Below are 144,179 nucleotides of genomic sequence, written 5' to 3'. Positions count from 1 at the left end.
AGACGATGCAATCGCCATCACATTGCACACTGCCCTATCCCATCTGGACAAGAGGAATACCCATGTAAGAATGCTGTTCAGCATTCAACACCATAGTATCCTCCAAGCTCATCATTAAGCTTGAGGCCCTGGGTCTGAACCCCGCCCCCCTGTGCAATTGGGTCCTGGACTTCCTGACAGGCTGCCCCTAGGTGGTGAAGGTAGAAAACAACACCTCAACACTGGGGCCCCACAAGGGTGCATGCTCAGCCCCCTTCTGTACTCCCTGTTCACCCATGACTGCGTGGCCATGCACGCCTCCAACTCAATCATCAAGTTTGCAGATGACACAACAGTAGTAGACTTGATTACCAACAATGAGACAGTCTACAGGGAGGAGGTGAGGGCTCTGGGAGTGTGGTGTCAGGAAAATAACCTCTCACTCAACATCAACAAAACAAAGGAGATGATCGTGGACTTCAGTAAACAGCAGAGGGAGCACCTCCCTATCCACATCGACAGGACAGCAGTGGAGAAGGTGGAAAGTTTCAAGTTCCTCGGCGTACATATCACTGACAAACTGAAATGGTCCACCCACACAGACAGTGTGGTGAAGAAGGCACGACAGCGCCTCTTCAACCTCAGGAGGCTGAAAAAAATGTGGCTTGTCACCTAAAACCCTCACAAATTTTTACAGATGCACAATTGAGAGCATCCTGTCAGGCTGTATCACCGCCTGGTACGGTAACTGCAGCGCCCACAAACGCAGAGATCTCCATAGGGTGGTGCTGACACCTACAGCACCCAATGTCACAGTACAGCCATAAAGATCAAGGACAACAACCACCTGAGCCACTGCCTGTTCACCCTGCTATCATCCACAAGGCAAGGTCAGTACAGGTGCATCAAAGCTGGGGAGACTGAATAACAGCTTCTATCTCAAGGCCATCAGACTGTTAAATAGCCATCACTAGCACTGCTGCCTACATACACAGACTTGAAATCATTGGCCACTTTAATAAATGGAACGCTAGTCACTTTAATAATGTTTACATATTTTGCATTACCCATCTCATATGTATATACTGTATTCTACACTATCTACTGTCTCTTAGTCTATCCCACTCTGACATTGCTCGTCCACATATTTATATATTCTTAATTCCATTCTTTTACTTAGATTTGTGCGTATTAGGTATTTGTTGTGAAATTGTTACACAAGCATTTCGCTACACACGCAATGACATCTGCTAAACACGTGTATGTGACCAATACAATCTGATTTGATTTACGAACGTATGTATTTTTTGCAGGACGTAACATATCATACGAAATGGATGACGTTGTACACAGTTGTGCACAATTTCCTGGACCAGTTTTGGCTCATGAGCACAAATTTCTTAACTACTGGCTAAAATTATACAAAACCTTCTAGCCTCATTTTTGAGAATACGCTTGGGGAATCAGCAGAAAATTGTGCCTGTGATACCACAATACAAACTCCAGGTGGCAGCACTGATACACAATCACTGAGGCAGTATATTTTCTGGATTGCATCAAAACTAATATCATCATAAATTGAGTCTCAACTATGAGATTTTATTCTCCCTCAAATATCACCCCTGTGTTGGAGTGAAAATGACTCACTGTTTTTATGTGTTTTAAACATTTTGCTGTTGTATGTGGGGATGAGCTCCACCTCTAGCTGTTCTGAGTCTGGGACAGGAAAGGAGCAGCTGTATTTGAGCATTGGACCCCTGGATGGAGCGCTGACCATGGTGTTAACACAGCATTTCTGGGCTCTGGAGAGATGGCGAAAGGGAGAGAGAAATGGATAGATGGAGAAGAGGGAGGACAATGCTGTGAAGGAGAGTAGACATTCTTGAGTCTGAAGTGTAGTCAAATGTTTTGTCTCTCATCCATGGGCACACACACATAAACGCATGCACGCACGCACACACACATAGTGCTTTGGCAGCAGATCCTAACTCACGGTGCAGTGTGGTTGTGTTTGCAGGACAGATGGAAGGTAAGGAACTGAGCCAGGTCTCTCTTCACCTCCCAGCTGCATGTCACCACTTTCTCGTCATCCACCACACACTGCGCACTGGAGGGGCCTGGCACAGGGTCTGCGGGAGGGAGGGAGGGAGGGAGAAAAGAGAGACAGAGAGAGAGTCAATAGGGAGGACGTGAGTGAACAGAAGGGAAGAAGACATTGATGCACGACTGAGCAATGCTATTCCAAACACATGACATGTAGAGATCACAATGCCCTGACACCGCCACGTAAATCACACACAATGCTATAAAGTCACTCGTAACAATTTAATTACAAACTCATTACAATCCTATAAAACTAATACATTAGGATGGAGTATGTTTATGTACAGTTCATTCGGAAAGTATTTAGACACCATGACTTTTCCCACATTTTGTTACGTTACAGCCTTATTCTAAAATTGATTAAATCGTTTCTTTCTCCTCAATCAACACACAATATCCCATAATGACAAAGCAAAAACAGGTTGAGACATTTTTGCTGATAAAAAAACAATTAAAAAAATGAAATATCATATCTTCTTGGGTATGACGCTATAAGCTTGAAACACCTGTATTTGAGGAGTTTCTCCCATTCTTCTCTGCAGATCCTCTCAAGCTCTGTCAGGTTGGATGGGCACAGCAATTTTCAGGTCTCTGTCCGATTGGGTTCAAGTCCGGGCTCAAGGACGTTCAGAGACTTGTAGGGAAACCACTCCTGTGTTGTATTGGCTGTGTTCCCTCGATCCTGACTAGTCTCCCAGCCCCTGCCGCTGAAAAACATCCCACAGCATGATGCTGCCACCACCGTGCTTCACCGTAGGGATGGTGCCAGGTTTCCTCCAGACGTGAGGCTTGGCATTCAGGCCAGAGTTCAATCTTGGTTTCATCAGACCAGAGACTCTTGTTTCTCATCATCTGAGAGTCCTTAAGGTGCCTTTTGGCAAACTCCAAGCGGGCTGTCTTGTGCCTTTTACTGAGGAGTGGCTTCCGTCTGGCCACTCTACCATAAAGGTCTGATTGGTAGAGTGCTGCAGAGATGGTTGTCCTTCTGGAAGTCTCACCCATCTCCACATAGGAAATCTGAAGCTCTGTCAGAGTGACCATCGGGTTCTTGGTCACCTCCCTGACCAAGGCCCTTCTCCCCCGATTGCTCAGTTTGGCCTGGGAGCCAGCTCTAGGAAGAGTCTTGGTGGTTCCAAACTTCTTCCATTTAAGAATGATGGAGGCCACTGTGTTCTTGGGGACCTTCAATGCGGAAGACATTTTTTGGTACCCTTCCCCAGATCTGTGCCTCGACACAATCCTGTCTCAGAGCTCTGCGGACAATTCCTTCGACCTCATGGCTTGGTTTTTGCTCTGACATGCACTGTTGGACCTTACATAGACAGGTGTGTGCCTTTCCAAATAATGTCCAATCAATTGAATTTACCACCGGTGGACTTCAACGTAGTTAAACATTTCAAGGATGATCAATGGAAACAGCTGCACCTGAGCTCAATTTCGAGTCTCATAGAAAAGGGTCTGAATACTTATGTAATTAAGGTAATTTTTTCATTTTTTTTTTTTTTTTACTGTTTTCGCTTTGTCATTATGGGGTATTGTGCGTAGTTTAATGAGGGGGAAAAAAATATTTAATCAATTTTAGAATAAGGCTATAACGTAACAAAATGTGGAAAAAGTCAAGGGGTCTGAATACTTTCTGAAATCACTTTATGTACAGTAGGATTTGCCACTCACCGTCCTCAGTCATCCAGGTCACTAGAGAGCTCCACTCACTCCACAGTCCCGTCTTCCCCTTTGCCCTAACTTTGGCCTCATACTGGCAGCCAGGCACCTGATCTTCAGCCTCCACACTCAGCTGGGTGTTCTGAACCTTCACTGCCTGCACAGAGAGAAACAGACAAAGACTGTGGCTGAGTCCCAAAAGGGCCTCACAAGGCTCTGGTCTAAAGTTGTGTACTATAAAGGCAATAGGGTTCCATTTGGCACGCACATTATGTGTGCATCTCAATTTACTAAAGTAGCTCTCCATTGGGCACATACATCAATTCAACGTCTATTCCACGTTGGTTCAACATAATTCCATTGAAATAACGTGGACGCAGCATTGATTAAACCAGTGTGTGCCCAGTGGGTTCCTTTCCTTGTCTCATTCCCTACATCTGCACTAGAAGCACCTGGTCTGGACAGGTGAAAGTAGACTTCCTGAAATAATCTTTAAATTGCTTTCACCTATCCTGTGGTTTCAAATCAGTGCAGATGAAAGGGTGGAAACCACTTCAGACTATTGAGACAGAGCCCTGATCTTTATCTGACTCCCGCCGGCGGTACTGTTTTCTGTACTTCCGCCGTGTGAAATCCTCTCAGTCTCAGATAGTGGCACGGTAATCTTTGGTGAGGATTGTGACGTGCAAGATGAACGAAGCAGGAACATGGATGTCACCAGGACATAACTTTCGGTACTTTAGCCCCGAATCTTTTGCGCTACTCCAATGGTGATTTTTTTTTTTGTAGTCAACTGAATATAAAAAATATAAACGCAACATGCAACAATTTTACTGAGTTACAGTTCATATAAGGAAATCAATCAATTATAATACATTCATTAGGCCCTAATCTATAGATTTCACATGACTGGGCAGGGGCGCAGCCATGGGTGGGCCTGGCTCCCCAGTGGGTGGGCCTATGCCCTCCCAGGCCCACCCATGGCTGCGCCCCTGCCCAGTCATGTGAAATCTATCAATGAGACTTTTTGTCCAGCCTCTTGTCCAGCCAATCAGAAAGACTTTTTCCCCACAAAAGGGCTTTATTACAGACACAAATACTCCTCAATTTCATCAGCTGTCTGGGTGGCTGGTCTCAGACAATCCCGCAGGTGAAGAAGCCGGTTGTGGAGGTCCTGGGCTGGCATGGTTACACGTGGTCTGCGGTTGTGAGACCGGTTGGACGTACTGTGAAATTCTCTACAATTATGTTGGAGGCGGCTTATGGTAGAAAAATGAACATTACATTTTTCTGGCTGTGTTTAACTCGATCTTCTCTAAAATTGGATTAGTTCAGCCGGTTAACCACACTTACTTACAACATTCAAGAAGATCAAAATCCATATTCCCATGAAACTGATTGGGATCAAATGGTTGGCATGCATGCAGCATGGACCTTTAACTTCTTATGGCTGCAGGGGCAGTATTGAGCAGCTTGGATAAAGGTGCCCAGAGTAAACGGCCTGCTCCTCAGTCCCAGTTACTAATATATGCATACTATTAGTATTGGATAGAAAACACTCTGAAGTTTCTAAAACTGTTTGAATTATGTCTGTGAGTATAACAGAACTCATATGGCAGTCAAAAACCTGAGAAAAAATCCAAACAGGAAGTGAGAATTCTGAGAGTGGTCGATGTTAAAGTCATCGCCTATTCAATTCCCTGTAATATATGGATCTGTTTGCACGTCCTACACCTTCCACGAGATGTCAACAGTCAGTAGAATGTGGAATGAAGCTTATGCTGTGTTGTGGGACCGGATGGGAGGTGTTTGAGTCAGTGGTCTGGCAGAGTGCCAGTTCTTGGTCACTCACTTTCCTCATGATATCGCCATGCGTTCCAATACTTATAGAGACTGAAAAGAATGCTCCGGTAGGAACGTTATTGGATATACAGTGGGGCAAAAAAGTATTTAGTCAGCCACCAATTGTGCAAGTCTCCCACTTAAAAAGATGAGAGGCCTGTAATTTTCATCATATGTACACTTCAACTATGACAGACAAAATGAGAAAATGAATTGAATGCAAAATATGGTGGAAAATAAGTATTAAATAAGTATTAAATACTTTTTTGCCCCACTGTATATGATAACAACATCCTTATGATTGATTCTCTACTAAGTTTGACCAGTTTATTCGACTTGTAATATAACTTTTTGAAGTTTTCGTGCAACGTTTGCCTGCATCTGCGCGAGCGTTTGGACACGTGTACTACACATGCTAGCAAAATTAGCTAATTGGACATAAGTAATGGACATTATCGAACAAAACAACGATTTATTGTGGAACTAGGATTCCTGGCACTGCATTCTGATGAAGATAATCAAAGGTAAAGGAATATTTATGATGTAATTTCGTATTTCTGTTGACTCCTCCATGGCGGCTAATTTGGCTATTGTTCTGAGCGCCGTCTCAGATTATTGCATGGTTTGTTTTTTCCGTAAAGTTTTTTTGAAATCTGACACAGCGGTTGCATTAAGGAGAGGTATATCTATAATTCCATATGTATAACTTGTATTATCATCTACATTCATGATGAGTATTTCTGTCGAAACGATGTGGCTATGCAAAATCACTTGATGTTTTTGGAACTAGTGAATGTAACGCGCCAATGTAAACTCAGATTTTTTGTTATAAATATGAACTTTATCAAACAAAACATGCATGTATTGTGTAACATGAAGTCCTATGAGTGTCATCTGATGAAGATAATCAAAAGTTAGTGATTAATTTTATCTCTATTTCTGCTTTTTGTGACTGCTATCTTTCGCTGGAAAAATGGCTGTGCTTATTGTGGTTTTGTGGTGACCTAACATAATCGTTTGTAGTGCTTTCGCTGAAAAGCATATTTGAAATCGGACACTTTGGTGGGATTAACAACAAGATTACCTTTAAAATTATATGACACATGTATGTCTGAGGAATGTTAATTATGAGATTTCTGCTGTTTGAATTTGGCGCCCTGCACTTTCACTGGCTGTTGTCATATCATGCCGCTAACGGGATTGCAGCCATAAGAAGCTGTAAAACGCGAAGAATTATACATTTACGATTGACAGTGATGATGGCCTAATTTATAAAAAGGTAGGTCTAATTTGGTGTTTTAGAATTTTCTGAATGAAAGGTTTCATGTCGGTCGGTACCAACTTTCATTCATAAATGGCTTAATAATAATTTATAAAATGGTGCTCCAGGAGGCTACCTAAAAAAATAGCACTGGTTATAATAAATGTAAAGCAATTGCCATGTGTGGTCAACTGATCCCTCCAGCTGTCACGTTCTGACCTTAGTTCCTTTGTTATGTCTTTTTTTTAGTTTGGTCAGGGCGTGAGTTGGGGTGGGCATTCTATGTTGTTTTTCTATGTTTTGTTCTGTATGTTATATTTCTATGTGTTTGGCCTAGTATGCTTCTCAATCAGAGGCAGATGTCAGTCGTTGTCTCTGATTGGGAGCCATATTTAGGTAGCCTGTTTTCTATTGTTACTGTTTCGGTTTTCATTTATTCTCTTGTTCTTTTGTATTCATTCTCGGTTAAATTATATTATGGATATGTACCACGCTGCATTTTGGTCCTCCTCTCCTTCCACCAACGAAAGCCGTTACGCCAGCACCGGTTTGATTGGGACAGGTTCATTGTGCTGCTTTGAGACAAGCATGGGAACTCATCTTGATAAATCAATCAATGTAAGATTTTTGTTTTCACTGAATCTCTGTTTGGATATTAGGTTACCATTACGCTGGGTAATGTTAGCTAAGTTGAGGTGAGTGTTCATGGTCATTAGTCTAGCATTTAAAAGCAATGCAGATGTTCTCAACACACATATATTAGGCCTATAGCCTACCTGTTGAGCTACGCGGCTATTTTCCTGAACTTTCCAATACTTTTCTGATGCATTTCAGTCACTTAGCCTACTGATGTGAATATACCTTGTACACTTTTCCCATAGGAACTCAAGGCTATTCAAGTCATTTGACATATTTTTGGTTATTGTTTAAAAAGGTCATACAGTAAGGCCTACATTGTTTTAATAACAATATAGCTGAAACCACTATTGGCTTCATTGACTTACTGAATTTATGCTATTGTAATTTTAGGCTAGGCTACTAGCTGATAGATTATTTTAAATATTATTCTAACAGTATAACAATTGCGGAAGAATTCTGTTTAAATACGTGAGTGGCACTGGAAAGTTGGTGGACTATAATTTCCTACTCATATTGTAGGCCTAAGATCTGTGTATCCACTCTTTTCATTGGCCTATGCTATTTGTTGCATTTAAGATATGGGTTGTTTGACATTTACATATTGAGATCACTAAAACAGAGTAGCTTGACATTTTGATCATTTGTGTGCTATAAAAAAAATATTATTGTAACGTCTCCAGTCATGTAAAATGACAGAATTATCATTAGAATTACAGGAAATGATTTCAGAAAATTCATTTTTTTTCTCACCCACAAACCCCTCAGTCCCCCAAATGTTATGAAACTCTGGTGAAACCCGGGCAGGAAGCAGAGGGGTAGTAATGAAGGACTCTAAAGAAGTGATTAACGATTTTGTCACCGAGCAAAACTACCCTGTGCTTGTTTTGCGTGGAATATCTCATGCCATGATGAATAACCATGAGAGTTAGCATGTCTTTTTACAAGAGGGTCGGAAAACATAAGCAATATGTTAACTAACAGTCCTCCTACACTCTTACAAAAAAAGGTGATATCCAGAACCTAAAAGGGTTCTTCAGCTGTCCCCATAGGAGAACCATTTTTGGTTCCAGGTAGAACCCTATTGGGTTCCATGTAAAACCCTTTCCCTGGAGGGTTCTACATGAAACCCCAAATAAATCTAACTGGAACCCAAAAGGGTTATTCTATGGTGACAGCCAAAGAACCCTTTTGGAACCCAAACTAAGAGTTTGTATTTATGAAGATTCAGCAGCACAAGTCTTAGATGAACAGGAGTCTTTGAGAGCACATTGTATGTTAACCTGGTCCCAGATTTGTTTGTGCTCTTGCCTGCTATCCTTGACAATGAGTGATAGGGAGTTGGCAATATATAGCAAAAACAAGATATGGCACTCAAGCTAATTGTTTGTTACTCCAGTACATACTGTCCAGTCATCCTGGTTAGACCTCCTGTAGTTGACCTGATAGTTGAGAGTGGGGGTTAGGAGGGACGTTGTGGGGTAGGGGCTTTCCCAGCTGAGCAAACGGCCCCCTCTCTCTACAGGCTGCTGTGATAAGTGGACTGGTGGACGCACCCTCACTGTAATACACAGAAGCACACACTGTCAAAAACAAATCAACACATAAATGAATAGTCAAATACAGATACAGGACCCTATATATTTCGTAATCTGCTAGCTAACTTGTAACTAAAATTAAACATGTAGATGTAAAATGATTGAGAACCAATGATTTATGACAGGGGTCCTGTAATGTTTAAACTCACGATTCTTAGACAGAAGCAGGGCAGGGGGACAGGAGGTCTTGAAGAAGAAGACATGGTTGGTATTGATGCCAAAGTCACGAGTGTTGTAATGACACTGGGCGGTGAGCTTGCTGTTGTTGGCATTCGATGCTGGCTGACCATAGGGTTTACATAGGGACTCACTGGAGGGACAGAGGGAAGAGAAAGTGAGAGAAAGAGAGAGTTAATTGAGTACATTGTTTCTCGTGTCCACATTTTCCTTCTCCCCTCTCTCCCTCCCTCTTTCTGTCCTCTCATCACCTCTATCCTTACCGGTTCTCAGTGTCGTCCCAGTAGTATAGGGCTAACAGGGCCTGTGAGGACGCGTGTCGACTCTCTTCCCAGCTACAGCGGACGTAGGAGCTGTAGTCATTGTAGCACCGCAGGGACTCAAGCACAGGGGACACTATGGAGAGAGGGAGTGGGATATATATATATATACAATAGAATTAGACCGCATTGTGCTGTATGATGTAGTGTAGTTCTCTCTATAGGGCATAAAAATACATTTCCAAGTGGGTGGCAGTGTTGTGATATTGTCTCAATATTAATAAGACTTTCTATAATGTCCACAATTAAACATTTAACCATATGTCCATATTATACATTTTGTTGTCATCGATATCTGCTAAAAAGATTCTTAGACTTAGACCCTACCATGATATTGTTTGTTCTCCTGGATTGTGCAGCGTTCTTTTCCATTATAGCAGAGGACCAGGGGAGGGAGAAGTGATCCACAAGACATCCAGAAGATAAGCATGTTTCCTGGGGAGCGTAGGAGGACAGGTCCCCCGGAGCAGAAGAACATGGGTAAGGGTCAGCAGGTGGGTCTCAGTAATTAACCTTCCAGATCTAGACCATCCTGGGCCCGCATTATGTGGACTGGCTGCTATATCTGTCAGGGTTCAGAGAAAAATGGCTCAGATACAAAAAGTCTCTCTCTCTCACGCACACGCAAATATCATAATTCTCGGAAAAAATTACACCATTACCACTCACTTCCCTTACAGTATATTCTTCACTAAGTGACTCTGATGTTCCTCACACCATCCACTGTGACCACACATCCGTTCTTCTCACCCTTGTTGGCTTTCTCGTGTCTGTATTTGTTACAAATGCCCCTCTATTCCCTATATATAGTGCACATTACCCTATGGGACCTGGTCAAAAGTAATGCACTTTATAGGGATTATGGTGGTATTTTGGACGTCTCTTATGACAGTGGTACTGTCTACATTGTAATGTCATTTCATCCGACACAGACACTTTGGAAGAGAAGAATGAAAACAAAGTGACAGACAGTTGTGACTGTAGTGGCGTTGAGAAATCCCCCTCAGATGTGTGTCTCTGTGTCAGAAAAGTGTTTTTATGTAACTTCAACTGATTTTCAAGAATTTTCCTGAAATGTTTTGTGCTATGTCTACTTAAAACAAAATCAAATCTTAAAATAAAACAAAATCAAATCTGATAACTAAAAAGTTATTTTGAAAACATTTAAAAAGTATTATTTCAAGCTGGGTGCTTTCTGCTCCCCAAGAGCCATTGCATTTGGAGACCGGCATAAACTAAGAACAATATCCACACAATGCATTTAACGTCTCCTCTTAAGTGTTCAGTGAATTCTGTAGTCCTATTTCCAAGAAGTTATGGTGTGCGAGGAAATGTCAAGACTCAAGACAGATCTGTTCTGTCTGTCGCCTCAACTTGATCTGCTTCCTCTTTTCATGTGGCTGTTTACCATGTAGTCATAAATGACACTTAATCAGCATTCGGCTCCATCGCAGTGTGATCAGTATGCTCCCAGTGAACACAACACATTGAAAAAAAAAACTTTTCAACCAGAAATACATCTTTTCAACCAAAAAGGCTTCTTTTCAACGTCTTTTCAACCAAAAAGGTGTCTTTTCAAAAGGTTCAACATCTTTTCACGTCTTGTGCTATAGTATGGAAATGAAATGCTGCCATGAGGGTAGTATAAGTAGCATAGTATGCATGAATTATGAATATCACTTTCACACAATTTATTTAAAACTAACTTATTCCTTTTCTGTCATCTTATAATTGTCTTGCTGTTACACAAGGGTGAGACTCTAGCCCAGGTATTTTATGAGTGATGGGGATTTCCAATGAGGTGCTACTAAACAGTGTGAAAATGTATCGATGAAGTCTCTTAGTTGGTTGAGGGAGTGTCATGTCACTACAGCAATTGTCTGCATCACAAATGGCACTCTATTCCCTATATAGTACACTACTTTTGACCAGAACCCTATGATCCCTGGTCAAAAGTAGTGCACTAAATAGGGAATATGGTGCCATTTGGGATGCAAACAATTTATGTCATTTGGGTCCCTTTGGCATGCCAGGACTGCACTTCAGTAGCAGAGCAAATCCACAGTATAATACACCAGTCCTTAGCTAACCCACAGACAGACAGGGAAATGCTTGAGTCTGGATTCTGTGTCCCAAATGGCACCCTATTGCACTACTTATGAACAGAGGCCTATTTGGGACGGAGACTGGAAGCTGTGCTGGGCTGCTAGAGTAGCTTATCCTGCTGCTCACTCTGGCGTGAAGGGAGAGGCACAATATCTGTCGAAGAACTCCTGTCTAGTACCTAGCAGGGTGATGATTTGACTCTTAAGTGTATGATACTTGCATAGACCACCGAGGAGGTTTTTAAGCGCACTCAAAACGCCAAAACCTACAATCGAACAACATTACTGTGACACAACACAGAACAAATATGATTTTGTGGTAAGAAAGACATTTTTTGGACCAAATTTACATTGGCGATGGCATCACCTGCCTTGTCGTTAGATTCACAAAATGTATATCAGGTTTATAACCAGTGCGTGTAGATATATTTGATGTAAGTTAGCAATGCTAAAGTTTGAACGTAGCTAAAATTGAAGATAGCTAATGGATGCAAGGGTCAGGGTTAGTTGGAACAAACCTAAGGAGGTCTGGGTGCTGGGGATGCAAATTATGGGCCCACCAAGCCTGTATCCCAGGACTACCATACCACTGTCACAACTCTGACTCTGAGTGAATATGTCCAACATACACACACACACACACACACACACACACACACACACACACACACACAGAAAAAACATGTGGTTTTGGAAATCTTCACGTGACATTTCACATGTGAATTTACGTTTTTTTTTTTAACACTTCACATGTGAAAACGTGTTTTTGGACAACAAAACCAGTGTCTATGATACACACACAGTGCTTTTAACATAGTGTTTTCATCTTACATATTTGACACACATGACTACATTGTGTATGTTATGTCATCATCTGGGATTTGAACTCACACCTGCTTGGTTCACGGCATTATGATATTTCTGCTACGCCACCACACCTGTATTGCTACACTTTGGACTTATATACTCCAGAAAAACTATGCTACTGTATTTATCGTAGTAATTCAGGGGTAAAATTAAAACGGAATAATATGGCCCAACAACATTAATGAAAATGAAATCAATGGCGAGAGAATAGTCAGATTAATTGATAACTATTTTTCTAAGTCCATACTGTAGATCAGTGGTCACCAACCTTTTCTGAGTCGAGATCACTTTCACTAATGCTCAGATTTTTTTTTTTTTTTTTTTACATGAATCTCACACAGTTTTGTAAGAATGAGGTTTGGGCAGTAGGCCTAATACATTATCGCAGAATATTGGCTACATGATTGGCCTGCCAATATTGTTAATCAGACCATATTATATTTAAAAACTCTAGCTTTGATAACAAAATAGATCAGTTGGTTTAGCACTTGTGAGGCACTGTGGAGCATGAATTGAAAACATTTGTTTTTTTATTTTACTGGACTGATGGTACCTGCATCTGATGGTCAACGAGATCAAAGTACGACGTCAGTGATCTTCAGGTCGAAAAGTCGGAGCTCTATCTAGAAAGATGCCCTAGTTTCCGACTTGGAATTCCGAGTTGGATGACCGTTTAAAACGATTTTTCCCAACTGCCTCTCACGGTCCCTGCTCTCTCCTTCCTTTCCTCCGGTGAGACTGACCAGAGAGAGGGGACACCGTCTTCCACCTGATGGGGAAACTCGAGTCGCACCGCATCTGCCTCATGCACAACTTCATATTGTTCCTATGACCAGAGAAAGTTAAATATTCCTTAATATTCAAATCGACACGAGCTGCTAATAATAATAATAATAAAACGCAGGGCTATCGATACTTGGCTACTCATTCATTGCAGCTGCATCCAGAGCGGAAGTACGAAGAAGCGCGTTTTGTAATATTGTTGAATAAAAACAGTTACAATGCTGAATATAAACTTAAACATGAACTCACTCATAAAAACAGCAGTTATTTGCTGTATTCGTTGACCGTCTCTCTGTGGTCATGAATTGAAAAGTTATTCAATCTTACGTAGCCTATAAAAGTTGGCTGTGGCCAGGGTCATGGAAGCTCTGTAGCCACGGTGATTTGAGCTATCCGATTGGGCAGCACAGTAGGTGGACTCGATTTAGTCACAGATTTGCCGGTCCGCCGGGTAGGGGGAGTTTGTCTCATGGGAACACTTTGCTACCCGGTGCGCAGGACTTTTGAATCAAGTGCATCTAGTGGCAACAGCTCAACACGATTTTTAAAAAGGAGCGCAAGCCTTTATCGTTCGTTGGCTTTCCACAAAAATATTTGGTGATCGACTAGGAATGCCTTGAAGATCGACCGTACTAGATGGTAATAGGCGCTCGCGTTGCCAGTACTGAACGGTAGGAAATTGACAGTGAAATTAAACGAAACCCAGGGCCATAATTTCGCAATTTCAATTATGGCACTGGGTGTCATATTCCATATTCTAGTCTGGCCTGTGATGAAGTAAGGTTCTGCGTCACAAATGGGACCTTATTCCCTACATTATGCACTACTTTCACCCAGAAAAGTAGTGCACTCTAAGTAGTAGGTTTCCATTTGGGATGCAAAGGCCTTATTATGTTGTTTTTACTTCACTTCCATAACAACCACAAATAAACCAGCCCTTTGCCATCTGTCCAGGGCTGTAAGCTCTCTGAACATCTACTGTTTTGTTCAAATCAAGTTATTCTATTTGATTCTATTATATTTCCTTAGGGCCCCTCACCCCTATCCCTCATGAGCAGCAGTCATACAGTGCCCTTCTAATGACAAACCTGGCATGTCTGTATCAAAGTCACACATACACTTAACCCCTGAGTACCTGAGCTCGGATCAGATTCTCTCAGCAACACGGTGCACTTCACTCCCACCAGACTCCACCTGGTCACGTACTCAGAAACACTCTTGTCAGCCAGGTGTGTTTGTTGTTTTGCATTTGAGAAAACGCCATTTGAGAGAACACCTGACTTTTCACAAAAGCATCACTTTCTGTGGACTATGACCTTGTTGTTTAGGTTAAAACAATCTGACATACTCTTAATCTCGACTCAGTGTGCCGTGACCCGGATCACTGGTTGCTGCGGAAAAGGAGGAGGTCGAAAGGGGGGTGAGTGTAACGGATGTGAAATGGCTAGCTAGTTAGTGGGTACGCGCTAGTAGCATTTCAATAAGTTATGTCACTTGCTCTGAGACTTAAGTAGTGTTGCCCATTGCTCTACAAGGGCCGCGGCCTTTGTGGAGCGATGGGTAACGATGCTTCGTGGGCAACCGCTGTTGATGTGTGCAGAGGGTTCCAGGTTCGCGCCCGTGTCGGGGCGAGGGGACGCCGTAAAGTTATACTGTTACATTGATGCTGTTGACCCGGATCACTGGTTGCTGCGGAAAAGGAGGAGGTTGAAAGGGGGGTGAGTGTAACGGATGTGAAATGGCTAGCTAGTTAGCGGGTACGCGCTAGTAGCATTTCAATCAGTTACGTCACTTGCTCTGAGACTTAAGTAGGGTTTCCCCTTGCTCTGCAAGGGCCGCGGCCTTTGTGGAGCGATGGGTAACGACCGTGCTTCGTGGGCGACCGTTGTTGATGTGTGCAGAGGGTCCCAGGTTCGCGCCCGTGTCGGGGCGAGGGGACGACGTAAAGTTATACTGTTACACAAACATGAGACGCATATTGAAGATGAGAGAAAACAATAACACCTAAGGACTGATAACAACAACTGAGGGCTAAATAAAGTGATGAAGTCCAGGTGTGCCTAATGATGGGGCGCAGGTGTGCGTAATGTCGGTTGCCAGGTGTGCGTAATGTCGGTTGCCAGGTGTGCGTAATGTCGGTTGCCAGGTGTGCGTAATGTCGGTTGCCAGGTGTGCGTAATGACGGTTGCCAGGTGTGCGTAATGATGGGTTGCCAGGACTGGTAAACCTGCAACATCGAGTACCGTAGCAGGAGTAGACATGACACAGTGTAACTATCTGTCATTTTGAGACGGGCAGAACTAAGGAGGATCAAGGTGTTAGCCAGATAACTAGCTTAAATATTCATATTTTTTCTTTCTTTTTTTTAAAGATAAGCTTGACATGGGCATGGTCTTTATTGGCTCAACAACCAAAAACACATATCTAAGTTTATCTTTCTTAATTAACTAGAACATCAATAGTTATTTCTGGTTATTATTCAAGTTAGCTGGCTAGATTCTGCTTTGTAGTATACCCCTCTGAAATGTTTTAATGTGTTGTTGTGTCTCACTTTCTTTAACTTCCTGTAAGCAAGTGTCAAACCAAGCAGTTCCTCTTTCTTTCTCTGAAAAATGTGCTCTTAGAATTGTTTTGTGGGTATTTGATGGAGATGACATTCTATCATCAAATATTAGTTGTCGGTTGCACTTTCGCACTTTCACACGTTATAGTGTTGAGAGAAATGTATACATACAGTAACTAATGAGGAAGTCCTTACTAATGAGGAAGTCCTTACTGTTCTTAACACAAATACCCTTCCCATCCTAGATTATAATAGTGATATTGTTAGGTTTTTGAAAGGTGTTATGTGTAGTGTTGAAATTCGCACTACTTCTAAATCACCATTATGCAGAGTGCGAATTACACCATTACATTCGGGGTCTCTGTATTGAAACATTTTTATGAGCCTAATAATAAAAAATGCATTACCTTTTAATATGGCATGAACACAACCAGTCATGATATTTTCATCTGATTGTCAAACGAATCACTTCAAAAAGTAGGCATGTTCGTCCACTCCAAAATAATTCCAGCATCCAAACTGCTTGTATACCTGTGCCATTTGATGAACTGAAATAGACATCTGATACAAAACACCAAAAAGTGTGCCTAAGGACATCTGCAAATTGCCATTGATTAGGCCTACATTAATTAGATCTCTATTGATTAGTCCTACATTAATTGATGCTCTTACTGAAAAATTGACCTTTTTTTGTGGCCTGAAAAGTCGGGACACCTGAAATGGGGCTGAAACTGTCCCGGGAAATACAGGATGGTCAACTTACTAGACTAGGCTACAATGTATATTACCATGCACTTCAAAAAGGCCTACCAGTAGCCAGTGACGTATTGTTTAAAAAAATATGTGCGTAAACTCTGATTGCCGGTTGATTAATTAATACTGCTTATACCTTCAACGCATAAAAAAAAGGTGGTTAACAGTGTTTGCTTGTGTTTACCTTGCACCAGGCCTACGCTTCTGCCACATGAACACACCCAGAATAGGTATCCTACATTCAATATATAGTAATACGAGTTGAATCAAAGCATGTTTTACACCCTAGTTCATGCGTTAATGCTTGGAGTCTTCACAAATCGTGAAACATACCTTTCTTTCCTTACATTAATGACATTTATGACAGTGCTATTTGTCATTATTACGCATTTAACAATTGAATTAGAACACTGAACTTAAACCCTGTTACGAATCAAAGATCTTGGAGATCAGCGAAAATGAACTGTAGGTCTAAGTGTAACTATGCCTACGTAACGTTTCATTACGTTTCACTGTGAAAACAGTTTTCATGGGAACACAAATCTAAAATAATGTAGGCCTATGCCGTTGCAAAATGTAATGCTTCTAACCTGAAAAGTAAACTATAGGACTACTGTCATTAACGTATGTTGGATGGATTGGATGCGCATTGGTGTCTAGCTGTTGGCTGGTTGTCTAGTGATATTGTCGACCATCATTTAAGCTGATCCAGGAAAGAAAACAAATATAAATGTTTTATTTAACCTTTATTTAACTAGGCAAGTCAGTTAAGAACGCATTTACAATGACGGCCTTCACCGGCTAAACCGGGACGACGTTGGGCCAATTGTGCGCTGCCCTATGGGACTCCCAATCATACAGCCTGGATATTGATGGAATAAAGAACACCAGTACCCGCGAGCACCTGAAAAACAAAGCAATGAGCGCTCTAAACAGTTGACTGACAAAAGCAAACAACGATTAAATATTTTTTTTTTATCATGGAAGCATGGCAAACAAATGGCGAAAATGAAGACGCGCAAAGGAGCTCAGCTGAGTCCGAAATTCAACACTACTGGATGAACAACTCTGCCACATAGAAATAAATGGTTTAAACCATTACAGAGAGGTGCGGGTGTTTGGTTCATTGAAATATTTTTGCATTTTGAGGAGCTAATGTCTCATTCGGGGAAGCTGAGCCGACCCCTGGCTCCCTCGTAATGCCCTTATGCTAATAAACCTCTCAAAATGCCCGTAGGCAAACGCAATTCATATTAACCTCACCACTCCCATCTAGTGACCACAAAATGTTACTCTCATTCACTTGATCAGAAAAGGAAATTTGATTTTCAATGTCATGTTTATTTTTAGAAAAACATTCCATAGTGAGTTCACAATCATATGGACAGTTTTCTTTATTTTCAGGAGATACTTATATCTCATATTCAGGAGATACTCTATCCACCAGATGTGTACCAAACTCACTAAAAGTGGCAGTAATAAAGCCTCTCTTGAAAAAGCCAAACCTTGACCCGGAAAATATAAAAAACTATCGGCCTATATAGAATCTTCCATTCCTCTCAAAAATTTTAGAAAAAGCTGTTGCGCAGCAACTCACTGCCTTTCTGAAGACAAACAATGTATACGAAATGCTTCAGTCTGGTTTTAGACCCCATCATAGCACTGAGACTGCACTTGTGAAGGTGGTAAATGACCTTTTAATGGCGTCAGACCGAGGCTCTGCATCTGTCCTCGTGCTACTAGACCTTAGTGCTGCCTTTGACACCATCGATCACCACATTCTTTTGGAGAGACTGGAAACCCAAATTTATCTACACGGACAAGTTCTGGCCTGGTTTAGATCTTATCTGTCGGAAAGATATCAGTTTGTCTCTGTGAATGGTTTGTCCTCTGACAAATCAACTGTACATTTCGGTGTTCCTCAAGGTTCCGTTTTAGGAGCACTATTGTTTTCACTATATATTTTACCTCTTGGGGATGTTATTCGAAAACATAATGTTAACTTTCACTGCTATGCGGATGACACACAGCTGTACATTTCAATGAAACATGGTGAAGCCCCAAAATTGCCCTCGCTAGAAGCCTGTGTTTCAGACATAAGGAAGTGGATGGCTGAAAACTTTCTACTTTTAAACTCGGACAAAACAGAGATGCTTGTTCTAGGTCCCAAGAAACAAAGAGATCTTCTGTTAAATCTGACAATTAATCTTGATGGTTGTAAAGTCGTCTCAAATAAAACTGTGAAGGATCTCGGCGTTACTCTTGACCCTGATCTCTCTTTTGACGAACATATCAAGACTGTTTCAAGGACAGCTTTTTTCCATCTACGTAACATTGCAAACATCTGAACGGTTCTGTCCAAAAATGATGCAGAAAAATTAATCCATGCATTTGTTACTTCTAGGCTAGACTACTGCAATGCTCTACTTTCCGGCTACCCGGATAAAGCACTAAATAAACTTCAGTTAGTGCTAAATACGGCTGCTAGAATCCTGACTAGAACCAAGAAATTTGATCATATTACTCCAGTGCTAGCTTCCCTACACTGGCTTCCTGTTAAGGCAAGGGCTGATTTCAAGGTTTTACTGTTAACCTATAAAGCGTTACATGGGCTTGCTCCTACCTATCCTGCCGTACATACCTACACGTACGCTATGGTCACAAGACGCAGGCCTCCTAATTGTCCCTAGAATTTCTAAGCAAACAGCTGGAGGCAGGGCTTTCTCCTATAGATCTCCATTTTTATGGAATGGTCTGCCTACCCATGTGAGAGACGCAGACTCGGTCTCAACCTTTAAGTCTTTACTGAAGACTTATCTCTTCAGTAGGTCATATGATTGAGTGTAGTCTGGCCCAGGAGTGTGAAGGTGAACGGAAAGGCTCTGGAGCAACGAACCGCCCTTGCTGTCTCTGCCTGGCCGGTTCCCCTCCACTGGGATTCTCTACCTCTAACCCTATTACAGGGGCTGAGTCACTGGCTTACTGGTGCTCTTTCATGCCGTCCCTAGGAGGGGTGCGTCACTTCAGTGGGTTGAGTTACTGACGTGATCTTCCTGTCTGGGTTGGCGCCCCCCCCTGGTTTGTGCTGTGGTGGAGATCTTTGTGGGCTATACTCGGCCTTGTCTCAGGATTGTAAGTTGGTGGCTGAAGATATCCCTCTAGTGGTGCGGGGGCTGTGCTTTGGCAAAGTGGGTGGGGTTATATCCTTCCTGTTTGGCCCTGTCCGGGGGTATCATCGGATGGGGCCACAGTGTCTCCTGACCCCTCCTGTCTCAGCCTCCAGTATTTATGCTGCAGTAGTTTGTGTTGGGGGGCTAGGGCCAGTTGGTTATATCTGGAGTACTTCTCCTGTCTTATCCAGTGTCCTGTGTGAATTTAAGTATGCTCTCTCTAATTCTCTCCTTCTCTCTTTCTTTCTCTCTCTCGGAGGAACTGAGCCCTAGGACCATACGTCAGGACTACCGGGCATGATGACTCCTTGCTGTCCCCAGTCCACCTGGCCTTGCTGCTGTCCCAGTTTCAACTGTTCTGCCTGCGGTTATGGAACCGCTACCTGTCCCAGACCTGCTGTTTTCAACTCTTAATTATCGGCTATGAAAAGCCAACTGACATTTATTCCTGATTATTATTTGACCATGCTTGTCATTTATGAACATTTTGAACATCTTGGCCATGTTCTGTTATAATCTCCACCCGGCACAGCCAGAAGAGGACTGGCCAACCCTCATAGCCTGGTTCCTCTCTAGGTTTCTTCCTAGGTTTTGGCCTTTCTAGGGAGTTTTTCCTAGCCATCGTGCTTCTACACCTGCATTGCTTGCTGTTTGGGGTTTTAGGCTGGGTTTCTGTACAGCACTTCGAGATATTAGCTGATGTACGAAGGGCTATATAAAATAAACTTGATTGATTGACTTATACACATCTCATAAAATTTCTTTTCTCCAGGGCTTCTTCTTTTTGTTACTGATAGACATTTCATCCTTTCTACGCTACTAGGTCACATTAATGACTTCAGGAACACATCAACTCAAATTGCTCCTTTTGTAATGACCACCCAGAAATAGTGTTGCATCTTTTTTGGCATTGTATTCATGTAAAAACACTGTGGCAAGACATCAGTAGATTTATAATTGAACACATTTATGAAGATCTTACACTATTGTGGAGAGATGACCCGCTTGGATTCTTTACGTACGATAGAAATAAGCTGAAACGTTTTTATGTAATTAATTTAATTATTCTTTTGGACAAATTTCATATTCACAAATGTAAATTTACAAACAAAAAAAACAAATTTTCTTACCCTACAAACATGTATTGAACTGTATTTTAAGACAATTAAATTACTAACAGAAAAGCTGTTAAAACTTCTTCAGTGCAGGGGGCAGCATTTTCACTTTTGGATAAATAGCATGCCAAAATTCAACTGCCTGCTACTCATCCCCGGAATATAAGATATGCATATTATTGGTAGATTTGGATAGAAAACACTCTGAAATTTCTAAAACTGTTTGAATCATGTCTGTGAGAATAACATAACTTATGTAGCAGGGCAAAACCCTGAGGACAAACCATTCAGAATTTTTATTTTTTTGAGGTCACTGTCTTTTCAATGAGTTTTCATTGAGACACCAGATTTCTAAGGGACTTGTTTGCAGTTCCTACTGCTTCCACTGGATGTCACCAGTCCTTGGAAATCGGTTGAGGTTATTCCTTTGTGAAATGAAGAAGTAAGGCAATCGTAAATGAGGGGCACATGAAGTAAATAGTTTGAGTGAGGCACGTTACCAAAAATGTTGGGTCAGTTTGTTTTCTTTTTGTATTGAACACAGATCATCCCGTCTTCAAATTGATCGATTATTAACGTTTAAAAATACCTAACGTTGTATTACAAGAGTAATTTGAAATGTTTTGGTAAAGTTTACATGTAACTTTTGATATATTTTGTAGTGACGTTTCGCAAGTTGGAAGCTGTGTTTTTCTGGATGAAACGCGCCAAATAAATTGACTTTTTGGATATATCGACGGTATTAATCGAACAAAAGGACCATATGTGATGTTTATGGGACATATTGGAATGCCAACAAAATAATTTCGTCAAAGGTAAGGCATGGTTTATATTTTATTTCTGCGTTTTGTGTCGTGCTTGCAGTGTTGAAATATGCTACTCTCTTTGTTTACTGTTGTGCTATCATCAGATAATAGCATCTTATGCTTTCGTTGGCTGGATACACAACGAGTGTAGCTTTAATTTGGTATCTTATATGTGTGATTTAATGAAAGTTAGATTTTTATATCATTTTATTTGAATATGGCGCGCTGTATTTTCCCTGGCTATTGGCTGCCCCAGAGAGGTTCTAAGGTCCTTGTGTAATGTGATATTGTACCCCCTAGCTCAATTGTCCATTGTATATTATCCATATATACTTGTGTTCCCCCATGTACTTCCTGTATTGATTTGTTGTTAATAAAAATAAAAATATTTTTTAAATTACTTGCACTAACGTGTGATTACCTTAGTGTGTCATGATTCTGTGGGATGCTATTGGCTCTAATATCTCATAGAGGAAGCTGGTGGGAGGAGCTATATGAGGAAGGGCTCCTTGTAATGGCTGGAATGGAATTTATGGAACGGAGTCAAGCATGTGGTTTCCATTAATTCCAGCCATTACAATGAGCCCGTCCTCCTATAGCTCACCCCACCAGCCTCCTCTGATCCCACAGCATGACACACAAAGTAGCATCTGATCGATTCACCCTATTCTATTCCTATATATTTTATAGCAGGTTATTATTCAGAAGTGGAAACATTTTAAAGGAAGTCTTCCTGTATGGATAATGAGATTATATTGTAACTGTATAGGACCATTTAGACCAATAAGATGGAGAGGGATGGATGGGAGAGAGCTGTTAAGTTCGGCCTCCCTTTTATAGATACGTTATTGTGATTATAAGGCACTTGTGGTTTTAATCTAAGTGAATTGCTTTGGGGAGATATGGCAGTGGGCTGGCAGAGGAGAGGAGATAACTCTCAAACTGCCTTTGAATGAGATATATAGAGCGGAGGGGATGCGCATCCACAGTACATGTTGGCTTTGTCTTAAAGCACCCCCATCTATCTCTCTCTCTCTTCAGAACAGCCAGCCAAGTCTAATAGACGAGACATAACGTACTAAATGGAAATCTGGGACACTCAAATGAGTATGATATGTTACATTTGGTATGGCTGCAAAAAACACAAGGGCAAGCTGGATGGGTAGGCGTATAATGCGAACGTTTAGCAGCCCGAAGGTTACGTGTTTGAATCTCATCGCAGACAACTTTAGCATTTTAGCTAATTAGCAACTACTTACTACTTTTGATCTACTTTCAACTACGTAGCATGTTAGCTAACCTTTCCCCTAACCCTTAACTCTTTAACCTAACTCCTAACCGTAACCGTAACTTTAACCCCTAAGCCCTAGCCTAGCTAACGTTAGCCACCGAGCTAATGTTAGCATTAGCCACCTCGCCACCTAGCTAACGTTAGCCACAATAAATTGGAATTCATAACATATGATATGTTTAGCAAATTCGGAAACAAATTCTACGTATTGCAATTCGTAACATATTGTTTGAGTTGCAATTTAGTGACATATAATAAGAATTGTAATACGTAACATATCATATGAAATGGGGTGTACCAGATTTACATTTACTATGTTATGTCTACCCCCGAGTCCAGGTTGGAACAGCAGGTTGATATGGGGATATTTCTCATTCTGTAATGCACATGGTAAGGATAGAAGTTATCCTCAGGCACGGATCTAGAACCAGCTTACCCTCCCACAAAGCCTAACTTAAACCGTGAGGGTGAAAACACACACCTGACCCAAGATCAGTTTCTACTGTCTAGAGCACAGGTGTCAAACTCATTCCACGGGGGGCCGAGTGTCTGCGGGTTTTCGCTCCTCCCTTATACTTGATTGATGAATTAACATCACTAATTAGTTAGGAACTCCCCACACCTGGTTGTCTAGGGCTTTATTGAAAGGAAAAACCAAAGACCTGCAGACACTAGGCCCTCCGTGGAATGAGTTTGACACCCCTGGTCTAGAGGCATCTTGTATAAAATAGCCTCAAAATAGCCTTCTAAATAACCATACGACAGATGACAGAGAAAGAAGGGGAATTTCAATTCAATCTTTCTCTCTATTTACTCATGTTCTTTTTTTCCCTCTGACCTTCTTCGCGTAACCTTTCACTCCTAAGTGCACTCACCCCCAGCCTCAGGCCAAACTGACATGTTCTCTTGTCTCATCAGCACTTCATCTATAGGAGGTTCATCCCTCGCTGCACTTTGTACTACTCCTCCACTCTTCCCTTTTCCATCACCTTTTCTGCATCACGTTCTTATCCTCTACTCCCCTCCCTCCTCTCTCAACTCTTTTCCATCTCCCTAGCCACCCTTCCTCTCCCCATCCCTTCTTCCACTATCTCCCTCCACTCTGCTGCAATCCCTCCCTCCTCTTACACATCACAAAATCCCCTCCTATCCCAATCCAGCCCTCTCTCCCTCTCCATTTATCTTTCCCTCCCTCTCTCTCTCCCCTTCATCTCACCTCCAGCCACTCAGCGCTCCCTCTTCCTCTTCAGCAGCACCGCCCGCTCTCTTTCTCTTTCTACCTTTCTTTATTTCTCTCTCTCACTCTCTCTTTTTTCCTCTCCTCCTTTCTTTGGCTCACAGAAGGTTCCCAGGCTCCTGGTCCGTGCCTCTGCCCGTCCGCCTGAGCGTCCGACGATCCCACTGAAGCTCCAGCACCAACCGGGACACAGACTCTCACAAAGGTAAGAAATAGGGGAAGATGAGAGGAGAGGAGAGAGGGGCTCTGCTTCCCTCAATTATCACTGATGCTGGAGGCAGACGGGACGAGGGAAAGAAAGAGAGAGGGAGTGGGGAGAACCAGAAATGAGAAGAGATGAAGTGGAAAAAGAAGAGGGAGAGAGGAGTGGAGAGGAGAGGCGGTAATGCAGTGCACTGTTACTTGTGAGAAGAGAGGAATATAGAAAGAGATTTAGATTGAAATGGTGTGTCTTGAAGAAACTGTCTGAGAATAGAGAAAGCGAGAACAGTTTGATGCATACAGCGGGCAGAATTGGAGAGAGGGATGGAGGTGGATAGAGAGAATATCATGAAAATGTTGGTGTATCAGCTGTGCGGCTACAGAAAGCATAAAGCAGCGGCAGCTCTGCCTCTCCGTAAAATCCCATTCACAAATAAGACCTGAACTCTGGCAACTCCGATTGGTCCCCGAATGGTGTATGTTTCATTCAGTGTGTGTGTGCACTGTATTAGAGAAAGAGATTGAGAGAGGGAAGGAGGGAAATGGGAAGGGAGGAGGGGTATAGAACGTCTATTAGATAGCTCTTCTGTGGGTCTGGTGCTAATGCTGTGCTTGAGTGGCTGCTCCAGCAGCACACACCAAGCAGGCTAACAGAGAGAGAGAGAGAGCTGGGCTGAGTTGGAGTGTACGCTTTAATCCGAGACGTAATGTAGGGAGGGGGGTCCAAATGAAAATAATTAGTGATGTTGGCTGTGCGGGTGGGTATACTTGTCATAATGCAGGCTTTAGGTACAGAGACGATCAGTGTGACTTTACGACAGACTTTGGGACACCCTGCCCTCCTCCCTACCCTTCCTTTCCCCTTCTCCCTGATTGCCTCATCTCTCACTCTAGATTGCTCCCCTTTGATAACATCTGTAGAAACAGAGCTGCACTCCTGGCATGCAAACAGCAGCCTGTAAGATTGACGTTATATTTCTGGGAAACTGTCGTTGGTGCGGCAAAGTACGGCCAGCCTGAAGTATATATGGAAGGGAGAGAGGGATGGAGAGAGAGGGATAGAGGGATGGGGAGAACTTCAGCAACCACAAGGGAGTTAATGGGACAGAGAGGAGAGAGAGAGACCGGGAGAGGGAGAAAGAGAAAAAGAGCACGTGAGAGAGAGGAGAGAAAGCATAAACTGACATATGGAGGGAATGAGGGGAATAATGAGTTGGCAGGAGAAAAAGAGGAGGAGGGTTGGGCAGCCAGAATAAAGGGAGTAGAGAGAGAGAGAGAGAGAAGGGAGGGATAGCGATGAAGTGAGGGACAGAAGTAGAGAGAGAGGAGGGCGAGAGAAAGAGAAATAGACGGAACGAGAAGGAGAGGCGGTAATGCAGTGCACTGTTACTTGTGAGAAGAGAGGAATATAGAAAGAGATGTGTAGATTGAAATGGTCTGTATTGAGGAAACTGTCTGAGAACATTGAGAGAGAACAGTTTGATGCATGCAGCGGGCAGAATTGCAGAAATGGAGAGAGAGAGATAGGGATTGAAAGAGAGAGGGATGAGGGGATAGAGAGAACGTCATGAAAATGTTGGTCTATCAGCTGTGCTGGCTGCAGAAAGCCATAAAATCCCATTCACAAAAAAGACCTGGAATAGACTTTGAATTGACATCGGTGCCCATCTCCTTTTCACTACATATAGTATCTTACACCCCATCACTCCTCTTTCATTAGAAGTGAATGTGAGGGGTGTGATGCATGACTCTAGACTATATCACATCAGGATTTTCTAGGAATTCACTGATTTAGAGGCGAGCGGCTCTTCGGAGTGTGAAATACAGCCTTGTGAAATATACCGTCGTATTTGTGGCAGCTGGGATCGACTGGGATACCCAGTACAGCACAGGAGTTATGGGGATGTGCACGGGAGCGTGGTGGAAGGGTGGGACTGTGGGGAGATTTAAGGGATGTGTCAGTGCGGGAAACTGAGTTCTTGGTGGTAGCTATGTGTTCAAGGGTTCTGCCTCCGGTTTGGTTTCCTGCTGCAGTGTGTGTTAGAGTAACTTTCGTCCTCCTTCTTCTTGAGGTGTCTCTCCACAAACCCCGTCTATAATAGTGGAGTAGTACAAGTATGTTATTGTGTGTGTGTGCCTGCAACCAAACCAGATCAGACCAGAGCAGGCGCGATGTAGCACCGCAGTTAATGAAGCATATGTCATCCCCGATCCCTGACTCAGGCACGGGCAGATTAATGACCATGGAACATGGATGGGATTAGAGTACCAATCCAACAGAGATGATCAATCTAGCCAGCTAGTACCAGTGTAGCAGCCCCACATACATCAAACTACAGTTATACTTATTATCTATATATTTTCTACAATTCCACATATGTGTGTGGGTGCCTTTCTGTGTGTGCAGTGCACGTATGTTTGAGTGAGTTTGAGTGAGTGGGTAGCTAGCTGTGTGCCAGTGGGTGGAAGAATAGGAAAATGTCATGATTACTTGGAAGAAGAGTATTTGTTTGTGTGGGATTGTGTAGGTGAGAGGTTGTTAGATGTTAGATAGGACCAGCTAATTGTGTGCGGACGGATCCAGAGTGCATGTTTGAATTTTTACGTGGGCAGACTTTTAAACTGAGCTGTAGGAAACTAAAGCACAGCTGCACTCTACAGTCCGAAAGGCATCACTCGCAATTCAAAAACTACCTCACACACACAACTACACTCGTAGAAAAAAGGATTCCAAAAGGGTTCTTTGGCTGTCCCCATAGGAGAACCCTTTTTGGTTCCAGGTAGAACCCTTTTAAGATCCATGTAGAATCCTCTGTGGAATGGGTTCTACATGGAACCCAAAATGTTTCTTTAAAGGGTTCTCCTATGGGGACAGGTAAAAATCCCTTTTAGGTTCTAGATAGAACCTTTTTTTCTAAGAGTGTAACAGAGATGTGACAAATATGTATCTTCCCCCACTTAAAAGGTTACTTGCAATTAGCCATCATTAGCCAGAAAGTGACACATTCAATACCGCCTTGCACACTCTTGCCTGCATCTAGCTGATCTAGGGTGTAATCATTAGTCCAACATTTGCAAATGTTTGCTTCCGTTTATTTTTATTTTTAACAGAATCAGCTGAATGAATACACCCCTGATCAATCGGAAACACAGTTAACTTTCATAGCAGTCACATTGTATTCCTTCTCGCCTCTATACGCTCTCTTCTTCTCACCTTTTCCCTTAGTTTGTGGACTTCTGCTGTATGTCGCCAGACGAAAAAACCTTTCCAAGCCAAACCATATCATAACCGCTACACACAGCCTACATCGTTGTCAACATATTAGCAAAAGTAACGTCATAGTCAACATAGCTAATATAACTAATGTGTTAGTAAACCTGCTACAATCATGCAGTAATGTTATAGTGTACAGTCAGTAAGCAGTTTAGAACAATGAATTAGTAAAACCCAAAGCTCACCTTGACTTGGAAGAGTTCCAGTGTTGGAAATTCATAGCCAGCTAGCCTACATAGCATCCCTCTGTTTGAGCAGTAGGCTAAACTAGCTAGCTGCATTTATTAGCTAAGTAAGTGAAACTAAATGTAAAAAAAAAAAAAAAAGATGAAATCTCGATCTCTCAATCTCTCTCTTGCTTGTCCTACATTTTGGAAGAAATTAATTTGTTAAAAATTGTTCAACTATTGTCTTTCTCTCTCTTTTAGTCAACTACTCACCACATGTTATGCACTGCAGTGATAGCTAGCTGTAGCTTATGCTTTCAGTACTAGATTAATTCTCTGATCCTTTGATTGGGTGGACAACGTCAGTTCATGCTGCAAGAGCTCTGATAGGCTGGAGAACGTCCTCCGGAAGTTGTCATAATTACTGTGTAAGTCTATGGAAGGGCGTGGGAACCATGAGCCTCCTAGATTTTGTATTGAAGTCAATGTACCCAGAGGAGGACTGAAGCTAGCTGTCCTCCGGCTACACCATGGTGCTACCCTGCAGAGTACTGTTGAGGCAACTGTAGACATTCATTGCAAAACAGTGTGTTTTAATAAATTATTTGGTGACATGTGAATATATTTGGTAGAGTTTTATCTGAGAAGGAAAACTTTTAAAATGTTTTACTTAAAAAAAAAAAAAAATCACTGAGGAGGATGGTCCACTGCTGTAAGGAGTGGGAAACTCAGAGGCTGCTGCCTGCCTGCCAGTCAGTATCGTGGGGATTGATCCCAATGTAGTTTGACACTCATGTCAACTCATTATTGTGCTGAGACACACTCTTGTATTAACCACCACTCGTGCGCGCTAGCGAGCACACACGCACGCACACACACACGAGCACTTACAGACCCCTTCACCTAGATGCACACATAGCGAGATGTTACACACCGTTCCGGAAGAGGCCATTTAGTTTTTCCATTGCTCAGCAGAACAGCACAAGACCATCTCCACCTACATAAAGTCCCACGGTCAGGTCACCAATGCAACGCATTCATCTCTTGAACGTTGGCCAACAAAATTCACTTAGACCTCCCATCATCCTCCAACTCATAATGCTTCGGGGTTAAAGGGGGATACCTAGTCAGTTGTACAACTGAATGCTTTCAACTGAAATGTGTCTTCCACATTTAATCCAACCCCTCTGAATCAGAGAGGTGCGGAGGGCTGCCTTAATCAACATCCACAGCGCCCGGGGAACAGTGGATTAACTGCGTTGCTGAGGGGCAGAACAACAGATTTTTACCTTGTCAGCTCGGGGAGTCGATCCAGCAACCTTTCGATTAGTGGCCCAACTCTTTAACCACTAGGCTACCTGTTGCCCCTGTCGTTAGGGTTATGTTCATGGTTAGGGGTTCGAGAAAGGATGTTGAATGGGACTGAATTGTGTGTCCCCACAAGGTTAGTTATACAAGACCGTGTGTGTGTGTATGTGTGTGTTACTGATCATATCATATTATCTAGAGGCAAATGTAGATGGAACAACACATGTGGGACCAAGTGGCATTACAGGGCTGGAAGTTGGAAGCCAGGGGCCATAACTTTGAGCCACCTGCTAATAGAGAATTATGGCTGTGGTGTAATGTAGCCTGGTCCCAGATCTGTTTGTGCTTTTCCCTACTCCATTGGCATTCCATAAGGAGTTGGCAAGAGAGCAGAAACAGACTGGCACCCATGCTAGTGCCAATGGTGCTGGAACATAAGCTGTTGTTCCATCTCCATTTGCCTCTAGATCATATGATTTCAGACATTCTACTTTTACAAACCGCCTGTGTTATCGTGCAGTAAGCATATTAACGTGTGGATGGGACAATTGTTGTATTGTTTTGATGGGTGATTGCTTTTTCTGTTGTTGAATATCCAGGTTCTGATTTAATTGCCACCACACCTGCAATACACTCACTTATTTTACGCTCTCTCTCTCTTTCTCTCTTCCTCTCTTCCTCACGTTTTCTTTCTTTCTCTTTATCACCAGCGATCTCCCTCTCCAAATGAAGGTGTGAAAAGGGAACACTTCCCACTGTGTGCCAGAGTTCAGTCGATCTATTTTAGAGATTTGGCCATGTATTTTTTGAAGGCCAACGTATTTTTAAACCGCCCGAGCCACAGAGGTCGCTGAGAGCGAATCTAACTTTAGTAGTGACACAGAGGTCACCGCAGCGCTGCAAGGAGTCAGGCCTAGCAATTAAAACATCCACACACTCCTAAATGAGATCATTAGTGTGCTGGGATGGATGGAAGTCATCTGGGAAGAGGCAGGGGAGACGAAAGAGGATTGAGATTTTCCTTTTTATGGGTCACGGAGGGAGGGAGTTTTTTGGTTAAACGAATGGGATGATAAGGTAACATTGTGAGCTATTTTGATGCGGTGTGACTTAAAGTCCTTACTCTTTTGGGGGAGTCAGTGGATGTGGATGATATATAGACACAGATGTACACACACACACACAGCACAACAAACAACTCTTCTTACCCAGCATCGTTTGTAAAGGTGTACTCCTACTCTGTGACCTTAAAACAGCATCTCTCTGCACCACCGTTCATCTAAGTGAGGCAGGGGGCACTGTTTCACAGACAAGTGGATGAGTAGATGGAGATACTGCTGCAATCCCTATATGGGGGCTCAAACTTCTGCTCCATCTCCTGCTGAGGTTTCTCATGAACCCGCCACTTACCGGCTACATAATTAGCCCCTTACAGAAGACTGCTGCCTGGTCCCTGGCTGAACAGTTCAATCTTAGAACTACTGTTCTCTACTCCCTGCATAGAGAATACATGTCACGAAAGGCCAATTTACCGGGCAAATTGCAGAAGTTACCAAACTCTATTCTACTCCGTTCCAATGTATTCTATTATGTTGCTAGCGATGACTACGACGACCAGATATCATTGCATTGTCAGCGTGGTACAAGAGATACGCATGACTTGGAATAGCGGTCGTTGTGACCAATACACATCATATTTCACATCAGCTGTGGAATGTCAGCTGTCATATACACTGCTGAAAATGAGCGAAGAGGATGATAGAAGTTTCCTCCCCTCCTCTCCCATTTCTTTGCCACCCTGCTATTATATTGTAGATTAAGGTGACCAGATTTCTGAAATTAAAACCGGGGACATTTCCAGTTCGGTGGTCAATATATCATTAAAATGTCCAATGTTATTATCTATGAAATACAAAAGGGGGACCATTCTGGTTTCATGTATTAGGTCTAAACAGGCACACTGTGATAGAGAGAACAACTATATTACAGAAACACTACAGACAAGACTGAACTGTCCGATCTGAACAGCCATTCAGTGGTCCTGGTAGTCTGGGTAGAATACAAGCAGAATAGAACATGAGCAAAATTGAAGAAACAGACAATAGTATATGTGAAATACTTAACAACATAATAAAGAAATAAGACGCTGATGAGATTGGTAACTACATCGTATACTTATACCAACCTAACCTGTATATTTCTCAGAAGAATGCATCTTCTTCCAGATTGCTCTGTCTTTGGCCAGCTTCTCCATGAACTCCTGGCAGGGGAGGTTGAAGTTTGTCTTCACAATAAGCATGGCCTTGATGGTAGGAACAGTGAACCTATTTCTTGCTGCCGTCCATATTTAATTCATTTGGGAAAACACTCTCTCGACTGGTGCATTACTTGCAGGTAAGCATATGACAACAGACGCTAATCTAGCCAGGTTAGTGTGTAGGATGTCGTTCTCTTTGAAGTGGGTAACCACCGTGCTCCATCTCTGACTAAGCGGTGTCTCAGATGTTTTCCATTCTTCAAGCGATTTCCCCCCCTTTAGGAACTCTTGCAGGCCAGTAACCTCGTCACACAATGCCATCCTCATTGATGGTCACATTGGGGCATTTTTCCTGCAGTGTGGCTGCTGCCTTCTAGATCTCTTCACGCTGAGGTTGCCTTTTTAAAAGGAGACAATGTAAATCTTTTAGATTATCTGTGTGCTTTCCCCATGCTTGCAAGTAGTTCACCGCCGTAGTGAAGAATGATTGTGATGTTTTGAGAAAGCTTCTCTTTAGACATGGCTCCATTTTCCTCTAGCTCTCTCAGAAGTCCTCTGACCAAAACTGGAATGAAGTTGTCATCACGTCTTGCAGTCAATTTTGCCTCAACGTTTCTCAGAATTGCAGCGGACTCCACAGCACAGCGGTCTTGGGCTCCAAGCATCTTGATCGTGTCACTGAATACGGTCAAGTTTCCATGGGCAAAGGCCAGCCAAAGTTCAGTCAGTGGATCTTCGAACATTGTTCGCAGGACAACAGGGCATTTGTCTTCAGAAAGAAAAAAGGATTTCAATGGAACATACATTTTCAGCACTCTTTCTAGAGCAGGGAGCCTGGACAGCCAGCGAACATGGCTGTGTCCTAAAATGTTATGGTACTCCTGATCAACAAACTCACAAAAGCTCTTCAGTATTTCTACTCTGACGGTAAAAATATGAAAATATACAAATATCTTTGTGGGCAGGTACTCAATATCAAGGGGAATCATATCCAAAGCTGTTCTGGCCGTGTTATGAATGATGCTGGCAGGACAATCTAAGCCAATCACCTCCCGCTGCAGAGCATTTTTTACTTTCGTATGGACATTGACTCTCCCCAGCCTATTCAGTCCACCAAAGTTGGTATTTGTGTTGTCGGCAGAGAATGTTTTCCAGGTTACATTCTGGGATGACCACCAGGACCTCAGCTGTGATTTCCTCTGCTGTTTCTCCTTTCAATTCAACAAAATCAAGCAGTTTTGTTTCCACAGATATGTAAGATATGATGGCAACACATCTGACTACTATTGGCAGCAGCTTTACATGTCCATGATTGGACGCATCAATGGACAGGGACACAAATTCAACCTGGTCTAGGTCCGGTGTTACCAAAGTAGTTACCCATGGTGCTAACACGTTATTCGCTATGGCGTCACATTTTGCCCTAGCACTTGTAAACTTCGGCTCATAAAGCTTCCGTGTGAGTTTGCTGTGCAGTCCATAGATCTGTAACTATGATTGTGTCGCATAGTGTGGTATGCAAAGATACCCTCCTGCACAGCTAAATCATATTCTTCTTGGGAAGGCTCTACCTTCTTGAAGAATGTGGTGACAGAGGGCATACCAACACGGGCAATCAGAGGCTTTATGCTTTTTATGTCTGTTTTACCACTGCCGTTATTCCCCCACTGCCAATTGAAAAAGAGGAATTACAAAGGGTGCAGTTAACCCTTCTATCGTCTTGACCTGAGCGTATAAATGGAAATTCTCTCATCATATTGTCATTAAAATGGCATTTCCGTTTCTTGGAAAGAGTCATTGTACCTCCTCTGTCTGCTCTTCTTCACTCTCCTTATGTCACTCTTCTTACTCTCTTAACTTGTTCTTCTCCTCCTCTTTTCTTCACTTGTCTTTCTGCTCTTTCTTCCTTTCCTTCTCTTCATTTTTCCTTCTCCTTCCCCTCCAATCTTTAATAATAAATAGTACACTATTAGATAAAATACTTTGGTTAACAGATTCCCATTGCTTGCCTCATGTTTGTATTTTCTCTCAAAAACATTGTTTGGAATAATAAATTGGCAGGCTCTGTAATCATATCTTTACCTTTCCTCCTCTATCTCACTCTGCTTCCTATCCAGTCTTCCTCCTCTCCTTCCTCTCCACTCTCTAACAGAAAACATTATGCTAATGTTATCCATGAAAATGTCAAAATATATTATATTATATATTATTAATAAAATGCCAAACCATTAAAATTGTAATCTACAAATAAATATTCTCAGAAAGAATTGTGCATTAATTTAATATAATTATATTTTCAAAATAGCCCGTCCACTGCATGTTTGCATATGAACGTTTTTTAACCTAACGTAAACTCACGTAAACTCGTACATCGCCTTGGTCCGTACAATTGCCCTTATTTTAGCGCCCAAAAAACAAAATACTTCCAGATCAACTGTAATGTCAATACCCATGTAAAGCACAATTTCTCCCCTTTCCAACAGAATAAATTACATGACCTAATCACTGCCCGTTTCTGCATAATTCAAGCAGGCAATGAGCCCCGTCGGGTCTTTTTAAAAATGGCGGGTGGGGAAGCGAAACTAATGCGTGAAACTAGTGAGAAGGAGAGATGTCGTATGGGAAAATAGCTTTTTTTCACTCGATCTGTCCAACTTATCGCCTCTATAGTGTTTTATTTACATTTTAAAGAGTTTATATAATGTGTCATTACATACCTATTTGAAGGTTTGTGTAGAATTTGAATCAGATTTTTAGGGCGGTGCTAAAGTGATCTTAGAAGTAAACAGCGGCTTTGAGAATGGTGATCGCATGCATTGATGCGCAAAAAATGACTAGGTATCCCCCCTTACCCCGTCACTGTCCATTTCTTGTTTTTAAAGGATGAGAGAAGTGCTACACCTGGTGGAAAGAGATTGTAAGACAGAAATAGTTGCTTTATGCGTGCTGTACTTTACGACATGACACGTCCCGATGTAACGGAGGGTCCGTTTTTTCAACTTTTCTCCAATACTATAGAGCCATTACCATGTCGATCAACGCTTGAATAGAAAACTAGTTCACACCCCCGATTTTGAAGTCAACACAGTCGCTACAGTCCCATTTAGTTTTCTTTGTAGCCTCGTTTGAATGCGCACATTTGTACGGAATGGGGTGAGTTTACGTTAGCTACCATGAAAGTAGCTAGCTAAGCTAGCTAGATAAATTAGTCGACATAGCTAATGTTAGCTAGCATAACCTATTTAAAACCTTATAAAGCAGAGCATCTATCTACATAATAAATTGTGACATTATAACATCACTAGCTAGTATCTCAAACAATTGTAACTTACCTGGCTTGAAAAGACGTTTGTGGTGACGTTGTGGATTCACTTGACGCTTGTTAGCTTCTGGCCGAGTTCTCCACAGCTGTTTTCTCTAAAACTAGCGCGAGCAAGTAGTTAGTAGAAGAAGAAGAGTGAATGAAGCTGACATAGCGAGCAGCCCCCTCTGCTGGACAAAAAAGCACAATGCCATTGAGACGTCAACCGGTAGGCTCTGCTGCCCGGTCTTTCTTGCCACGTAAAATATTATTTCACTTTGCACTCTGTTTTTAACGCACAGTTCAAAACGGGGACATTTCCGGGGACAGCTCCAGCCGGGGACAGGCCACCAAAAACAGGGAGTGTCCCCAGAAAACGGGGAAGTCTGGTCACCCTATTTTAGATGGGAGCTGGGAGCATTTCGGACTGGCCCCTGATCATAGAGATCTGAACGCAGGAAACATGCAACCTCATCTGTGTCCGAAAATCCTCTGTCATTCTCTATTTGGGAGTGTTAGGTTGAAGCCTTATCAGTGAATGGGCTTTGGACATTATACTGTACAGTAGTACTGTAGATGTCCAAAGCCCATTCACTGATAAGGCTTCAACCTAACACTCCCAAATAGAGAATGACATTCAAGTAAATGAAAGTCATCAGTGTAATACGCGACAGAGACGTTTAGCACTGGCTATACTGCAAGCCCCTTGCTCACACTGACATCACGATTGCATCCAAAATGGCACCCTATTCTCTAGATCGTACTACTTCTGACCAGGGAAGTAGTGCACAATCTCTATCTTTTCTATCTTTATGAATAACTGCACATGTTGTTCCTTTGTAGGACCATGAATGTTTTCATCCCCCTTCTCCCTCTTTCCTCTCCTTCTCTCCTCCTCCCCCTTCTTTCCTCTCCTCTCTCCTCCTCCCCCTTCTTTCCTCTCCATCTCTCTCCTCTTCCTCCTCCCTCCCTCTTTTTCATGTGGAGCTGTGAGCGCTGGCTGGACACAGTCAACTCAGCTTGCCCCGGCTCCCACCAGCAGAGTGTGAAGACTGTGTCAGAGTAAGAGAAGAGAGCAGTAGAGGAGGAGTGGAAGCCCAGTGCTGGCCAGGCTTTTATAATGCAAGGTCAATGGAGAGTTTATGTAGCCGAGAGCACACACACATACACTTCTGCAAGACAAGAGGAGTTGTCAGGCGGCAGAGTTTCTGCTGCCAATACTGCTGACAAGGCAAGCCACTGCTAATGGGACAGGGGCTTTAGCCTCTCTCTCTGAATACACACGCTCCGACAATCTACATTGAAATACACACACGGACACACGCACACACACCCTGACTCACTCATACACTCAGTAACAACATGAGCAGAGAAATGTGCAGCTATGCGTGGATGGTGGTCACCCACCCAGTCACCCACACTGCACCAGAAAACACAACAAGAACTAATGCAAATACATGAACACACACTCAATATCTGGTTTATATTTAGTCTGAAGCAAACAACCACACACAACAAAGCATAGTTAAGTAACGTGATGTCATGTCAAAGTTCTGACGGATAGGCCACTTATGTAATGTATTACTTCTTTGCCGATAATCCCGTCATTACGATTTTGAGAGTCCTACAAGCGAAAGAATGAATTACGAGTCATTAACGATAACAGCATAATTATGTGTTTGCAGCCTGCAGGACCATGGGTTAAATACCCAGACAAACAGAGAATGTGCTGACAATGTAAAGCCCAAACTGTATGTTCAAGGATTTTAAGCCGCCTATGACTGTGATTTTAAACCTTGTCTCCCCCCTCCTTCATCACTCTTCTACACCCCCCACCCATCAAAGACTAGTGCAGAATATAAATTGTGTTGCGCTTTAGTTTTTCGGTACCGTAAGCATGGGGGGCATGAGGAGAATGGGAAATAGAAGTGAATCTGTCCCAGGAAGAGAAAGAAAGGATCCAGCACAATAGAGCTGGGTAGACTGGACTGATGCAGACAACAAGCTGAGAGGAGGAGGAGAAAGGCGAGGGAAACAGAGAATAAAAGAGCAAGAGAAAATGGGAAGAAGGAGGAGGACCGTCAAAAGGGAGGTGCTGGAGGGCACGCAAGGAAGAAAGAAAGTAAGAAAGAGAGGAAGAAAGAAACAAATAAGAAAAGGAAAATGCAAACCAGACAAAGAGGAGAGGAGCCAGAGTAGCGAGGGATAAAAGACAAGAAAATAAAGGAAGATAAAGGAGTGTGTGATGGATGGACAGGCAGTGTTCTGCGGATGTATGAAGCCTCAGCCTCAGCACCATGCTAGTTAGCTAAGTGATACACAGGATTGTCTCTCTTTCTCTCTCACCCCTCCCCCAGGATCCTCTGTCCTCCTCTACTCCGCACACAGGGCTGTGTGGACTCAAGCCTCAGCGGCCATCAAAATCCATCAGGCTCATCCTGGACAGGCCTGGCTGCCACTCACATTATACTAAAGGAAACAGGAATCCTCTTCATACACATAGACAAACACGCATTGACTAGTGGAATGCAGTTATATTCATACTGTACATAAAGGTACAAGGGTTAAATACCAAAAGAGCATGTCCCATCCCTGCCCATCTGTCACTTGTCACTCGAGACTCATTTAAACAATCTTAGAATATTTGGAGGGGGGAGCCAATTTGAACCATCGGGGGCTGGTGGGCAAATAAATGGGAGGATTGGCTCATTGTAATGGTTGGAATGGAATAAATGGAACGGTATCAAAACATGGAAACATGTTTGATACCTTTCCATCCATTCCATTGCAGCTATTACGATGAGCCCATTTGTTGGGAGTTGTTCCCATGTGGTGAATGGATGCTGAGTTCAGAGTTGTTCAGAGTACTCCTGCCCCGCTGGGTGTTAGGCTCTGAGACTATAAGGCAGCAACAGGTCAGTCAGCAGTGTGCTGCGTTGCCTACCTACTCCTTCACCCACTAATACTACTACTCTGCATTGGCAAGCCCCCAAACTGTCAGTCAGTCATCCAGGAGGAGAAGGGGAAGGAAAAAAATGCCCAAGCAGCAAAGAGAGATGGAAGGATGAAGGGAGGGATGGAGGGAGATGGAGGGAGGAAGCAAGAGAGATGGAGAGAGGATGTATGAGAGATGGAGGGATGAGAGAGGAAGAAAGACAGTGGGATGAAGGGAGGATGGAGGGATGGAGAGAGGAAGAGCACTACTGACTGTCATAAATCCTTCACTGCCAGTGGATTACCATAGACTGGAAAGACCTTATCCTTTAAACTTTTTACCCATAATCCCAGATTATGTATGTTTATAGGGGAGTTCACATGTCATGATGTCATTACCAATAAAGGCAAATCAAACGTCCCATCTCAAGACCCATCAAATCAAGTAGCAGTGGAATAACATAACAGGAACACCTAAATTGAAACAATACCGGCACCCAAAATTAATGCCAGAACCTATTTAAGTCCAAGTCAAGCACTGCATGACAGTGATGGAATGGTCTGAGTGGCTGTTAAAAACAAAATGGAGTAATTAACATAATACAAAATATCCCCACCAACACCCGTCTGTTTAAACTAGAGATATCTGTTTTTGTGTGCGTCTCAATCCACCACATCCACCGATGTCAGCCTTCCACACCTACGGTGGAAAGTGGCAGAGCTACGGCTCTGTTTGTCAGACCAGGAGACGTCCCGAAAATCGATCCTCTCACAAATGTCTGTAGCGTCAGAACTGTTTGGCCTATAAACTAATATACGATGGTGTTCTACGTTTTGTTCTATGACACCCACAAGCCCCATGGGACTCGTCTGAAGTCAGTGCCGCCAATGTGCCAACTTCTGTCTGTAGCGCCCAAACAGTTTGGGCTAATAACCAACAATGATCCACACAATTGTCACGGGACTCTTCTGAGGGTAGCCCGGTACTGGTTAAAAAATGAATAGAAGTATGGAAGTCGTTTTGTGCTAATAACCTCTTGGCGCACAGATCCCTTTAGCGGGATAATTTTCGTAAATATCCGCTGAATTGCAGAGCGCAAAATAAATAAAAAAAATAATAAAAAAATTTAATTTCAGGAAATCACAAGTGCAATATAGCAAAACACAGTTTAGCTTGTTGTTAATCCACCTGTCGTGTCAGATTTTGAAAATATGCTTTACAGGGAAAGCAATCCAAGCGTTTGTGAGTTTATCGATCACTAGACAAAACATTACATACAGCTAGCAGCAATGTAGATTGGTCACGAAAGTCAGAAAGCAATAAAATGAATCGCTTACCTTTGATCTTCGGATGTTTGCACTCACGAGACTCCCAGTTACACAATAAATGTTCCTTTTGTTCAATAAAGATTATTTTTATAACCAAAAACCTCCATTTGGTTGGCGCGTTATGTTCAGAAATCCACAGGCTCGAGCTGTCATGAAGGGCAGACGAAAATTTCAAATAGTATCCGTCAAGTTCGTAGAAACATGTCAAACGTTTTTTATAATCAATCCTCAGGTTGTTTTTAACATAAATAATCAATAATATTTCAACGGACGGTAAAGTATTCAATACAATAGATAAAGACATTGTCGAGCTACAACTTTCGCGCGCATGAACTAATCGAAGGACATCTGGCTATCCACTGACGCGTTTTGATAAATCTCACTAATTTTTCAGAATTAAAGCTTGAAACTATGTCTAAAGACTGTTCACACCCTGTGGAAGCCACAGGAAAAGGAATCTGGTTGATATCCCTTTAAATGGAGGCAAGGCAGGCAATGGAACAGGGATTTTTCTAAATAAGAGGCACTTCCTGGTTGGATTTCCTCAGGTTTTCGCCTGCAAAATCAGTTATTTTATACTCACAGACAATATTTTTGTCAGTTTTGGAAACATTAGAGGGGTTTCTATCCCAATCTGTCAATTATATGCATATTCTAGCATCTGGGCCATAGGCTGTAATAGGCTGTTTACTTTGGGAACTATATTTTTCCAAACATAAAAATAGTGCCCCCTAGCTTCAAGAGGTTTTAATATATGTGTCAAAAAATAATAACGAATAATTCCTGAGCTTTCTTATATCACCTAGATATAGGACAGACACTTAAAAACCTTATGATTTATTTTTCGACTGTCTGTTTTGCCATTTATAAATTGGTTATTCAATGCATTTCTATTGGCTATAGCAGTAAAGGCCAATTTATATACAGTACCAGTCAAAGGTTTGGACAAACCTACTCAGTCCAGGGTTTTTATTTATTTTTACTATTTTCTGCATTGTAGAATAATTGTGTAGACATCAAAACTATGAAATAAAACATATGGAATCATGTAGTAACCAAAAAAGTGTTAAACAAATCAAAATCTGTGATATTTGAGATTCTTCAATGTAGCTTTTGACTGGTACTGTATATACTGATAGGGGTCCTACAATTCCAAATCAAATAGCTAAGTGAGCCATGGTATGACCATCTTAAAACAGGGGTTATTAATAGAAAATATGAATTTATCCATTTAGAGAGAGAGAGAGAGAGAGAGAGAGAGAATATCTTAATCTCTGCTGTTTCAAGAGAAACTCCTGAGAAGACATTTGACAAATAGATAAAGAGCAATAAATAAAAAAAGCTAAAGAGAGAGAGGAAATATGTCACAGAAACCGGAGAGAGGGAGCCAAGGACAGGAGAGTTGCATACAACAAACCAATAGCTGTTTGGAGAAGGAGGTGCCTCCTGTCTGGAATGTATTGTGGAATACTACTCAGCTCCCCAGATTTCCACTCCAGTTGTACAATTGACAGAAATACAGGGGGCAGAGAGGGGAAGAGAGGAAAGAAGAGGAGGTGGCACTCTTGCATTTGATTTGGCGCTGGTTGTATGTGGAGGAGCAGAGCAATGAGGAGAACTCAGCCATGCCAGCAGCATGGCACCTCAATCACACTGTATCTATCTCTGCTCAGAGCAGCATTAACTGGGTCGTTACTGAAGCAGATTAGCTCATCAGCTCTTCTCCTCCGAGGCCTCCCTCACTTCCATTGTAAGGGGCGCTGCCACCTTACAAGCCTCACACGCCTCTCCTAATTATGCCCCCTGTCTGTCTCCAAGCCTCCACCCCCCTTCCTCCCCTCTCTCTACCCCCTCTCATCTTGTCACCTACAATTTTAGTTCAGGTGGTTTATTGGCAGGGCCACTTCAGGTTCAAAACCAATGCTGGCATTCTGAGCAGATTCCATTATGGTCACGGCAACAGTAAATAGAGGTTGGTAGCAGAATGGTAACAACAGTGGCCAACTTCAAAATATTGTCATTGTTCGGATCCCTGGTCAGTTCCTTGGGATTACCTTGTTTAATTAGGGGCGTTTCAAAATGCAAATGGCCAAGGTCGTGCACGAGCACTGAGGCTGAGAACAATTGCCATTTATCAATGGTGATCGCCTACCGGTGTGTGTATGACACTCATTGGATTGTTTTATAATCACACTTTGTCTATGCGTATGAACATTCTAAATTCCATTCGTAAATAGTATTTGAGATAAATTGATAAATGAGGCCCCAGGTGTTCCTTGTCTATGTTTTGTCCACTTAACCACTGCCTATGCTCTATAAGAGGAACGAGACAAAGAGAAAGTACTGGTTAAAAAGTTTGGCTGCATCAAATGTCCTTACAACCCAACACAATTATGCTTATTTTGCCCTCAGTCTGATTAGTCTTTATCATGTGTGTCTTTCACTAGTAGAAGAGCTTCTAGGGAAGCCTGGCTACAGATTAACTAGTCCCCTCTTTGTTTTCACATTCAAACCCCTCTGCCCATATGTGTGAGACTAAGATATATAGAGAGAAATGGTGGAAGACATGAGAAAAAAAAGAGAGGGAGAGCGAGCCAGTGGAAGGATATGAGAGAGAGAGACAGCTCGTGTGAAAGTGTGGGCATCCAAGTGCCTCGGGAGAAACAGGCAACATTAGTATGTTAGTAACTGAACAGAGCTCTCGTGGCACTCTGCTCTAGCGTGATGTCTTTAAAAAAGTAGGCTCCTTCAAATGCATTGTTGTCCTTGCACTGGCTTGCCTTTTGGCCAGTTAGTATAACCTCCTAGACAACTCTTCTCCTTTCACCAACCCGTAAGTGTGTGTAAAGAGTCACGGTAGAGTTTACGACTCAGTTAGTTATTATGCGTCTGTATTAACCAGGGTTGGGGTCAATTCCATTTCATTTCCAGTCAATTCAGGAAGTACAATCAAATTTAAATTATCTTCAATGCTTTTCAATTAGGAAACATTTGAATTTGAATTGGAGTTTGGTTCACTTTTTGGAATTGACTAATTGATATGGAATTGACCCCAACCCTGGAATTAACCCTCCGACCCTACACTACACTTTTGCTCTCCTCTCATCTCATCTCCTCTCCCCCCTCATCTCCTCTCCTCTCATCCCTAGGCGACGTGGACCCATCCTACATCTTAACACAACAGTGATCCTCATCCTACATCGACTCAGTGACTACTGACGCGAGGGGAACCAACAGGGTCATGAACCCTCATTATATAGGCAGGCCTATAATGTGAACAGAAATGTGTCTTCTCTATGCCTCCATCTCTCTGTGTAGGCAGAGAGAGAGCAGAAGAAAACACAATGGACAGGCACAGAGAGAGAGATACACGGCAGGCATAATAAATAGCCTACAGTGGCGCGATAATCTAAGAGTGAGCACTATTGGGTCCTTACTCTCTAGCTGCTGACAGTATGGGCGTAATATCAAACCCTAGTCCTTCCTATGACCGTCAGGCTCTGAAAAGCATGAGAGGGTGTGAGCGGGTTTAAAGCTTGATCAATAGCTCGACCTTTTGGCCGATATGGCTGAGTAGTATCCGTTACTCTCCTGGGACAATGTCAATGTTCGTGACTTCCAAAAAGAGTGTGTGTGTGTGTGTGTGTGTGTGTGTGTGTGTGTGTGTGTGTGTGTGTGTGTGTGTGTGTGTGTGTTGTGCATGTTTAATCTGTTATTTCCGAGAACAAAGTAAGAGTAATAGTACGCATAGTTTAAGGACATAAGAAGATGGCAGAGAGAAAGAAAAAAGAGAGAGAGATGGAGATTGAGAGAAAGGGAGAATGTGTGAGAGAGAAAGAGAAAGTTGGAGAGGTACCAAATATTTTAATCATATATAGCACGTTCTGAAATTATTCAGACCCCTTGACTTTTCCCCTAATTTTTTTTTACTTTACAGCCTTGTTCTAAAACTGATTAAATAAAAAACTGTCCTCATCAATCTACACACAATACCACATAATGACAAAGTGAAAACAGGTTTTTTGAAATTCTTGCAAATTAATACAAAATAAAAAACTGAAATACCTTAATTACATAAGTATTCAGACCCTTCGCTATGAGACTCGACATTGAGCTCAGGTGCATCCTGTTTCCATTGATCATCCTTGAGATGTTTCTACAACTTGATTGGAGTCCACCTGTGGTAAATTCAATTGATTGGACATGATTTGGAAAGGTACACACCTATCTATATAAGTCCCAACAGTTGACAGTGCACGTCAGAGCAAAAACCAAGACATGAGGTTGAAGGAATTGTCCGTAGAGCTCAGATCTGTGTTATTGGGCACAGATCTGGGGAAGGGTACCAAAACATGTCTTCCGCATTGAAGGTCCCCAAGAACACAGTGGCCTCCATCACTCTTAAATGGAAGAAGTTTGAAACCACCAAGACTCTTCCTAGAGCTGACCACCAGGCCAAACTGAGCAATCGGGGGGAAGGGCCTTGGTCAGGGAGGTGACCAAGAACCCGATGGTCACTCTGACAGAGCTCCAGAGTTCCTCTATAGAGATGGGAGAACCTTCCAGAAGGACAACCATCTCTGCAGCACTCTTTATGGTAGAGTGGCCAGGCGGAAGCCACTCCTAAGTAAAAGGCACATGACAGCCCGCTTGGAGTTTGCCAAAAGGTACCTAAAGACTCTCAGACCATGAGAAACAAGATGATCTGGTCTGATGAAACCAAGATTGAACTATTTGGCCTGAATGCCAAGCATCACGTCTGGAGGAAACCTGGCACCATCCCTACGGTGAAGCATGTGGTGGCAGCATCATGCTGTGGAGATGTTTTTTAGTGGCAGGGACTGGGAGACTAGTCAGGATCGAGGGAAAGATGAACGGAGCAAAGTACAGAGAGATTCTTGATGAAAACCTGCTCCGGAGCGCTCATGACCTCAGACTGGGGCAAAGGTTCACCTTCCAAAAGGACATTGACCCTAAGCACACAGCCAAGAGAACACAGGAATGGCTTCGGGACAAGTCCTTGAATGTCCTTGAGTGGTCCTGCCAGAACCCGGACTTGAACCCAATCGAACATCTCCGGAGAAACCTGAAAATAGCTGTGCAGCGACGATCCCCAACCAGCCTGACAGAGCTTGAGAGGATCTGCAGAGAAGAATGGGAGAAACTTCTCAAATAAAGGTGTGTCAAGCTTGTATCTTCATACCCACGAAGACTAGAGGCTGTAATTGCTGCCAAAGGTGCTTCAACAAAGTACTGAGTAAAGGGTCCGAACTTACTTATGTAGATGTGATATTTCAAAAAAAGAAAATTATACATTCCTAAAATGTTCTAAAAAACATTTTCTTCTTTGTAATTATGTGTGTAGATTTATGAGGTTAAAAAAACAATTGAATACATTTTATAATAAGGCTGTAACTTAACAAAATGTGGAAAAAGTGAAAAGGTCAGAATACTTTCCGAATGCACTGTATATGGTCAAAACCACCCCATTAAAGCCTGCAAGGAATATACAACGCCATACCATGAAATACAATGGCACAACCTAAAAAAGCTATGAAAAACAACTGAAATCGAGGTGCTAGTGTCAGAGGTTGAGTACGACCAAAGGGTTTTATTTGGGTCGCTCAGTTGTGGCTTGACCAGTAAAAAATGTAAGTGCCAAGAGAGGACCATTAGGACAATTCAAGTTGCTTTAGCTATGGCAAATATACTTAAAATGAGTAGGTGACACTCACCAATAGGCTATCCGTCCTCAACAGTTCCCTCCTGTAGGCGTTTAGGCCAACATTGCTGTTCTGCAGAATGAACGAGTCGTGCGCTCCACCTTGCCACCACATTCAGCAGCGTCTTTTGCACATCACATCACATACTGCAACCATAGTCGAACTCATTTTGGAATAGTGCTTTTATGGCAATGCGGGTGACGTCTATTGCTCCATTCGAATTTGGGACCCCATTGAAGGCGAAGAAACCCCTCTGACATCAACCTGTTGTGCGCTGGTGTATGGAAAGTGTACGTAACTGTTTGTTTAGCTGATTATTGCGTCTAAAACATTGTCTCATCGAAGGCTGTGAGATGCCGATCAGCAAACTCCAGCTGAAAAGTGCCCATTGCCATAACCGGCCGCTTGAAAGCACTTGGATGTGCACCGGAATGGCATGTGTTTACCTTTTTTCAAGTAGGTCTAAAACCTTGCTAAAATCCTATAAGATTGGTTTTGTGAAACAACATCTGATGACCAAATCTGTATTTTCTGCAAAAAAGTCTCACCTGTCTCTAAAAAGAGACCATTATCTCAGTCTTTTATAGTATTTCAACAATGGTTTCACCTTCACGCATGCCTCTAATTTAACAAACTACTGTACATGATATGGATTATTATCTTAACAAATGTACTGATGTGGTCAAATTATATGATATAGCCTGTAAAGAAATGTTGCATGAATTCACAATGGAAATACAATGAAATAGAAAAATGATTTAATTATTACTCTCACAATTTCACCCCCTTTGAATGTTTTCTCATTTTGCTGCCTTAATATTAAATCCAAAAAGGAGTTCAATTCGATTTTGTCCTACAAATCTACACAACCTACTACACATTTTCAAAGTGAAAGAAAGTTTTAGATAATGTTCCACCAAAAAAATTACAGTATCATAATTGGACAAGTCTCCACCCACCTGAGTTAAAACTTGCGGAAAGCACCAGCCATTACAGCTGTGAATTATTTTCATTAAGATTCTACCAACTTTGCACAACTTTTAGGGCAACATACAGTGCCTTCAGAAAGTATTAACACCCCTTGACTTTTTCCACATTTTGTTGTGTTACAGCCTGATTTTAAAATGGATTAAATATACAGATTTTTTTTATGCACAGTACCCCATAAAGTGGAATTATGTTTTTCAAAATGTTAACTAATTAATTAAAAACGAAAAGCTGGAATGTCTTGAGTATTCAACCCCTTTGTTGTGGCTAGCCTAAATAAGTTCAGGAGTAAACATTTGATTAACAAGTCACATGGACTCACTCTGTGTGCAATAATAGTAAAAACATTTTTGGACTACCTCCTCTCTGTACCCCACACATACAATTATCTGTAAGATCCCTCAGCCCAGCAGTGAATTTCAAACACAGATTCAACCACAAAGACTGTTTTCCAATTGGTAGTTGGGTAAACTGGAAGGAAACTGCTCTGGGATTTCACCATGAGGCCAATCGCAGTTTCCTTCCTCTCCGGCAACTGAGTTAGGATCTTTGTAGTGACTGGGTGTAATAATACACCATCCAAAGTGAAATTAACACCATGCTCAAAGGGATATTCAACATCTGCTTTTTTTAAACAGTTACAGAGTTTGATGGCTGTGATAGAAGAAAACTGAGGATGGATCAACAACATTGGAGTTACTCCACAATTCTAACCTTATTGACAGAGTGAAAAGAAGGAAGTCTGTACAGAATACAAATATTACAAGATATGCATCCTGTTTGCAACAAGACACTAAAGTATAACTGCAAAAAATGTGGCAAAGCAATTCACCTTTTTGAAGGTTGTACTGTACTAGAATAAGCTAATGCTAAGCTATTTGCAAGCTATGTGTGGCGCCATGTTTGTTGACATTATATAATGCGTTCTATCAGACCAAAGATGTTAAAATGGGGTGAATGAATGATTCACTCATCTTTCGAATAAATTTCCGGAAGTGAATGAAGGGAAGTGAATGATCGTAGACGACACACCCCCTTCAACATGCATACTGTAAACAGATCAAACTCACCTTCTCTCCTCTTGTTATCTTTGGTTGACGTGAGAAAACAAACATGGCGGAGCGCTCAAACTACCCATCGTTGGGAATACTTTCAATTTCTAGAAAGTGTTTTACTCAGTCATTACGATCAATGTTGAGTTCACCTGTGATGTGATGAATTATAAATAGTAATTGCTATTAGCTAATTCATGTTGTGGTTTCTGTCAGCAGAGAATTCTCTAAATATGACCGCTTGTGTTACTTTAGTCTTTCCTCAGTTAGCGCTAGACCTAATGTAGTCTACATTTTCCGGTTTGGGTTATTGTGTGTGGTAGCTACTTCTGTGAATGTCTGAACATTGCATCCAAAAATAAACTGGTCACATTCAGGACATAACTTTGTAAGGACTGTGTTTGTGCTAAATGTTTATTTGAAAAACCAGTGTGGCTAGCTCAAATGCTGATTTGCGTCAAATCGAAACTGGACGTTTTAAATAAGCGTTCTAATCGCACAGGGTTGAGCGTATGCTGCAGGGACCACTGTAGAATGATCACACTTATTTTTTTTAAAATTATTATTACATTTAAAAAAATGTTTTTTTGGTACGTGTGAAAATGTTAAGGGGAGGGTAGGGATGTTTCATGGTCTGACAAACACAGCTCTAGCCTTGTCACCTTTCACCGCAGATGCAGAAGTGCGACATAGGCGGATGCAGGGGATTGAGACGTATCCAATGCAAAAAAAGGATTTCTCTAGTTTAAATGTACCGATTTTTAGGGGATTTTTTTATTCTGCTATTTCGTTTCCTCGGGGGCGCGGAATGTAAATTTACGCACACTCTCAAACAAACGTTTATATTGATAAATCTCACACTTTGCGTGGAAATGATCTCACGCATGGTTTACGCACAGATTTGTGCTTATGCATGACTGATAAATTAGGTTACTGGAGCGATGTCAGCTACCATTATATTTTAAAAGATTAAATTGAAGCTGGGAGTATTAACTTTTATGTGAGTTTCAAAATTATTTTATCTTTTTTAACCAGCGATCCCTCTATGGCTTTTCTCAGATGTAACAGCAGGGGTTGGTTATTCTATCTTTTTGGTAAAAGATTCATTGTTTCTGTTTGTTCACACACATCACAAAAATGATTCTGAAGAGAGTTGTTCAAAGACTATGAGACAAATCCCCTGACACCCCAATTAGAAGACAATGGTGTGTGTGTGTCTCGCCCATTATGTTGGAATTGTGTCGACTGGAATCCCCCAAATATGTGTGAATAAAATTAGCCAACACTTTGGTTAGTTTCTCCGAAACTGAGATGTGATATTTTGTGAATGTTGCTATCTCTTCTGAGAGAGAGAGCAACAATTACTGTCATTAAGCTCATTCTCTATATTGAGCGCATCTGAAAAAGACACTCATGACCCCCCACTTCAAAATCTGCTACACACTTTTAAACCTAACACCACCTATACACTACTAAATAAATGTCCCAAAACGATTAATGCTTCTTTAGGTAAGTACACTGTGGTGTGGTTGGCTATTGGATCACCTGTAATAAATCTAATGGGTGCATCCCAAATGACACCCAATTCCCTATATAATGCCATTTTGGACACACTCTAATGACTGGGACTGCTGAGGGATATTAGAGTATAGTGGATCGATGTACACTGGCGGCGGTGCATTAGCTTGTCTTAATTGAGCTATGGTGGCCACCCCCTGACTCCCACACGCTGCCTATACACACGCACGCACGCATACACACACAGAGAGAGAGAGACGCGCACACACAAAGACACACACACCACCCTCATAGCCCATGTAACAGCTAATTGATTGTGTGATGTAATAATACAGGCCTTCCCAACCAAGCAACTTAAGGCATCCTTCACCTGTGAACAGACTTCCATTTTAACTGCAATGCGGCTGGGTCCCGGGGCAGGACAGGGAGCGTAGAGTTAACAGTAGTGGTTTGTTAATGGGCCCTTCAAGAACCTATTGTATTTGTTAATATGTGAATACACTCCACTCCCTCCTAAATGGATGCACCCCTGACTGAATGGATGTCCGGCCAGCCGTTCGTTGTTGATGTTTCAATTTCAGGGGTGTGTGTTCCGTCTTTGTGAGTGAGCGCTGCCGTCTCTTTAATGTTTTTATAATGTAGTACATTTGGCAACACAGACAGAGATAGCACATCCCCCTAAATCAGGGGTGTGCAATTCCAGTCCTTGGGCGCCTGATTGTTGTCACAGTTTTGCCCCAGCCCCAGCTAACACACTTGACTCCAATAATCACCTAATCGTGATCTTCAGTGTAGAATGCAATTTGATGAATCACCTGTGTTTGCTAGGGATGGAGAAAGAGTGTGACACCAATCAGGCCCCCGAGGACTGGAGTTGCCCACCCCTACCCTAAATGGACACAAGCCAGAACCAGCGCCAGTCTTTTAAATCTGTTCAACAACTAGTACTGAACAAAAATATAAACACAACATGTAAAGACATTTCCGTACGCACCTAAAACATATTTCTCACAAATGTTGTGCACAAATTTGTTTACATCCCTGTTAGTGACCATTTCTCCTTTGCCAAGATAATCCATCCACCTGGCAGGTGTGGCATATCAATAAACTGATTAAACAGCATGATCATTACACAGGTGCACCTTGTGCTGGGGACAATAAAAATCCATTCTAAAATGTGCAGTTTTGTCACACCACACAATACCAAAGATGTCTCAAGTTTTGAAAAAGCGTGGAATTGGCATGCTTACTGCAGGAATGTCCACCAGAGCTGTTGCCAGAGAATTGAATGTTAATTTCTCTACCATAAGCCACCTCCAACGTAATTTTAGAGAATTTGGCAGTACGTTCAACCGGCCGCACAAGCGCAGACCCCGTGTAACCACGCCAGATCTCCACATCCAGCTTCTTCACCTGCGGGTTCATCTTAGACCAGCCACCCGGACAGCTGATGAAACTGAGAAGTATTTCTGCCTGTAATAAAGCCCTTTTGTGAGGAAGAACTTATTCTGATTGAAGCCTGGCTCCCAAGCCTCCCATGCCCACCAATGGCTGTGCCCCTGGCCAGTCAAGTGAAATCCATAGATTAGGGCCCAATAAACTGATTTCCTTATATGAACATTAACAGTAAATTTGTTTAAATTGTTGCATGTTGCATTTATAAATTTGTTCAGTATACATTTAGGGGAATAATTATCATTGTAGTAGTTATTATAATGCTGTGATGTGGCCATTTGGAGCTGCAGTTTAAGCCTGACTGCTTCTTAAGTCGAATGCACATTAGTGCTCTCTCTGCCTCAGGCCTTGAGCTGGTGTAGTGCTCGCTATATATATAAGAGCTACTATTTAGAGCCTTATCCCAGTTCATTCACACTACATACTACACCCACACACGACGTCAAGGTCAAACCGATCTTGTGTGTGTGTTTGTGTTTGTGTGTGTGTGTGACATGCATGCTTGCATTTTTGTGCTTGCTTGGTGGTGTGATTCTCAAGTGACACAGTTATAAATGTCATGTTGTTGGTTGGCCTAAAGAGGAAGAGAAGGTATCACTGACCCGCTGACATGCTTCCTAAAACAAACAGGAACACACTGACATTAGAACCCAAGGAGAGCTAGAAAATGTATGACAAAAATGCCTTTGATAGTCAACACACTAATAATAACTCAAACAAAAAGGATGAATCTTTTAGAAAAATTGTTTTGTTTCCATCCATTACACATACTATGATTACATATTCACGCACATCGTTCCGCAAATGCAAACTTGCCAGCATCCAACATTAGTTATGACGACATTGCCAGGGATACAGCGTCTGTCTCCCATATTACATTTGTAGCATCGCCGGGTGCAACTCAACACCTATCTCTTGAGTTGTAAGTCGACAGATGCTCCTGAGGAATCTCCTCACCCCTCTACTCCCTCTCCCCCCCACCCCCCTCTCGCTCACTCGCTCTCCTTGCTCAAACTCATATTTCTTCACGCTTATACCTCCCTCCTCAAATCCCCACACCCTTCTACTCCTCCCTCCCTTCCCTCTTCTCGTATCGCTTTCCCCGTGTTCTCCCTCTTTCCTCATATCTCCCCTTCACAACCTCCTATTCTCCTAAAGCCTGTCTCTCTGGTCCCAAGGCACCTGTTGAAGGGATTACACACCTTCCTGTGCCAAGTTCAGTACAGACCAGCTCTGATACTCTGCCTGCGTCCCAAGTGGCACCTTATTCCCTATATAGTTCACTACTTTTGACCAGAGCCCATAGAACCCTAGTCAAAAGGAGTACATTGCATATAGGACTAGGGTACACTGTGTGAATAACCCACCCCATCGTCTCTGTTGAGGTTCAGCTTTTCTATTGCGGCCACTGTCATCTCAAGGGGCTTTCAAGATTTATTGAAATGATTTAGTTCAGATTTGTTGGCACAATTCACATTGGTTGTCCATACTGGTGTGACCAACTGAGTCTGTTAGCATGCTAAGCTAAAGCCTAGGCATTAACTTGAGGAGCTAACACAAGTCTTCAGGTCTAAGAAAAGGTTAGGCTACTAATCGCACGAGCGCAGTTCACCAAATCACCTCCATTACACTGTCCATCGTTGATGATTGGGCTAGTTAACTTTCAGCCTGGCTGTATGGTCGTCCTTTGAGGTTGACGACAAGACTGGCGTCCATCTTATGTTTTTCCCTATAGATTGAGCAACCTTTACCATATCCGACCAAAACTCTATTTGACCTCTTTCTCTCCCCGCCTCTCCTTTCTCTTTCTTACTGTCTGTTTCCTATGTTTTTATAGCCACTGCTTCTATCCTAGCCTCCTGACTGTCTCATCTTTCTTACTATCTCTGTGCATCTCTTGGTATTCTCTTTTGGGTGTGTCTTCCTCAGCCCTGTCTTTTCCTGCATCAGAAGATGCTCGCGGCACGAAACAGCGTTACATCATTGCAACGGAATGGCTGATCATACGGAGAGAGAGAAGAGGCCCATCCGTCTTAATGTTTCAAATGCAGACTCCCATTTGTTAAGGCTAAGGGAGGATCCCTGCAGATGGACGACCCAGTAGCTCCTTTATTAAACAACTCATTCATTTCTGTCCCATGGCCGTCCAGCTCTCATTCTCCTATCATTCCCTCTGTCAGGATCCATGGATGTCCTTGTCCATCTTGTCCTCTCTCGCTCTCTCTCTCTCTCTCTCTCTCTCTCTCTCTCTCTCTCTCTCTCTCTCTCGTTGTCTCTCTCTCTTTCTGCCTCTCTCTCCCTCTCTCTGTCTCTCTCTCCCTCTCTCTGTCTCTCTCTACCTCCCCTTGGACAGTATCTCATTCCATTGCCTCTCCATTTCCTACCCTTGGTCTTTCTCTCTTTCTTTATGGCTTTCATGTTCCCTTCATCCCTTGTTGCCTTCATCACTCTCAGTGTCATTTTTCGCCCTGTGTCTCCTTTGGAGAAAATGCTGAAACAGAGAAATGTAATAGTTGAAGGGAGGCCCATGATTCTCAGTAATGGGTCTATCATGTGATGTCCCACAGCAGGCCAGACAGACGGCAACAGTAATGCCCCTACATACCCACACCTACTGCCAGGTGGCAAGGCTCAGCGCAGCACAGCTAAACAAGTAAACAATGCATTGCTTTCAGTGGTTTGCTGAAACAGACTTCGCCACTGTTTCACTGGATACTGATGATACAGTAAATAAACCAGGCGACAAGAAAAGGCTGGCACTCCAAAATGTACATAAAAGAAGTCACCTCGTTTGAAAGGAAAATGCTGACGCGTTTATTTAAACGGCGGTTGTTTCAAGCCTTCATATCGTCCAACTTTTCATCCAGACCCACACTGTTCTGCAAAGATGACATTTGGAGATCCCACTACCTCTCATCTCACCCTGGACCAGCCGCACAGCCCTGACATCTGCCTCTTCAAAAGCTGTCAGTTTCAAAGGGACTGAGATTTTGTCTGTTTTAGCGGAGCTTTTTTAGGACTTTTTCAAAGCTTCCCTCCATCCCCCACACCCCGTCCCCCCTCACTCTCTTTCTCTCCCTGGAATTCGGCTTCCTCTAAAACGTATTCAGTTTTATCCTCTCACTTTGTCTTCCTCAGAATAACTCTGTCTTTGTTATTCCAGGCAGGGAAACATGGAAATATGTAAACATATTTGTGCCTTCTTCAGCCACAGGAAGTGGCTCTCGCTAGGAAGTGTGTTATAAAGAGGCCTTCGAACGACAGTCGCCCACCTGAAACGTAAAAATTAAATATGTGGTTTGGCAAGTTTTATTGCCATATTTGACATTTTGTTTCATATTATAACTTTGTTTCAGAGTAGGCCTAGTGTGAAAATGTCAGTGTGTTCATCTAACAGACCGAGACGAACTGAAATCAAACACTCAAAGACCTTTACTGGAAGTAACTTACAACTGAACTCATTACAGTTTCAAATCAAATCAAATGTTATTTGCAGATGCTTCGTAAACAAGAGGTGTAGACTAACAGTGAAATGCTTCCTTACGGGCCCTTCCCAACAATACAGAGATAAAAAAAAGATAAATAGTAGCAATAAAAACAACAACACAAGGAATAAATAAATATAAAAATAATAACACAAGGAATAAGTATGTCTCCCGGGTGGCGCAGTGGTCTAGGGCACTGCATCGCAGTGCTAGCTGCGCCGACAGAGTCTCTGGGTTCGCGCCCAGGCTGGGCTGGGTTCGCGCCCAGGCTCTGTAGCAGCCGGCCGCAACCGGGAGGTCCGTGGGGCGATGCACAATTGGCATAGCGTCGTCGGGTTAGGGAGGGTTTGGCCGGTAGGGATATCCTTGTCTCAGTATGTAAAATGTAATAAAATGTATGCACTCTACTGTAAGTCGCTCTGGATAAGAGTGTCTGCTAAATGACTAAAATGTAAAATGTAAGTGCACAATGAGTAACAATAACCTAGCTATATACACAGTGTACCAGTACCGAGTCGATGTGTAGGGGTACAAGGTAATTGAGGTAGATATGTACATATACAGTGCATTTGGAAAGTATTCAGACCCCTTTTTCCACATTTTGTTACGTTAAAGCCTTATTCTAAAATGAATGAAACATTTAAAAAATCCTCGTCAATCTACACAAAATACCCTATAATGAGAGAGCTTTTGCACATTTACTACAAATAAAAAACAGAAATACCAGCTCCTGACCTGTTCCACAACAGCCTCGTCGATGTGCTTTGCGTGCTTTGTCGGGGATAAACAACACAAACACGCACCCTGTCAACAAACCGACAAGGAACTTTTGATTTCCCTATTAACATGCTAGTCAGAACACAATTTATTGATACATCCATTTTCAAATAGTCAACCGCAACAAAAACCTTTCAAATGAACCAACAGAAATCGAAAACAAAAAGTCCCTTTGAATCAAAGGAGCAGAGAATTCCATGAACTTCCATCAATTCCCTTACAGAACTACTCAAAACTACTCAAAATTTGGAAGAGAACCGATGTCATTTCACCCTCCACCCTCCAGGTCCTGACACCTTGGGGTGAAAAACCCCCTCATCAACACTGATTTTGATACAACCTGTTTATGCATCTCACCACCCTTCAGCTCGCCTTTTCGCTTTCCCCCTTGCACCACCCCTCCACCCAGGGAAAGTCAGTGACCAGAAACCGGCCCGGCATTTCCTTGAAACACCACACCAGTCCATTTTTTTCTTTGCAGAACCTCAATATTAGCCCCTAAAAAAATGGATCACCGACCCGCTGAGCTAAAGATGGACCAGCCCATCTGGTATTTTCCCGAACTGCCCTATGGCCAGTCCGTTTCTGCCACCACTCAGGCTCCACCACTGAGCACCACTGTCATCCCTCCTTGGGAGAGCCCCAGACAACAACCAAGCACTCTGTGGGGTTAAGTCAAGCCTCTTGGTGGCTTTTGGCTGCATGGCCCTGAAAGACAGAGAGAGGAGGATGATACATTTAGTCTAAGGAAGGCTGGAGAACACAAAAGTTTAGTGGAAGAAAGGGGCCCCTTAAAAGGAGGGGGCTTTATATACCTCTTCATGCAGTGAACCGAAGGCGGAAGGGATGATATGTTGAAAGGAAAGAGAGGAGAGAAAGAGTTAAAAAGATAAAGTGCTTGAGCGTATTAGAATTGGACGGGGGAATAACATTCCCATGAGTGGTACCAGAGGGAATAAGGGATAGGAGAAAAAGAGGGCTAAATTATAGTGGCAAATTGCAGAGAAGTACAGATGGGGAGGTGTTCCATATCAAAGTCATTGATTGGAAATATGTCACGATGACTCAACGGCGAATCAAACTGCATGATTAACCTCATTTGAGAAATGCATGTCATTCCAGAAACAAAACTTTATCGGGTTTTAAAAAAAGTACCAAATCTGCTCCATAAACAGTCCCAATGAGATATGGTAATAGGGCTAAATAGCAGCAGTCACTGAGGTCCCCTACAGAGCAGCAAATCCCTCCTCATCACACCATGTCCCAGTACATTTATACATGGGAACTCAGTGACCCACACCACCACCACAACCACCACCATTGCCTCCCCATCCTATCCTATAGTAAACCTGTTCATTGCTCTCTTTAAGTACAATACAGTAGCACCACAGCCCACATCGCAGGCCGCATCTCTGCCTTCAAACGCACCTTTACGAAGGTCAACGAGTACACACACACGCATGCATGCGCACACACACACACTGTACACACACACAATAACCCCCAAAGACACACACTTCATTGTGTGTGGGGGGGTGCTGCCTGCACCAGAGTGACCTAACCCACCAAGCCTCTATGTTTTATGGATAATTGATGCCGAGACCCTGTTCGGATTCTTTCCACACAAAGTAATGTAGCCTGTGTCCCAAATGACACCCCGTCCCCTATATAGTGCACTACTTTTGACCACACCTACACTGTACATCTATGGGATCTTAATTTGATCACCCTTTTGTTGCTGAGAATTCACATTAACACACGGGTTATATTAACAGTATTGTACTTTTCACATAGCCTAATTTTTGACCAGCTAATAGCCTAACCACCGATCGATCACGCAACGTTCAAATCCTGTTGCCGCATAATTATTATGCTTTGACAATAGTGGTCAAATGAAGATGCTAAATCTGTATGTAGGACATAGTGTGTCATTTGGGACAAACGCATATGAACACAGAGCACAAGGTAGCACACGGATATCAGATTTCACAGTTATGATCATGGACGTTCAGGGTCTCCCTTCAGCTTTGCTTTGACTTGTGTCTGCTATATATAGATCCGTTAGGGACAGACAAAGAAAGGAATAGGATAATGAAGGTGGATATAAAGGGATGGATTAAGGAAGTTGGCTGATTGTTTGAATACCCCATGAGAAGGAAAGGTAAATGAGAGAGACTTTGAGATAGGGATGGGCATAAATAAGAAGTTACAATTAGAAAATACAACTTTAAAATACCCTCAAGACCAATGTGTCAAAATAAAATATGAGATACTTTTGTAAAGTTTTGTAGTTCTTTTAAATGCATGTCTTTTGTATTATAAAGTATAAAAATACATTGCTACTAAACGGTCGAATAAAAACAACATTCTCAGTACCGGTTACAGAAACGTCTTACTTGCTATGACTGTGATATGTTGTCGTTAATCTACCTTAGTTGAATGCGTTGACTCTCTGGACAAGAGCGTCTGCTAAATGACCAAGCTGTACTGTGAATGTATACGTGAAAATGAACAACTGCAAAGCACACAGGGTATTGTCATTGGCCTTGTTTCGGGGCGGCGCTCATTCGAATAATACTCAGCATGCCTTGGAATTGTTCATTTTTACATATGCTGTACATCTACAGTATACGTTAATTTAGCAGATAGTCTTATCACACCATAGTGCCATCATACTTTTTTTAGAACAATGTAGGGTGAAATGGGGCCACAAAATGTTTAACTTCTACAAGGAAATGGTATAGAAAAGTATTTGGTATTTTCAAAATTACAGCCTTTTGAAAATATCTTGTTACAAAATACATTGGACTGTAGTTCAGCCCAGTGTAATACAACATACAAAATACTCAGAAGTAATTCAAATACATGTAACAGAACTACTACCCATCTCTGCTTTGAGAATGGTTAAAAGTGCGAGAGACAGGGGAAGTTGGAGAGCTTAGGAGGTGAATGAGAGAGTGTGTGAAAAAGAGAAATATCAAAAGAGGATCTAAGGACAGAGACCCCTGAGTGGGAGGTGGGAGCTAATGATTTAAGAAAACCAGATGCGTGGAGGGAAGGCGAGAAAGAGAGAGAGTAAAGAAATAGGTGTCAGGTGGAATGGGTGCTGGAGACTGAGCAGGTGATTATTAATAGCAAGGGGTTTGATTAGTTAAGTGTGGTTAAAGGAAGCGATAGGGTTTCCATCTTTCCCTCCTAAAATAGAGAGGAGGGGTATAAAAAAGAAAGGAGTGGACCCTCGTCCCTTTATCAGACCTCCATCCTATCTCTCTGGCCCCTTTCTCCATCTCCTCCGTACTACTCCTCACCTCAACTCAGGTAAGGCTGCGTGCTTTGGTCAACAACCAGGGTTGGGGTCAATACCATTTTAATTCAGCCAATTCAGGAAGTAAACATTGGGATTTCAGTTTACTTCCTGAATTGATTGAATTTGAAATGGAATTGACCTGGTAATAACATGGAAAAGGGCTTCGTAAATTGGTCACCACAGTAGAGAATATCTATAATTCAATTTTAGGCAATTTTGCAGTACACTTACTAACAGCTACTTTGGAAAAATAATGACAAAAATGATATGCAAAGTTGTGAGGGTAAGATCAGGTTTAAGTATGTAGGTAGTTCTGTGTTGGAAAATAGCATGAGCTGGTGCAATTTGTGGTGTTAGTTAGTTGTATAATGGGAATGGCTACTGTATAGAGAATATGAACCAAATGACCAAACCTTTCAACAATGATATAGAGGACATTAACTAAGAATGGTGCAAATTGCTGACGCTGTGAAATGGTATTAAGTGATTACATTTTTTTAACAAAGATGCCTCTCGGGACCATAACCTTCCCTCATTAACATTCTGTATGTGATTACGTTGAGTATGATTAGTGCATTTGCATGATACTCATGTGCCCATATCTCCATGTTAATGCATATTCATGGAGTCAGTGAACTGTTTTAGTGGCTATAGCCTCTGTTAATTAAACAGAGACAAATAATGGGTGCATCCCAAATGGCACCCTATTCCCTATAGTGCACTACTTTTGGCCCAGGCCCAATAGGGCTAAGGTCAGTCAAAAGTAGCGCACTATATAAGGGATAGGGTGCCATTTGCTATGAATACAATGTGTTGTTTGTGTGTCATGTTGAAATATGACCTCAAGACTTCAGACGTTGCTTTAAATGCTAACGGATAGCTTAAGCGATTGGCGTATTTTTATTTACTCAATAGTATCATACCACTCTGTTTGTGTCTCATGTAAATGTCCCGTGACGTGGTTTCCTTATTGACATGTTTGGCATTTGCATGTAGATGATTGCATGTCCCATTGTTCCAGATGAAATTATGAGACGATGTGATGAGTCGATTAGATAAGATTACATTGTCATTCTGCGAGTCATATAGCGGTACCTTTGTGCGCCATCCAGGAGAGTCCCTACTACGACGCCATGCCTGTTGTTGTGGCTGCTCAATCATTGAATTTGGGTCGTTTGGAAGCTAGACCTGGGCTCAGATACTACTGTATATCTGATATTTTTTGCATTACCCTACCTGGATAGCCAGGTGGGCACGGTGGCACTGGGACCGCTCTATTGGTTCCATTGCTACAGTCACATTTAGTCAAGTACAGATAAAGTCTTTGAACCCAGGTCTGATTGTTCAGTTGTGCTGTGGCGGTACAGTAGGTAGGTAGCTCAGCAGTTCTTTTCAGTACCACGCTGTCAGATAACATAATGGACTTTGGCGTTATGTCCAAAGATGATCCCCCCACAATCCATCTGGGTGTTGTTTTTATGGCCGTGCCGCTCTGACCACCGCTCTTTGTGTTTTGGTATTGTAACCATGACAAGAGAGGCTGACTCCACTTTTTTATGATGAAATCAATAGCATTTGTTCTGATGAATAGCAAACATTAGATTGGATACATAGCACAAGATAGCGGCCATAACTAAAGACATCATCACCGTTGGAGCTACAGCATTGTGTTGTAGCCACCCAGTTGAGCTGTTCTGTACACAATTTCAACTATTCAGTTACAAGTTGGCTATCATTCTGAATCAAAATCCTCCAATAAAAGGTTTCTGCTGTAAAGTAGGCTAAAACAAGCACAGTCCCCAATTTGTTGTGTTTAAATCATTCTGATTCACTTACATAGTGGTTATTTAAATGTAAAACCAATTGTAAGTAAGAGCCCTACAAGGTATATGAATCCAGATACACAATGTTGCAAATCATTATCTCACCAACAGCACACAGACGTACATACATGTATATGCATGTACATAAACACACACACAAACTCATCCCCGCCCCATGAGGGTGAGCATGCAAGCACACACACACACACACAAACTCATAACCCTGACCATGTGCACACCTAACCTATACCAAGCACACAGATCAAATCTAAGTTCACACACGTCACAGACATATCAGCAAAGCCACACATTCGTACATACAAACACATACTCTCACTGACACTACAAACGGCCGCATATGAACATACACATGCTGAGATCGAGGGGGCTTAACTTAAGGGGCTCGAGTTTCTTGAGACGCTAGTACATTCTCCCTTGATCCCTCGCTCTCCTCACCCACATCCGGCCTGCCTAGACCCAGAACCCCCAGACCCCCTCATCCAAACACACATGCACACGCACACGCACACACACACACACACACACACACACACACACACACACACACACACACACACACACACACACACACACACACACACACACACACACACACCCCCCCCCCCCCATGCAGCTGTTGTAATGGAGGCTAGGAGTCGGTCTGTTCTCCTGAAGCACGGTTGGGTTTCCCTCACCTCTGGGTGAGAAGAAGGGCACAAGGTGGCTCTCACGCAGGAGAAAAGTATAAAGGTTTCATATTTATACTTTTCATTGGAGCCAAAGGGTAAGCCAAACTTAGGAGTGTTAGAAAGAGGTTGGGTGAAAGGAAGTGCTAGATCTCACTAAGATGAGGCTGACTGTTGAGGCATTAGCATAGGACAAACTGTGGAAAGAAAAACGACTAAATAGGATCTTGTAGGCTCCTAGAGAGAGCAATAGTAATGGCATATTTTTGTAGGCACTAACTCCACCATTGCTCAATGGCCAAAGCCTATGGAGAAATTCATGTTTTTTTTTTGACGGGGTTTTGGATAAACTGCAAAAATAAGGTCTGTGGTAAACACAGGCTTAGGAGATTTTATACGTTTTGTTCTATGAGCTAATCTTCATCAGCTAACGTCACCTTTTGTGAATTTTGAAGCATTTATGTAATCAAAACAAGCACATTAACCACATAACCCTTACAGAAAAACCACATGAATTTCACGTGATCACATGTGAAAACGTGTTATCGTGTGATCACATAGTCACATGTGACCATGTAAACACATGCAAAATCATGATCTCATGTGAAATAAATGACAACATGGGAATGCCAAATTTCAACATGTGATATCATGAAACTACACGTGACAACATGTGAAAACCCAGGTGTCAAATTGAGAATATTTTACTTTAAACGGCATAATTGACATGCATTCAATTTAAAAAAATATATATATATTTACTAGACAAGTCAGTTAAGAACAAATTCTTATTTTCAATGACGGCCTAGGAACAGTGGGTTAACTGCCTTGTTCAGGGGCAAAACGACAGATTTTTACCTTGTAAGCTCGGGGATTCGATCTTGCAAACTTTTGGTTACTAGTCCAACTCTATACACTAGGCTACCTGCCGCTAATTTAAACAGTCATGGTCCCCTGCAGGTTTTGTCTAGTTCCCAGGACATTCCCAATAACCTTTATAGAACATTGTGTCATGGTCTCCTGCATTACTTGGAACTAAACCTAATTTGGGATTTGAACTCACAACTGCTTGGTGGGTAGGTACCTGAAGTGCCTCCTGCGCTACAAACACTTGACATCGAGTATACATTAATGTTTTGGGGATTTAAACTTGCAACCGCTTGGTTGAGTGCATCAATGTTTCTGCAGTGCCACCAGGTTCATACTTAATTGCTTGGAACGTGTCACGACACACCAAAAAATTAAGGTAGTGTTGTTCCCTGTGGTACAAAAAAAGTAGAAAAAGCTTAATTAAGCTACAAAAAAGTGTCAATGCGCAACCTTAACATGTGTTGACAATACAACAGAACAGATGAACCGGAACGACATTTACTTTCACAGGTGGCATAAAAAGAACTGAACGCCACGCCTCCAGTATTCTGATCTGACCTGATGGATCATTGCTCAATGACCCAACTGGCTGGGTCAAAAAGAACACAACGTGTCTGTCCACTATGGGCTGCTTTTAACCCAGCATTTTTTAAAGTGCAGTAGTAATTGTACCCAGAAAAAAATGTACGTCATACTAGATTATCTGCACATGTACCCTAAAAGATATTAACCAGTACCCAGGGCCAGATGAAGAAATCTGGCAAAATTATGCTCTCTGGTGTAATTTCAACATTGAGGACGGGCTCATGCGGATGGATAAAAAAATATATATAAATAATAATTGTTTTTGCCTCTTGGGTCCGTTATGGGCTTGGGCCATGCCCCTGACTCACACAACTGACCAGTCACATGTATCTCCTCCCCCGTTCTAACGATTAGCAGAGTGGCACCAGGCAGCAGCAGGCTATCTACACTTATTGACAGTTGGCTCCTGAATCCTCCTGTGGTTGGCGGTTGCAGAATATTAAATATATAATATATACTGTGTATTTTGGGGGTAAGCCCCTGCATTAAGCCGGCCCTGAAGGTACCTTATGTGTACCTTTGACCTTGTATTCTTGCCTATTAATCTGTGGCCACAGATTTGGTTGTGTAGCAGGACATTCAGATTGCTGGCATCCCCATTACGGAAAAAAACACATGATTTCACGTGAAGTGTTCCAAATGTGAAGTGTTCCAAAAACACGTTTTCACATGATTTCACATGTGAAATGGTGTTTTTTTCTGTAACGGAAAGGCTTCATAATTCATAAAGGTCATCTTAACTAGCTGATATTATCTTACAGAAGAAAACGTATAAGATCTCCTAAGCCTGTGATAACCTCAGACGTTATTTTAGGCGTTTACCCCAAAACCCCATTCTTTCTCTATTAATTTCCCTCATAGGAACGGCCGAACAAGCCAGAGGCAAAGCATTTCCATTTTTTAGGACTACAAGCTGGCAAGCTCTGTTGTACTATATTTGTCTAGCTGGGCCTTTTCGCTCACTTATCCCATGAGCCTTTGCTGCAGTAGTGTCTTAGGGAAATATCTTAGAGCACCCTACTTGGCCCTGCGGTCCTGACGCCCTGGAGCAGGGCCACCCCTCGGGGGCCATTACAGACATAAACTAATCCAAAAATAGACTTAAAAATTGCCCTCGCACGATATCATAGGATGGCCACCACCTGGCAACCACACCTCAACCTACTAATCCATTCCTCAATAACCCCTTAGTCAACACCACTCACTCCCCAACTCTCCTCACATTTGTAAGTGAGAAGCAATTGACTTCAATGGCACACAGGGTTGGACACACAGGGCCAAGAGGTTTGGACACACAGCTCGCCTTTCAAAGTGTGAGACATAAGGAGCCCCCTGTCCACACTATTACTCTACACAGCTCTAACTCTGTGGTGTGTCCACAATGGCCTCCTAGCTCCACAGCTCTCGTTCTTGTTCTATGGTATGTCAGACACAGCACAAGGCACAGATCCCATGGCGCTAACCCTGCTGAGTAGACGCCTGGAGACCAGCCACGTTTCTCTTATAATAACCCCAACCTCATCCTGCTCCCAAAAAACACACACAAACTAAATGGAGAACTGAGCACCCCTCACCCCCTCCTCCATTTTCTCCTCCTCCCTCCTCTCCCTCCTTTCTAATTTGTTCTCTCAATATCTCGCTCTCGCCCTGATTTCTTGCTCCAGTTCACAAGTCTCAGCAGTGTAATATGAGAATATCTCTCTCTGTTCCCTTTGCTCTCATGTACCCTCGTGTTTAACTTGGTTCCTCACTTTTCTTCTCATCCTTCCCCCCCTCTTTCCTGACATTCCAGCTGCTGAGATGGCGATGAACAGCATTCTCAACGCTGCCGACATCAAGAAAGCTCTAGACGCCTTCGCAGGTGACCAAACACCTTTTACTCCATTTCATTTTCTTACATCACATTTAGGAACAGTTTCCCAGACATGCATTAAACCTAGTCCAGGACTAAGAAGCACTCTCAATGAAGATTCTCCATGGAAAAAAATTCTGTTGTTGTGCAGGACTAGGCTTAATCTGTGTACGGGAAACGGTCCCATAATGTGTACACAAGAAAACACTGAAAAGAGGCAAAATAAATGGCTAATAATACTTAGGAAAGGTATAATTAACTTTTTGTATTGCACGCGAGTGGCGAATATGTGTTCTCTCTACTAAAGTGTTAACAGGAGGAGCCCCATGGTCCAACATACACATCGGATGCGTCCCAAATGGCACCCTATTCCCTATAGTGCCCTCCTTTTGACCAGAACCTCATGTGTCCTGGTCAAAAGTAGTACACTTTTTCCGTGGGGCGACGCACGATTGGCCCAGCGTCGTCCGGGTTAGGGAGGGTTTGGCCGGTAGGGATATCCTGGTCCCATCGCGCACCAGCGACTCCTGTGGCGGGACGGGCGCAGTGCACAGTGTTTCCTCCGACACATTGGTGCGGCTGGCTTCCGGGTTGGATGCGCACTGTGTTAAGAAGCAGTGCGGCTTGGTTGGGTTGTGTTTCGGAGGACGCATGGCTTTCGACCTTCGTCTCTCCCGAGCCCGAACGGGAGTTGTAGCGATGAGACAAGATAGTAATTACTAACAATTGGATACCACGAAATTGGGGAGAAAAAGGGGGTAAAATTTTAATAAAAATAAAAAATAAAATAACAAAAGTTGTACACTATGTGGCAAATAGGTGGCCATTTGGGATCAACACTTTTTACATAATTATGGTACTGTTATAGCACATCATATCTGACATAATTATGATAGTGTAATAACTGATATTGTGTAACACATCTGCCAGAGGATGTCAGCTAGTCCTGGGGTTGGCGCAGTCCTCTAACCTATAGACCACTGGCACAACACATGCTCTGAATCCACACACGCACATACACTCAGACAAACGCTGTATCATAGAGTAAAAAGAGTAATTTCTTAATGATTGTTTGGCATTAACGTTCAGCCTCTGGAGTGTTGTACACAGGCAGTCACCCATGCTGTTTTTTGTACTTTGTGTGTGTATGTGTGTGTGTGTGTGCAAGCATCCGTGCGTGCCTGCCTGTCTGTCTGCGTGCATGCGTGCCTGTCTGTGTGTGTTTGTATGTACGTGTGTGTGTGTCTGCCTCCATTTGTGTTTGTACTGTGTGTGTGTGTGTGTTCACTAAACTCTGTGTGCATTATGCCGTGCAGCGGCTGACTCTTTTGACCATAAGAAATTCTTTGAGATGGTGGGTCTGAAGGCCAAGTCAGCTGAGGATGTGAAGAAAGCCTTCCTGGTGCTGGACGCTGACGCCAGCGGATTCATAGAGGAGGAGGAGCTCAAGTAAGAGACACACACACACAGGGAGACACACAGAGAGAGACACACACAGAGAGACACACACAGAGAAAGACACAGACAGAGAGAGAAACACACCAACACTTTGACTGACTACACACTCCGCGATATATTAAACAATATACAGTGCGTGGTGACTGACCAGTGACCATGTGGACATGCATTCCCATCCTATATACACACACAAACACTCATGGTTAACTGTTTAGGCACCAGAGCATTCCTAGTAGTTGTACGGTCTGTACTCAAGTCTCTCTGCCCTCTTCCTGTTGTCCATAGGTTCGTACTGAAGGGATTTGCCTCAGACGGCAGGGACCTGACCGACAAAGAAACCAAAGCATTCTTAAACGAAGCTGACAAGGATGGAGACGGCATGATCGGCATCGATGGTAAATAAACTATTTCTCTGACCGACGGACACATGTAGTCACCTGCATCATCATAGTGTAATCAGATTTTCCACAGAGTCTACAGAGGGCTCTAACCTCTTGTCTCTTCTTGTTCTCTTTCAGAGTTCGTTGCCCTGGTGCACGAGTAATAGACACCTTCCTAAACCGACTAGCGCTCCACCACCCAGCCCCGATACTCCCCCTCTTCCAGTCTGCAGCCGACCCCCCCACACGCGCCCCTTCCTCCCCCACCTCATCCCTCCACCTGCCCTCACTGACACCCAGCTCTCTCCCACTCAAGCGCACGACTACTACTGCACCGGAGGAAGGGTGTCGTGGCTCCCGCCCCCACACCGCTAACTTACCCCTCTCCCCCACTCCCACTCCCACCCACAACCCCATCCTATTTATTTTTTCCTTTTTATACAAACGTATGTGTTTCTGTTTCTGTATAGTTATCAGACCGCCTGGAAGGCCAATAACCTCAAGTTAAAAAAATAATGTAGATATTTCAAAATGAGAGAAAGTCATTTCTCCTTTGAGTTGATTTTACTTCACCCCCCTTTTTCTCTCTCCCTCTCCCCCCACTCTTTCTCTTTCTCTGTCCCTTGTTTCTGTCTCTTTCTATCTCTATTTCAACTTTCTGGCACTGCTCTCCTCCTTTCCTTTCCTCCCCATCCCTCCATCCCTCTCTCCTTTGGTAATGAGCTGTTGTAATAACACACCAAAAGATGAAACTGTGAAAGAACAAAATAAAATAAAATATAAAAATGCCTCAAGAACAACTGACTCACTCCGACGCTTCCTTTAATGTTTCCTCTGTTTGTCTCCTTCTCATCTCCGATTGGTAGTGCTGAGCGATTAGTGCTTTTTGAGGTCGGTTTCTTTTTCAGTTTGATTACAAAAAAGTAATCACAGTTTCGATTTCGGTTTCGATAATATATTTGCCTTTTTACTGCAGTGGGCTAAATCAGAGTAGTCTTAAACAAATCTACTTTGAAACAAAAGTATACCCCTCATTCACATGCTGATGAAATGTATTACATTTTGAGTTTGCATCCCAATATTACATCACAGAAGATGGAAATATATCAAAATCGTTTGACAGATTTTCAGCGGCTTTTTAAAACGTATGTTTATAAATTGTGAAATTATGTAAACTATTAATAACATTCCACCAATGAGGCCACTAGAGAGCAATTTGGTCATTTGAATGCAGGAAAGGGGTACACATTAAATGCATTACAAAATAAAACAATTTTAATGATTTTAAAGCTTTTTAATGGAAATTACAAACCAAAAATAGTGAACATTCAATTGCCAAAACATTACAAATATTCCATTGTCTCTGTCAGGTCCACATTGGGTAGACATCAATAGAAAAATGGAAACTTACGTAGTTTTACGTAGTTTACATAGTTACGTAGTTTTTATCTGATGACTTTATCATTTTTCATTTCTTGAGGTCATCATCTCATCTCTGCTCAAGTTGTAGCAGCCAGCCAGCCCGACCATCTAACGTTACATTATCTCTGTGCTCCCTATACTGTACTGTCTTTTGTCATCCTGTTTAGGCTAGCCTGTCTAATAATGCTGCAGAGCAGTCTGCCAAAATAATTTTACTAGTCCTTCAAAGGAGATAAGGAACACTTTCACGAATGGTCTCTGTCCCTCTCGTCGTTGTGTTGTGTACATTCCTCTCATGCGGTCTATTTGGTCTGTGTGTATCTAACATTGTAGTAAATTACCAAATTTCTGTGCTGAATTAGGTTTAATTGTTGGCTTAATACTACAGCCAAGCGTCCATTTTGGTTAATAGCTCAGCACTTCCAAGTGGCCCTCAATAACAAAAAAATAAATGTGTAAAGTATCGCCAGCAACTAAAAAACTTCAGAATCAGAGGATGTATTTCTGTCTGATTTAAAGGAATTTGAAACCATGTGAAAAGCAGCTGCCATTTTTATTCTAGCAGTAAAGTAAAAATTATTCATTCAGTTACAGCTATAACAGCTCAACACTCTCACGTCAGCCATTTACATAGCTGGGTACACACGAAAGGGTAATTTAGGTTAAATATCCACATTGGTGGATTAGAATTGACAACCCCGGGTTCTTCACTACAGTAGTAGTCCACCCTACTGCCTGCATGAACAAACAAACACATACACATCATATCGTACATTTACTAAAGGCACTGGACAAAACAGCACTGTTAAGTTAGTAGCTCAAACTCACTTGTCATAACAATCTATCTACATGGCATTCCTAAGAGAAATATTAGCTCACTGTGGTTCACTGTAGTTTAGCATCAAAGTTACGTATTGGTTTAAACTGCCATATTGTCACTGTACAAGCAAAGCTAAATAAAAGAGCTACTTGAAGACAACAATTCAAAAGGCTTTGATAAAAACAACTTCCTCTACCATGATATTTCCTGTACCTAACACGTATATCCCTGATTCTGAAGAAAAGTGCATAAATGAGCGCTCTCAAAGATTTGTCTCACTAACTAAAAAACAATTATTAATGCACTTTTCAGGTCAATCAGTGCACCAAGCATCTATTAGGGTTTCTGTCATCTTACACTGCCCTCTGAAGTTCCTTTATCACTGTAGTCATCCGATAAACTCCATAATATGGATATAAATACAATATTGGTATTAGGGGCTGCTTAGGGAAAGTTTTGGGCAGTTTTAAGACAGTTTTCAACAACTTGGGAAGATTTGGGGCAGTTTTAGGGCATCAACCCTAAAACCCCTGCTGCATGGTAGTGGACACGTTTTAGGATGACTACATTTCAGACCCACTTGGATAAATATTTATTTAACAGATCAGTGTCAGTTTATTTATCAGATCATATGATAGCAGTCTAAAGTGGCATGAAACCATTTTTTTGATGCAATCCAACAACTGAAATGTAGTCAACCTGGAACGCGCCCAGTACCTCTCAAGGGCGTGACCTCTTCACCGACGGAGCCGTGGAGCAGATCGGTCATCTGTGGATGTGGGCTTCAGCTTGACAGTGGCAAAAGGGTTAGTGCCCCTATACAACAAAGACAGATTGAGAGAACAGAGATATTTCAGTTCACACATGATATTGTAACAATATATATATATTTTTTTTATTAAACCTTTATTTATCTAAGCAAGTCAGTTAAGAACAAATTCTTATCTACAATGACAGCCTACACCAGCCAAACCCAGACAACGCTGGGCCAATTGAGCGCCGGCCTATGGTACTCCAAATCACAGCCGGTTGTGATGCAGCCTGGAATCGAACCAGTGGGTCTGTAGTGACACCACAAGCACTGAGACAGCTGCGCCACTCAGGAGCCCACGTCTAATTTCAAAGTCGTTCCAAATATTTTTGACAGCCTGGGATGACTCCTGCTCCTCTATATCGTTCCGTTTCTCCAAACGTCACATTGTTATAGTTAAGGGTTAAGTTTAGGCACTCATACCAATAGTTAAGGTAATGGTCAAGGTTTTGGATAGGGTTAAAACATGAAGTTCAGGCACTCATTCCAATGGTTAAAGGGGCAATCGATACATTTTTGGACTTACAAATTCATGCTATGTACCCATTGATTCTTGAAGAATACAATTTAGAAATGCCTCATGAGCTTAGTTCAACTGTCATACCCCAATCGAATTTAAAATGTAAGCTTATTTTGCTTCAACATTTGTAAACATAGAAACGTTAACAAGGTTAAAACTATAATTTTGATATCCTGGATGGCCAGTCTTTGTATTCATAGCTCTGTCTATGAATTTGAGAGTGATTTCATTTCTCCAGCCCCATCACTTTGTTTTTTATCAAACCAGGGGTGGGTAGTCTGCTTTGTTATTGTTTTTACTGCTGATCGCCACTTTAAGGCAAGTTAAGGGTTAAGGTATGGGATAGGTTATATATACGTACATACTACCATTCAAAAGTTTGGGATCACTTAGAAATGTCCTTGTTTTTGAAAGAAAAGCACATTTTTGGTCCATTAAAATAACGTCAAATTGATCAGAAATATAGTGTAGACTTTTGTTAATGTTGTAAATGACTATTGTAGCTGGAAACGGTAGATTTTTAATGGAATATCTACAAAGGCCCATTATCAGCAACCATCACTCCTGTGTTCCAATGGCACGTTGTGTTAGCTAATCCAAGTTTATTATTTTAAAAGGCTAATTGATCATTAGAAAACCCTTTTGCAATTATGTTTGCATAGCTGAAAACTGTTGTTCTGATTAAAGAAGCAATAAAACTGGCCTTCGTTAGACTAGTTGAGTATCTGGAGCATCAGCATTTGTGGGTTCGATTACAGGCTCAAAATGGCTAGAAACAAAGAACTTTCTGCTGAAACTCGTCAGTCTATTCTGGTTCTGAGAAATTATGGCTATTCCATGAGAGAAATTGCCAAGAAACTGAAGATCTCGTATAACGCTGTGTACTACTCCCTTCACAGAACAGCGCAAACTGGCTCTAACCAGAATAGAAAGAGGAGGGGAAGGCCCCGGTGCACAACTGAGCAAGAGGATAAGTACATTAGAGTGACTATTTTGAGAAACAGACACCTCACAAGTCCTCAACTGGCAGCTTCGTTAAATAGTACATGCAAAACAACAGTCTCAACGTCAATTGTGAAGAGGCGACTCCGGAATGCTGGCCTTCTAGGCAGAGTTGCAAAGAAAAAGCCATATCTCAGACTGGCCAATAAAAATAAAAGATTAAGATGGGCAAAAGAACACAGACACTGGACAGAGGAACTCTGAACTATTTGTTTCTGTCCATAACTGGGATCCAACACACAGTCTTCTGATCCAGAATCAGGGGATTACACCCAGCCACCGTACCTGTCCATAACGCCCTAGAAAAACCCAAGCCTACTTGATGGTAATAGCGTTCACTGTTGCCCTTATTGGCTTGTTTTGATGGCATTTCCCAACGTCCTCGGAACATGGATAAACATCCAGTTTCGACGTCAATCTTGAACAATCTCTCTAGATATCACTTCTTAGTAATGAATAAACACAAATAGAACTGATGAGAACTGCAATGGTTGTTCCTTACTTTGGGAAGAGGTTTGGCACAGGTCCACCATGGCGCTCTCCTCTCTGCATGGAGAGGAAAGTACACAACTTTAAAGAGGTATCTATTCCAACCCATGCAAACATTTTAACATATAGAGCTGAAACCCAGAGTGGGGGGCAGAGCATCTGTGGGTGTGTAATCCACACCATGCAAAGATCCAACACCATGCACACACACACACACACACACACACACACACACACACACACACACACACACACACACACACACACACACACACACACACACACACACACACACACACACACACACACACACACACACACCTCACCCCCCTACACTGTCAGCAGCTGGAGCCTCCCCCCTGCATCCACCAGAAAGAAGCCTGTGGCGTCATAGAGAACAGCACATTGCCACAGTGCCCCTGCTGGCCGGAGGACAAACATGCAACAGATTTTAAATACTAACTTCTCTATGTGAAGCTTTCATTCAACCTTTTCAGCTTTAACTCCATTCTAACTAGCTTTTACTATAACTAGCTTTTCATTACTTGTTATGCCTCACCAAAAACCTGAATAGGAATAACTTTCACTCAGAGACCTTCCTCAGGCTATCATGTTAACAATAACAAACCAACATTGATTTATCAGAAACACCACGTTAGTGTGGTACAGCAGGCTCACCATAGAGTAAACACTGTAAACGCTAGAATTTAACATGACCTTCATGGCCAACATCGATCCTCAGTGATCATTCACCCAGGCAGCACTACCTTGTTGTCAGAGTGAGACTTCGCCCTTCTCTCCATGATGGGTGTGATTGGACGCATCTCTGTCTGTCGTTTGGGTGGAGGCGGGGGCGGGGGTCTGCCATAGCTGCTGTCTCCTGATTGGTCTAGCAGGTTGTCCATACTGTGGACGCTCCTAAGGGTGGAGCTACTGAAGGGTGAAAGATCACCAAAAGTCAAAACAGCACTAGCATTAGCAACTCTTTTTAGAATATAAAACACGATCAACATAACTCACTAGCAATGTTTCATAATTCACTTATAATTTCCCTTGAGGGGAAATTTGGGTGAACTGTCCCTTTAAGAGACAGTGGAGCTAGTGGATCACCTGGAGCCAGTTGATCTAGGGGCCTCCTCCAGTGGCCCCACATAGGCAGCTGGGAACCAGCCCTGACTGTGGTGGGAAACAGAGAAGAGATACATTTCTGTGAGTTTCTATGAAGGACAGAGAGCTATGGCATGCTAACATTCAGCACGTCATAAGCAAGTAAGCTAAAACTATATATATTAAAACGGTATTTTAAATTTTCTGATACATATCCCAAATACTACAGTATCTAGTGGAGTATCTCTCAAACGGATTGAAGTTTTCCTTATACAATGTTGTTCTGTGAGTTCAGCTCTGCCACGAAGGCAGGAGCATCTCTCTCTCTCCCTCACCGTGAGCTGTTCTCTGCCCGGCCGTAGAGCCAGCCGTTACGGGGATCCTGCACCAGCACGCTCACCACCTCCCCTCGGGAGAAGGGCAGCAGGGTGGGGCTGTTGGAGTTAGCGGGGTGGGACACCAGAGCTCTCATAGGTCTCCCTCCTCCACCTCCACCCAGACCTAGGGACTCTCCAATTGAGCTGGAGCGGGAACGGGTGTTTTGGGGTGATGGGCCTGGAGTGGGGGGTGATGGGGGTGAAGGGTGAGAGGGGAGGGAGGAGAGAGGAGAGGATGTGTGAACATCAGAGGGCCAGGAGGGCAGGTCATAGGAGAGGAAAGACACCTGAACACTTTGGGTATGGTATGTACATAGTATTTATTTATGGTATGGTTATAGAGCCAGACAGAGGACTCCTGATGGACATACTGTAACTTGTTTAATCATGGACATTGCCATTGATGGCTTCCACCAAAGTAGTCAACTGGGCACGAAGATGAGTACTCTATCTAACTCTATAGGTTTGGTATACTGTAGTGTAGATATACAGTATATCATGCCCCCACCTCTGGAGGGCACTCTTCCCAGAGGCTGCTCCTCTTTGCCTGACCATTGGCTCCCCCTGTCCTCCTCCCTCATTCTGGACGTGTTGTCCTGGTCCAGGCGAGAGGGGTTCTGGGATCCAGGTCCTCTGGTGGCGTTGACCTGGTCTCTCCATCCATCAGCTATCTGCTGTAGGCCTCCCCCTGCCCCTGTCTGGCCCATCGAAAACACACACACACACACATTACATTACCTTCATTGACCGTGTTTATTCATTGGCTTTAATCTAGTCAGGAAACTCACTCTCTTCTCTCTTACTTTGGTGACTCTCTCTCTCTCAAAAAAAGAAAAACAGAAAGCATCAAACTAGGTGGAGCCTACTTATTCATTCCCTTTAAATCCACCAATTGGAGAAAACAAGGAAAAGGCCAGGAGCAGGTTGTCATATTGGAAACCAGCCAAGGTTCTTTCTATGATGAATGTGGTTTATGACACTATTGGAGCGGGTGGTCTGTAGCTCAGTTGGTAGAGCACGGCACTTGAAATGCCAGGATAGTGGGTTTGCTTCACGGGACCATCCATACGTAAAATGCATGCATGCCTGACTGTAAGTCGGTTTGGATAAAAGCGTCTGCTAAATGGCATATGTCATCGTGTGTGTGTGATTAAATGAGAGCGCAGTAAGCTACACTACCTTGTTCATGAGATAGATGACGGACTGAGTGAGGCCACAGTGTTTCTCAGCCAGGAAACGGTATCTCCTTTCCTCCTCCATCAGAGCCTCGCGCTGACTATCCCTCAGGAAGTGAATGTACTCATCCTGTGGGCGAGCGCACACATGCAATACGTAAATATAAAACTTTCTCGGACACACGCGCACTGTGGAAATACTTTACAGAAATGTAAGACAATGGAGTACTCCACGGTGCACTCTTAATCTTTATTTTTTATTTATTCTACTCATACTCTTTATCTGACACACACACACACACCAGTGGAGGCTGTTAGGGGAGGACAGCTCATAATAATGGCCGGAACGGCGCAAATGGAAACCATGTGTTTGACACCATTCCACCTGTTCCGCTCCAGCCATCACCATGAGCCGTCCTCCCCGATTAAGGTGCCACCAACCTCCTCTGACACACACACACACACACACACACACACACACACACACACACACACACACACACACACACACACACACACACACACACACACACACACACACACACACACACACACACACACACACACAGAGTGGACTGACCTGGTAAGCCCCTCCCCTCAGCTGCCTCTCCAAAGATGTGGCCTGGGTCCGTACCTCCATCTCATATCGCCTCCTGCTGCCCTGGAGGACACATTACACCAATGCCAGACACGGTTACATTGAGTGTACAAAAAATTAGGAACACCTGCTCTTTCCATGACATAGACTGACCAGGTGAATCCAGGTGAAAGCTATGATCCCTTGTGGATCTCACCTGTTAAATCAACCTCAATCAGTGTAGATGAAGGGGAGGAGACAGGTTAAATAAGGATTTTTAAGCCTTAAGACAGTTGAGAGATGGATTGTGTATGTGTGCCATTCAGAGGGTGAATGGGCAAGACAAAATAATTAAGTGCCCTTGCTATGCACCAGTTTGAGGGTGTCAAGAACAGCAACGCTGCTTGGTTTTTCACGCTCAACAGTTTCCCGTATCAGGAATGGTCCACCATTCTTGAGCACTGCCCACTACTTCTCTACTCCCTTCTGATTCCGTCTGTGCGCCAGTCCATGCTCTTTACTACATTACTTCTGTATTGTCAACACAAGAGGGTACAGTGTGTGAAAAAGGGGTATGTACAGGAGAGTGGCTACTCACTGCTATGTAGTCCTTATCCAGTTTGACATTGTTGTCCATCTCCTGCAGCACCTCAGAGTGGAACCAGCGGAACTAGAGAAACACAGAGCATGGTTATTATGATCGCAGTAGTTGAAACACCATTGGAAAGCCAAACAATCACATCTCAAACTAACAGCAAACTGTGTTGTTACCCCATCTAGTAAAATATACAGTACAATATCTTAATAAGTGAGTTGCTTAGTTGTGAGTTGTTTTGACAGGTGAATAACTACAACCAAGGTACAATTGCAATACACTCTTAATTCTTCATTTTGTATTCTAATACAGGAAAATGACTAGTGCAGTGCTACTGTTCTACTGTTTGATGAGGAGTGTAAAGTAACCTACTATTGCTTCCATTTCAGCGGTGAGTCGCCTCTGGTTCTCTGAAATCTGAATCAGGACATCTCCTGTGAGACACAATGAGAAATTACTATCATAGGCAGGCATTAGGACACACACACACACACACATGCGCGTGTGCACGCACACACACATCCCAAAAAGAGAGACACACAGTGTCAAAACACACACATACTCCCACTGCGCCAGACTTGAACCCGATCTAACATATCTGGTGAGACGTCAAAATAGCTGTGCAGCAACGCACCCTACAGAGTTTGAGAGGATCTGCAGAGAAGAATGGTAGAATCTCCCCAAATACAGGTGTGCCAAGCTTGAAGCGTCATACCCAAAAAGACTCGAGGCTGTAATCGCTGCCAAAGGTGCTTCAACAAAGTACTGAGTAAAGGGTCTGAATACTTATGTAAATGTGAAATAAAAATTATTTTTTTTAAGAAATTTGCTAAAAATTCTAAAAACCTGTTTTTGCTTTGTCATTATGGGGTATTGTGTGTAGATTGATGAAGGGGGAAAAAACAATTGAATACATTTTATAATAATTCCTTTATGTAACAAAATGTGGAAAAAGTCAAGGGGTCTGAACATTGACGTCACCAGATGGGTTTTTGGGGCTTTAGCCATCTAACTACATAGATGGGTTGGCTGACAATGTCACAAAAATGATGTGCGCTTCCATGGAGCAGAAGTCAGCCTGTTGTGATTCTGGATTGCCAGATTGATAGCAAGAATGACAAACTGCCATGTGAGGAATCATATTTGGCTCATTTCAGCATGTTTCATCATGTTATTCATACCATGTCTTGTTTTGAGGTGTTTTGACTAATTTCATGTCAATGCAAATATGGATCAAATTTGCTAGCTAGCTAACCAACGACTGTAACAATGTATTTGAGACAACAAGTGGTCAAATGTATTTGTTTCCAATAAACATTGGAGACAAAATATAGCTTACATGTCAACTATCTAAGCCAATCTGTTTTGCCCCATGGTTGAACGCATGTCGATTTTGTCGCTAAAGCGACAGAGAAAGAGAGAACACAGGTATTGTCGTTAGTGAAGGGTAAGGCAGTTGAGTGTTAATCAGGTTTAAGATTGAATGAACTGCTAATGTCATTAACGAACAGAAATTATCCCAGATTTGACCTTCAGCTCAATTCAGGTGAACATTATTGGCCTGTTGTCACATTGCATATGTGTGTGCGCGCGCATATTGCTTCTGTGTGTGTTTGTCTGTTCAGAATACTCCATCTTGTTACGGCATTGATACTATGCCATCTCTGTAATAATATAGGAGTACCAGGACAGCAGAACTTCAGACAGCAAGGAAGTGAGGGGAGCGAGAGAGAGGAAGGAGCAGACAGGACAGAGAGAGAACACAGGAGAACGTAGAGAGAGGGGAGGCCCACACAAGACAAACATGTCATATTCCTCTCCGGCCAGAAGTAGTTCTTGCTGAACATTACCGCTCAAGAAAAAAGAAAGATGCCACATCTGACATGTCCTGTGTGTACAAACTGTTAGATCCCGTTATGTTTCCATCACTGAAAGCAATCATACAGGCTGCGCTGACCATCCCAGTTAGCAGATGTGAGATCTTTCCGTGCATTAAGATGTCTACATACCTGGCTGAGGAGCCCAATGACCCAAGATAGAATGCATCATGATATACATACTACGATATACATACTAACACGATATACATACTAACACGCTTCGGAAACAGCGAAGCACTTTCTGAATGCACTGTATATACTGTATGGGTCTTTCTATAAACTAGGGTACCAGTGAGGACTTCCCACACTGGAAAATGTGTTACAGCTAGAAAGTTACAGTTAAAGTGATAATAATCAGCCATTTTCTTTTCATGTCATTAGATTAAAATACAATTACACCCAAAAATGATATTTTGGTTTCATTAGTCCATTGTTGACATAGTCCCAAAATGTTTTGCTTGTTAGCAATTCAAGATATGTAACTTAATGGCACATTCATCTTCTGCACATCTACCATTCCAGTGTTTAATTGCTATAGTGTAATTACTTCGCCACCATGGCCTATTTATTGCCTTACCTGCCTTATCCTACCTCATTTGCACACACTGTATATAGACTTTTTCTACTGTATTATTGACTATGTTTGTTTATTCCATGTGTAACTCTGTTGTTGTATGTGTCGAACTGCTTTGCTTAATCTCGGGCCAGGTCACAGTTGTAAATGAGAACTTGTTCTCAACTAGCCTATCTGGTTAAATAAAGGTGAAATATATTTTTTTATAAAAACCTTCAAAATACAGAAATCATCACGTTATGATCAGCATCAAATGATTTGTGTATTTTGAAAGTTACATATCTTGAAAACTTAGAGCCTCCCGAGTGGCGACGTGGTCTAAGGCACTGCATCGCAGTGCAATTTCTGCCACTAGAGATTCTGGGTTTGAGTCCAGGCTCTGTCGCAGTCGGCCGCGACCGGGAGATCCATGGGGCGGCACACAATTGTCCCAGTGTCGTCCTGGTTAGGGGAGGGTTTGGCCGGCAGGGATGTCCCATCACGCTCTAGCGACTCCTGTGGCGGGCCGGGCGCAGTGCACGCTGACAGTTTTATGTATAGCGATCTCAGATACGCAGCATAATTTTGTGTCTCCTTATGTAGGATAGACTATTGCGCAACACCCAACGCTTTTCCTATTAATTATTCTGTATATAATGACAACAAGTTACATAGCCTAGCCGGCTTATTCACAATGACATGATAAATACATTTTGTTTTCCAGATTACACCAGCAATTTTAAATCAATACAAGGGGCTTGAATCACCCTACTTGTACTTGAATTTGGAGCTCAGAAATTAAAGTACTGGAATAGGCCTATACCTTGAAAATCTGACATTTCCTCAATTTGGTGATTGAAAAGTAATTGTAATTATTGTATTCAATGTATAAGTTATCCTGCTCTCTTATAATTATCCGTGATTTCATTTTGATCCGTTTTTGTGGGAGATTTGGCAACTTTCGTTTATTTCCCACCGCTTCAATTGAAGGGTGGCTACAATTTTGTGGTAAAACAACATGTGGTTATTATGAGGAGGACAACATCTAATGTTAGCTTCAACTTTCCATACAAATCCTTCCATTAAAAAAGGAAGCTGGTTTTTGGTCACTTTCTCATTATAAAAACAGCAATGGTGAGATGAATGTTACCACCGACGTCGGCCACAGAGACTACAGAAAAAAACAGCATGTATAAATACAAACTGTACAAAAATACAAACGCAACATGCAACAATTTCAACGATTTTACTGAGTTACAGTTCATATAAGGAAATCAGTCAATTGAAATGAATTAATTAGGACCTAATCCATGGATTTCACATGACTGGGAATATTTTAGTCAGGCAAGGTGTCGCTTATTTTCCCCAGTGTATTTATCCCTGTGTTTCCTGTCTCTCTGTGTCAGTTCATCTGGTATGTTTCCAAGTCAACCAGCGTTTTTTCCGTTCTCCTGCTTTTTGCATTCTCCTTTTTCTAGTCCTAGTTTTGCTTTGATTAGCGTAACGTTAACTAGAAACCACAAGTGTTTATCCAAATAATGAAAAAGCACCTGCCCAAAAGAAAATGGTCATTTCAGGTGTGCATGATCACAAAGCCGGGCGGCCCTATACGCTCACTACGCAAGTTGTGTAGGGCCCCATAATTACGCAACGGCCCCGCCTCCCCGTGTCAAAGCGGGTGTAAATGTTTACAACTTCGATGAAGCGGAACTATCCTTCTGGTCACGAAAAGAGAAAACAACACAATGAGAGTGAATTGCGGGAACAGCAATCAGGTAAACTTGTGTTCTCTCCTCTTCGAGTTTGATGTCAGCAAATAACAGTAACATTAAGTTGATGTGCTAGCTTGCGGTGCATCTCTCTCTAGTCTGTCTTGTCTTGCTAACCTAGCTGGGCAGCGCATCTCTTGGTCTGTCTGTGTCTTGCTTGCTTGCCAGCCACTTCCATGGCTGTGTTCTGTGACTTTGTGCCTGACAAAAGTGAGAGTGAAATACAATGATTTATTACTTTTGATAAACGCCAACGGACAACAGTGTTTATAAACTGCAGCTCGGAAAAGATAACCGCGTCGCGAGTGAACATGCGTTCATATGCGCGTGCACGAAATGAAACTCGTGCTTTCCAACAGCAACCTCTGTGAAGACCTCCTTATCTATAAGTCTCTCGGTCAATAATCTAGTCTCTCAGAAGTGAAATGGGGAAGTGAAATGAACATTTTCCCTACCTCCAACATGGACAACCCAGCTCCGCACTCTAATGCAGAACTTAAAATCCAGTGTAACGGATGTGAAATGGCTAGCTAGTTAGCGGGTACGCGCTACTAGCGTTTCAATCAGTTAAGTCACTTGCTCTGAAACCTAGAAGTAGTGTAGCCCCTTGCTCTGCAAGGGCCGTGGCCTTTGTGGAGCGATGGGTAACGGTGCTTCGTGGGCGACCGTTGTTGATGTGTGCAGGAAAAAAAGGAGGAGGTTGAAAGGGGGGTGAGTGTAACGGATGTGAAATGGCTAGCTAGTTAGCGGGTACGCGCTACTAGCGTTTCAATCAGTTACGTCACTTGCTCTGAAACCTAGAAGTAGTGTTGCCCCTTGCTCTGCAAGGGCCGTGGCCTTTGTGGAGCGATGGGTAACGATGCTTCGTGGGCGACCGTTGTTGATGTGTGCAGAGGGTCCCTGGTTCGCGCCCGGGGCGAGGGGACGGTCTAAAATTATACTGTTACACCAGCTCCAGAGAAAGATACTCGTTTGTTCTTGTATGTCTCCACTCTTAGTGAGTATTGGCGCATCAAGCGCATTCCAAGAGGACTGAGAATACAGAAGGAGCCTACAATAGGAAAACACTACAAAACTTTCGTTCAGAAATGGGGTTAAATCCTAAATCCTGGTCGATTTTAGACTATGAAAAATACAAAGAAGAGATTTAGAGACAACTCAGTAATGATTGTTTCTATAGAAATCTGAGTGTTGATGTTCCAGGTTTTCCAAAGGGATATAGGGAAAAGGAAACTATATATATTTCAAAATCTGAATATGCATACCTTTGCTGCAAATGTGCATACCTTTGTGCAAGTATTATACTACAGGGGGACAGCTGAGCCGTTAAGTTAAAAAGACGACTTCTAAGAAGCCAGTTTTTCAGACTGCGCCGTATATGCCACTCCATAGAGGGCTATCTGGAAAAAGCAGCGGATATGGACAATAGGTTTCTAAGAAGAGGCTACTCTCCACAATGTGTGGATGAAACTCTTAATTTGGCATTGGGTAAAACACGAGATGAACTGCTACAAAAAAAGACCCACTCGAGTTAAAGAACACTCTGTAACGTTCACCACCACATACTGTATACTTTGAACTCCTGAAAAGTGTGAGATGCTGTCAAGAAATACTGGCATGTTTTATCATCGGACCCAGCTTTGCCAGCTGAATTTAAGAATCCACCACTCATCGTATATAGGAGAGGTCGCAATTTACGCGATAAATTGGTCCATGCCAACTGCCAGCCACAAAATAAAATCAACCAGGCTATTTTACGCCCTCTTCCGAATGGTAGCTGTAAATGCAGAGTTGGCGCACAGTGCAACAATATGATGCAGTGTGAATATTTCTGCCACCCACATATAGGAAAACGTTTCCAAATGAATGACATTATTACGTGCTCCACCACCCATGTTATCTACTTTATTAAATGTCCATGTGGGCTGTGCTATGTAGGTAAAACCTCTCGTTCTCTCAAACAGAGAATCAGTGAACATAAAAGTTCAATCAGGAGAAACGACAGGGATTATCCAGTCGCAGTACATTTTAATGCCCTACAACATGACATTTCTACCTTTTTGAGATTTTGTGGCATAGAGAAAGTTAATATATCAGACAGTGGAGGTGATGTAAATAACTCTGAGCAAAAGAGAATGTTTATGGATTTTCACCCTCCAGACATTCTTTTCTAAATGATGAAATGCCTATGTATGTTATGTTGTAAATGTAAACTTGAATTATGCCCCTGTTTCAGATTACTCTGACTTTTTTCTTGCGGTGTGACAAATGATTCATGAAAACTTGCTTGGTAGGTCGATGTCCCCCATTGTGGTTTTACAGACGTGTTTAATATATTTTATGTACACACTTTATTCGAATATTTATGAAATTCATATTGTTATTTTTGGTAACACTTATTTGTTTTCCTTCGACTCCAACCCCATTCGGTGCGTGGAATGGATGTGGGTGGGGCTATGCCTACATAACGGTGCTAATTTAAAACACTCACAAAAGCTCTGAAGAAGGCCGTGAGAACGATACGTAAAGCTTAGTGATACTATCAAGAGCAGTGTGCGGGTTTTTTTCTTTCTTTTTTCTCTCTCTCACTTCCCCTGTGAGAACCATGAGCACGGGCTGACTTGGCTATACTGCCACATGCTGCCAGTAAGTTACTGTATATTTCAAAGGAAATGTTTTACAATGTGGGAGAAGTCCAATCAGTGAATGCTCAACTAGACAATCAGTTTATGTGGGTTTCCATAGCCAACCTTACACAGATGTAGGATCTTAATTTGAGCCAGTTTGCTACAGCAGGAAAATAATCCTAGAGCAACAGGAAATGTGAATTATTATGTATAATTAATTTACTTTTTTGTAGGGGTTGATACATTTTCCGTAAGGTAAAATCATGTCTGAAATTTCTAAGTGGAAATTGCAAACTTCAGAAGCCTTTTTAAACCTCAAATACAGTACATGTTTTACATTTCCTGCATTACAGGAAAGTTATCCTGCAACAGGGTGATCAAATTAAAATCCTACAACGCCTTTTAGCCTCAGTGTCTGTAAGTGGCTAGATTCAGGCTGGGTTAAATTAATTTAACAGGACCCACAGCCTGTTACACTCTATTACTCATATGCTTCTGAACACTACCTGTCTGTCCCTGGATTCCACTGCTATTGTACAGACAACCCCCCCCCCCCCCCCCCCCCCCCCCAACAAGGGCTCCGGTTGCATTATACCTCATTATACCTCACACATAGGTTGTCTTGTTATCTCAAAATGCATAAACATTGCAGTCACATTGATGTGGGCAAAGTTCATTTTAATTCATATTCCACTATGGGGTAAAAAAATAACATAGATATACGCATCTACACCCTCTGTAACTCTGCTCTATACAAACAGGAACAGACATACTGTGTAAGGCAACAAAAAAAGAAAATAACTCACACGCATACACCACATCTGCTATTCAACCCCACCCAACCAATACACACACATGTCCACCCTCTGTCCCATACACACACATGCACACACGCAAACGTCTAAGACAGCTCCAGAGGTATTGTGACGGTAAAAGGAAAAGGAAGTGTACCAATGTGCTGCCTGTCAGATAAACTTTGCTCTGTGTGGTTCGGTGAAGGACACTGTAGTGATTGGGGTAATAACTACAACCATAAACAGCACAAAGGATCGATACAGTACATGGGTCCTTTGTGGTTCTCTAGCTTTGTTCCTGCATCTCTACCTTTCTCATACTCTTTAACTGACCTGATACACACCATACGGCAGACACACGCACATATGTAATGTACACACACACACACACACACACACACACACACACACACACACACACACACACACACACACACACACACACACACACACACACACACACACACACACACACACACAGGGAATGAAGAGGTTCTTACCAATAGAGCGAGACGACATGGTGTGGAAGGCCTGCTCCCCTATCTTAGCAAGGGTGCTGAAGTAAGCCTCACTGGTTACAGCAAGGGCTAAAGACACACACACACAGAAACAAACAGGCAATTGAATTGCATATCCAGTTGATATGATTCATTTTGCTGACAATCCCCAGCGTTAGACTCATGCCAGTAAAAGCACAACGAACACATTCATCTGAAAGCAAAAAATTGCAGAAAGGTTGTTTAATATGCATCAACAGATGAATCTATAATTCATTCAAATAGCTGGGCCCATCACATATACATGTTCCATAACTCATTGCTTTGGAGTGGAAAAGGACTGCTGCAGACAGAACAATAAACGGACAGACATATTTACATTCAGCAGCTCAACCAATAGAAACATGCGTAGGTTATATTATGGCCTATAGGTCCATGGTAATAAATATTCCCAGGTGATATGGCAGCACTTTACAAGGGAAACCTTATGAACTCTGACAAAATGAAAATACATTTGCATTTATTTCCAGGACGGGCACGGCCAAGGATCTCTCATTGATGGGATTGAATAGCAACGATGTGGAAGCATTGTATAGTTCTGAGAAGGACCTCTAGTAGAAATCAGTATGACTCTGCTGAGAAGGACTCTTTTGTCACGTTTTTACTCTATTTTATTGGAACACTTCATCGTATTCAAATGCATGCCACAAAGGTCATCCGTTTCACTTCCTTTCTTTCTCATGCTCACCTTGGAAAGCCTGCATGTAGCTGTTTCCCAAAGCCACTAGCTTCTGTAGACTTGGGTTGAACTGATCCATCAGGCTCTGTTGACACACACACACACACACACACACACACACACACACACACACACACACACACACACACACACACACACACACACACACACACACACACACACACACACACACACACACAGTGAGACATTGAAAGGTGTGGTGCTTATCTTGGACAGTTAGCTGTATAGATACACCCTGTTCATAAGTCATATTGTATTTAATCATAGAATACAGTACTGCTCACAAGTATAGTGCGCCAAATTGAACAGTATATACATACAAATAACACATGTGCATTGCAAATTAGGCCTTCAGTTGAAGTTTATATCTAGGGTCATGCTAAAATTGTCAAGAGTTCAAACCAATCTCACTCACCGCATATATGCCCAAAGTAGAGCGATGCAACTGGTCGATGTTTTGTCCAGACATTCGGACGCTCAAAGTGTTCCCACTTGCTGCCTATGAAATGTTTAATCTATTTATTTATACGTTATGAAACATAAGGCGACAGTCCCGAAAGTCCCCTATCTGTATCAACGTGGATGTTCTAATTCACAGGAAACTGGGCGAGGAGCACAACAGAACGTGTGAGGAATTGTCACTGGAGCTCAGAGAGGACTATTGTAAATGATTAATCAAGTCAAAGCTATAAACGACTCAACAACACGGAATGCGCAGCGACTAGCGACCTGGCGGGGAAAATACATCTAATTAAGCTTTACAAAGATAGGTTAGTAGTGTAAGTAAGGGCCTTAAAGGGCCATTTTCATTGTCTCCAGCACAATACCAGTGTCTACATGAAAATGGTGCATTTCTACATTTTTTTGAAAAATATATAAAGTTCTACTCGATGACATCATCAAAAGTTAAACAGTTTAAAGATAGTGATTGTCAAACACTATGGGTTTCGGTGATGTGGGGAGCAAGAATATACCCATCCCTCTGGCTAGAAACTAGTTGCAGGTTTAGAAAATCACTGTTTTTCCTACTTTTAATCCTACCTTGTGATGTCACAGAGAAGCATTTCTTTACCTTTTTAACCACAGATTATAGAAACACGCCATTTGCAAATATGTAGACACTGGTATGATGCTGGAGATAATGAATATTAGGTTAAAAAGTGGCGGAATTGCCCTTTTAATGCTACATTTCAACCATCATCAACACTTTAATCAGATGCCAAAGTTAACCGGGAATGATTCAATTAGTGATTTTTATAACATTCCCAATCTGATGAGCATGAGCTCATGTTCACACCCAGGAGAGTGTGTGTGCACATTGGTGTGTGTGTGTGTGTGTGTGCGTGTGTGAGCTATCCCAGCATGAGGGTTCCGATGTATCACTGGGGGAACTATAGGGGCCTTAACCCAATCAAAGAGATAGACCAATAGAGAACAACTTAGCAGATTTTCCTGTGACCTCAAACACATACAACTCTCAGGTATGTGAACTGAGGCAGTCAATAATAAATAACCTTCCCATCTCCCCACAAACTACTATTAATAACCTTTCTGTTCATGTACAATAGATTCATACCGAGGCGTAGGATAGTAGCTAGAACTATAGTTCCCAATTTATAACTATGAATATGAATACTATGAATACAATATGTTTGAAGAATCATTGTATTTCCTATGTATATACAGGTAACTGCCCAAATGTATTATAAACGTGATGATAGTCTCGTCTATATAGGTATTGGTTGAAGCTCACTGTCAAATTCAAATCTCCCAATCATCATATCTAAGCCAATATGACACCAATCTCAAATCAACTTGATTGGAGATACAAAACACACTCCCGCCTCTCGTTATGATCCGTCCATCCGTTACCTAGAACCACATGCCAGATTTTTTTTAAAGTGTCATTAGCAATTGAGTTTTAAGAGTATTTCTTGTGGCTAGCTCAAAATCTAGAAGTCGGATTAAACGAGACTATAGCATCCATAGAGTGACCATTGAACTTAAACAATGTCGGATAGACAAAGTTTGTAAGTGCAACAGTTTTTATGAAATTTATAATTTTTCACTCTTGTGCACATTTCTGCCCATTAAAAAGCAATGATTTGCTACCTTTTTGTAGCATTTCTGACAATGCTAACATTTTTTCATCTGAATCTCAGAGTTCTATCGAGCCGGTCAATCAGCTCCGTCGCTCAGCAACTCGCCAACACAAACAGGTCGTCGCCTCTATCAGCCAGGCAGCCAGCCATGATAAGAAATGGTTTTGAGGACAAACCTAGGCTACTATAGATAGCTATATGTTGGTATTCAAGATGAGGTTAATCAATAAATGCATACAAATAATTGTCCAACAAAAAAAAATGGGTTGGTTGTTATTAGTGAGCTGAATGTGGTTTTGTTTTGATTAGCTAATGTTAGGTAGCTATCTAGCCAGCAGCTGTAACTTTAGCTAACTAGCTAATGTAACGTTATACCACAGAATAAGTTACCAGCCAGATGAGAACTAATGTTGGCTAGCTAGCTAACCAACAAGCGAGGAAAGCTACCTAGATATATTTTGACAGGGAAGGTTTTTTACATACAGTTGAAGTCGGAGGTTTACATTTAGCCAAATTCACTTAAACTCAGTTTTTAACAATATCTGACATTTAATCATAGTACAAATTCTCTGTCTTAGGTCAGTTAGGATCAACACTTTATTTTAAGAATGTGAAATGTCAGAATAATAGTAGAGAGTGATTTATTTCAGCTTTTATTTCTTTCATCACATTCCCAGTGGGTCAGAAGTTTACATACACTCAATTAGTATTTGGTAGCATTGCCTTTAAATTGTTTAACTTGGTTCAAACTTTTTGGGTAGCCTTCCACAAGCTTCCCACAATAAGTTGGGTGAATTTTGTCCCATTCCTCCTGACAGAGCTGGTGTAACTGAGTCAGGTTTGTATGCCTCCTTGCTCGCACATGCTTTTTCAGTTCTGCCCACAAATTTTCTATAGGATTGATGGCCACTCCAATACCATGACTTTGTTGTCCTTATGCCATTTTGCCACAACTTTGGAAGTATGTTTGGAGTCATTGTCCATTTGGAAGACCCATTTGCGACCAAACTTTAACTTCCTGACTGATGTCTTGAGATGTTGCTTCAATATATCCACATAATTATCCTTCCTCAAAATGCCATCTATTTTGTGAAGTGCACCAGTCCCTCCTGCAGCAAAGCACCCCCACAACATGATGCTGCCACCCCCATGCTTCACGGTTGGGATGGTGTTCTTCGGCTTGCAAGTTCTATTTCTGTTTCATCAGACCAGAGGATATTTCTCCAAAAAGTATGATCTTTGTCCCCATGTGCAGTTGCAAACCGTAGTCTGGCTTTTTTATGGTGGTTTTGGAGCAGTGGCTTCTTGTACCTGTTTCCTCCAGCATCTTCACAAGGTTCTTTGATGTTGTTCTGGAATTGATTTTCACTTTTCGCACCAAAGTATGTACATCTCTAGGAGACAGAACGCATCTCCTTCCTAAGCGTTATGACGGCTGGGTGGTTCTATGGTGTTTATACGTGTGTACTGTTGTTTGTACAGATGAACGTGGTACCTTCAGGCATTTGGAAATTGCTCCCAAGGATGAACCAAATTTGTGGATATCTACAAAAAAAAAATCTGTGGTCTTGGCTGTTTTCTTTTGATTTTCCCATGATGTCAAGCAAAGAGGCACTGAGTTTGAAGGTAGGCCTTGAAATACATCCACAGGTACACTGTCAATTGACTCAAATGATGTCAATTAGCCTATCAGAAGCTTCTAAAGCCATGACATAATTTTCTGGAATTTTCCAAGCTGTTTAAAGGCACAGTCAGTGTATGTAAACGTCTGACCAGCTGGAATTGTGATACAGTGAATTATAAGTGAAATTATCTGTCTGTAAGCAATTGTTGGAAAAATTATTTGTTGTCATGCACAAAGTAGATGTCCTAACCGACTTGCCAAAACTATAGTTTGTTAAGAAATTTGTGTAGTGGTTGAAAAACGAGTTTTAATGACTCCAACCTAAGTGTATGTAAACTTCCGACTTCAACTGTAAGGCTGAAGTTATCTGTGTGTCACGTTCCTGACCTATTTCTGTTAGTTTGTTATATGTGTTAGTTGGTCAGGACGTGAGTTTGGGTGGGCATTCTATGTTTTCTGTTTCTGTGTTGGTTTATTGGGTTGCCTGGTATGGCTCTTAATTAGAGGCAGGTGTTTGGCGTTCCTCTAATTAAGAGTCATATTTAGGTAGGCGTTTTCACAGTGTTCGTTGTGGGTGGTTGTCTCCTGTGTTTGTGTATATGTTTGCACCATACGGGACTGTATGCGGTTTGTTCGTTTTATGTAGTCTGTTCCTGTTCATTGCGTTCTTCACGTTATATGTAAGTTCGTCGTTCAGGTCTGTCTGCATCGTTTATTTGTTTTGTTTGTTTATGCAAGTTTAGTTTGTGTTTCCGTCGTGTTCAATAAATTATGTCATTTCACTACGCTGCGCCTTGGTTCGATCACTACTCCTCCTCGTCGGATGAAGAGGAGGAGGATTACCGTTACACTGTGTAAACAAACAGATAAGCTAGCTAATGTACTTGCCTGCTATAGCCAGTTAGCTAGCCAGCCAATAAAAATCAATGTTGATAATAACTTCGCTAGCTATATCCCACAATCTTCCGCAAAGTATAGCTAGCTAGCTAAGTAAAGTTCATCGTCAACACTAAACTTTGGAAAACTGCCACACAGCTAATTTATAATACATCATGCAATGGACATTGCTCATCTAACGTTAGCTACTCCATAAAGTCAAATTGGCTTGCGTGCTAATATTACATGTCCACCAGATTTCAATTTATAACATAACAGCTGCTAGCTAGCTTGCTCATTTAACGTTAGCTAACGTTACAGACCTTATTCACTGATTCAGTACGGAGCGTACTCTTCTCTCAATGCAATTGTCTTCCTGTCATTGTAATCAAAATTTACACTGACTGATGAATACAGTGTCAAGTGACTTTTCAGTGTGTTCCCAAAAAGCCGATTTTGCCACACATGCACCCAGTTAAAACTTGCTAGTGTAACCGAATCTGAACGCAGTTAACAGAAAATGCCATGCTTGCTAACTGAAATTATACAGTTTTCAACACATCAACTGTTTTAAACTATTTATTTCTAAGCAAGCAAGATAAATACATGTTCAATCAGTACTGAGTGAATGAACAACAAAAACATTGTGCAAGAAAGATTCCAGGCGCATGCCCACAATCCGCCACCCTGCCATACAGCACTATGTTCCTGGGCAGTACTGTACTGATGGCGTGTATCTCACGGATGAGGGCAACGACCTTTTTCTTCCTTGAGAGTCTGAGAGCTAGTCTCTCCTCCGTTCTAGCAAGACGGACGCAGTAGTACATACCACCCCACTCACTGCCACTTGCCTGCCACTCCACGAACCCAAAGGCTCTTTTAAGAGAGGAGGACCCAGAACCTTCAGTTCCAAAGATGATGACGCTAACCATTACACCAGGAACCTTGTTATAAACACATCAACTTGACACTCTATTTATATGGACAGTCTGGCCTATTTAACTAGACATTCTGATGATGACAGGAGTTATCAATATTGCTCTTGATGATCCACAGTGTTATGCAGGCTTTTCTGATCAAGCCCAGTGCTACCTACATCTGATTCTACTACTCATCTGTTCATCAAGACCTCAGCTGTTCCATCGAGACCATGAATAGTAGAATCAGGTGTGGTAGAACTGGGCTTGAACAAAAAATCCTACACAATCCTGTAGCTTGTCAAGAGAAGTTGTGGCCATCACTGAAATGTATTTACAAAGTTGACTATATCTGATGCATCTACATTTGGTGGTAAATTTGATATTTAGTTATAACTCACTTTTGTTTACAGGTTTACAGGTTTGTTTACTACTAGGCCTTTCCTCAGTAAACTATTATGTACATTTTCATGTAAATAGTTCATGGGTACTGAGGTTGTTCGATTGTCTTAAAATCTGAGTAACATGATAAAAAAAATCCCCATCAAAATCTGTTAGTTTAAGCTAGAAATGTAAAGTCCATTATCCCTCTGAAGAGCATGGTCTGCCTACCCATGTGAGAGACGCAGACTCGGTCTCAACCTTTAAGTCTTTATTGAAGACTCATCTCTTCAGTAGGTCCTATGATTGAGTGTAGTCTGGCCCAGGAGTGTGAAGGTGAACGGAAAGGCACTGGAGCAACGAACAACCCTTGCTGTCTCTGCCTGGCCGGTTCCCCTCTCTCCACTGGGATTCTCTGTCTCTAACCCTATTACAGGGGCTGAGTCACTGGGTTACTGGTGCTCTTCCATGCCGTCCCTAGGAGGGGTGCGTCACTTGAGTGGGTTGAGTCACTGATGTGGTCTTCCTGTCTGGGTTGGCGCCCCCCCTTGGTTTGTGCTGTGGCGGAGATCTTTGTGGGCTATACTCGGCCTTGTCTCAGGATGGTAAGTTGGTGGCTGAAGATATCCCTCTAGAAGTGTGGGGGCTGTGCTTTGGCAAAGTCGGTGGGGTTATATCCTGCCTGGTTGGCCCTGTCCGGGGGTATCATCGGATGGGGCCACAGTGTCTCCTGACCCCTCCTGTCTCAGCCTCCAGTATTTGTGCTGCAGAAGTTTATGTGTCGAGGGTCTAGGGTCAGTCTGTTATATGTAGTAGTGGAGTATTTCTCCTGTCTTATCCGGTGTCCTGTGTGAATTTAAGTATGCTCTCTCTAATTCTCTCTTTCTTTCTTTCTTTCTTTCTCTCTCTCTCTCGGAGGACCTGAGCCCTAGGACCATGCCTCAGGACTACCTGGCATGATGACTTCTTGCTGTCCCCAGTCCACCTGGCCATGCTGCTGCTCCAGTTTCAACTGTTCTGCCTGCGGCTATGGAACCCTGACCTCTTCACCGGACATGCTACTTGTCCCAGACCTGCTGTTTTCAACTCTCTAGAGACAGCAGGAGCAGTAGAGATACTCTCAATGATCGGCTTTGAAAAGCCAACTGACATTTACTCCTGAGGTGCTGACCTGTTGCACCCTCGACAACTACTGTGATTATTATTTGACCATGCTGGTCATTTATGAACATTTGAACATCTTGGCCATGTTCTGTTATAATCTCCACCCGGCACAGCCAGAAGAGGACTGGCCACCCCTCATAGCCTGGTTCCTCTCTAGGTTTCTTCCTAGGTTTTGGCCTTTCTAGGGAGTTTTTCCTAGCCATCGTGCTTCACACCTGCATTGCTTGCTGTTTGGGGTTTTAGGCTGGGTTTCTGTACAGCACTTTGAGATATCAGCTGATGTAAGAAGAGCTATATTAATACATTTGATTGATTTATGAGAGAAAGAGAGATGGAGAGAGTGAAAGAAACAACAGAAGGGAAAGAGAACAAGAAAGAGAGGGAGAGAGCTGAGAAAGAGATCTGAGACAAAGAGAGAACGGAAAACGGGGGAGAAAGAGAAAGTGAGAGAGCCAGGCGAGATAGAGAAGGCCCTTGAGCTCTCATGAAACTAGTGGAGCAGTAATCATGGTCTGTCTGTCTAATGGCTATTTGTACACTAGGTGGCACCATAAAACCACCGGAGACATGACTGGAATTTTAAACAGCTGCACTCTCCATAGAGATACATCATTGACTCTCACATTCAGCAGCAGCGTTGTAGCATACCCTACACTAAAACGCTTTACAGTTTGAATGGAACCCTAAAGGCTGCCTACAGATATAGGCCTATGCAGCAGCAATACATACAATTATTATGCATGAACTCCCTTATGGAAAAAACACATGTAAACACGTGATCTCGTGTGATAACATGAAACTACACAAGACAACATGTGAGCACATGATCTCATGTTAAAGAAATGTGACAACTTGGGGATGCAACACTTCAACACGTGATACCATTAAACTGAAATCATATGTTTTTGGAAAATTTCACGTGAAAATGTGTTTTTGAAACCTTTCACGTGTGCCATTTTACATGTGAAATCAGGTGAAATGTGTTTTTGGAATACTTTATATGTGAAATTTAAAATGTAAAAATAAATAAATAAGTGTTATATTTTCACACCAGATAGAAGCAGTGAAATGTGTTGTTTTACAAGGTCAGTCATAGTTGTATAGCAACCCTGGAGCAAATTAGGATGGAGTGCTGTAACGGCAGTCTAAGTCGTCCTCCTCCTCAGACGAGGAGAGGCGAGAAGGATCGGAGGACCAATGTGCAGCGTGGTAAGTTTCCATGATTTAATGAACATGAAAACTAGACAAAATACAAACAACAAACGTACTAACCGAAACAGTCCCGTGTGGCACCAACACAGACACGGGAAACAACCACCCACAAAATCCCAACACAAAACAAGCCACCTATATATGATTCTCAATCAGGGACAACGATTGACAGCTGCGACTAATTGAGAACCATATTAGGCTGAACACAGAAACAGACAAACTAGACACACAACATAGAATGCCCACCCAGCTCACGTCCTGACCAACACTAAAACAAGCAACACACATAAGAACTATGGTCAGGACGTGACAGTACCCCCCTCCTGAGGTGCGGACTCCGAACGCACCCCTAAATCTCAAGGGGAGGGTCTGGGTGGGCATCTGTCCGCGGTGGCGGCTCCGGCGCAGGACGAGGACACCGCTCCACCATTGTCTTTGTCCCCCTCCTTAGCGTCCTTTGAGTGGCGACCCTCGCCCCCGACCCTGGTCTAGGAACCTTCACAAAGGTCCCCCCTAGATTGAGGAGACAGCTCAGGACAGAGAGGTAGCTCAGGACAGAGAGGTAGCTCAAGACAGAGAGGTAGCTCAGGACAGAGAGGTAGCTCAGGACAGAAGGGCAGCTCCGGACTGAAGGGCAGCTCCGGACAGAGATGCAGCTCTGGACTGAAGGGCAGCTCCGGGCTGAGGGGCAGCTCATGACTGGAGGGCAGCTCATGACTGGAGGGCAGCTCATGACTGAAGGGCAGCTCATGACTGGAAGGCAGCTCATGACTGGAAGGCAGCTCATGACTGGAGGGCAGCTCATGACTGGAGCGCAGCTCATGACTGGCGGGCAGCTCATGACTGGCGGGCAGCTCATGACTGGAGGGCAGCTCATGACTGAAGGGCAGCTCATGACTGGAAGGCAGCTCATGACTGGAAGGCAGCTCCTGACTGGAAGGCAGCTCATGACTGGAGGGCAGCTCATGACTGGAGGGCAGCTCATGACTGGCGGGCAGCTCATGACTGGCGGGCAGCTCATGACTGGCGGGCAGCTCATGACTGGAAGGCAGCTCATGACTGGAGGGCAGCTCATGACTGGAGGGCAGCTCATGACTGGAGGGCAGCTCATGACTGAAGGGCAGCTCATGACTGGAAGGCAGCTCATGACTGGAAGGCAGCTCATGACTGGAAGGCAGCTCATGACTGGAGGGCAGCTCATGACTGGAGGGAAGCTCATGACTGGAGGGCAGCTCATGACTGGCGGGCAGCTCATGACTGGCGGGCAGCTCATGACTAGAAGGTAGCTCATGACTGGCTGGCGGCTCTGGCAGCTCCTGACTGGCTGGCGGCTCTGGCAGCTTCTGACTGGCTGGCGGCTCTGGCAGCTCCTGACTGGCTGGCGGCTCTGGCAGCTCCTGACTGGCTGGCGGCTCTGGCGGCTCCTGACTGACGAACGGCTCTGGTGGCTCCTGACTGACGGACGGCTCTAGCGGCTCCTGACTGACGGACGGCTCTAGCGGCTCCTGACTGACTGACGGCTCTAGCGGCTCCTGACTGACGAAGGGCTCTAATGGCCCGGGACAGACGGGCGGCTCTGACGGCTCGGGACAGACGGGCGGCTCTGACGGCTCGAGACAGACGGGCGGCTCAGATGGCGCTGGGCAGACGGATGGCTCAGACGGCGCTGGGCAGACGGATGGCTCAGACGGCGCTGGGCAGACGGATGCCTCAGACGGCGCTGGGCAGACGGATGGCTCAGACGGCGCTGGGCAGACGGATGCCTCAGACGGCGCTGGGCAGACGGATGGCTCAGACGGCGCTGGGCAGGCAGTCAGCTCAGACGGCGCTAGGCAGACGAGCAGTGCAGGCGGCGTTGGGCAGACGGCCGACTCTGACCTGCTGAGGTGCACAGTAGGCCTGGTGCGTGGTGCCGGAACTGGTGGTACCGGACTGGAGACACGCACCTCAAGGCTAGTGCGGGGAGCAGGAACAGGGCACACTGGAATCTCAAAGCGCACTATAGGCCTGGTGCGTGGTACCGGCACTGGTGGTACCGGGCTGAGGGCACGCACCTCAGGGCGAGTGCAGGGAGAAGGAACAGTGCGTACAGGGCTCTGGAGACGCACAGGAGGCTTGGTGCGTGGTGCCGGAACTGTAGGCACTGGGCTGGAGACACGCACCACAGGGAGAGTGCGTGGAGGAGGAACAGGGCTCTGGAGACGCACTGGAAGCCTGGTGCGTGGTGTAGGCACTGGTGGTACTGGGCTGGGGCGGGAAGGTGGTGCCGGATATACCGGGCCGTGTAGGCGTACTGGCTCCCTTGAGCACCGAGCCTGCCCAACCTTACCTGGTTGAATACTCCCCGTAGCCCACCCAGTGCGGGGAGGTGGAATAACCCGCACTGGGCTATGTTGGCGAACCGGGGACACCATGCGTAAGGCTGGTGCCATGTACACCGGCCCGAGGAGACGTACTGGAGGCCAGATACGTTGAGCCGGCTTCATGGCACCTGGCTCAATGCTCACTCTAGCCCGGCCGATACGTGGAGCTGGAATGTACCGCACCGGGCTATACACACATACAGGAGACACCGTGCGCTCTTCCGCATAACACAGTGTCTGCCCGTACTCCCGCTCTCCACGGTAAGCATGGGAAGTGAGCGCAGGTTTCCTACCTACCTTCGCCACACTACCTTTTAGCCCCCCCCCCCCCCCCCCCCCAATACATTTTTGGGGTTTCTTCACGGGCTTCCAGCCACGCTTCCGTGCTGCCTCCTCATACCACCGCTCCTGGGCTTTAGCTGCCTCCATCTCTTCCCGAGAGCGGCGATATTCTCCAATGTGAGCCCAGTGTCCTTTTCCCTCCAAAATTTCCTTCCATGTCCAGGAGTCCTGTGTAGCTGGCCGCTGCTGCTGTCGCTGCTGCCCGTTGCTACGCTGCTTGGTCCGGGTTAGGTGGGTGGTTCTGTAACGGCAGTCTAAGTCGTCCTCCTCCTCAGACGAGGAGAGGCGAGAATGTGCAGCGTGGTAAGTTTCCGTGATTTAATGAACATGAAAACTAGACAAAATACAAACAACAAACGTACTATCCGAAACAGTCCTGTGTGGCACCAACACAGACACGGGAAACAACCACCCACAAAATCCCAACACAAAACAAGCCACCTATATATGATTCTCAATCAGGGACAACGATTGACAGCTGCCTCTGATTGAGAACCATATTAGGCTGAACACAGAAACAGACAAACTAGACACACAACATAGAATGCCCACCCAGCTCACGTCCTGACCAACACTAAAACAAGCAACACACATAAGAACTATGGTCAGGACGTGACAAGTGCCTTGCTCAAGGACACATCAACAGATTTTTCACCTTGTCCATTTGGGTATTCAAACCAGCGACCTTTCAGTTACCAGCCCAACGCTCTAACCGCTAGGAAAATCACGTGCAAGTGAAATTTCACATGTGAAATCATGTGCAAGCATGGGTTTTTGGAACACTTTATGTGTATTGAGGGGATTCGATTATCTGGCACGGGTTGCCCCGGTGGAAGGAGTTTGTACCAAGTGATTGCATTAGTTTTAGAACCAGGATGCTTCCCGGGTGTGAGACAGGTGCCCCGTTCCCTACACATTACCTATAATACTGCTCTGCACTTTGCAAAATAGTGCCATCTGCACTCCTATTTTAGTCATCAGTTAATCTGACTATTCTCTCATCATTGATTTAATGTACCTATTTTAGCAATTTTAGGTTTTTCTGGGTTTACTGTCAAATGTTGGTAGGGCATATTCATCTATTTCGATGACACTCCTGAATTTTACTTGAGCGTATTTTTAACAAAGCTGAGATTTACTTTGAAGTCCAAAGTATAGGAATACAGGTGAAATCAGTCATTGACAGAGACATGGTGGCATAGCAGGAAGTTCGGAATGGCGAGTTCAAAACCCTGGTGAGGACATATTGAGTAATAATTATTGCACAAATAAACATACACAATGTAGTTGTGTGTTTTATAAGCAGTGGTAGAAAAAGTCCCCGATTTGTCATATTTGAGTAAAAGTAAAGATACCTTCATATAAAATTACTCAAGTAAAAGTGAAAGTCACCCAGTAAAACACTACTTGAGTAAAAGTCTAAAAGTATTTGGTTGTAAATATACTTAAGTATCACAAGTAAAAGTACAACTATAAATCATTTCAAATTCTTTATATTAAGCAAACCATACGGCCACATTTTCTAGTTTTTTATTTATTTACAGATAGCCAGGGGCACGCTCCAACTCTCAGACATAATTTACAAACTAAGCATGTGTTTAGTGAGTCCGCCAGATTAGAGGCAGTAGGGATGACCAGGGATGTTCTCTTGAAAAGTGTGTGAATTATACAATTTTCCTGTCCTGCTAAGCATTCAAAATGTAACGAGTACTTTTGGGTGTCAGGGAAAATGTACGTAATAAAAAGTTGATTATTTTCTTTAGGAATGTAAGTGAAGTAAAAGTCGTCAAAAATATTAATAGTAAAGTACAGATACCCCAAAAAACGACTTAAGTAGTACTTTAAAGTATTTTTTACTTAAGTACTTTACAACACTGACTAAATGTAAGTTGAAACACACAGTGCTTTTCACATACAGTGTTATCATTACAACACATTTTTGTTGTCACGTGAAGTGTTCCAAAAACAAATTTTCACATGACTTTACATGTGAAAACAGGTGTTTCTTTCAGTAAGGGATTGCATGCAGATTTATTCAAATCTAAATGGTGATGTGGTTTAATTAAGTACTGCAATGTGATGCCACAGCTGTAGTCCTATATTGTCATTACATGTATAACCTGTGGTGATCCAGTGAACCCTATGAACTCTCCTGGACTGGATTCAGGCAAGCTATGTAGTTGTTTTATGGATAAAACTGTAACCTAAATTACTTCATATTTGAGATCTATTAATGGAAATTATTAATTGGAAAACAGATACATGCCCCGTTACTGTTGTGTTGTCATCCATTGAATTTATCTCCCTTTCTGTGTCTTTTTATTATGAATTCCCTTTCAACCTCGGTCTCTGAGAGAGTGCCAACACCAGCCTGTTTTACTATTCTTCTATTAAGCGAACCCAGAGCCTAGTGTTGGCACACTTCGAGTCTAGGCATTTTTCTTCTCTTTGAAACATATGTTAGAGCATAGAACCTAATCCCTTGCCTCGCAGAGGAAAAGCTTTCCATAAACATACCTAGGCTGTCTACTCTTCTTTCACCACAATCTCCTTTTGCAGTCGTTTATGTGTGAGCAGCCAGCGAGAGAGAGTGCGCACACACACACCACTCTGCACGTATGTGCTGTGTTAAAATGAGATTACCTTTGCTGATCCGGTCGTGCTAGGAATGATCTCATGGTTATCCGGGTACGCTAATCGTATTTTGCCGGGGCGGCATGGGGCGCCGCACAAAAAATTAACAAAATAATTAATAAATTAATTCTAAAAAAAAAGATTTTAAAATATTCAGAATGGTGACATTTGTGCGATCTGTTTTCTATCGCTCATTTGCACGTCAGGTCAATGATATCATGCCACCGTGTGGGACTGTGGGTCAATTAACCTTGTCGGAGTGGGCGCCCTGATTCTAGTTTGTGAGCTAGGCAGGCTACTGCCTGGGAACGTCTCCCACTCAGAAGTACGAGGTGATGAGGGGGCGGGGGTAGGTTGACCTCAGGTCCCCCCACTGGAAGCCCCAAGGTAGGGGGAGCGGGGCAATCTATCAAATAGCGCATCTCTAACTTTGTACAGTACTAATGCAATTAGTTGTGCAATTTATTTTGTGTGTATCTTGTTTTGAAGTGCAATAGTCCAGGGAGCCATACAAGCTAGAACCGCCACTGCTTACAACACTTCCACCATCAGTATTCCTGTCTCGCGGGAACCTTGGATTTGACTAATGGGAGCGCGCGCTAGAATGTGTGCTATGTGCCCGCGCATCGTTCCTGATGAGAACCCGCTGTACGAGCTTTATGATACCCTAGGCTACTACAGTTCCACGAGAGGGCCTGTTTTGTTAATTAGGTTATGCATTCATCGACATAAATACATAACATCAAGCGACCACAGCATATGAAAAGCACCTCGATCTAAATGTGGTGTGATGCGAGACACCGTCTCATATCTTTCGCCCCATATCCCGTTCCCGCCTCTTGATATTGACTTGCATACTGTTTCGCGCTCTCTCTCTCTCTCTCTCTCTCTCTCGCGCTCTCTCTGGTTGTCCTGGTGATAACGAGATAGAGAAGCCTTACAACACTGAAGCCAAGAGACAGAGGGATGAGATAGAAACGGTTGGAGCATGTATCTGCATTCATTATAGCCTAATTATTAAATTAAGTGGGACATATCTTATATGTATTGACTAAAAGCCTAGCAAAGCCATAAAATGCGTCTTTCATGACATGTTCATGGATCTTTTGATCTGCCAAAAATGTTTTACTCAGACTGCCCTATTTCAGTGTTGTTGAACTAGATAGACAAGTTATTTTATCATAATTATTGATTTCTTACGCCGCCAACCTGAAGTTCATCGTTATCATCTTGGCCGCCGGGATGGTGGCCTTCGTTGGAGCAGTCATCTGCATCATCGCCGCGGTCCATACCGGCTCCGCTGCCGAATCTACCCAGCAGCCCGTGGCAGACAACCAGTCGCAGTCTCCATACGCTGGAGTGCAGCAGACTTTCCCCGGGGGCTCCGTGGCGCGAGCGGGTCCCCTGGGCGCTATCCATGGTTCTGAAAGACCGGACGGAGAAGCGCCCACCTTCTTCCACCTCGCCAGCGGCTCAGATGCCGTTGGTGGAACTAGACAGGTTAGCCGATTTATCTGCACCCCAGTCCCCGCCGGAGAATGCAACCCCAAAAACGTTCAGCAACAAGCGGACGATCCGTCGCTGTACGCTGGCGAGGACTGGGGATACCTCCGCACCACGGCAGAGGAACTACAACAGACAGTGCTCCAGCAGAAGGACCAGATTATTACCGACCAGCGGACCATTAGGGATCTGTCAGGCAAACTTTCGGAGTGTGAGAGTGGATTAGAGGGGCGTAGAGGCGCAGGGCTCTGGGGAGGTAAGAGGGTAGATGAGGGCCGGCTCGTGGTCCGGGACAGTGCGCCGTCGTCGACTGTGGCACAGCTGCTCACCGCTCAGGCTGTGGACGAGCTGGAACAAGCTATCGTTCAGATGAAAGACCGCATAGAGAAACTGGAGGTAAGGGGAATGGGAGAAACGTGTGTGTGTCATGTCTGTTGGTGTTGAAATCCACTATCACATATCTTCATTTTAAACGAACTGTTATTGTATCGTTAAATAGAGCAGTGAGTAGGCTAATTCTGCCCCTCTTTTGTGTGTCAGTTGACCTGCTTGGCAGACCTCGATAGCACTCACTCAATCTGAATTTCTACTCACGTCTCTGACGGCAGTATGTCGGTGTGGGTGTGGCTGCGTGGTTTTACTGTTTAATTGAGACCATTTCCAGTTGATAGAAATCATGGACAGTATTAGATTAGGTGAGATGACCACCAACAGGTAACTGCCAAAATAAAGGAAACCACATAAAGCCACCACAAGCCGCCAGAACAGCAAGGCTTGGCATAGATTCTACAAGTGCCTGGAACTCTATTGGACGGATGCGACACCATTCTTCCACAAGAAATTCTATCATTTGGTGTTTTGTTGATGGAAAACACTGTCACAGGTGTTGCTCCAGAATCTCCCATAAGTGGTCCAATGGGTTGAGATCTGGTCGCACGCACGCACGCACGCACGCACGCACACACACACACACACACACACACACACACACACACACACACACACACACACACACACACACACACACACACACACACACACACACACACTTTAAACTTCCTATGCTCCTTTGAGACCCCATCTTTTAAAGTCACTGAGATCTATTTTTGTAGCCATGGTTAAAATAAAGGTAATTGCTATCTGGGATAATAAGGGGCAACTGGGAATTTTTATACATGACCCTAAGCATGGGATGTTAATTGCTTAATTAGCTCAGGAACCACACCTGTGGAAGCATCTGCATTCAATGTACTTTATATCCCTCGTTTACTCAAGTGTTTCCTTTATTTTGACAGTTACCTGTATATCAACATCTTTGACTTATTGTCGCTGAAAATTGATTAGCTGCATTATATTAAAATTGATTAGATGCATTATTTTCGACTTGGCTATAGCTTATTAGAGTTCAACTCAATATTGAGGAAGCAATCAGTCACTTCACCAAAATCTATTTACATATTTTGGTATCACTTGTTGCTATTGCATCGTTACAATGTCTTCTCAACACTGCTTCACAACTCAAGTTAAATGTAGCCAATTTGATGAATGGAAACCCCAAAACTAGAATGTTGTAGGATCATTGATGAGGCCTAGTCTACAGATACATGAGCATTTGTTATTCCAGGCACCTCTGCTTCCCAACATAACCAACCCAGGGGAGGAGAAGAGGGGGGATGGAGGAGGGAGGGGAGAGTAGAGTAACACAAAGCGGCTTTATAGCTGCCTGCCAAGCAACATGTGATGTACAACCCCATTTCTTCTGGAGAAAATATAATCAATTATTCATCCGACCAGTTACCTATATTTGTTGAGAGCAGAGACCATCATATTATTTTTTCAGCCTCTGCCTAGCACACTACTATTATACTATATCAGTGGTGTACCTCTGTATCTGTGGTCCTACCGTCTTTGGTCACTGAACCCCCAGTCACGGTGCAATTGATCATTAGGCCTATAGTCTTAACAAATGTACCCCATGTGGAAAGGTGAGGTACCCCCAAGGGTACTAGTACCTCATGTTGAGAACCACTGCTCTATATGTAACTTACAGCATGTGCCTCACTGTAAATAATATGTTGCGTTGTCTGTGTGTCTATTTGACTGCACTTTGCTTTGCTGAAGTTGTAGTGTTTTTCCTTGGCTGACTAATGACTGAGAGGACCTTCAATTACTTGTTTTCCTGGCACTATTTCTGCATTTCTCTGCACATAATTGATTGTCCATAATAAAAACGAATAACAAATCCAGAGATTAGAGTGCATATCTAACACAAAAGGCCCACATTAATCACAGCACATTAAAAAGTGTGAGTGCAGCTCTGAAAATCGAACTGGCTTCCAGTGTTGCGTTCGAGACCACCTAAAGCGAGACCGATTCAAGACCAAGACCGGAGCATATCGAGTCAGAGTCAAAACCAAGATCGGAGGGGGGGTGAGACCGAGTCAAGACTGAGACCGGGAGGAGGACAAGGGGTCCGAGACCAAGTCAAGACCGAGACCAGAAAAATTTGAGTCCAATTCAAGACCATGATTGTAATTTAGTCAAATCAAATTTCTTAGACATTTAGAATGGTGAAAAAAATGCATGCGGAGGGCAAATAGAGCCACTCTACAAATTATTACTAACCCAAACACAGTGGGGAACAATGAGGGCCTTCTACGCCTTCAGAGATGGGCAAAGAATTTATAAAATACTAATAACAGCAATAATTCTTATTATATTATTCTTTTTAATTATGTTCTGATTTAATCGCTTCAGTTTTTGTTGGAAAGGAAAGGGTTAACACATATCCAATCAGGATTTTTCTTTGATCATCTCTGGGGCTAGCTAAGTCAGCCATTGGCTAGGCATTACATTACATTTACATTTAAGTCATTTAGCAGACGCTCTTATCCAGAGCGACTTACAAGAAGCTAGATAGAAGGCATCTGCCATTCAACTGTATTAGGGAAACATTTTGGAGTGACAGTGGAATCAATCAATCACATTTTGACTTGTAATCGGTGGGATCATTTTAACAAAAAAGCATTCTCTTCTCAAAGGCCAACGGGTCACTGCGCAATAGCAAGCAGTAGTTTTCACATGGTCTAGCTAGCTATCCTTTGTTGTAGACTAATCTGCGGCAGCTGCAGCAGGTGTTATCGAAGAGGATGTTGCAAATTTGTTAGCGTCTCCCTTTTCAAGAATAACTTTCAACAAGAAGTTAACCTTTTACTGCAGTGGGCTAAGTCAGGGTCACACAGAGTGATTCTTGGTACTTAAACAAATCTACTTTGAAACAAAAAACCACACACATGGTTATGGGATTAAAAAAAGACACCCGTACCATGTCAGATATATAGTTGAAATTAATAAAAATGTATATGCAATACCCACTGAAAACAAAGTGGGTAAACGGTGTATACCTGCATATAGTGTCACACCCTGATCTGTTCCACCTGTCCTTGTGATTGTCTCCACCCCCTCCAGGTGTCGCTTATTTCCCCCAGTGTATTTATCCCTGTGTTTCCTGTCTCTCTGTGCCAGTTTGTCTTGTAGGTTTCCAAGTCAACCAGCGGTTTTCCTGTTCCCCTGCTTTTTGCATTCCCCTTTTTCTAGTCATCCTGGTTTTGACCCTTGCCTGTTTCTGGACTTTGTACCTGCCTGCCTGACCATTCTGCCTGCCTTGACCACAAGCCTGTCTGCCACTCTGTACCTCCTGGACTCTGACCTGGTTTTGACCTTTTTGCCTGTCCACAACCATTCTCTTGCCTACCCCTTTGGAATAATAAACATTGTAAGACTCCAACCATCTGCCCCCTGTGTCTGCATTTGGGTCTCGCCATGTGCCTTGATATATAGTTTCCACCTCACCACTGGCCCTTTCTGTTTTACAAAAAGTGCGCTCTCGTACATGAGTGCGCTGGTATTTCCATTGCTGTCCTTTCAGAATCATAAACCTGTCACACACTGAAGGCCTAGGTCCAATAGGTTCGCCACTGCCCAAACATGCCTATAATAGACATAAAGACCGTTCAGGTATTAATGTTTCAAGACAGGAGTGTATATGGCTAAGCGGTTTTATGTGCTTATTGAATGGAAGCTTATAATTCTGAGTTTTTTACTCCGCTGGTCTCGGGAAGAAATTACGAGTCCTCACTGTCCTCACCGAGACAAGACAGAGACACTCAAAATGTGGTCTCGAGACCGGACTGTACTACAACACTGGTGGCTTCATTTGTCTTTTTATTTCATTGTCTGCTCTTCCCTCCCTCCCACACTCCTTCCCATGAAGTCAGATATCGGACCGCTGGCGTTCCCTCACAACCACACAGACGCAGCAACTGCGATGACTTCAAGAGGTGGTGGTGGTGGGCTCTCTGAGGCCCCTGATGGTTGGGGTGAGGCAGGGCCAGGGGGGCAGGCAGGGGATGGACCAAAGCAGTGGCCACGGTTGGAGGATCTGGAAGGAGAGCTTGAGAGGAAGCTGGAACTCCTGGAGAAGGAGAGGAAGGCCCTGCGAAAGGAATCCCAAAGACACAGGCAGGAGATCGACCAGGGGATGAACTCCCTACACCACCGCATCGCTGGCCTGGAGGAGGGTGAGAGGAGGGGCAGAGGGCTGGGTGTAAGAGAAGATCAATGGTCATGAGTGATAGTCACACCTGAATGATATTCATTTATATGGTGGGAGAGGTTAAGAGTCGGGGACATGAAACCATAACTGATGTACCAGAAAGGTAATTTATTATCAATCTATGAAAACGACATCAACACATTATGATACAGAATAAGAAAAAAGTACATAACAAGAAAGAAAATTCAAGTGGATATATCATAGAAAAGAGATGAGATATGAGATATCCTGGGGGCAGGAAATAAGTCAAATGTGTGATGTAGCCATTGTATAAACCCCCAAATACACTACAAAGTCCTAATAAGGCAAGTCTAGTCAACACCCCCCCCCCCCCCTACCAAAATTACCTCATTACTCAAACACTCTTTCCCTCCCTCTCTATTTCTCCACCCATACCTCCTTACCCCAGGACTCTCCGAGTACACCTATCCAGAGGGCTACAAGCTGTCCTTCCCAGCGCGTACCAACTATATGTACGCAGTGGTGCACCACCCCATCCCTGAGCTGCGTGCCTTCACCGTGTGCCTCTGGCTGAGACCCACAGAGGGGGGTATCGGCACCCCTTTCTCCTATGCTGTAGCGGAACAGCCAAACGAGCTAGTTCTGCTGCAGGGCATGCATACCCCTGTGGAGCTGCTCATTAACGACAAGGTAATGGAGGAAACAGAGCAGAAGTATTTTATGGCACACTGAGTTAGACACAGCACAATTTAAGATGGAGCTATAACAGTACCTGAGAGTTTACTGTAGAATGATGTCTGTGACCAAAATGGCACCCCTATGCCCTATGTACTGCACTACTTTTGACCAGAGCCCTGGTCAAATGTAGTGTGCTACATAGGGAATAGGATGCCATTTGGGACAAAGACAAAGCACCGTTTAGGCTAGAGCTGGGGGTGTAGTGTAGATCAGCATGATGCCATCATGGTAATACATTGCCTGGAAGGCATAGAGAGCTACCTAGCTAGCTGTGCCCTTGAGGAAGTGCAGTCTGTGCCTTTGAAAAAGTAATGCTGCAGTCCCCAAATGTTACTGTAATAAAAGAGCTGGATTAATATATTCCAGGGGGAAATTTGTTTAATGTCTCCATACAGTGTGTTAAGCAGCAAGATATCAACACTTAAAAAGCACAATATTTTATTTAATATAATATTGAGTTTTAGTCTAGAATATTCTGTACAACACATGGTTAGGGTCAGTACTGAGAACCACTTCGTCGTATGATTGATTGTCCATTGATTTGTTGCTGTTGCCATCTTAAATACTCAATTTGCAGTCTAATATAGTCTGCAGTATCACTGCATTACCTGCACTATAGCACTAACACTCACACTAACCCGAACTGTTGTCCTCCCACCCCTAGGTGGCGCAGTTACCTCTGAACCTGTCTCGGGGCAGCTGGCACCACATCTGTGTAAGCTGGAGCCAGAGAGGTGGGGCGTGGCAGGCCTACCAGGGGGGCAAGCTGAGAGGAGAGGGGCAGGGCCTGGCAGCCTGGCACCACATCAGGCCTGGGGGAGTCCTCATCCTGGGGCAGGAACAGGTAAGACCTGGAGGGGTTGGTATTTTGGTGAGGTCAGGAGTGGCTGGTTGAAGAGACCGCAACGGCATAGACCTATAGGGGGTTGTTGTTTTTAAAGGAGAGCATATTTTATTGTTCATTGAGATATAGACACAGGAATGAAATGAGAGGGGGCAGGTGAGAGGAACATGCAAAGTTGAAGTGGGGGACTCGAGCATCAAACCCCAGTCTCTCAGGGCAATGCCAAGTCCGGAGTTACCACTAGACCAAACTCTGACACATCCCTTCCTCTTTTCACCCCTTTCACTCCTCCACCTCCTTCTGCCTGTAGGACACTCTGGGCGGGCGTTTTGACTCGTCCCAGGCCATGGTGGGGGAGCTATCCCAGTGGAACGTATGGGAGCAGGTCCTGACCCCCAGCGAGGTGTCCAGCCTGGCCCACTGCAGCCAGCACAGCCCCCAGCCAAAGGGTAACGTGGCCCCCTGGACCAACCGGGAAGTAGAGGTGTTCGGAGGAGCCACCAAGGTGCCCATGGAGCCCTGCGCTGCCAAATACACCAACACCCCACTGTGAGGGGAAGGGTGATATAGGATCCAGGGACCTTATTTACAAAGCGTCTCAGAGTAGGACAAGTGATTGGGGAAAAATCAATACAGTTACATATTGCAATATTCTTTTGGACAATATTATAGTGATACTTTTTGTTGTTTTTGCTAGGTAGTGTTAGCTAGCACTAGTCAGCTATGCCTGCGCCAAAACGCTGGTATTTTGTTGCTCTCCATCTTCTTTTTAAATAGTGAGCCATCATGTTTTCAATGCTTTTATTTCCATGACTGATCAAAACTCATTGTCTCCTGCTCTCTCGTCTCTCCTCAGCAGACATATAGAGAGCAATATCTTTGGAACATCAAATTGCAATAAAATCGCAGTATCGAATCGCAATACATATAGAATTGTGAGAATCAGTATTGTCACCTAAGTATCATGATAATATTCGTGAGATCCCTGGCAATTCCCAGCCATACTGTACATGTCATATTATACATGATTTATTATGATCTAATAGGCAAAGCTGATTTTTCATCAGCATTTCTACTTTGAGACTGAGAGTCCTGAGCTGTGTTCAGTAGGGCGAAACATTGTGGAGGTAACATATTTCTATCTGAACAACTAGTTACGTAGAACAGCAGGAATGCCTCACTGACGTTCCGATTAAGGAATCATGTCAGCTATATTCATCACATTTCTATCTGCAATGTTCGGTATATTGCACATTGTGAATTTGTGAAGTGAATTTATGGGTGGAGCTTGGGTGAAAGGGAGTAAGGGAATAGGGGAATGATTTTGTTTTATTTTGCATGTTTTATTTATCTATGTTTTACATCTATTGTTGATTAAGTTTATTCAGAGCTACAGGATACAGTGGGTAGGCTAGGCATGCATACTTCTGCATTTGAACTGCTGCTTTGGACTCGGTCTATGGCCAGGCACTGGGTCCGAGGAGCCTATTCTGTTTACTCAATAGGAGCAAACAATTGGGTATCAATAGCGTTCTCTATCATCTGACTTGTGTCTAACTGAAGGGGATAACGCAAGTGTACATTATGATTTTATATAACATTTTATATGCAGACATTAAGAAACACACAATCGTGTCTGTATATAGCATTGATTTTTTTTAAAACTTTTTGTATCAACTTGTTTCAAAACAGCATTCTTACTGTCTCTCTTTTCATATTCCTTCTCGTTAACATTTTTATAAATAGTCTATCTTAGTAATAGAGCATGTCTAATCATTCCCTGTGACTAATATTAACTACAGAAATAGAGATATGAACTAATCTCTTTGGCACTGATTCAAATTCAATAACTCTATCCAGTAATGTCAACGTGTGGCTTGAATTGATCCAGAAAAGATGTCTTAGACTTGGGCAGTGCTATTACCCAAGCTCATTGAATAACTTTGTTGCACAATATGGTATAGCACAAAGTTTGATACTTTCTAGAACACTAGAATAGGTTTTGGTACCAAGTTGTACTGTCATGTATAAACTGTGTTATATAATGCTTATATATTCAATGAATGCAGTGATATGAATAACAATGGGTTTAAATGCATGTCATTTTACTGAATACATGTATTCATTTTACAAAGCAATGCACAGTCATATATAATTCAATGTATGAAAGCCCTCTTGATCTTATACACCTTGCCATCCAGTGACGTGAGGTCTGAGGCCGGGTAGGCACATTCTATTGAGGCTCATAAAGCTGATTTTTGCTACGGTGTTTATCGGTATGACACGATCACAAAGATAACCATCAAACAGCAGCAGGTAGGCGGCGCAACCATTAGACTCGCATTCACAGGCCGTAATTGCTTGTGCCCCACTCAACTGCCCTGCACGAACAGGCGACTTTCAGCACCACAGACAGCGACCCAAATGCAAGTGAGTAGGTCTACTTGTAAACAGCGCTACACACACAACATCAAATTTGATTTGTCACATGTGCCCGAATACAACAGGTGTAGACCTTACAGTGATATGCTTACTTACAAGCCCTTAAGCAACAATGCAGTTTTAAGAAAAAATAAGTGTTAAGTAAAAATAGATAAATTAAAGTAACAAATAATTAGAACAGCAGTAAAATAACAATAGCGAGGCTATGTACAGGGTGTACCGGTACAGAGTCAATTGGGGGTAGAAGCTGTTAAGAAGTCTTTTGGATCTAGATTTGGCGCTCTGGTACCGCTTGCCGTGTGGTAGCATAGATAACAGTCTATGACTAGGGCTGCTGGAGTCTTTGACAATTTTTAGGGCCTTCCTCTGACACAGCCTGTTAAAGAGGTCCTGGATGGCAGGAAGCTTGGCCCCAGTGATGTACTGGGGCGTATGCACTGCCCTCTGTAGTGCCTTGCGGTCAGAGGCCGAGCAGGTGCCATACCAGGCAGTGATGCAATCAGTCAGGATGCTCTTGATGGTGCAGCTGTAGAATTTGAGAATCTGAAGACCCATGCCAAATCTTTCCAGTCTCCTGAGGGGGAATAGGCTTTGTCGTGCCCTCTTCACGGCTGTCTTGGTGTGTTTGGACCATGATAGTTTGTTGGTGATGTGGACACCAAGGAACTTGACGCTCTCAACCTGCTCTACTACAGCCCCTTCGATGAGAATGAGGGCATGCTCAGTCCTCCTTTTCCTGTAGTCCACAATCATCTCCTTAATCTTGATCACGTTGAGGGAGAGGTTGTTGACCTGGCATCACACGGCCAGGTCTCTGACCTCCTTCCTATATGTTGTCTCGTTGTTGTTGGTGATTAGGCCTACCACTGTTGTGTCTTCAGCAAACTTAATTATATTGTTGGAGTGATGCCTGGCCGTGCAGTCATGAGTGAACAGGGAGTACAGGAGGGGACTAAGCACGCATCCCTGAGGAGCCCCCGTGTTGAGGATCAGCATGGCGTATGTGTTGTTACCTACCCTTACCACCTGGGGGCGGCTCGTCAGGAAGTCCAGGATCCAGTTGCAGAGGGAGATGTTTAGTCCCAGGGTCCTTAGCTTAGTGATGAGCTTTGAGGGCACTATGGTGTTGAAAGCTGAGCTGTAGTCAATGAATAGCATTCTCACATAGGTGTTCCTTTTGTCCAGGTGGGAAAGGGCAGTGTGGAGTGCAATAGAGATTGAATCATCTGTGGATCTGTTGGGGCGGTATGTAAATTGGAAAGGTTCTAGGGTTTCTGGGATAATGGTGTTGATGTGAGCCATGACCAGCCTTTCAAAGCACTTCATGGCTACAGACGTGAGTGCTACGGTCGGTAGTAATTTAGGCAGGTTACCTTGGTGTTCTTGGGCACAGGGACTATGGTGGTCTGCTTGAAACATGTAGGTTTTACAGACTCAGTCAGGGACAGGTTGAAAATGTCAGTGAAGACACTTGTCAGTTGGTCAGCGCATGCTCGGAGTACACGTCCTGGTAGTTCAATTGCCGTGGATTGCCAGTACGCACCTCATTACAACGGCTGTTCTATCCTGCCCGAAAAAGTGCAAAACCCGCCACCTGTGTCACGGTCGATGCTGGAAAAAGACCAAAGTGCAGCTTGGTGAGCGTATATATTCCTTTTATTATAGAAAAATGGAGTAAATCCTTCGTCTCCGACTCGTTAAAGAAAAAATCTTCCAGTACGTGGTGAATAATCGCTGTCCTGATATCTAGAAGCTATTTTCGGTCATAAGAGACGATTGCAGAAACATTATGTACAAAATAAGTTACAAATAACACGAAAAAACACACACACTGTAGCACAATTGCCGTAAAACAGCAGCCATCTCCTCCAGCGCTGTCTGTGCCTAGTAGTCAGCACTACTAATTGACATATATACTTACACAATAGACATGTAATGTCATAATAGTAGATGGCGCTACTGTAAATAAACTCTTGCATTTACGTTTACCTGTTAACAAAGTCCATTTGTCTATCCTTCTGGGTAAAGACATCAGTAACTGAACTGTAAAACTCCTCCTTGTTTGCCCTCAGTTTTAAAAGTCTCTTGGTCTGAATGTGATGGAGATGATGGCAAGGGATGAGAGTCATCCTTGATCGGTCCGGTTTTCGACTGTATGTCTTTATCTGTTTCAGCGCAGAAAGTTACTTCTCAATAGATACTATTATGGCTGGTATAGTGAGGACCAGCTGCAGTAAATTTGTTGCCTCGGGACAGTCTGTGTCAGGTCATGCTGGAACAAAAAGCTGAGGAGCTGTCCAGGTGATTTGTCATGTACCATTTGTGAACTCTACAATTCGACAAGATCAGTCTTAAATCTAACAAAATCGAAGTACTTGGCATATTTTGACAGGCCTTGTTTGCTGGTGTCGAACTTTTGAGACATTGTTTCACCTTTTTTGCAGTCCACTAAGCCAAGGAAATTAAGTTCACAAAAGTGGTCAAACTTGGCTCTCATCTGAACATTGATATTGTCCAGTGTGTTGTTATAGATTTTCCCCCTCCTAACTATGATCGGCTGTTTACTACGAGTTTCGCTTCCTGCCAGGCCCAGATCATTACATTTCTGCTCAAATCACTCATAGAAGCGATCAAAGTCTTGTTGCTGCCGTTCCAGTGCTTTCATTGTGTCGCTGATCTGGGGATGGCAGACACTCATATCCATCACTTTGTTCTGCAGAACACGGAAGAGCGCATCAGTTTCCTTGAAAATTCCATCATAGGCCATGAGCAAAAAGGAAACACGGTGGCGGTCTCTAGATGGGTTGCTAACTGTTCATTTTTTTCAGCAAAGGCATATAATAGTTCCACATAGTTGCCCCTAGGCCTGGTTGATGTGCTGGCACTCTCATCGTTGCCGCAAAATGCCAACTTCTGTTTACCTAGGTAGCATGCCGTAGCTTTAATTAGCTAGGGCTTTCAAAATCTCACGGTTCTCTTTTACCTTTGCATTGTGCATGCTGATATTCAATCTCCATTGTTCATTGAATGCCAGATCTATCCGTGAGCTGCCAAATGTCTGAAGAGCTATCTGGCTTTTGATGTGAGACACAGGTTTCTCACGCTTGTTGAACGCTATAGACCAATTGTTCAAGTTGCAGTAACCGACTCTTGTCCACACACTGTCGCTGGTGGAGAACAGCAGGCAGGGGAAGCAGTAGAGTCGACTGCTAGCAGTGCAGCCACAGAGCCAGTCTTTCTGTTGATACAACTCAGTTTGAAATTATCGTGTCATTTTCTGTACCTTCTTTAGATGTAGGTTGCTAAACTCAGTTGTTGGTCTTCACACTGTTTCTCTAGAAAATCCAATGTGATGACTGCTATTTATCGAATAATTACCTACCACTTATAATTATTACTCTATTAAATGAATCATGTAACAATTACCTCATTAGGAATTAGGGGCACCACAGGAAAAGTTGTTTCCTGAGTTACTATCTCCCGACTTAAACTCTACAGAGTATCTAAATAGCTCTTACATCAATAACAGTAAATTATTAATTATTACCTCATCAGTCTCTGTCACAGCCGTCGTCGGGATGAGACCAAGGCGCAGCGTGATAAGCGTACGTTCTTCTTTATTTAAAGAATGAACACTGAGAAAAACGAACAAAATAACAAACCGAACCGTGAAGCTAATATGGCTAGTGAAGACAGGCAACTAAACATAGAATAAGAAACCACCAAACCAAAAGAGAAAATGGGAACCTAAATATGATCCCCAATCAGAGACAACGATAAACAGCTGTCTCTGATTGGGAACCAATTCAGGCCACCATAGACATACATATGCCTAGACTTACCAACACCCCTAGACGTACAAAAAACCCTAGACAATACAAAACAAGCATATACACCCTCGTCACACTCTGACCTAACCAAAATAATAAAGAAAACATAGATAACTAAGGTCAGGGCGTGACAGTCTCATTCTGAACGTTGTTGACTTCGTAAATCTGCACGAACACTAACCTAAGTGATGAATCAGCGATACACAAGTTGGCTTAATTATTTATTTACTAACTAACTAAATAATCACACAGAAATACATAAACACACACACACACACACACGGTATAGGTTATTGATCACTAACATAATGCAATGACAACAGTCCCTATTTTTGATTTCCTCTTTATAGGTAGGCCGTTTGAGAACAAGCTCTCATTTACAACTGCGACCTGGCCAAGATAAAGCGAAGCAGTGCGACAAAAAACAACAACACAGTCAATAACACAATGGAAAGGGGGAGTATGTAAGGAGAGGGAGAGACAGAGTCAACTTCTCGTACATACATTTGGAAACTACGCTCACCGTAGTCAGAAGATTTAGCACCCTAACAACCGCTCATTCGGATTAGAAATGCAACATATATTTACACGTTGATGTCTTTCTCTGTCGTCTCTCTGTAGTTTGATGTAAGTCTCTGGTTGTCCACCATAGGTCACAATGTCCTTAGTTGTATGCTTCTTTGTTCTGGAGTGGTCTTAGAATGGATCCTTCAGGTGTACCACGCGGTGGTGAGAGGGATCTATTCCTCCATCCCATCTTTGGTCAATTGTCCTAGACTACTTCACATACCAGCTGCAGACTGTGAATGTTTGGTCTAGTCTTCACCTTCTTCACTCATCGAGAGTTTCAGAGGGTCTTACCATTTTCTGGTCTTGTAGTTTTAAACATTTCAACGTGTGGACCGCGTCCTCATGTTCTCTGGTCTGTATTTAAATTGTCAGTGAGTCCTTTTAAGCACTCTGGCCTTGGAGGGCGTTCCGTCCTGTTGATACAATGTATGTGCTAATGTATGTGCTCACGTGGGCGTGGCTACTGACTGGGCTCAAGTTTATATGAAAGTTAATATCTCATTCAGAAGGCTAAAATAACATTTCTATCTTCACAAAAGTATTTTATACTTAAAAAGTGTTCTTATACTTAATCATTTATTTTTTTACAACATTTAGATGCAAACCTGATAACTAGGACATACAGTGGGGCAAAAAAGTATTTAGTCAGCCACCAATTGTACAAGTTCTCCCACTTAAAAAGATGAGAGAGGCCTGTAATTTTCATCATAGGTACACGTCAACTATGACAGACAAAATGAGTAAAAAAAAATCCAGAAAATCACATTGTAGGATTTTTTATGAATTTATTTGCAAATTATGGTGGAAAATAAGTATTTGGTCAATAACAAAAGTTTATCTCAATACTTTGTTATATACCCTTTGTTGGCAATGACGTCGGTCAAACGTTTTCTGTAAGTCTTCACAAGGTTTTCACACACTGTTGCTGGTATTTTGGCCCATTCCTCCATGCAGATCTCCTCTAGAGCAGTGATGTTTTGGGGCTGTTGCTGGGCAACACGGACTTTCAACTCCCTCCAAAGATTTTCTAAGGGGTTGAGATCTGGAGACTGGCTAGGCCACTCCAGGACCTTGAAATGCTTCTTACGAAGCCACTCCTTCGTTGCCCGGGCGATGTGTTTGGGATCATTGTCATGCTGAAAGACCCAGCCACGTTTCATCTTTAATCCCCTTGCTGATGGAAGGAGGTTTTCACTCAAAATCTCACGATACATGGCCCCATTCATTCTTTCCTTTACACGGATCATTCGTCCTGGTCCCTTTGCAGAAAAACAGCCCCAAAGCATGATGTTTCCACCCCCCATGCTTCACAGTAGGTATAGTGTTCTTTGGATGCAACTCAGCATTCTTTGTCCTCCAAACACGACGAGTTGAGTTTTTACCAAAAAAGTTATATTTTGGTTTCATCTGACCATATGACATTCTCCTAATCTTCTTCTGGATCATCCAAATGCTCTCTAGCAAACTTCAGATGGGCCTGGACATGTACTGGCTTAAGCAGGGGACACGTCTGGCACTGCAGGATTTGAGTCCCTGGCGGCGTAGTGTGTTACTGATGCTTTGTTACTTTGGTCCCAGCTCTCTGCAGGTCATTCACTAGCCCCCCCTGTGTGGTTCTGGGATTTTTGCTCACCGTTCTTGTGATCATTTTGACCTCACGGGGTGAGATCTTGCGTGGAGCCCCAGATCGAGGGAGATTATCAGTGGTCTTGTATGTCTTCCATTTCCTAATAATTGCTCCCACAGTTGATTTCTTCAAACCAAGCTGCTTACCTATTGCAGATTCAGTCTTCCCAGCCTGGTGCAGGTCTACAATTTTGTTTCTGGTGTCCTTTGACAGCTCTTTGGTCTTGGCCATAGTGGAGTTTGGAGTGTGACTGTTTGAGGTTGTGGACAGGTGTCTTTTATACTGATAACAAGTTCAAACAGGTGCCATTAATACAGGTAACGGGTGGAGGACAGAGGAGCCTCTTAAAGAAGAAGTTACAGGTCTGTGAGAGCCAGAAATCTAGCTTGTTTGTAGGTGACCAAATACTTATTTTCCACCATAATTTGCAAATAAATTCATTAAAAATCCTACAATGTGATTTTCTGGATTTTTTTCTTCTCATTTTGTCTGTCATAGTTGAAGTGTACCTATGAAGAAAATTACAGGCCTCTCTCATCTTTTTAAGTGGGAGAACTTGCACAATTGGTGGCTGACTAAATACTTTTTTGCCCCACTTTTTTGCCCCAGTTATCTTGTTATATAATGACATCACAAAATAATAAATGATATGTCATGATTACTGTTTGGATCCCCACCAACAATTCCAAGTGTTTCTATTTCAAAACAAATGTTCCAATGTCCAATCTTTTGATGTTAGAGTTCTTAGCCAAGAGTCTCTCTCTACCCACAGCACATTCCTTTGTTCAGTACTGCAGGGCAAGAGAGAGAAAGTTAACGACCAGCGTTAGTCATAAAACCAACCCAACTCCCCTTCCTCTCTGGTGGGAGAGGGGTCTGGCTATCTGTCAGCCCTGTGCCGAGCTGATCTGGCAGCTTTGAGCCTCACCAAGGAGAGAGAGTCATGACAATAGGCAGGGGCGAGCTCTGATTATCCTCTTGCAAAGCTCTCTACCTGCCTTCATCCGTTAGCTGGCAGTATAAGGTGGAAACACGAAAGCGCAAGTCATGTCAATTCCTTTCATTGAGTTTGAATTTGAAGGGCGGGAGAAAGGTACATGGTGAGGCTGCCTTTCCCCTCGCCTCCTTGTGCATTTTGTACCAGATCACTGCAAATTTGGGAAGTAGTAGTACTAGTTCAGACATCTATTTTATCATGCAGAAAAAAATGAAGTTGACAATGAATATTGATAAAAAAGTATATTTTATTTATTTTTCATTAGTTATTTTATCATAGATTTTCCCACTGCCTACCCTGCCTACCCTAACCGCACGTCACTGTCGCTTTCCCTGGTTGTGACTAAGTGGCAAGTGCCTGTCCGGGTATCTTTACCCATATTAAAAAAATGTCCATTCATTTCTCGACTGTAGTTATGATTCCAACATCATTCTCCAGTGTGATCAATGTTTTGCCTGCCTCTGGTCTGTTCGGCTCATGTCTGCACTTCTATGGTCTCTGTGATATTGTGGCAAACTGTACAGCTTAGAAAATGAATTAACAAGATATTTTCTCTATTAACCAAACAATGTCTTATAGCCGGTGTTTGGAAATTTACTCTTTGTATTACCTGTATTTTTGAACAGGTTTTTCCTTCATGTGTATGTCTATGTTTAGGCAAATTTGGCATCTCTGTTTTTTTCCTCTTCTTTCCTGTCAAAGTTGGTATACTCTGTGTGTTCATGTCCTTGTCTTCACTGGAAAAGCTCAAATGGCCAAAAGTAAAGTCTGTTTCAAATGTGAGATATGTGTATTTCCTTTATTTTCCTCTTTGTGTCAATTAATAACCTACTACATCTCAGTTTCAAAATTATTGATTATAATATCAGCCTTAGATGGTGGCTATAACACATGAATAGGAAACTATATTAATTGATTTCACTGTGCATGTTCTACATGTGATTGCATATATTTGGACTTTGCGTGTTGATGTGTCTGCGTCTTGCATAGGGTTAGAGCTTTAGGTATTACTGTAGCAGTAAACGCTCATACATACTGGCTTGCACAGGCTAGATAAGTGTGGTTTAAGCATATCTAGTAAGTAGACTTTTACTGTATGGTGAGAGAGGTGCTTGGGCGTGCATGCTTTTGCACACCTGTGAGCAAACAAACTGGCAGGATTAAGTGTGTGTGAGTGAGAGCGAGAAAGAGATAAAGCTCATGGCTATTTGGACAAACAGTGGGATTATACATACTGTGCAGATTAACAGTGTGTGTGGGACAAGGACTGTCCCTGTTAGGCTACTTAGTAACCACCCTGTTACTCACTGACACACAAACCCTCACTCGCACTGCTGCCAGTCACATCCTGTGCAGTCCAGGACACACGCCACAGGCTCAATTTAAAACCCCACTGCTCCAAACACACTGAGTTGTAAACACACACACACACACACCACACACACACAGACACGCAAACACACACACACGCACACATTCAGCATCAGTGTGAAGGCTTTTCTTCAAGCCACAAGTGCTTGAATAGGGCAGGGTCAATGGAAACCTGCGTACTGGATATGGAAAAACACAACACAGGATTCTAAAAAAATATATAGCTTTTACTACAAATATTCAATGTATACATTTATGAATATGGATGTAGTCTGGTAAATGCAATAAATATCAGGCAGGACCAATACACAACCGTGTAAACAATAAATAGCATACCTGTCTCCAAGTCCAAACAGCCACAAGACAAAAGTTGTACTGAGAATACTTACAATTGCTATTTCACAAACACAGAGACTGGAAAAAGGATTATCGTTGTGACATTGGAAATGTTGGTTGAGACTAGTTGCTCGGGGGCTCTGGCAGGCAGAAAGAAATGCATCACCATTCTTCTTTGTGTGGTTTTCCGGCAGACTAGACGCTGTGTTGCGTATCCGTGCTTTTCGCACGTCGGAATGCGGATTGCACATTTTGGTCACCTCCCCAAAAAGGAAAAGGGGAATGGGATAACTTAAATATCACCACCCTCTAACTCTGCACCTATATACGATACCAAAAACCCACCACCCCATTCCACTACTTTGGCAGTCGGCCTGGGATGATGGAACCCCTTCTCTCAAAACTTCCTGTAGATCTTCTGCACTCATCTCTCACACCCAAATATTTCTCTGCTGCTGCAACTAGGACATCTATCTTCTATGATTTCCGCTTCATCAGTGCAGTGCAGTTAATCACCATGGCTATAAATGCAAGAAATCCAACCCTACTATAATTCATCCTCTCTGGCTCTCTCTCTTCAGGCCTACTCACTGAGGGGCTACCAGTCATCTCACTCACCCTTGGGCTATCCTCTACTCTCTTCACTGCCTCAGCATAGGAAACTTTCTGCCCCACTCAGGCTCTAACAATCTCAACCTGTCTCTCTCTCACAGGGCACTTCGGATCCCTATCTGCATGGGGACCCCCACAGTTGACACGCAGTGCTTTCTCTATCCCAACTGTATATTCCCTCTGACTATGTTCTCCTGCCCATTTCTCACATCGTGGGATCTCCACGCTGCTGCAACATGTCCGAATCCTTGGCACCTAAAGCACCATAGCAGGTTCGGAACATAGGCCCTCACAGAATAGCAAATATAACCTAACCTGACCTTATCAGGTAGAAACTCTGTGTCATAGCTCAACAAGACAGACAGGGTATTCTTAGTCACTGGGTCTAAATCTCACTAAATGGCGTGTGTCACAAACACTAGGAATATTCCTTTTCATTTGATCCACCTCAACACTCAAGGCAACCACACTGATCACCTCTTTTAGCAGCACCCTGCTCCAGAGTCCAAAGTAGGCCACAGGTTGAGCCCCTAGCTGTGTGACTCAAAGCGCCGCTTCCTCTGGGAGGCGGATACACAAAAAATCAAAACAATTCTACTTCTCGAAACATTCACAGATGTAACCATTTCCAGTTTGTCCTTTACCCAGCATGACACAACATATGGGTTGGCCAAAAAGCAGGAAATGGAATCCACTCATTCCAAAAGTCTCACTCCTACCGGCCCAAAATCATCTCTGGTAAGATTCTCAGGGCAAACGTTGGAAGTCTCTACCACACCTGTCGCTGCGGGTAGACCCACTACATCCTGAACTGGCTCAACTTCAGAGCGCGCACCACTGCCGACTGACTCCATTTCAGGTTCTCAAGAGACCCTGAAGACCTGTCACACTACTAGCCACCTAGCAATTTTATGAAGATGGCTTTAGCTAGCCCAGATAGGTTCCCAATCTCCCAACCTCATAACTAGCTACCAAGAATTCATTTTTAGGCTATCAATCAAGTTAGAGTAGCTTGCTTGTCTAACTATCTTAGCTGGCATGCCTGTTAACAAGGTTAGTAGACTTTAGAAAAGTAAGCCATCACTAAATCTACTGAATAAGACTTACATTCCTTTCAATATTTTACCAATATTTTGACAGAGATGCAGGAAAGCATATTTAGTTTCTTGAAATAAATAACCACCAGTCAGGAGGATACAGACACCTCAAAAGGTATTCTCAAAAAACATGTTTTTTTTTACATAGAATTAAGCATAAGGGAAAGTTTGATGTTTTGGACTTTTTTTTTTTAAGTCTATTGAAAAAGTTTGGTTACTAGCTAGCTACCTTTGGAGTTTGGATCGCGCCACGCGGTTGGCATCAGTTGCTGGGACAGCTACTATCTGTCCAGTTATCCTGCTGACCAAGGCCAGGTCTGAGGAGCTGCTTGGTGTAGCAGCTAGCCTAGTTGCTAGCCAGTTGCCGATCAAGCTAGCTGGTTTTTCTAGAGGGCTTGAACGCAGCCCGCAACGCAGTTAGCCATTATGACTAGGAGCGCGGTTTATCCCGGGCTTATGGCTGTCTAGATCCCTGCTGTTTGTTGTTGTTGTTTCCAATCTTCCCTGCGACCTGCAATGTCTGGAACTGCAAGGAGTAACAGCGTAACCTAAAAGAAGGTTATTTTAAACAAACAAAAATAGCTTCATGTGTTGTGTCCAAATACTGGTGGAGTCAACTAATAAAATAATGGACGACTTGACCAGAGAGGTCCAGGACCTGAAGAACAGTTTGCATTTCTCCTAGGGACAGCTCGATGAGTTTAATTAAGAACGGCAAGATGACAGCAAAGTCATTGAGAGAGGACATCAGTTCTGTATGTGAATCCATGATAACAATGACGGCAAAATCTGATTATCTCGAGGGACAATCAAGGCGGAACAACATGGTTGTGGATGGAATTGCAGAATCTCCACATGAAACCTGGACGGAGTCTGAGGATAAAGTGAGGAAAATGATCTCGGAAAAACTGAAGATGGAAAACAGGGAGGTTGAGGTGGAGTGCGCCCACAGGACTGGAAACCTCACCACAGGCCCAGGTGACAGGCCCATGCCAATAGTGGTCAAGTTCCTGAGGTTCAAGGACAAGGCATCTGTTATGTAAAGTGCCAAGAACTTGAGAGGAACATACATCTTCACCAACAAGGACTGTCCTGAAGCTCTGTGCCAGAAGAGGAATGAACTGATCCCAGACATGAAAGCTGCCAGAGCACGTGGGGACATTGCTTACATCCGCTATCAATCAATCAATTAAATGTATTTCTAAAGACCTTTTTACATCAGCAGATGTCCAGCCTACAGAAATCCAGCCTAAAATCCCAAACAGCAAGCAATGCAGATGTAGAAGCACGGTGCCTAAGAAAAGCTCCCAAAAAGGCAGGAACCTAGGAAGAAACCTAGAGGAACCAGGCTCTGAGGGGTTGCCAGTCCTCTTCTGGCTGTGCCGGGTGGAGATTATAGGAGTACATGGCCAGGACAGGAAGATCACGTCTGTGACTCAACCCACTCAACCCACTCACCCCTCCTAAAGACAGCATGGAAGAGCACTAATAAGCCAGTGACTCATCCCCTGTCATAGGGTCAGAGGCAGAGAATCCCAGTAGAAAGAGGGGAGCCGGCCAGGCAGAGACAGCAAGGGCGGTTCGTCGCTCCAGTGCCTTGCCGTTCACCTTCACACCCCTGGGCCAGAATACACTCAACCATAGGACCTACTGAAGGGATGAGTCTTCAGTCATGACTTAAAGGTCGAGACCGAGTCTGCGTCTCTCACATGGATAGGTAGACCAATCCATAAAAATTGAGCTCTATAGGAGAAAGCCTCCAGTTGTTTGCTTAGAAATTCTAGGGACAATAAGGAGGCCTGCGTCTTGTGACCGTAGCGTACGTGTAGGTATGTACGGCAAGACCAAATCGGAGAGATAGGTAGGAGCAAGCCCATGTAAATGCTTTGTAGGTTAGCAGTCAAACCTTGAAATCGGCCCTAGCCTTAACAGGAAGCCAATGTGGAGAGGCTAGCACTGGAGTAATATCATCACATTTGTTGGTTCTAGTCAGGATTCTAGCAGCTGTGTTTAGCATGGATAAGCTTTTCTGCATCATTTTTGGATAAAATGTTTCTGATTTTTGCAATGTTACGAAAATGGAATGACAGGCTCCTTGTCCATCCTCCCTCCCAAAGCCTGGAAGGGATGAGCATGCCACATCTATGGGTTCGTAGCTTCAACGCCGCAGAACACACACACACTTACACACATCAACTGATTCATGGATTGCTGAATGTATATTTTTTCTCTTGCTTTTTTTTCTCTTGACAAGTGCTAAATAATAAGCGTGAAATGCCTGATAGTGTATGTGATGTAAACAGAGAGGTCTATTTTCTTGGAGACCTGAACATTGATTGGTTTTCATCAAGCTGTCCGCCGAAGAGGAAGCTTCTCTCTGTAACCAGTCGCCATTGGCGTCGGCTAATGACGTAGATGTCGATTAAGGAAGCCGCCCGCACCTCTCTGATTCAGAGGGGTTGGGTTAAATGCGGAAGACACATTTCAGTTGAACACATTCAGCTGTACAACTGACTAGGCCTTTCCCTTTCCCTAATGGGGATCCTAATAAATAAAATAAATCATGATTATTGCTCTAGATTGCAGGAAAAGCTGTTTCAGGTGTTGAAAAAAAAAAAAACTCTGGACCAGCCATACTCACATACTCGTGCCCCCTCAGACATTTGGCTGCCATAGAAGAGAGGCACATCCACCCTGTTACAGTAGGACTGTACAAGACCAATCAAATGTTCTGGACATTAACTAGTGTTTTCAATGTTGGCTCGTGACTAACTAATACATTTAGTTATGGATTTCATGGATTCGATCACTTTTGATTTCCGGAAGACATACCCTCACGTGCTCGTTCCTCTATGGAATGAAAGCGAAACACTGGGACAGTTTGATTGGTAAGGTGAAAGCAATCGACTCCAGACGAATGTCGAGGATTGAAGTCGGGGAAGGTTCATCTGCGACAGCTGATAGTCTGATACTGATGTGGTTTTCCAACAGCAAAGCTCAGTGCAACAAGTTAATGTGCCATTGTTTATAATAACCATTTCTCCAAACCCCATATCACAAACTGAAAATATATACACTACCGTTCATAAGTTTGGGGTCACTTAGAAATGTCCTTGTTTTTGAAAGAAAAGCACATTTTTTTGTCCATTAAAATAATGTCGAATTGAACAGAAATAAAGTGTAGACATTGTTAATGTTGTAAATGACTATTGTAGCTGAAAACGACTGATTTGTAATGAAATATCTACGGTTGCCCGTTATCAACAACCATCACTCCTGTGTTCCAATGGCACGTTGTGTTAGCTAATCCAAGTTTATCATTTTAAAAGGCATTAGAAAACCCTTTTGCAATAATTTTAGCACAGCTGAAAACTGTTGTCCTGATTAAAGAAGCAATACAACTGGCCTTTGTTTGACTAGTATCTGGAGCATCAGCATTTGTGGGTTCGATTACAAGCTCAAAATGACCAGAAACAAATTACTTTCTTCTGAAACTCGTCAGTCTATTCTTGTTCTGAGAAATGAAGGCTATTCCATGCGAGAAATTGCCAAGAAACTGAAGATCTCGTACAACGCTGTGTACTACTCCCTTCACAGAACAGCGCAAACTGTCTCTCACCAGAATAGAAAGAGGAGTGGGAGGCCCCAGTGAACAACCGAGCAAGAGGACAAATACATTAGAGTGTCTAGTTTGAGAAACAGACACCTCACAAGTCCTCAACTGGCAACTTCATTAAATAATACCCGGAAAACACCAGTCTCAACGTCAACAGTGAGGAGGCGACTCCGGGATGCTTGCCTTCCAGGCAGTTCCTCTGTCCAGTGTCTGTGTTATTTTGCCCATCTTAATCTTTATTTTTATTGCATCTCTGCCTAGAAGGCCAGCAACCCAGAGTGTATGTGTACATTGTACTGTACAATCAATTGGTGTCAGAGACCCAAATATCACATTCATTTGTACATAATCCACTGCATACATGAATTGTGGCAAAGTTGGTTTCTGTTTCAGTCACATCTTTGGTCACGTTCGTGTGGGTCAAACAAAAACACCCTAATGATTGGTTGACAATAGAGCCTCCCACAATGGAGGTGAAGGCTGCAGGATGAAGTTGCTATTGATTAAGTGAATTTTGTAAAGTTCATGCAATCGACATGTCGGACAACCTTTATAACCCCATAATGCAACGATGGTCACCGACTTGACAAGTGTGGTCTGCTCAAACACAACCACTCTTTCCACGCCATTTCAATACAGCTACGACTGGAAGTGACTTTTTCATAGCAGGTTAGGAGAACTTATGCAGCAGGTCAGGATAATTTATTTAACAGAGTAGGATAATTAGGTTAAGGTTAGGAAAAGGGTTAGGGTTAGCAAAAATCTTCTCCTAACCTGCTACGAAAATCACTTTTAGTCATAGCTGTCTGGAAGTGTCGTGAAAAGAGTGAGTGCGTTTATGCAGATCCCTTTTGTCAAGCCTTGAGCCTACTCCACAACTGCATGAAATTTACAAAAAGCATGTGATCAAAAGTCATGACTGCAATCGACTGCAAATATCTTCAGTTGATCTTCACCATCTTCATCCTGCAGCCATCACCTGCATTGTGGGTCAACCAATCATTAGGGTGTTTTTGTTTGACCCACGAGAACATGACCAAAGATGTGATTGAAACAGGAACCAACATTGCTGTGATTCATGTACAGTGGATATGTACAATTGACTGTGATATTTGAGGCTCTCTCTCACCAATTGATAGTACAACATACACACATATATTTACAGTTTGTGAGTGTGTGATATGGGGGTTGAAGACGTCTTTTTTTACATTACAAAGAAAAATGTTCATTAACAATGGCAACACTGCCATGTTGCACTAAGCCTTGCTGTAAGTATTCCCTGTTCACCCACGACTGCGTGGCCATGCACGCCTCCAACTCTATCATCAAGTTTGCAGACGACACTACAGTGGTAGGCTTGATTACCAACAACGACGAGACGGCCTAAAGGGAGGAGGTGTGGGCCCTCGGAGTGTGGTGTCAGGAAGATAACCTCACACTCAACGTCAACAAAACAAATGAGATGATCGTGGACTTCAGGAAACAGCAGAGGGAGCACCCCCCTATCCACATCGACGGGACAGTAGTGGAGAGGGTAGAAAGTTTTAAGTTCCTCGGCGTACACATCACGGACAAACTGAATAGGTCCACCCACACAGACACCGTGGTGAAGAAGGTACAGCAGCGCCTCTTCAACCTCAGGAGGCTGAAGAAATTCGGCTTGTCACCAAAAACACTCACAAACTTTTACAGATGCACAATCGAGAGCATCCTGTCGGGCTGTTTCACCTTCTGGTACGGCAACTGCTCCGCCCACAACCATAAGGCTCTCCAGAGGGTAGTGAGGTCTGCATAACGCATCACCGGGGGCAAACTACCTGCCCTCCAGGACACCTACACCGCCCGATGTCACAGGAAGGCCATAAAGATCATCAAGGACAACAACCACCCGAGCCACTGCCTGTTCACCCCGCTATCATCCAGAAGGCGAGGTCAGTACAGGTGCATCAAAGCAGGGACCGAGAGATTGAAAAACAGCTTCCATCTCAAGGCCATCAGACTGTTAAACAGCCACTACTAACATTGAGTGGCTGCTGCCATACATGTAAAAAATGTATCACTAGCCACTTTAAACAATGCCACTTAATATAATGTTTACATGCCCTACATTACGCATCTCATATGTATATACTGTACTCGATACCATCTACTGCATCTTGCCTATGCCGTTCTGTACCATCACTTATTCATATATCTTTATTTACATATTCTTCATCCCTTTACACTTGTGTGTATAAGGTAGTTGATGTGAAATTGTTAGGTTAGATTACTCGTTGGTTATTACTGCATTGTCGGAACTAGAAGCACAAGCATTTCGCTACACTCACATTAACATCTGCTAACCATGTGTATGTGACAAATAAAATTTGATTTGAGATTTTGATAGCAAAGGCAGCTCTGAAGGAGGATGTAGATGAGGTGGTCCTGTTAGGGGGGGGGGGGGGGGGGGGAATTTAGTAACACCATAGCAGAGGGGTTGACCCAGGAGTGGCAACGTGAGTGGGATAGAGGGCACTGGGGAAGGCATTTTTTCTCTATCCAGAATTCTGTAAGTAGGGTCAGTAGGTATACATGGGGAATGAAAGAAGGGATGGGGTTCTGTTGGCCAGGCTGAGATTGGGCCATTGTTAGTGGGTAAACACCCAGATGGGAAATGTGAGTTGTGGGGAGGTAGAGACTGTGAAGCATGTCCTGTTGCAGGCGGTATACTGAGGTTAGGATCACTTTTTTATGTGAGTTGGGTTTAAATGAGAGGCAGAGCGAAATACCAAGGAAGCTGTTGTCGTTTCTCTATTCCATCGGCCTGCTACGGGTGTGAGGCGATTAAATATTTAAATGTGTAATTCGCACTCCGACCTGAGAAAGGTAGCAATACGCAAGACGGAGTCTAGTCTGCCAGAAACGCACAAGAAGAAGAAGGGGAGTCTGGTACGAAAGAAGCGGTTGCTATGGCCGACATGTTTCCATATCAACAATAAATGGACCTAGCTTGTTGTGGTAAACTAGCCAGAGGTAAGTCGCTAGGTATTTAGTTAACTTGCTATCCATAATCAAGTAGAATTCAAAGAAGAAAGTCTCATAACGGCCTGCAATGTTTCCAACTCTTTCATTAACTTGCAGCGTTGGTTGCATTGCAACTAAGAGAACGTTAGTGAGAAGGCAAGACAACAACCTACACAAGCCAACTAGCTACAGTACAGTAGCTAGCTAACGTTACCGTAGGCAGACTCTTTAGTAAGATGCCTAGTTAGGTAGCTACCTGTCAAAGTCATACCTAACGTTACACGTATAAAGACTAACGTTACTTGCTAGCTAACGTTAGCTAGTCAACTCTGTGGGTACCTTTCACCCATTTTTGATAATTGACTAAATATGCATGACAATGTCATTCATGCATGTCACTTTCCTGGCCATAGTGACCAACCCTGCAGTCACTACATTCATTGCTTGTGTTGTCATGGGTAGAAGTAAACACATACGAAGTGAGCAGGACTAGGAGGGTCTCTTTAGTTCAGCCTTTGCTCATACCTACTGTAGTGCTTGACAAACACGGTGGCAACATATAGTTAACATTTTTAACCTGCCAAATGAACAAAAAGGCTTCCATTCAAATGTGAGTGTGTTTTCTCTCCAGAAGGAGAAGGGGATGGCAGAGACAACAGAGAGCAAGAAGGAGGAGGCCGATTACAAGAGGCTCCACAGCTTCCCACTCATCAGGGTGAGACAGATCGTTTCGCTGCTGTGACACATATGTGGTTCACAAGTAGAGGCTATGTGACCGTCGGTTTCGTGGAGTAAATGTGGAGTGTTGTAATGAATTGCTCTGTTTTCTTCACAGCACACAGACATGCCAGAGGAGATGAGAGTGGAAACGATGGAACTGTGTGTCACAGCCTGTGAGAAGTTTGCCACCAATAATGAGGTCTGTCTGTCTGTCTATACACTGTGCGAAGTGCAGCTTGATTAGTACAGCACACTCACTATTGCTTTAATCCACCCATTCGCCTGACCCTGTCACTTTTTAAAACCAGGCCTCCACCCACTCAGCCGGTCTGGAATTGTGTCAGCCTGCCTCACCACTCATCCCAGCAAACCTGTGTGTCCATCTGGACTAGAACACTGGTTCTCTCTCTCCTCCTCCCCTCTGTATTTTACCTCCTCCATCACTTCCTCTCCTCTCTCATAGGCCCAATTCCAAACGGATCCCTCATCCCTATCTCTGCTTGTTATGCATAAGTGTTCAGTTTCAGCCATATGGCTGACTTCTATCCTTTACTCTCCAATCCACAAGGCAGTGTTGACAAGGGCTTACGGATAGGAGCCAGGGATTTGGTTTGGTTTCTGTATCTTCTCTGACCTCTCTCTTTCCATTTCAGAACGCGGCGAAGATGATCAAAGAGACGATGGATAAAAAGTTTGGCAGCTCGTGGCACGTGGTGATTGGTGAGGGCTTTGGCTTCGAGGTGACACACGAGGTCAAGAACCTGCTCTACATGTTCTTTGGAGGCAGCCTGGCTGTGTGTGTGTGGAAGTGTGCTTAGCACACACACGCAAACACACAGGCACACACACACACACACCCCTCCCATCCAGTCTGTCTCTACCTAACGAGTGTGTTTATATATTTATATACACATCCTGGATGATTCACCCATCTCTGAGCTTTGCAGTATTTTTCTTTGTTATTTACTGATCGTGTGTGTGTATGTGTGCGTGCGTGCGCGTGTGCCTGTGATGTCCCATATATCATTGATTGATTAGGCTAAGTCATTCTTGATATATTGTATTCAATATCAGCATGTCACACTCTTGCCTTGTGTGTGCCCAAACAGTATGAAAATGACCAAGTTTTATCTGTATACAAATGTGATCATTTCTACAGAGCAGTGAGTTCACTGCATGAACGAGTCTGCTGTCTCTCCTACTATCCTACTGATGGAATTCAGTGGGGCTGAAACACTCTCTTGCACTCTCTTTCCCTATTACTTTCTGCTCTACTTCTTTAACTCGAGGCGGTGTGTGTGTGTTCTCATCAACATCCCCTCATGGTCACCTTTGGAAAAAAAATGCATCCAGCTCCGTGTCTTTCCTCCACTCCGCCTGTACGTTGGCACACTGTCGTCTCGGTGGGCTGCCATGCCATCTGCTGAAAAACATCCTTACACACAGAAACACACACACTCGCTCAGTCTCTCTTATTGCTCTCAATTCACACAATCTCTGTTTCTCCAATCCTCTCTATAGATTATTTTTTATCTCCTTCTACAGTCTTTTAGTCTTCACCTTTCAGACATGAGTTCCATAAGTCACCCTTGTCTGTGTCTCTACTCCTCCTATAACTGATAAGATATCACAGGGACTTTTATATCCTCTCAATGTACATTAAATACTTGAATTTGAATGTGAAGATGGAATCTGATTTTGTAAATGATCACCATGGGCTTTTTATGAAAGAGCTTATTGTTGAAATAATAGTTGTTTTCTGTCACGCCAATGTTTTATAAGATAGTCATGGATAGGTGTCGTTGTTGTTCTGAATTTGATGATATTATAACTGATGATATCACATGAGCTATTCTGACTCCCTAGGCATTGCATTTCAATGAATATCAACTAGGCATACAGTCTCAATGCCACATAGAAACCTTTATGTTGTCAACCGTGGATGCAACCAGGTACCATAACACCAATGCATTGTAATGTTTTCACTTCAACACTGTGTGTTTGCGTAAATTCATAATATCATTGCACATGAAATTATTTCTGAAAGTGATAAAAATGTTTTAGTTTTTTCAAATCTTCCGATTGTGGGTGTTGTTTGTTGAAAGTATGTGGACCGGGGATTTATATATACAGTATGTCCCTAGTGTCGATTCACGATGAAGCAAACGGGATGAAATGGGGAGGGACCTACCTGAATTTGTCCAGTAAGAAACACTTGGTTTTGGTTTTTCCGTTGCAAAACATTTGACTATGCTATGCGCTATTGAATACACCCCTGTTGTGGACTAGGGGGAAAAGGGAGGCTGCTGGAGGTCTAGGAAAAACCGAAACCCTACAGAGTTCCCTTTTAATTAGCCACCATGCTAACACTATGACGAGGGCAACCCACCCTTTAAAACGCGACAACCAACAGAGCAATCTGCCCTTTGATGTAATAGTTTCATATTAGAGAAGGCAATTTACTGCTAGGCCCTTGGTGGTCCTTCTTATCTATAGGTCAAGTTCTGAAGTAAATAGTTCTATATAGCAAAACACTTAACCCTAATTGCTCATGTAAGTCCCTCTGGATAAGAGCATCTGCTAAATGACTAAAATGTAAACATAAAGTGCAGGTTGTGTGTGAGCACAGCACTGACCCTGAAATTTGAGTTTCTATGGATGTGAGTGAACCTACATGCATCCTATCACCTAGACTAGAGAACGAATGACATACTGCTCCATATTCCGTCTCACACTGTTATTGGGTGCAAGCAGTAAGAGTGGTTTTAAATCTTAGCTCTCTTTTCCTCTTCTTAGTCATCCTAGATTCCCAGAACCCTCTAGTCTCTCTCGCTCTCTCTCCCCGAGTCATCCGTTTCCCTCATGTCTTCCTTTGTATTTGTTGCTCTCTCTGCCTTAGCCTCATTTCTCCCTCTGTCTGTCTATTCAGCTGGACCAAAATAATATTGTTTTTCTTTCTCTCTTTCCCGTTCAGGTCTTCATTCTGCCTCTGCTTTCTCTAATTTGCTCCCTTGCCTCTCCATCTCTATCCCCCCACATGAAAAAATACTATAGTGTACTATGGTATAAATATTACAGTATTCACTGTAGTGTTTTTGCAGACATTACTGTAGTATTCACTACTGTGTTTTTTTTCTTTGGATAATACTGTTGTATTTACTATAGTATTCTCTAGTATACTACAAAATTCTATAGTAAGTACTACACATCGAGGAATACTATTGTTTTTAATATATTATTTTAAAGTATACTACAGTTTACTACACTGAACAAAAATATATTAACACAACATGTAAAGTGTTGGTCCCATGTTTCACGAGCTGAAATAAAAAATCCCAGACATTTTCCATATGCACAAATTTCTCTCAAATTTGGTGCACAAATTTGTTTATATCTCTGTTAGTGAAAATGTCTCCTTTGCCAAGATAATCCATCCATCTGACAGGTGGCATATCAAGAAGCTGATTAAACAGCATGCTCATTACACCGGTGTACCTTGTGCTGGGGACAATAAAAGGCCACTCTAAAATGTGCAGTTTTGTCACACAACACAATGCCACAGCTGTCTCAAGTTTTACAGTTGGCATGTTGACTGCAGGAATGTCCACCAGAGCTGTCGCCGTTTTACGTCCAACCGGCCTACCACGTGTAACCACACCTATCCAGGACCTGAGGAGTATTTCTGTCTGTAATAAAGCCCTTTTGTAAGGAAAAACTGACTCTGATTGGCTGGGCCTGAATCCCCAGTGGGTGCACTCCTGCCCAGTCATTTGACGGCCTAATGAATTTATTTCAATTGACTGATTTTCTTATATAAACTGTAACTCTGTAAAATATTTGAATTTGTTGCATGTTGCATTTATATATTTTTTCAGTATATATAATTATATAGTAAGTACTGTAGTATTCTATAAAAAATTCCCTCTACTTCCTCCATCTTCTCTCTCACCAACACACACAGTCTGACACACTGACTTACACACACTCTCTCTCTCTTCCTCTATAGCCAGTGACAGATTGTCCCAGTGGGAGACAGGGAGGATTAGCACTGTGCTATCCCACAAGCTGTTGCCTTGGAACAGCGAGAGGGAGAGGAGATGGATTGATGGAGAAAAAGAGTTTGGGAGTTAAAGAAAAAAGGCATTATGAGGGTGGGATAAGGATAAGGATGACAGTCCTTTTGGAATGCCGGGATGCAGGAATACACAGGGATTATTTAACTCTGTGCGTGTGTGTGGCTATGTGTGTGGAATCTCTGCATCAGTCTTATCATGACACATTAACACATGTTACCAGCACTATGTTTTGGTATTCCACGTGTCCCCTCTTGCTGTTAATTTCCCATGCATGATATTTCCCCTCACTCCATCTCTTTTTTTCTTACGTTCTCTTAATTTCTCCCTCTCCTCCCACTCTTTTTCTTCTCTCACTCTCTTCAGCTCTCCATCCATCCATCTCTCTCTCTCTCTCTCTCTCTCTCTCTCTCTCTCTCTCTCTCTCTCTCTCTCTCTCTCTCTCTCTTTCACTGGATTGAAATGAAATATTCATTGGTAGCCAGGGAGTAACTGAACCACCAGCGCAACCCACAGTGACTCTGCCATCAAAGAGCTCTACCCTCATCTCTCTGCTGGCCATGCCATCACTTGCTGGCCATACCATCACATCACCCACCATCTGTAACAAGAAACACTCTCCCTCTCTTCCTCTCTCTGTCTCAACACTGTACAAGTAAGTCTGCCACGGCAGTGAGGTGCAACACATTAGTCGACTGGGCCAACGTTGTTCTTGTACCATGCCTTTCTTTTTTTTTGGTTTGAAGTAACACAATTATGGTGAGAATTCTGGATAGTTTCCAAGCAACCGACATTAACTGCTTTGAGGGAAACAGGACGGACTCTGAAGCTTTGATCTGTCTGTCTGTCTGTCTGTCTGTCTGTCTGTCTGTCTGTCTGTCTGTCTGTCTGTCTGTGTGTGTGTGTGTGTGTGTGTGTGTGTGTGTGTGTGTGTGTGTGTGTGTGTGTGTGTGTGTCAGGGAGAGAGATCGAGAGACACTGAGAGAATATCAAATCAAATGTATTTATATAGCCTTTCTAACATCAGCTGATATCTCAAAGTGCTGTACCCAGCCTAAAACCCCAAACAGCAAGCAATGCAGGTGTAGAAGCACGGTGGCTAGGAAAAACTCCCTAGAAAGGCCAAAACCTAGGAAGAAACCTAGAGAGGAACCAGGCTATGAGGGGTGGCCAGTCCTCTTCTGGCTGTGCCGGGTGGAGATTATAACAGAACATGGCCAAGATGTTCAAATGTTCATAAATGACCAGCATGGTCAAATAATAATAATCACAGTAATTGTCGAGGGTGCAACAAGTCAACACCTGAGGAGTAAATGTCAGTTGGCTTTTCATAGCCGATCATTGAGAGTATCTCTACCGCTCCTGCTGTCTCTAGAGAGTTGAAAACAGCAGGTCTGGGACAGGTAGCACGTCCGGTGAACAGGTCAGGGTTCCATAGCCGCATGCAGAACAGTTGAAACTGGAGCAGCAGCACGGCCAGGTGGACTGGGGACAGCAAGGTGTCATCATGCCAGGTAGTCCTGAGGCATGGTCCTAGGGATCAGGTCCTCCGAGAGAGAGAAAGAAAGAGAGAATTAGAGAGAACATACTTAAATTCACACAGGACACCGGATAAGACAGGAGAAGTACTCCAGATATAACAGACTGACCCTAGCCCCCCGACACATAAACTACTGCAGCATAAATACTGGAGGCTGAGACAGGAGGGGTCAGGAGACACTGTGGCCCCATTGGATGATACCCCCGGACAGGGCCAAACAGGCAGGATATAACCCCACCCACTTTGCCAAAGCACAGCCCCCACACCACTATAGGGATAACTTCAACCACCAACTTACCATCCTGAGACAAGGCCGAGTATAGCACACAAAGATCTCCACCACGGCCTAGCCCAAGGGGGGGGGGGGGGGATCTTCCTGAAAAGGAAGATCACGTCAGTGACTCAACCCACTCAAGTGACGCACCCCTCCTAGGGACGGCATGGAAGAGCACCAGTAAGCCAGTGACTCAGCCCCTGTAATAGGCTTAGAGGCAGAGAATCCAAGTGGAGAGGGGGGAACCGGCCAGGCAGAGACAGCAAGGGTGGTTCGTTGCTCCAGAGCCTTTCCGTTCACCTTCACACTCCTTGGCCAGACAACACTCAATCATATGACCCACTGAAGAGATGAGTCTTCAGTAAAGACTTAAAGGTTGAGACCGAGTCTGCGTCTCTCACATGGGTAGGCAGACCATTCCATAAAAATGGAGCTCTATAGGAGAAAGCTCTGCCTCCAGTTGTTTGCTTAGAAATTCTAGGGACAATTAGTAGGCCTGCGTCTTGTGACCGTAGCGTACGTGTAGGTATGTACGGCAGGACCAAATCGTAAAGATAGGTAGGAGCAAGCCCATGTAATGCTTTGTAGGTTAGCAGTAAAACTTTGAAATCAGCCCTTGCCTTAACAGGAAGCCAGTGTAGGGAGGCTAGCACTGGAGTAATATGATACATTTTTTGGGTTCTAGTCAGGATTCTAGCAGCCGTATTTACCACTAACTGAAGTTTATTTAGTGCTTTTTCGGGTAGCCGGAAAGTAGAGCATTGCAGTAGTCTATCCTAGAAGTAACAAAAGCATGGATTAATTTTTCTGCAATATTTTTGGACAGAAAGTTTCAGATTTTTGCAATGTTACGTAGATGGAAAAAAGCTGTCCTTGAAACAGTCTTGATATGTTTGTCAAAAGAGAGATTAGGGTTCAGAGTAACGCCAAGGTCCTTCACAGTTTTGTTTGAGACGACTGTACAACCATCAAGATTAATTGTCAGATTCAACAGGAGATCTCTTTGTTTCTTGGGACCTAGAACAAGCATCTCTGTTTTGTCCGAGTTTAAAAGTAGAAAGTTTGCAGCCATCCACTTCCTTATGTCTGAAACACAGGCTTCTAGCGAGGGCAATTTTGGGGCTTCATCATGTTTCATTGAAATGTACACCTGTGTGTCATCCGCATAGCAGTGAAAGTTAACATTATGTTTTCAAATGACATCCCCAAGAGGTAAAATATATAGTGAAAACAATAGTGGTCCTAAAATGGATCCTTGAGGAACACCGAAATCATTCACAGAGACAAAGTGATATCTTTTCAACAGATAGAATCTACACCAGGCCAGAACTTGTCCGTGTAGACCAATTTGGGTTTCCAATCTCTCCAAAAGAATGTGGTGATCGATGGTATCAAAAGTAGCACTAAGGTCTAGGAGCACGAGGACAGATGCAGAGCCTCGGTCTGACCCCATTAAAGGTAATTTACCACCTTCACAAGTGCAGTCTCAGTGCTATGATGGGGTCTAAAACCAGAATGAAGCATTTCGTATACATTGTTTGTCTTCAGGAAGGCAGTGAGTTGCTGCGCAACAGCTTTTTCAATTTTTTTTGAGAGGAATGGAAGATTCGATATAGGCCGATAGTTTTTAAATATTTTTTGGGTCAAGGTTTGGCTTTTTCAAGAGAGGCTGTATTACTGCCACTTTTAGTGAGTTTGGTACACATCCGGAGGATAGAGAGACGTTTATTATGTTCAACATAGGAGGGCCAAGCACAGGAAGCAGCTCTTTCAGTAGTTTAGTTGGAATAGGGTCCAGTATGCAGCTTGAAGGTTTAGAGGCCATGATTATTTTCATCATTTTGTCAAGAGATATAGTACTAAAACACTTGAGTACAACAACATTACAACAACATTATTTGAAGGTTTCATCATTATAAATGCATTTAACCAGCATACACACACCAATAAATACATTTACGCTAGCTCTCTTTTGTCTCAACACTTTCGGTACAAAATACCTCAGGTTAAAATTCATCTATGAACATCTATAGGGAACAGCCCATAAGTACCATGACATGCATTATGCATGTCATTTCTCTCATAGCTATGGTGTTTCACTAACAACGACTGTGTACTGCACGCTGAGGAATAAACTGGCCCCATCAGGAAATAATCAGGGATGGAGGGAAGGAATTACAGGGATAGAGGTAGATGAGGAATGCATTTATCAGCAGGTAAGAGAGCTGGAGGGAGGGTAAAAGGAAAGGGGGAGTGTGGGAATTGAGGAGAGATGGATGAAGCTGAGAGAAGAGAGGAGGAGGATAGAAGGAGTACAAATATTTGATCTGGTCTGTGCTCATGGGTGCTTTGTGAAGTAATACTACTACAATATGTTACTACAACACTCTCTACAAACATGTGAAGTTGAGTGTGTGTGTGTGGGTGTGTGTGTGTGTGTGTCTGTTTCTGGAGGGAGGGCCCTGGTGGTCAAAAGTAGTGCACTATATAAGGAATAGGGTGCCATTTGGCATGCAAGCTCAGTAGACGGAGGGCTGGGGCTGTAGACTAATGAGGCTGAAAATAGAGAATGAGAACCAGTCAATAGAGAATGAGAGCCAGTGGGTGACGACCCGTCAGAGTGTGTGTGTCTGTATCAGTGTGTGTATGTCTTGTGTAATAAATCCCATCTACAATTCAATCCAATTACACATTACGATATGTATTTCTATTGAAAGTATCTGGTGTTCTAAAAAACAAATCCTAAAATATAGGGGTAATGTGTATGAATGTCCCCTCCTCACTGTAACGTCCATCCCGGTCACTCTAACCTGGCTCCTCCCTCTGTTCTGTTTGAACTAGCGTGACCACACAGATAACAGGATCACTATCAGCTGTCTGTCAGGGAGAGAAAGGGAAAAAAATTGACTAAATGAAAATGTACTACAAGTGTAATTTTGCCCTGTCACATTTATTGAGGATCCAGAGAGAGAGAGAGAGAGAAAGGAAGAGAGAGTCTCACAACTTCTTGGCACATTGTGAGAAAACAAAGTAAGTAATGCATTAGCCATCCTGCTGCTGCTTCATACTGTGAATGTTGGAGCAGTGGGCCTTCAATAATATATTGATTCTCTTTAGCGGTGCTTGATTCTCAGGGTAGCTAACTGGAATCACATTGTGTCTGTGCTTTGATGGGGAGAGGAGATTGTTAGATTTGCTTCTGGAGCACCAGGACTACTGGCTGGCTGTTTCTGGCTGGCTGTCTGGTGGCTGGCTGCATAGCTGGTTGGCGGGCCGGATAGCTGTCTGTCTCTTTCTGAAGCACCAGGAATACTGGCTGGCTGGATAGCTGGCTGGCTGGCTGTCTTTTCTGTCTGTCTGTCCGCCTGCTTGCCCGGCTATGACTCTGTCACATTTCCCTTTGTTTCCTTTATGCCTGTTAATCTGTCATGACTCTTGACTCAACAACTGCCTTCTTCAGAGTTTTGAATATTATTAAGCAGATTATATTTGGAGGTAATGTGAATTGAAGTTGTCACTCTCTCCCAGCATGGCGAGGCAGGGCGTGGGTCGTCTCTCTCATTCCGTCTGTTTGGTATTGACATGTCTGTCCCTGGCTCTCCACCTCATCCTGGCCCTCTTCTGTCTCTCCGTCCTGCAAACATCCTGCGTTATCCCCCCCCCCTCCTCCTGTTCCTCCTCTTTTCCTGGAACTATTCCCCATGGAAAACAGGGGAGATCTCACCCCCTTTCCTCACAAAGCAGCTCACACAAATTACCAGTTAGTCGCATGAATGGAGACTTTACCAAAATGGCCGCCCACATAGACCACAAGGTGGAGGCCTCAGTCAACATTGTCAATGAGAAGGAGAAGGACAAAAAGCTGATTCAAACCAAAATGGCCACCAAAGTGAGCCAACGGGTCAGCAGTCGCTCCAAGCTGGAGGCCCTCTTCAGCCACCCGCTGTACAACCTGCCGCGCAAACATCTGCTGGAAGACGATTGGCTGCTGAAGTTGAAGCCAAAGAACAAGGGAGGGGACAGTGAAGAGGAAGATGAGGAGGAGGACAGTGACAAAAGCAGTGAAGATAGTGAGTGGTGAGTGAGAGAAAGAGGAGTGGAAGACCACTGATAACAACAAAGTAGAAAAATTAAAGAGGAAAGAAAATGCTTTCTAGATAACAACAAAGTATATCATTCTGTCATAGCATATTACTTTTCTCATACATTTGTGATACCCATTGCTTAATTGGCCTGTTTCCCCATCCATCTTCCCCTGCTCTTTCCATATAGGCAGAGTGACAGCGAGGAGGATGGCTATGACCGAGCTAATTGGACGAGAAGTGCGGACACCCACCCTGCCTGGCTGAGGTACCACCTTGGGATCTCTCGCTGGGAGCTGTATGACAGAAATGACCCTAGCGTTGCCGAGGTGACTCAACAGATGGCCACACAACGCATCCTCAGCGCAGGTGAGAGGGTTGAGCTGGGGTGTGGACATGTAGCTAAGATTAGGATTAAGAGTAAGGTTAGGGTTCAGCTGGGGTGTGGACATGGTGAAGCTACGGTTAAGGTTAGGGTTTGGGTTATGGCTAGGGTTAATGTTGAGCTGGGGTGTGGACAGGAAGCTAGGGTTAGGGTTGTGGTGGTTGAGGCTAGCGTTAGCCCAATGACTGGAAGGATACTAGCAGGCTAGTTAGCATTAGCTCACAAAATGACATATAACTTCATTCATATTGGACATAGAGACTTAAAAATGGTATACAGGAGTTCACTTGACTCTAGGGAAGTACATAAAGGATTATGTATTCATTACCAAAATCCCAAATTATCCCTTTAATTTATACTGCTTTTTTGCGTGAACTAAGCCACAAATATTGTAATTCAAACACGACTGTCTGCAGTACAACAGCCTGTGGCACCACTGTAGCTTGCTTTTAAACTAAAGTACTGTAGCTATTCCAAGTCAGTTGGGTTAAATGCAGGAGCCTTTGTGGTGATGGTACTCTTTTATCTTTCAACCCCAAGGGGAAGCCCAAAATACACAAGCAAATCAAATCAAATCAAATCAACAAGATGATGACTGTGTTACTAAGCAGAGTTGAGATCAACTCTGTATCAATCAGCATGAACTGGACATGGCGTAAACTACACTGAACAAAAATATAAACGCAACATGCAACAATTTCAAAGATTTTACTGAGTTACAGGTCTAATAAGGAAATCAGTCAATTTAAATAAATAAATTTGGCCCTAATCTATGGATTTCACATGACTGAGAATACAGATAAGCATCTGTTAAAAAAAGGTGGATCAGAAAACCAGTCAGTATCAAATCAAATCAAATGTTATTTGTCACATGCGCCGATTGCAACAGGTGTAGTAGACCTTACAGTGAACCGGTTAGTCGAGGTAATTGAGGTAATATGTACATGTAGGTAGAGTTAAAGTGACAATGCATAGACAATAAACAGAGAGTAGCAGCAGCGTAAAAGAGGGGTCTGAGTAGCCCTTTGATTAGTATCTGGTGTGACCACCCTTTGCCTCATGCAGTGTGACACATCTCCTTCGGATAGAGTTAATCAGTATGTTGATTGTGGCTTGTGAAATGTTGTCCCACTCCTCTTCAATGGCTGTGCGAAATTGCTGGATATTGGCAGGAACTGGAATACGCTGTCGTACACTTCGATCCAAAGCATCCCAAACATGCTTAATGGTGAGAATACAGTCCATGGAAGAACTGTGACATTTTCACCTACCAGGAATTATGTGCAGATCCTTCCGACATGGGGCCGTAGATTATCATGCTGAAACATGAGGTGATGGCGGCGGATGAATGACACGACAACGGGCCTCAGGATCTCGTCACGGTATCTCGTGCATTCGAATTGCCATCAATAAAATGCAATTGTTTTTTGTTGTCCATAGCTTATGCCTGCTGATACCATAACCCAACCGTCACCACAGGGCACTCTGTTCACAACGTTGACATCAGCAAACCACTCACCCACAGGACGCCATATACGCTGCCATCTGCCCGGTACACTTGAAACCAGGATTAATCTCGGAAGAACACACTTCTCCAGCGTTCCAGTGGACATCAAAGGTCAGCATTTGCCCAATTAAGTTGGTTACGAATCCGAACTGCGGTCAGGTCAAGACCCTGGTGAGGACGATGAGCACGCAGATGAGCTTCCCTGAGAGAGACGGTTTCTGACAATTTGTGCAGAAATTCTTCAGTTGTGCAAACCCACAGTTTCATCAGATGTCCAGGTGGCTGGTCCCAGACGATTCTGCAGGTGAAGAAGCCAGATGTGGAGGTCCTGGGCTGGTGTGGTTACACATGGTCTGCGGTTGTGATGCCAGCTGAATGTACTGCCAAATTCTCTAAAATGACATTGGAGTTGGCTTATGGTAGAGAAATGAACATAAAATTCTCTGGCAACAGCTCTGTTGGACATTCCTACAGTCAGCATGCCAATTGCATGCTCCCACAGAACTTGAGACATCTGTGCCATTGTGTTGTGCGACAAAACTGTACATTTTAGAGTGGCCATTTATTGTCCTCAGCACAAGGTGCAGCTGTGTAATGATCATGCTGTTTAATCAGCTTCTTGATATGCCACACCTTTTAGGTGGATGGATTGTCTTGAAAAGGATAAATGCTCACTAACAGGGATGTAAGCAAATTTGCGCATAACATTTGAGAGAATAAGCATTTTGTGCATATGGAACATTTCTGGTATCTTTTATTTCAGCACATGAAACATGGGACCAACACGTTACATGTTGCGTTTATATTTTTTTTCAATATATGCCATTCTTGAATTATACAGACCACTAGCAATAACCCTAACCATAGCTTCATGTCCACACCCCGGCTCAATCCTAAACCTACAATGAAGAGATTACCCTGGGAGGCTGTAAAACATTGTCTGATGGCCCTCAATCCTGTCTGTTGTGAGACTGTTCAGAAGCCTTTGTTGGGAACCATTTGTTTATCTATCACATGTAAACAGGGAAGTAGCAGTACTCTAAAAAATGCTAGGTTGTTTGGTTGACCATGCTGGGTTGCAAGCGTTGGGTCACTTAGTTGGGTTGTTTTCTTTAAAATCTGCTGGATTATTGGTGCTGGGTTATCAAGATATGACTCAGTGGATGAGCTCAGAAGACTAGAGGATTGTCTTAGCAGGGGCGTGGCTTTTAGATAGTTATTTTTGGCCACCCGTGAAAGTAAATGTCATTCCGGTTCATCTGCTTTGTTGTTATTTCATGTTAAGGTTGAACACTGCCACTTTAATCAATGTTTCCCAAGACCCTATGGATATTTCAACGTTGGGATAGGTAGATAATAATGTTATGAATTTTATGTTATAATATGTCATGTGCAAAAAAAATGACATTTGCAGTGTACAAACATGATGAACAGGAAATACATTTGCAATTACAGGTGGCCAAAAATAATTGTCTGAAACCCATGTTTCTAATAGGCCACGCCTCCTGAAAATAACATATGGAGCTGCTATGTCATCCCAACTAATGGTTAAAAAAAACAACTGATGGTAAAATAAACCCATGTTTGTATAATCCATATTAACGCGACCCAACTGGCTGGGTCAAACTAACCCAGTGTGTGTTCTGTCCAATATTTACCCAGCGCTGGTTTGCTAAATAAGCCAAATAGGGTTGTTTTTAACCCAGAATTTTTTTGTGTGCCAGGCTAATGTGTATGGGTTTAAGCGTGTGGGGAAGGGGAAGGGGAAGGGGGAGTGTGAGTGTTGTGTGTGTGAGTGATTGAGTGAGTATAATAATTAAGCACAATCTAAAGAAACAAACAAAAGCCCAAAGCAATTCTTAAACACTAACCAATCAACCATAGACTGTGAGGATAAAATGTAAAACCACTGAAAGCAATTATAAGTCTTTAAACTGCAAAATACACAAAGTGGATACACCAAACTAGAACGTCAGCAAATGGACGACAGTAAAGAAACAATCAGAGTAGAAACTTGAAAGCCAGATCATCGAAATCTCCAGCTCCTCTGATCTTTTGTTCTGAGGTCAGTCAATATAATCCTGCACTGATCATAAAAAATCCCACTCACACATCCACGCATGTAAACACACACCAAACATATGCTCACACACAAACACACGCATACACACAAACACTTTGAATACTGTATGGAGATTGTGTTGAGCATAAAAGATTACGCAATAATCAGCTTGTGTGTGGGCTGGCCCATAGCCACATTTCATATACTCCTCCTCATCTTCCTCTTCCTCCTCCTCCTCTCTAAAGTCCCCTGGATTCTAGAATCACCACTAAAGATACCAGACCGTTTTTGATGTTCAGCCACATACTGTACTTTATGTAACGAGGACACCCTGTGGAGAACTGGGGTAACTGCATTTATGTAAAATCCACTAGAAATACTGTACTATTACCAGAATAACGCCATCAGTGCAGTCAATGACAAGTACCTATGGTGTATTTCCTTTATGTTGTGGAGACCCTGTGACTTTCATGTGTTTTAATGTACGGTAAGTGTGTCTGTGTGTTCTGAGGGTCTGCATGCTGGTGTGTGATTATTATGGTGACGCTGGTGTGTTGTCTGTTATGTGTGTTTCAGTGCAGAAGAGTGGGGGTACCCAGCTCAAGCTGATCATGTCATTCCCCAACTACGGACAGGCCCTCCTCAAACCCATGAGGTGAGAATCCACGATACGATATGATATATGATACGATATATGATATTTATTTATTTGACCTTTATTTGACCAGGTTAGTCTCATTGAGATGAAACATCTATTTAGCAAGAGAGGCCTGGCCGAAAAAGCAGCACACAAATTGTCAACATTTACAACGTAAAACACAAAGCACGACAGTTTAAAAACAGCAGTCTTAGCATGGCCTCATTTAACAGGCACATTGGAGTGTTTCAACTAGGGGACCAAATATTGACCGCCCCTTAAATCATTTTCCGCCATAGTTTTTACCCTAGCTTTAAAATAATTTAGGGAGACGAACTCCTGTAGTTTCAAGTCATTTTGTAGCTCATTCCAAGTAGAGAGGGCAGAGTACTGGAACACTTTTTTACCTAGCTCTCCACAGGCAATAGGCACCATCAAAGAGATGCTGTCCTGTGAGCATAGGCGATAATTGTCATTCATCTGATGGACAATGTAGGTACACAGGTAAACTGGGAGCAGTCTTAGCATGGCCTTATAAATAAAAACGTACCAACGACTTAGTCTCCGAAGAGCTAAGGAAGGCCAGCCCACTCTCAAATAGAGGGTACATTCCGTGTAGCTCAGTTGGTAGAGCGTGGCGCTTGGAAACCCCAGGATTGTGGGTTTGATTCCCACGGTGGACTAGTATGAAAATGTATACACTCACTACTGTACGTTTCGATTGGATAAGATAAAACTAAAACATTTGCAGGGATGAAGGAAGGCTTTGGAGTTTGTAACAATCCTCAGCAGTGCACAGTGTCCGGCATATGTAATGATGCCACAGGGGCAAACATGTACAAGTTATCACCATAGTTAATTACAGGCAAGAAGGTAGCGGAAACAAGTTTTTTTCTCGACTTATTTTGAAAATAAAACCCCAATTTGAGTCTGAGCTTTTTCACAAGACCCTCTATGTGGGGTTTAGATGTGAACCACTCATCTAAGAAGAAACTCAAGTACTCGTAAGTTGATGCCCTTTCTATTTGCTTGTCCTGCATAGTGACTATACATGGAAGAGTCTAAAAGGCTCGGCGGGGTCAATCCGACATCTGCAGTGGCCGTACAGCATTTGCTGCGACACGGCCTCTGCAGAAGTCAGGGTGTTTATACTCCTTGCGCTTCGTAAAGCAGAGCTGTTGTCAAGGAAGTACGTTTTTTTTAATACTGGACCTCCCGCCCCACCTACCATCAACCATTCATGTCAATGCAGAGTAATATATAGCCCTCCGCATTGTTAAAATTTGGGCAGCGCACAGCGATGCAGTACAGAGCTCAATTTGACCTCTGACCTCTCCGGGGAGGTCTGCAATTGCGTCACACCCTCCATTCGGCACCTCCGACCCCATTTTCAGATCAAGCATGAATTGGCTTTAATGGTTTCATCTTAGATTTCATGAGAACCATTAACTTTGTCTTATCAGCATTTTAGAGCAACCTCGGCTGACAGAGCTGAGCCTGGACAATAGCAAAGGCACATTGCAGTTCATCAAAGAACAATATGATATACAATACAATATGGCGTACAATCCGATATACTATGGTATGATATACCATATGATTTACAATGCGATATGATGCTATACAATACAACACAACAATACAACTTTATTGTATCAGTCACATAAAATTGTATCAGTCACACACTCTGTCACAGTAATCTTATTTTGGAGGGGAAAATCACATTGTTCATCACATTGTTCTGTGTGTGTTTTATGCAGGCAGGAGAGAGATGCAGAGACAGACTTCAACCTGTTCTACTTCTCTGACTTTGAGAGACACAACGCAGAGATTGCTGCCTTCCACCTAGACAGGTGAAAACAATAAATTATGGACCTCCCATCTGAGATTAATCTGTGTCAAAAGAAAGAGAAGAAAATAACTACTAAATCGCTACCACTGATTTCTCTCTCTCTTTATCTGTGTCTGTGTGTGTCCTCTCTCTCAGGGTGCTAGGTTTCTGTAGAATCCCTCCAGTGGTAGGTAGACTCATCAACATAACCACGGAGATCAGAGCTATCACCACAGACCACAAACTATCCAGAACCTTCTTCACCTCTCCTGGTGTGTGGCGGTTGGTCCAATCAGCTTTCATAATCAAATCTAACTGTCCCGGTGTGTCCAATCAGCACAGATAGCAACCAAATGTCCCTCCTTCTCTGTTATTAAGCTTGTGTGTGTATAGTGGCTTGCACTATGTGCTAGTCCAGAGTTTCCCAAATGGTTGGTCGGGTTGCACTGGTGGGCTAGTTTACTTTCCGTTTCGTTCTGGGTTCATGACTGGTCACAAGAAAAAGTTCTAAATGCTTTTAGATGGGTTATGACCCCAAATGTTTGGCAACAACTGTCCACTGTAGGCCTACTACTTGCATTTGGTCAGTTTACTGTACTATTCACCCAACCCCTTCTCTCTCTCTCTCTGTCCGCCTCCCCCAGTGGGTAATTTGTGTTTCCACGGCCAGTGTGAATACTACTGCTCCACAGAGAACCCAGTGTGTGGTCGACCCCAGGTCTTGGAGGTGTCCCTGGCCTCCATGCTGCCTGACCTCTCCCTGGCCCCCAGACGCTCCTGGAGGTCCCCTTGGAGACGCTCCTACAGCCGCACCAAACTGGCACCGTGGGTAGTGGGTACCGAAATGGGCCCCTTGCCTGGGGGTCTCTAACTATGGGAGGGGTTGTGAAGAAACCATGTGAAGTATATATATCTGTATTAGTGGTTATATACTGTAGAGTAGATGGCAAACCGATGGATTGGAGGTTTAATTCAACGTTTGGATTGCATTGATAGGATTCAACTGATCCATGCAATGTAATCATGTGTAGTAGTATCATATTGTCCCCCGCTGGGAATAACCCGTGCATTTGACTAAAGCATACACGTGTTCGAGTGCATACCTCACATGCTTCGTACCTGACTGTTTCAGATGGGAGAAGAACCCAGATTACTGTGACACCGTGAAACAGACTCCTCCATACAGCCAAGGCACCAGACTGGTGGATCTAATTGACATGGTCGTTCTGGACTTCCTCATGAGTCAGTAAGCACACTGAACAACACAGCTTCTACTACTATTCCTACTTCAGTGATTCCAATATTCTTGAATCAGTAACAATTCGACACACTACCTTGATTTTTGCTCTTTTTCTTTTTATTGAGTCACCGAAGCAATACATTCCATAAGAATGACAAAATGTTCGGAACATTTCCCCTACATGACCATATTAGAAATGTGCCAAGGTTTGAGTCCACTGATAATGTGGAACAGATTTTGAATAGACAGAAAGCAATAAGCTATTGTTTTGCTTTAATTCCTACTAAAGGTAATATGGACAGACATCACTACGAGACTTTTGAGAAGTTTGGGAATGACACTTTCCTGCTGCACCTAGACAACGGGAGGGCGTGAGTACCATACCTTCCTTCAATACCTTATAATGTGATACATACTGTATGTTCAGTGGCGATTTTAACATTAAAATCTTGGATGTATCCAAAAAACGCTAATATGCATCGAAAACGCTACTCACACAAACGTTCTAACATTCAGTTAGGATCAGTTTACTTCCCATAGTTAAATTCAGCATGGGTCTACAATATTGCTACATTAATAACGTTTTGGAACGCAGCCAATACACTATTCTGAGTGTGTCTGCCTGCCTTTTACCAAGACGCTCTGTTTTAGAATAAAGCAACACAATTTATAAAGTTAATCCCTCACTTCATCCATTGCATAGTTCCAGTTCCATGGGTATAACAGTGGCATCAAGCATTAACGAGCCGCGTCGTATAGCTACCTCAAAACAGATGTTAGCCACTGCTTCTATTCACCACCAACCACAGTGGAATCTTCTTTTCCAGCTTGCTTTATTTTTAACAGGTGGTCTTATTTCAATGTTCAGTGGCTGATGAGCACCGAAAATGTTTTATCTCAACATTTTCTACATGGCTTGAAAATGATTTGATAGGAGATAGTCAACATGGTGCATGATAACTTTTCAGCTGGCTAGAAGAGGTGGTAAACGATGAAGTTGACACACGTCAGTCCAATCACTGGGGAAAAGATGTAGACTTATCTGTGGCAAATGACCTTGAGCCTTCTTGGACGGGCACTGCCAATTTAACTCTATGGCAGCACCCAAGGGGCAGAAGCTGCCTGGTCGTTAGTGAGCTCTTCCAGTAGGTGCTGCGGTGTTGTAAGTGACATCACCCTGAGCCAATCACGCGCAACCAGAGAAGATCAACAACGCCTACGCTCTGTTCTTTCTCTGGCTGCCCCTCCGCCACAGAAGGCACATGAGCGAGGCTGAAACAGCTGCATTCTGGATCTGCCTTACACAAAGAAAATTGACCAAAACAATGATATGACATGGAGGAGTCAAGTATGCTGCTATATTAACTCAAGCAGTTATTTTGTTTAAATTGTTTGCTAACTGATACGATATAATACTGTGACACTAATTAATGCCAGAATTACATGCAGAACAGGGCCATCTGCTGGACAGTGCTTGGGCTGTGCCTCACTTGCCCTGAATGATGCGTCGCCAGTGCATATGTTGAAGTTGTTGTAGTTTATACATACCGATATAACAGTTATGTAATATTGTGGAAATTATGTTATTTTTAGGTTTGGGCGTCATTCTGTGGATGAACCCTCCATATTGGTGCCCTTACAACAGTGTTGCAGGTAAAACTATCAGCTTGTATAAAGATCTGGACAACTGGAGCAGAAAAAAAGTGCAAGAGGACACTCATCTCTCCCTTCTCGTTCTCTTTCTCTCTCTCCCTTTCCTCCTCTCTCTCTCTCTCTCCTTGTCTTCCTTCCCTCTCTCTTTCTCCCCTCTCTCTGTCCTTGTCCTCCTCTCTGTCTTTTTCTTCTCTCTCTCCCAAATCCGGTTCTCCATCTCAGGATCCGTCGTTCCACTCTCATGCGTCTGCGTCTCCTGTCCCTCCCGGGCTTCCGTCTGAGTGATGTCATGAGGGAGTCTCTATCCCAGGATCCACTGGAGAGTGTGGCCCCCCTCCTCTCTGTACAACACCTCTCCGTGCTGGACCGTCGTCTGAAAACCATCCTGCAGGCTGTACACACCTGTCTGGAGCACCATGATGACGTTATCTATGATGACCTAGAGGGATATGATGTTAACTTATACCGGCACTAGACAATAATTAAGACTGAACATCCATTTACAAAACCATCACTGCAAGATGTCTATCATTGGATTCAGCTGTGGTTGATGATAAGATGATTGTATTTATCAATCAATCAGTTCATTATTTGTGTACATGCATGGCACATTTGAACTGCGTGTG

The 144,179-nt window shown here is 43.1% G+C and overlaps 6 protein-coding genes across 9 annotated transcripts in view; 4 read left to right on the top strand and 2 right to left on the bottom strand.

Moving 5' to 3' along the window:
• The window catches only part of LOC129832855 (interleukin-3 receptor class 2 subunit beta-like), an 18,964-nt gene extending 8,724 nt beyond the window's left edge, over positions 1–10,240 (bottom strand). Inside the window, exons 1-7 of the mRNA XM_055896926.1 lie at positions 9,906–10,240; positions 9,522–9,654; positions 9,231–9,391; positions 8,890–9,044; positions 3,757–3,901; positions 1,973–2,108; positions 1,627–1,781 (exon numbers count right to left, since the gene is read on the bottom strand). Coding sequence (XP_055752901.1) covers positions 1,627–1,781; positions 1,973–2,108; positions 3,757–3,901; positions 8,890–9,044; positions 9,231–9,391; positions 9,522–9,654; positions 9,906–10,056 — 1,036 coding nt within the window. The 5' untranslated portion in view covers positions 10,057–10,240. The remainder of the gene's footprint in view (positions 1–1,626; positions 1,782–1,972; positions 2,109–3,756; positions 3,902–8,889; positions 9,045–9,230; positions 9,392–9,521; positions 9,655–9,905) is intronic.
• Positions 10,241–24,221: 13,981 nt separating this feature from the next.
• LOC129832854 (parvalbumin-7-like) lies at positions 24,222–65,797 on the top strand. 2 transcript variants are annotated; one of them, XM_055896923.1, is made up of 5 exons: positions 24,222–24,473; positions 63,100–63,168; positions 64,476–64,608; positions 64,903–65,012; positions 65,136–65,797. In XM_055896923.1, exons 2-5 carry the CDS (start codon positions 63,108–63,110, stop codon positions 65,159–65,161), a joined length of 330 nt encoding a protein of 109 aa, XP_055752898.1. In that variant the 5' UTR covers positions 24,222–24,473; positions 63,100–63,107; the 3' UTR covers positions 65,162–65,797. The 2 variants fall into 2 exon arrangements, with proteins under 2 accessions (XP_055752898.1, XP_055752899.1); XM_055896924.1 differs by lacking the exon at positions 24,222–24,473 and adding an exon at positions 57,320–57,354.
• A 1,156-nt stretch (positions 65,798–66,953) lies between these two features.
• Positions 66,954–91,820, bottom strand: LOC129832853 (brain-specific angiogenesis inhibitor 1-associated protein 2-like protein 2). 3 transcript variants are annotated; one of them, XM_055896921.1, is made up of 14 exons: positions 87,698–91,817; positions 83,188–83,271; positions 82,761–82,836; positions 82,016–82,102; positions 74,265–74,326; positions 73,896–73,967; positions 73,301–73,381; positions 72,725–72,850; positions 72,054–72,243; positions 71,504–71,723; positions 71,172–71,237; positions 70,829–70,994; positions 70,075–70,118; positions 66,954–68,055 (listed from the first exon to the last, which is right to left on the bottom strand). In XM_055896921.1, exons 2-14 carry the CDS (start codon positions 83,239–83,241, stop codon positions 67,977–67,979), a joined length of 1,323 nt encoding a protein of 440 aa, XP_055752896.1. In that variant the 5' UTR covers positions 83,242–83,271; positions 87,698–91,817; the 3' UTR covers positions 66,954–67,976. The 3 variants fall into 3 exon arrangements, with proteins under 3 accessions (XP_055752896.1, XP_055752897.1, XP_055752895.1); XM_055896922.1 differs by having other exon boundaries at positions 70,829–70,991; positions 83,188–91,820; XM_055896920.1 differs by having other exon boundaries at positions 83,188–91,816.
• A 5,143-nt stretch (positions 91,821–96,963) lies between these two features.
• Positions 96,964–114,297, top strand: LOC129832852 (neuronal pentraxin-2-like). Its single transcript, XM_055896919.1, has 5 exons — positions 96,964–98,286; positions 102,164–102,470; positions 102,915–103,156; positions 103,869–104,048; positions 104,359–114,297. The coding sequence occupies exons 1-5, from the start codon at positions 97,630–97,632 to the stop codon at positions 104,599–104,601; spliced, it is 1,629 nt and encodes a 542-aa protein (XP_055752894.1). The 5' UTR covers positions 96,964–97,629; the 3' UTR covers positions 104,602–114,297.
• A 9,015-nt stretch (positions 114,298–123,312) lies between these two features.
• Positions 123,313–126,343, top strand: LOC129832851 (dynein axonemal light chain 4-like). Its single transcript, XM_055896918.1, has 4 exons — positions 123,313–123,558; positions 124,181–124,264; positions 124,385–124,468; positions 124,923–126,343. The coding sequence occupies exons 2-4, from the start codon at positions 124,193–124,195 to the stop codon at positions 125,085–125,087; spliced, it is 321 nt and encodes a 106-aa protein (XP_055752893.1). The 5' UTR covers positions 123,313–123,558; positions 124,181–124,192; the 3' UTR covers positions 125,088–126,343.
• A 4,296-nt stretch (positions 126,344–130,639) lies between these two features.
• The window catches only part of LOC129832850 (extracellular serine/threonine protein kinase FAM20C-like), a 13,587-nt gene continuing 47 nt past the window's right edge, over positions 130,640–144,179 (top strand). Inside the window, exons 1-11 of the mRNA XM_055896916.1 lie at positions 130,640–133,186; positions 133,685–134,233; positions 134,429–134,607; positions 138,769–138,847; positions 140,590–140,682; positions 140,817–140,932; positions 141,305–141,485; positions 141,793–141,902; positions 142,190–142,271; positions 143,494–143,553; positions 143,776–144,179. The exon at positions 143,776–144,179 is cut by the window's right edge and continues 47 nt beyond it. Of these exons, the coding sequence (XP_055752891.1) occupies positions 133,068–133,186; positions 133,685–134,233; positions 134,429–134,607; positions 138,769–138,847; positions 140,590–140,682; positions 140,817–140,932; positions 141,305–141,485; positions 141,793–141,902; positions 142,190–142,271; positions 143,494–143,553; positions 143,776–144,028 (1,821 nt within the window). The 5' untranslated portion in view covers positions 130,640–133,067 and the 3' untranslated portion in view covers positions 144,029–144,179. The remainder of the gene's footprint in view (positions 133,187–133,684; positions 134,234–134,428; positions 134,608–138,768; positions 138,848–140,589; positions 140,683–140,816; positions 140,933–141,304; positions 141,486–141,792; positions 141,903–142,189; positions 142,272–143,493; positions 143,554–143,775) is intronic.

Source organism: Salvelinus fontinalis, chromosome 34 (assembly GCF_029448725.1).
Source record: "Salvelinus fontinalis isolate EN_2023a chromosome 34, ASM2944872v1, whole genome shotgun sequence".
NCBI classification, from domain to species: domain Eukaryota; kingdom Metazoa; phylum Chordata; class Actinopteri; order Salmoniformes; family Salmonidae; genus Salvelinus; species Salvelinus fontinalis.
The sequence above is the reverse complement of the archived record's forward strand: the minus strand, read 5'-3'. Positions and strand labels throughout refer to the sequence as shown.

What these genes read in the sequence shown, in the direction of transcription:
- LOC129832852 (XM_055896919.1), top strand. Translation starts at nt 97,630, where the DNA reads ATGGTGGCCTTCGTTGGAGCAGTCATCTGCATCATCGCCGCGGTCCAT. An exon ending in CATCGCTGGCCTGGAGGAGG is followed by an intron (nt 102,471 to 102,914) that starts GTGAGAGGAGGG and finishes TCCTTACCCCAG; the next exon opens with GACTCTCCGAGTACACCTAT. An exon ending in TCATCCTGGGGCAGGAACAG is followed by an intron (nt 104,049 to 104,358) that starts GTAAGACCTGGA and finishes TTCTGCCTGTAG; the next exon opens with GACACTCTGGGCGGGCGTTT.
- LOC129832854 (XM_055896923.1), top strand. Translation starts at nt 63,108, where the DNA reads ATGGCGATGAACAGCATTCTCAACGCTGCCGACATCAAGAAAGCTCTA. An exon ending in AGCTCTAGACGCCTTCGCAG is followed by an intron (nt 63,169 to 64,475) that starts GTGACCAAACAC and finishes TATGCCGTGCAG; the next exon opens with CGGCTGACTCTTTTGACCAT. An exon ending in ATAGAGGAGGAGGAGCTCAA is followed by an intron (nt 64,609 to 64,902) that starts GTAAGAGACACA and finishes TGTTGTCCATAG; the next exon opens with GTTCGTACTGAAGGGATTTG.
- LOC129832851 (XM_055896918.1), top strand. Translation starts at nt 124,193, where the DNA reads ATGGCAGAGACAACAGAGAGCAAGAAGGAGGAGGCCGATTACAAGAGG. An exon ending in ACAGCTTCCCACTCATCAGG is followed by an intron (nt 124,265 to 124,384) that starts GTGAGACAGATC and finishes TTTTCTTCACAG; the next exon opens with CACACAGACATGCCAGAGGA. An exon ending in AGTTTGCCACCAATAATGAG is followed by an intron (nt 124,469 to 124,922) that starts GTCTGTCTGTCT and finishes TTTCCATTTCAG; the next exon opens with AACGCGGCGAAGATGATCAA.
- LOC129832853 (XM_055896921.1), bottom strand. Translation starts at nt 83,241, where the DNA reads ATGTCTGGACAAAACATCGACCAGTTGCATCGCTCTACTTTGGGCATA. An exon ending in TCATCTATCTCATGAACAAG is followed by an intron (nt 72,244 to 72,724) that starts GTAGTGTAGCTT and finishes TCGATGGGCCAG; the next exon opens with ACAGGGGCAGGGGGAGGCCT. An exon ending in GGGAAGAGTGCCCTCCAGAG is followed by an intron (nt 71,724 to 72,053) that starts GTGGGGGCATGA and finishes CCCCCACTCCAG; the next exon opens with GCCCATCACCCCAAAACACC.